General features: G+C 58.9%; 4 protein-coding genes across 5 annotated transcripts; 2 read left to right on the forward strand and 2 right to left on the reverse strand.

Moving 5' to 3' along the window:
• Positions 1 to 2,060: 2,060 nt before the first annotated feature.
• On the reverse strand, positions 2,061 to 19,502 carry PNPLA3 (patatin like phospholipase domain containing 3). Its single transcript, XM_059681415.1, has 9 exons — positions 19,220 to 19,502; positions 11,874 to 12,106; positions 10,746 to 10,811; positions 9,753 to 9,962; positions 7,767 to 7,827; positions 5,851 to 6,066; positions 4,912 to 5,044; positions 3,949 to 4,053; positions 2,061 to 3,546 (listed from the first exon to the last, which is right to left on the reverse strand). Exons 1-9 carry the CDS (start codon positions 19,458 to 19,460, stop codon positions 3,531 to 3,533), a joined length of 1,281 nt encoding a protein of 426 aa, XP_059537398.1. The 5' UTR covers positions 19,461 to 19,502; the 3' UTR covers positions 2,061 to 3,530.
• Positions 19,503 to 32,032: 12,530 nt separating this feature from the next.
• Positions 32,033 to 46,798, reverse strand: LOC132225986 (1-acylglycerol-3-phosphate O-acyltransferase PNPLA3-like). Its single transcript, XM_059680895.1, has 8 exons — positions 46,488 to 46,798; positions 44,224 to 44,456; positions 43,362 to 43,427; positions 42,029 to 42,238; positions 38,001 to 38,061; positions 36,880 to 37,095; positions 35,952 to 36,084; positions 32,033 to 32,598 (listed from the first exon to the last, which is right to left on the reverse strand). The coding sequence occupies exons 1-8, from the start codon at positions 46,735 to 46,737 to the stop codon at positions 32,484 to 32,486; spliced, it is 1,284 nt and encodes a 427-aa protein (XP_059536878.1). The 5' UTR covers positions 46,738 to 46,798; the 3' UTR covers positions 32,033 to 32,483.
• A 10,609-nt stretch (positions 46,799 to 57,407) lies between these two features.
• On the forward strand, positions 57,408 to 69,571 carry PNPLA5 (patatin like phospholipase domain containing 5). The gene is made up of 9 exons (XM_059680896.1): positions 57,408 to 57,728; positions 58,113 to 58,345; positions 60,461 to 60,526; positions 60,809 to 61,018; positions 62,210 to 62,270; positions 62,429 to 62,614; positions 64,556 to 64,688; positions 67,447 to 67,563; positions 67,888 to 69,571. Exons 1-9 carry the CDS (start codon positions 57,536 to 57,538, stop codon positions 67,973 to 67,975), a joined length of 1,287 nt encoding a protein of 428 aa, XP_059536879.1. The 5' UTR covers positions 57,408 to 57,535; the 3' UTR covers positions 67,976 to 69,571.
• A 4,009-nt stretch (positions 69,572 to 73,580) lies between these two features.
• Positions 73,581 to 95,149, forward strand: SULT4A1 (sulfotransferase family 4A member 1). 2 transcript variants are annotated; one of them, XM_059681417.1, is made up of 8 exons: positions 73,581 to 73,799; positions 85,770 to 85,900; positions 86,879 to 86,959; positions 87,482 to 87,608; positions 89,960 to 90,054; positions 90,853 to 90,991; positions 91,852 to 91,898; positions 94,283 to 95,149. In XM_059681417.1, exons 1-8 carry the CDS (start codon positions 73,631 to 73,633, stop codon positions 94,322 to 94,324), a joined length of 831 nt encoding a protein of 276 aa, XP_059537400.1. In that variant the 5' UTR covers positions 73,581 to 73,630; the 3' UTR covers positions 94,325 to 95,149. The 2 variants fall into 2 exon arrangements, with proteins under 2 accessions (XP_059537400.1, XP_059537399.1); XM_059681416.1 differs by lacking the exon at positions 91,852 to 91,898.
• Positions 95,150 to 105,028: the final 9,879 nt, after the last annotated feature.

Here is a 105,028-nt window from a genome sequence, read left to right on the forward strand (position 1 = left end):
ACCCTTTAAGCCCTGTGGACAGAAGGGGCCACATGCCCACCTGACAGCTCAGGGGAGGCCTGCATGGCGGCCTTGCAGACTCAGACCTAAGTCACCACAAAGGATGGTCTGAAATTAAACTTTTACTAAAAGCAGCGATGGCGGGTAGTCACCTCCTAGGCCGGTATCTTCCCTGACAGGGTCAACCTTTACTTTCACTGAACCTGTCTGTCTTTTTGCCTCTATGATAACATACCCTTGACATGTCTGGGTAACTTGTAACTTCCCTTTCTTTTTCTGGACCCCTTGGGGCACAGCCTGATGTGCCTGGGCTCCAGGACAGAGACCACCAATTCCTTCATTATCATGTTAATTGTTCCTGCACCCACCTAAGTCTGTGTCCATCATTTTACTTTTTATCCAATCCCAGGGGTTTCCCTGCTTTGCTTTCTCCCGCCTCTCTAGTCTATCACCAATGGATTTAATGTAACCCACCTACCTCCCTCCTTTGATTGCAAAGTATAAATACAGATGTAACCGCATTCTCCGGAGCATTATCTCAATTCATCGAGGTTCTGCTTCCTGGCATATGTCGACAGTTTGGCTCAAATAAACTCACAAAAATTCTTTACAGGTTTCAATGGTTCTTTACGTCAACAGCACCAAATCATCCCTCCCTCCCCACCATGGCTCCAAAGGGTGGGGCAGCTTCAGGCTGGATCATCAAGACTGAGAGCACGTAGAGTGAGAAGTGGTCCCTTTGGGGGCTTTTGTTGAATGTAGGTACCCCAGCCTGTCCTAACTGATCACAGTGACATCTGCCAGCACCCCAGAACTCCGTGTGTGAATTGCCGATCGATCAGACCCATGGGCAGCAGGGACGCAGTGTGGTGGCTGCACTGGTTCCCGGGAGAAAATCCATCTCGTCGCTACAAGGGAGGCTGAGCTCCCGGATCAGGACTTGGAAGTTGAGGCGCAGGGAGCTGAGCTCTGTCCTGTGGGGCACGTTAGGATGCGGCCAAGGGATGGCCAGGTGGAGCCTGCCAGGGGGGAGGTGGGCATGCGGGCTCCACTCTCACCTGCGCCAAGAACTCGGAAGACAAGGCCTGCTCACTCCAAGCCTCCCCCTCCCCCCCAGGATCAGCTTTGGGAAGAGTCCGGCCCCACGGCATCTGGGAAGGACAGCCGAGGGAGAGCACTCTAAGTGCCACATTTATTATGAGCTCTTTTCTGACCAAAGAAATACATGTTCACAGAAATTTGGAAAACACATAAAAGCACAACAAAGAGTTACAGATAATGGCAGAATGCTAGCCACTGACAGTATGGGGTATGTGCCCTTCCGGTCTTTTTTCACACACACACACCTCCACACTGTCCTTAACGAGACTGGCCCAGGCTCTGCGCCAGGTTTTGCCATCTGTGTGCCAAGTAAGGCCGCTGTTCCCAGGCATTAACTAGACCAGCGGTCCGCGGGCCACCGGTTGGGACCGCTGAACTGGACTACGCGTGGATAATGCCTGAGGGACAGCTCCAGCGCCTGCATGTGCCCCAGAGAGGGAGGGAGGGCTGTCTGACAGGGAGGAGGGACTGGAGATGCTTTCATCTGCAGGTGAGACACCCTCCAGAGCTGCAGGGCTGGGGGCTGCGGGAGGGTGGCAGCTAAGGCCCAGGCCAGGAATCCTTGGCCATTTCTCAGTGAGCACTGCACTTCCTTGTCTTCGAGCTCATTTTTAAAAATGTATAAAACATGCTCATTGTAAGGAGGTCGAGCGATTTTTAAAAAGTGGAAAGAAAATAAGTTTCGTGTAATTTTATCAGCCACTGAACATATTTATTTCCTGATGACAATCACAAAACTCACGCGTGTACCGTCTATGAGAAAACACATGGTCACTGTGAAATACTGTTAGTGTTACAGCCGGTGGGGAAATGAGGCGGGAGGTGTGGCGGGGGTTACAGGAGTCCAGGTGGTGGCAGGCGTGGCCTCCCCACCTCCCTCCAGCTCAGCAAGGGGCAGAGCTTTGTCCTGCAGCCCTGGTGGCCCGGAGACACAGGAGCCAGCAGGGAGGCCAGGGATGGGGGGGGGGGGGGGGCGGTCCCTGTGCTGGACAACGACCCTGTGTCATCACAAGTCGCCCCTGCTCCTAGTTCACAGCTCATCACAGCTCAAGAGAATGGGGCGCACACAGCAGTGGCCCCGGAGCGCCTCCATGTTGAAGGGTGTGCCTGTGAGAAGTGTCCTGTCTGGACTTGCTGGTTCTCCCCTCCGGGACACTTACCAAAGTCGGGGAGAGGTGCCACCCTCTGTCCCAGCGCCTGGGCTGGACCTTAGCACTGATTCTCTCTGTAATATCTGCATGTGTTAGAGCAACAGACACCCACGTTTCCTCTGGAGGGCAGTGCCATGCGCTTGCCAGCAAGTTACCCCCTGGGAGAAAGGAGCTCTCTGTCCCCCTTCTCACTAAGGCTGGGGGTGGGGAGGGGAGCGGAGAAGAAAGGAAAGCAAGCTAGAGGCTGCGGGGGCGGGGGCGGGGGGGGGGGGGGCGGCAGCGGACAGGAGGCCAAGCTGCGGAGTCTGGCTCCTGCCTGGGGCCCAGGGCCTGTCTTGTGCTCTGGACTTGTGAGAAGGCTGTGCTATAAACAGCTCCCTGATCCCCTTGATACATGGCTCAACAGACAGGAAGCTGCCCTTATGTTTCCAGGTCACTGCCATCGTCTAAGGGCCCTGACCTCGGTGCCCTTCTGGAGAAGGACACAGCCCCTGCCGCCCCGGTGCTGGGCCAGTGTCCCCACCCGGCCTGCCAGCCTGTGGCTGTCCCAGCCTCCGGGACACCTCCCCCTGGCCTGCACAGCAGGACGGAGCCCATCAGCTTCCTCCACACAAAGCAGCTCCCCGCAGGGCAGGGTAGGGTAGGGCAGGGTAGGGTAGGGCAGGGTAGGGCAGGGCAGGGTAGGGCAGGGCAGGGCAGGGTAGGGCAGGGTAGGGCAGGGTGCCCCTGAAGCCCTGCCGCCTCCTGCCTGGCTGCCCCTCCCTCAGGATGCCGCAGGCTCCTGGGCTTGCACCTCCTTTGGGCCCTGGAGCCTCTGAACACCTGTCAACCCCATGCTGTACTGAGACCAGGCTCCTGGTCTGTGCCTGGGCCAGGGTGGCTGCCCTCTCGCTGGCGAGCCTGCCGCCACTCGGGCCCAAGACCAGCCTCCTCCACAAGGTCACCGTGGTCATTCCCAGTGCAAACCAAATCTTGCCACCGCCCCCCCCCCTTTTAACTCCCCATGCCTGCCAATAACAGTAGCAACAGAGGCCCTGCCTCCTGAGTGCCCACCCCCGTCCAGTACTGGGCCAGGGGTGCCCAGTGTCTCACAGAAGCCCAGAGGAGGTGCGGAGACCGCCGTTGAGCAGAGAAAGCCAAGACCCAGGATTTTCAGGATAAGATCCAGCCCTCGGAACCAGAACAAGGCCTTCCTGGCTGCGCATCGGGGTACAGATTTCAGAGCAGCCATGTCACCAGGCCATGTTTCAGTCTGGACTTCGGGGTTCCACCACCAGCCTAGGACTCCGCAAGTCTGAGGTCAGAAGGAATCCGCGTTAACATGACACCCGCCAGGCCCCGGAAGCCCCACCCCACCCCGTGCTGCAGGCACCCAGAGCGACTTCCTAGAGGCAAAGCAATGCTCCTGACCCTTCTGACAGGGCGTCCCGCTGCCCCGCTCAGCTCTCCACCCAATCTGGGCCCCAGGCGGAGGCCTTCCCGCCGCCCCCTGGGCCCCGCAGCCCCTGTGCAGGTGGGCGCGGCGAGCTTTCAGCATGGCACCCGCTGACTTACTCGCTGCCTCACACAGGACAGCGCCCCTGCACTGAAAGATACGCTCCTCGTCACCTACTGGGTGCCCCACCATGGTTCTAGAAGGGCCCACAGGCCTGATCGGGTGAAAGGGGTGCCCATCAGACCCACACAAATCATTTACCTGAGCGTGGGGAGCAGGTGCGTCATCAGTCGAGAACAAACCTGGGAAGTTATGGCCTGCAGCCACTGGACGTCGTCAGGAATGTCGGGGAGCCACTGCACCAGTCTGCACAGACACACACACACACACCCATGTCAGCAGGAAGACAAGTCAAAATGAAGAGAGCCAAACAGAAGCTGCACGACAGGCAGCGAGCTTACAGCAATACTCCTTGTCCCGCTAAACTGCCGGCGCACTTCTACTTCCAACCCCATCAATTCTCACAAGGCGGATTTAGGCCCCTCAGTGTGCATGTTACTCCTCACGTGAGGATATTCTTTCCACTGATTTTCGGAGCGTGGCAGGGAGGGGGAGAGACTGAAAAACTGAGAACAATCAATGCACCGCGGATCCCGCAACCGAGGTATGTGCCCTTAATTGGAATCGAACCCTGGACCCTTCACTCTAACCACTGAGCAAAAGTGGCCAGGGACCAAAGTTAGGTGACTTTTGATTCAGGAAAGCTCAAGGGATTCACATGGCAATTAAAGGAGAAGCCTGGTTTTCCCAGATTCAAGATGCCTGAAGCTTGGAGTGGAGACACCACCCGCTCCACGAGCCCGACTGCCTTTGGCCACGTGCGAGCCCAGCAGAGCAAGCCTGACCACAGCCTCCACAGACTCCGCGGCCGTGGACACTAAAGGACCCCACGCCTGGGCTCTGATAAACGCCTGGGCGTCCACGCAGGGCAGGCGGCGTGGGAACAGGCGGCTCATCGTTGGGGCGGGAGGGACCAGGAAAGGACCACCCTGGGCGGGACCACGGAGCTGGAGTTTGAAGGCCGGGTTGGACTTTAGAAGATGGATGGAAGGACATGCTGGCTTAACTCACTAAAAACAAAGGAGACACCAAGTCCATCTGAAGAAAGCGAGTAATGCACATGCCCAGGATCCCAGCGCAGACAAAGCCACCCACACTGCTCACCTCTGGACCATGGCAAGCGCGGACTCCACGGGCAGCGTACAGGGCAGCATCACGTAAGACATGACCTTCACCGGTAGGAAGCTGCAGATCTTGCTCCAGCAGCCACCTCGGGGTCTAAGTGCCTCACTCAGGCCTGAAAGATACCATTGGGGGGAGGGCGTTCCCCCCAGTGTAACCTCACCCAGGTGCTGCCTGCAATTCCAGTGAAACACACAAATCCTGCTGCCAAAGAATCAGAAGCCGGGCCCATGCCCTGGAGCAGGGAGTGCGGCCAGAACAGCCCTGGGACAGCCACGGGCCCCGGATCAACTCTGTCCCACTGGCAGCTCTCCCTGGAGGAGACACCGACCCCCAACCCCACCCGCCTTACAGGCTTTCCCAACACGCCCTCTTCTGCCTGGAGCCCTGGCTTCTGTTTCCCCTTCGTCCTGGCCTTAGGACTTTCAAATCGTAGCAACCTGGGCACCAGTGTCTTGCTTTTCTTTGAATTTCTCCCAGTGCCCAGATGCATCTGGTTTGCACTCCTGGTCCACCTGGTGTCTGACGACATGATCAAATGCACTACCGTCGTTCAAGGACAAGTTCAAAGCTGAGGGTTCGGGGAAGGGGAGGCAGACAGGCTCCTCCAGAAAGAAGGCGTGGAGACGGTGCCCAGGCAGAGAATGGTGTTCTGGAAGAATGGTGATCTGGGTGCACCCGGACCCAGGAACTGGGCGCATGCCCGCTTAACTCCCAACGGGCTCACCGGGAGTGTGGCTTTCTCTGGCCGTGCACACGGGGAAGGGAGGCTGAGCAAGGCACCCGGGTGGGGAGATGGTGCCAGGAGGTGGGGCCTCTCCTCCCCGTGGCAGCATCACCCTCCTCCCCAACCTGGAGAGAAGCCCTCTGAGCCTCAGCGACAGAGAGTAGCACCCTGCCGTCCCGCCAGAGGCGTCTCACCCGCAATGAGCTTGGGCGACAGGGTCTCCAGGATGCTCTCGTCCCAGGGCCGGAGGCTGACACGCAGGTGGGCCAGCAGCTCGGCCACCTCGGGCCTCCCCTGCCAGGCAGCCGCCCTCGGGGAAGCCTCGGGGCTCGCGGTTTCCCAGGAGAACGGAAGGAACTCGGGCGCTGCCGAGGGCACACTCGGGCTCGGACGGGGCCTGTCACAGATGCCTACGCGGGGCAAGGAGACAGGGGGCATGACTCACACACTCACCCACCCATGACAGGAGGCCAGCGGCCACCTGACACTGCAGGCCTGGGATCAGCTCAGTAGCAGGTGGGACAGATGAGGGCAACAGGCTTCACAGGGAGGAGGCGGCACGGGGCTCTGAAGCCACAGCGAAGGGCGCCGAACTCCTGGCTCCGTCACGCACTCACTGTGGGCCGCACAGCCACTGTGGCCTGGGAGGGAAAGGTGCCTGCAGCTAATGCGCACTGACTGTGGCACTGCTGGTGGAGCCCATGTCCCCGGCCCTGATAGGAACGCCCCAGCCAGGCCTGGCAGCAGCCATGCAACTGCTACTATTATCAGCGTCTCCCCGTTTCGGCTGAGGAATGGGAAGCACAGAGAGGTTAAGAGACTCATCCACAGCCACACAGCCCGTCTGGGGCAGAGTGGGATTTGAACCCAGGCCTGACATCAGTCATGGCCCTCTTCCACCACACAACCCTGAAAGCAGTATTAGGCACAGGAGTGTGTGTGTGTGTGTGTGTGTGTGTGTGTGTGTGTGTGTCTGTGTGTGAGGGGGGGGGGGTGCTGCCCCAGGAGTTGGGGCGCAGTAGCCAACACCACAGGGGCTCCCAGCTCCCTCGGAATCGGTGCACAGGGTGGAGGCGGTCTGGGTGGGTGGGGGAGGGACTGTAGTTTTAGAGGTCCCAGTTGCCCTGGCTCACCTGTTGCCTCCATCCTCAGGTTACAAAGACCAGGGGCTGCCCCTGGACGCCCCTCGGTGCTCCTAGATTACCCTCCCCTTTATGCTTCTCTCTCGATCTTTCCCGGGGCCTCCCTTAGGCACGCTGCTCACCCTCTGGGTCAGCACCTGCCCTAGGTGCAGATCTGTTCCCAGAGGACATCACTTGCCCCCCGCCACCCACGACTCCCCTGCAGGACCCCAGGGACCAGCTGCCTGAGGACCTGCTCACATATTTGAACCCCAACACAGCACCGCGCCTGCAAACGCTGGGCCACGTGCCAGTCTTTACAATGACCAAGAATCACCTGGACGTACTTGTATCCCAACTCCCCTCAATACAGAGGAGGGAACAGGCCCAGGGAGGGGAGGTGGCCTCCCCAAAGCCTTCTGAGTGCTTCCCTGAGCCCAGACCATCGAGCCATTGAAAGCCCTTGTGAACTAACAGGGACACTGTGCTGGGAGAGCGCCCTGGAGCAGGGACATCCCGGGTTCCAATCCCAGCTCTGCCCCTCAGTGGGTGGAGTGTGGACCCTGGCTCGCCTCTCCAAGCCTCCATTTCCCCACCTGTAAAATGGGGCAGAGCGTTCCAATGTAGCGGAGCTCATTGGAGCGCTGAGCCCGACAGCTGGTGAAGGTGGGAGCACCACGTGATGTCACATCACCTGGCGCTCACCAAGGCTGCTAACAAACAGCTGAGGAAAAGGGCACATCTGGCCCGGCCAGTGTTTCTCAGTGGTTAGCATCAACCCATGAACCAGGAGGGCACGGTTCTATTCCCTGTCAGGACATGTGTCCAAATTTCGGGCTCAATGCCCAGCAGGGGGCATACAGGAGGCAGCTGATCAATGATTCTCTCATCATTGTTGTTTCTATCTCTCTCTCCCTCTCTCTCTCTGAAATCAATAAAACCATATTAAAAAAAGAAAAGTGCTCATCTTCCCCCCAGCCCACACATACCGTTTTCTTCCAAGAACCTGACCGCGTCTAAATACCCTCGTAGGAATAACTCTGCAAGCACCTGTAAGCAAAGCAAGCGAGTGAACTACCGGGCAGGGTCACTAAGCCTCACTCACTTAAACAGAAGGCCCCTTCAAACTCTGAGCTGCCTCCACGGGCCAGGCACGGCCTCTGTGTGTGCGAATGTTTGGGGCTGTTTTGACAGTGGTTGATTTCCACTTTCCTAACACTGTGATCTGGGAAGACGCTTGTAGAGACTTGTTTTGTGTCCTAACATGTGGTCTATCTTTGTGAATGACCCAAGTGCACTTGAGAAGAATGTGTATCCTGCAGCTTTGGGGTGGAATGTTCCATAAATCTCAATTAAATCCATCTGATCCAGTGTGTCCTTTGGAGTCACTGGTTTCTTCTTAATTTTCTGTGTGGATGGTCTATCCAGTGAAGTCAGCAGGGTGTTAAAGTCCCCTACTGTAACTGTATTACTGTCGATCTCTCCCTTAAAGTCCTTTAGAAGTTTTTTTTTTAAATATATTTAAGGGCTCCTATATTGGGTGCATATATGTTTACCAGGGTTATATCCTCTTGTTGGATTGATCCCTTAGTATTATGTCGTGACCTTTGTTGTCTCTTCTGATGGCTTACATTTTGAAGTCTATTTTGTCAGATATGAGTATTGCCACCCCAGCTTTTTTTTGTTTGTTTACATTTGCATGGAAAATTTTTCCCATCCCTTCACTCTCCTCTTATGTGAGTCTTTTGTTCTGGGGTGGGTCCCTTGTAGACAGCATGTAGTTGGGTCATTTTTATATCCATTCAGCTACCCTATATCTTTTGATTGGAGCATCTAATTCATTTACATTTAAGGTTATTATTGATAGGTACTTATTTATTGCCACTTTAATCCTGTATGCCTAGGTTTCACTATTTCTTCTCATTACAGCAGTCCCTTTAGCATTTTTTGCAATGCTGGCGTGGTAGTGACAAACTGTCTTAGGCTTTTATTTTGTCTGGGAAGCTGTTTATTTCACCATCTATTCTGAATGATAGCCTTGCTGGATACAGTCATCTTGGTTTCAGATTTATGCTTTTCTTAAATATGAATACTTCTGTCATTCCCTTCTGGCCTGTAGAGTTTTTGATGAGGAATCAGTTGACAGCCTTATGGGAGCTACTTTGTGGGTAACAAATTGCTTTTCTCTTGCTGCCTTTAAGATTCTTTCTCTTTAATTTTTGGCATTTTAATTATGATGTGTCCAAGCCAGGGCCTTTTTGGGTTCCTGCTTGGGACTCTCTATGCCTCCTGAACTTGTGTGACTTTTTCCTTCACCAGGTTATGGGAGTTTTCTGCCATTATTTCTTCAAACACGTTTTCTATCCCTTTCTCACTTTCTTCCCCTCTGGCACAACCATTATGCGAACATTGTTACGCTTCACACTGTCCCAGAGCTCCCTTAAACTGTCCTCTGATTTTTTAATTGTTTTTCTTTTTGGTTCTCTGATTGAGTGATTTTTTTCTACCATCGTCTAATTCACTGATATCATCCTAAGCTTCCCCTAATCTGCTGTGAATTCCTTCCAATGTGTTCTTTATTAGTGCTATGTCAATCTTTATTTCCGACTGTTCTTTTTTCATATTTACTATATCTTTTCTCATGCTGTTGAGCATCTTTACCATCATTATTCTGAACTCTATATCTAATGAATTTCTTATCTCCATTTCATTTATCTCTGCTATTGGAGAATTCTCTTGTTCTTTCATTGGGGGTTGTTTTTTCATCTCTCCATTTAGGGTGCCTGTTTGGGTTTGTGACCGTGTATTCGGTAGATCTGCTACGCTTTGGGCAGCACAGTTTAAATGTCCCCAGATGATTCTCAAAATCAGAGTGGGGCACCTATTCACTGAGGGGTCTGCTTTGGTTTGTCTGTGTAGTGAACCACACTAGTGGGTCCCCAGGAGCACAGAGCTGAACAAACAGCCCCACTCACCTTGACATCCGGGGGGAACACCATTTGCCTTATCAGCTGGACGTTCTCTAAGCAGAAGCGGAGACTGAGCCTGTACACGTCCATATACAGGAAGTTCGTGGACTTGACCTTAGGACAGATGTCATGCTCCCCAAGGAATGGGGACACAGTGATGGTCGTCTTGTCATCGAAGCAGGGTACAGTGTTAGTAAACCCTCCATCCACATACCGCTTGTGAGGGAGAGAGAAAACACATTCTGTCAGAGGCTCTGGGCAGGGGCTTCTCAGAACCACAGCTGACCCAGGAGAGGACCAGGTTTGGGGAGACTCTTTCAACACTTTCGGCTGGGCAGGCAGGTTTGGTACAAGCTGGACAGTCTGCACCTGTCAAACCAATGCCAGGAGCCCTGCCCCATGTGACATCCTCAACTGTCCGCAGACAGGACAGATGTCCCGGGTGGGGATCAATCAGCTCCAGTGGATAGCGGCTGCCCAGGAAGGAGCTGCCCCTGGTGCTGCACAGCCCAGCACGCGGCCCAGAGCCCGCAGAGCACACACTCCACTCGGACTCTGCCGGGCAGGGCTCGCCATCAGCCGCATGTGCCTACAGAGAGTATTTGCTGATGGAACGGAACCGTAGCTCTGACGGCAGCTTTGCCCCAAGCCACGGGCTGGAAGGACAGTCAGACCCAGAGAGGACTGACTCGCTCCACCCTGAGAGCGAAGCTCGACTTAAGGGAGTGGCTGAGTCTTAAGTGTCGTATTCTTTAACTAGGCCATGGGGCACCTGTCCTTGGTGCCCAGGTGAGGATGACATGAACCAGCTCACCTTCCAGAAAGCCAGATAGTGGGTTCTTGGTGAGGCTGGTTGGGCTGGGGGTGGGTGGGGTGGAGATGCGGCAGCTATGGAATCACTGTCTCAAGGCTGAGCCACAGAAGGCCCTGTGTTCGGATGCCTGCGCCCAGCATTGTGCAGGCAGGAGCTGTGCAAACACAGTATAAAAGCAGACTTACCACGCCTCTGAAGGTCGGAGGGATTAAGCCACAGAGGTAAGGTATGAAGGAGGAACAGACCAAGGCCTGTGAAGACAAAAGGGAGTGAAACCACAGGCAAAGCAGTAGGCCCTTCCTTCCCCTGGGCCTCCCTGAGCCTTCTCTCTGTGAGCGAGAAGAGCAGCTGGTCTGACTGTGCTCTTTGCACACAGTAGGCACTTTATTTAAGGGGTTGAATGAACAATGAACCCACCCACACAAGTGTAGTTCAGCCCCAAGTATATGTCCCTGCTGCCCACGAGAGTCCCAGTGGCCATCGCAGACCGGACCTGGAGCTGTGGACGCGATGACTGACCGGGAAGGACTGGATCAGACTCCAGCTGCTTGACCCGCTGGCCCTGGACCCCGGCCCGGGATTCCGAGGCAGCAGCTTGGAGGAGGGGCCTCAGGCTGCAAGTCTCACAGGCTCCCAGGTGATGCCCACACGGGTCCAGGGACCACAATGGAGTAGCACCGGCTGGAGAGCATTAAGCAGCACACAGCACTGACTCACAGAGAGAAAGGACTCCTGTGGGAGGGACAGGTGCTGGCTGAAGAGAAGAAACTTCCAGAAACAAGGTTCAATGACAGATGGTTGTGGCTGCTGAGATGCAGCTGGCTCTATGGGCCAGGCCGCTCTGCTCTGCAGACGTGTGTGAAGTGAAGTGTCTATTGATCCCCCATGAAGGCATCGGGCAAGTGCACTGTCTTGTGACCTTGCAAACAACCTCCTCTGGGCTGGGTCCCTAGGACAGAGGCTCCGCCTCTCGCTGCTTCCCTCAAGCTGTTCTCCTGCAGGAACACGCATCCCGTGCAGGAGGGACCCCGAGGGACAGGGCCCTGAGGAGGTGGACAAAGCCACGCCTGCAGGATGCGGAGCCATCCTTTCACACGGAACCTGTGCTGGGCGCCCAGGGTTTCCCAGGCTGTGGCCCAGACCACGGGGGGCACAGCATGTACGTCACAGGGTGCAGGTAACAGACAGCGTCCCGGCCGGCCAGGTGCTGGTCCGTGTAAGAAAGGGGGCAGGTGGCCTGTGCCAGCCTCTCCGTGTGACTCCCAGAATGAAACCGCCCCTCACTGCCAGCACCAGACAGGCCCACCGCTTACGTCCACAACGTCGTCTTTGGACTGAAACTCGGACACCAGGACGTTTTCCCAGTCGGACACTCGGGTCAGCGAGATGCACATTTTGCCTGAGATGAGCTGGTGGACGTTGTCCGGGAGGTGTCTGTGGAAAGATTCTCGGAGGAACCTGACTATGTTGAAGGACGGATGGAGGATGCTCACGGTCCGGCTTCTGGCAGACTCAATAAAGTCTCTGAGGACCTGCAGGGTGTGGTCTGTGGGGAGACAAGCCCACAGGGGGTGGATGTGCCGCCTGGGAGAGGGGCGACTGTGGCAGGACCAGAAACCGGGCGGAGGGAGCTGTGTTCTCACGTGCCTGCAGAGCCCTTACAATGGGGATCGTCCAAACTGAGCTGTAGTTAGAGGATCTCAAAACTTAATGCAAAATAGAATGTAAAATATCTCAACACACCCTTATACTGACAAAATGGGAGCAGGGCACTGCTTGGAGATGTTGGGATGAACAAGGCTAACTTCACTGTGTCTTACTTTTTGCTTCCTGTCTCTGGGAAACGTAAAATGACAGCGCGGCCTGCACTGTTCCTGTTGCACAGCGCTCTCCCGGCCTGGCCTTGGGAAGAGGCCTCCAGAAACCCAGGTGCGCTCTCCTCACCCCTCTCCTCACAGAGGCAGAGCCAGGGAGGCCTGACTCCAGGGGGAAGAGAGCACCAGGCCAGCACCAGGGCCCGAAGCCTGTCTGTACCTCACACCTGCCTCCACCTCCCACCTGCCTCCACCTCCCACCTGCCCCCACCTCCCACCGGCCCCCACCTCCCACATGCCACCCCCTCTCACCTGCCTCCACCTCCCACCTGCCTCCCCCTCTCACCTGCCTCCACCTCCCACCTGCGTCCCCTCCCACCTGCCTCCCCTCTCACCTGCCTCCACCTCCCACCTGCCTCCCCTCTCACCTGCCTCCACCTCCCACCTGCCTCCCCTCTCACCTGCCTCCACCTCCCATCTGCCTCCACCTCCCACCTGCCTCCCCTCCCACCTGCCTCCCCTCTCACCTGCCTCCACCTCCCACCTGCCTCCCCCTCTCACCTGCCTCCACCTCCCACCGGCCTCCCCTCTCACCTGCCTCCACCTCCCATCTGCCTCCACCTCCAACCTGCCTCCACCTCCCATCTGCCTCCACCTCCAACCTGCCTCCACCTCCCATCTGCCTCCACCTCCAACCTGCCTCCTCCTCCCACCTGCCTCCCCTCTCACCTGCCTCCACCTCCCACCTGCCTCCACCTCCCACCTGCCTCCCCTCTCACCTGCCTACACCGCCCACCTGCCTCCACCTCCCACCTGCCTCCACCTCCCACCTGCCTCCACCTCCCACCTGCCTCCCCTCTCACCTGCCTACACCGCCCACCTGCCTCCTCCTCCCACCTGCCTCCCCTCTCACCTGCCTCCCCCTCCCACCTGCCTCCCCTCTCACCTGCCTCCACCTCCCACCTGCCTCCACCTCTCACCTGCCTCCCCTCTCACCTACCTCCACCTCCCACCTGCCTCCACCTCTCCCCTGCCTCCCCTCTCACCTACCTCCACCTCCCACCTGCCTCCACCTCCCACCTGCCTCCCCTCTCACCTACCTTCACCTCCCACCTGCCTCCACCTCTCACCTGCCTCCCCTCTCACCTACCTCCACCTCTCACCTGCCTCCACCTTCCACCTGCCTCCCCTCTCACCTACCTAGACCTCCCACCTGCCTCCACTCTCACCTACCTCCACCTCCCACCTGCCTCCACCTCTCACCTGCCTCCCCTCTCACCTACCTCCACCTCCCACCTGCCTCCACCTCCCACCTGCCTCCCCTCTCAGATACCTCCACCTCCCACCGGCCTCCCCTCTCACCTGCCTCCACCTCCCACCTGCCTCCACCTCTCACCTGCCTCCCCCTCCCACCTGCCTCCACCTCCCACCTGCCTCCACCTCCCACCTGCTTCCCCTCTCACCTGCCTCCACCTCCCACCTGCCTCCACCTCCCACCTGCCTCCCCTCTCACCTGCCTCCACCTCCCACCTGCCTCCACCTCCCACCTGCCTCCACCTCTCACCTGACTCCTCCTCCCACCTGCCTCCACCTCCCACCTGCCTCCACCTCCCACCTGCCTCCACCTCCCACCTGCCTCCCCTCTCACCTACCTCCACCTCCCACCTGCCTCCACCTCCCACCTGCCTCCCCTCTCACCTGCCTCCACCACCCACCTGCCTCCACCTCCCACCTGCCTCCACCTCCCATCCGCCTCCTCCTCCCACCTGCCTCCACCTCCCACCTGCCTCCACCACTCACCTGCCTCCCCCTCAACCTGCCTCCACCTCCCACCTGCCTCCTCCTCCCACCTGCCTCCACCTCCCACCTGCCTCCCCTCTCACCTGCCTCCACCTCCCACCTGCCTCCACCTCTCACCTGCCTCCACCTCCCACCTGCCTCCACCTCCCACCTGCCTCCCCCTCCCACCTGCCTCCCCCTCCCACCTGCCTCCACCTCCCACCTGCCTCCACCTCCCACCTGCCTCCACCTCCCACCTGCCTCCACCTCTCACCTGCCTCCCCCTCCCACCTGCCTCCACCTCCCACCTGCCTCCACCTCCCACCTGCCTCCACCTCCCACCTGCCTCCTCCTCCCACCTGCCTCCCCTCTCACCTGCCTCCCCCTCCCACCTGCCTCCACCTCCCACCTGCCTCCACCTCCCACCTGCCTCCACCTCCCACCTGCCTCCACCTCTCACCTGCCTCCCCCTCCCACTTGCCTCCACCTCCCACCTGCCTCCACCTCCCACCTGCCTCCACTCTCACCTGCCTCCACCTCCCACCTGCCTCCACCTCCCACCTGCCTCCACCTCTCACCTGCCTCCCCCTCCCACCTGCCTCCACCTCCCACCTGCCTCCACCTCCCACCTGCCTCCACCTCCCACCTGCCTCAACCTCCCACCTGCCTCCACCTCCCACCTGCCTCCACCTCTCACCTGCCTCCTCCTCCCACCTGCCTCCACCTCTCACCTGCCTCCCCTCTCACCTGACTCCTCCTCCCACCTGCCTCCACCTCCCACCTGCCTCCACCTCCCACCTGCCTCCACCTCCCACCTGCCTCCTCCTCCCACCTGCCTCCCCTCTCACCTGCCTCCACCTCCCACCTGCCTCCTCCTCCCACCTGCCTCCACCTCCAACCTGCCTCCACCTCCCACCTGCGTCCCCTCTCACCTGCCTCCACCTCCCACCTGCCTCCACCTCCCACCTGCCTCCACCTCCCACCTGCCTCCCCTCTCATCTGCCTCCACCTCCCACCTGCCCCCACCTCCCACCTGCCTCCACCTCTCACCTGCCTCCACCTCCCCCCTGCCTCCACCTCCCACCTGCCTCCCCTCTCACCTGCCTCCACCTCCCACCTGCCTCCACCTCCCACCTGCCTCCCCTCTCACCTGCCTCCACCTCCCACCTGCCTCCACCTCCCACCTGCCTCCACCTCCCACCTGCCTCCCCTCTCACCTGCCTCCACCTCCCACCTGCCTCCACCTCCCACCTCTCACCTGCCTCCACCTCCCACCTGCCTCCACCTCTCACCTGCCTCCACCTCCTACCTGCCTCCCCTCTCACCTGCCTCCACCTCCCACCTGCCTCCCCTCTCACCTACCTCCACCTCCCACCTGCCTCCACCTCCCACCTGCCTCCCCTCTCACCTCCTCCACCTCCCACCTGCCTCCACCTCTCACCTGCCTCCCCTCTCACCTACCTCCACCTCCCACCTGCCTCCACCTCCCACCTGCCTCCCCTCTCACCTACCTCCACCTCCCACCTGCCTCCACCTCCCACCTGCCTCCACCTCCCACCTGCCTCCCCTCTCACCTACCTCCACCACCCACCTGCCTCCACCTCCCACCTGCCTCCCCTTTCACCTGCCTCCACCTCCCACCTGCCTCCTCCTCCCACCTGCCTCCACCTCTCACCTGCCTCCACCTCCCACCTGCCTCCACCTCTCACCTGCCTCCACCTCCCACCTGCCTCCACCTCCCACCTGCCTCCACCTCCCACCTGCCTCCCCTTTCACCTGCCTCCACCTCCCACCTGCCTCCACCTCCCACCTGCCTCCCCTTTCACCTGCCTCCACCTCCCACCTGCCTCCACCTCTCACCTGCCTCCACCTCCCACCTGCCTCCACCTCTCACCTGCCTCCACCTCCCACCTGCCTCCACCTCCCACCTGCCTCCCCTTTCACCTACCTCCACCTCCCACCTGCCTCCACCTCTCACCTGCCTCCCCTCTCACCTACCTCCACCTCCCACCTGCCTCCACCTCCCACCTGCCTCCCCTCTCACCTACCTCCACCTCCCACCTGCCACCACCTCCCACCTGCCTCCACCTCCCACCTGCCTCCCCTCTCACCTACCTCCACCACCCACCTGCCTCCACCTCCCACCTGCCTCCCCTTTCACCTGCCTCCACCTCCCACCTGCCTCCTCCTCCCACCTGCCTCCACCTCTCACCTGCCTCCACCTCCCACCTGCCTCCACCTCTCACCTGCCTCCACCTCCCACCTGCCTCCACCTCTCACCTGCCTCCCCTCTCACCTGCCTCCACCTCCCAACTGCCTCCACCTCCCACCTGCCTCCACCTCCCACCTGCCTCCCCTCTCACCTGCCTCCCCTCTCACCTGCCTCCACCTCCCAACTGCCTCCACCTCCCACCTGCCTCCACCTCTCACCTGCCTCCCCTCTCACCTGCCTCCACCTCCCAACTGCCTCCACCTCCCACCTGCCTCCACCTCCCACCTGCCTCCACCTCCCACCTGCCTCCCCTTTCACCTGCCTCCACCTCCCACCTGCCTCCACCTCCCACCTGCCTCCACCTCTCACCTGCCTCCACCTCCCACCTGCCTCCACCTCCCACCTGCCTCCACCTCCCACCTGCCTCCACCTCCCACCTGCCTCCACCTCTCACCTCCCTCCCCCTCAACCTGCCTCCCCCTCCCACCTGCCTCCACCTCTCACCTGCCTCCCCCTCAACCTGCCTCCACCTCCCACCTGCCTCCACCTCCCACCTGCCTCCTCCTCCCACCTGCCTCCACCTCCCACCTGCCTCCACCTCCCACCTGCCTCCACCTCTCACCTGCCTCCCCCTCAACCTGCCTCCACCTCCCACCTGCCTCCTCCTCCCACCTGCCTCCTCCTCCCATCCGCCTCCTCCTCCCACCTGCCTCCACCTCCCACCTGCCTCCACCTCTCACCTGCCTCCCCCTCAACCTGCCTCCACCTCCCACCTGCCTCCTCCTCCCACCTGCCTCCTCCTCCCATCCGCCTCCTCCTCCCACCTGCCTCCACCTCCCACCTGCCTCCCCTCTCACCTGCCTCCACCTCCCACCTGCCTCCACCTCTCACCTGCCTCCCCCTCCCACCTGCCTCTACCTCCCACCTGCCTCCACCTCCCACCTGCCTCCACCTCCCACCTGCCTCCTCATCCCACCTGCCTCCACCTCCCACCTGCCTCCACCTCCCACCTGCCTCCACCTCCCACCTGCCTCCTCATCCCACCTGCCTCCACCTCTCACCTGCCTCCACCTCCCACCTGCCTCCACCTCTCACCTGCCTCCACCTCCCACCTGCCTCCCCTCTCACCTGCCTCCACCTCCCACCTGCCTCCACCTCTCACCTGCCTCCCCCTCCCACCTGCCTCCACCTCCCACCTGCCTGCACCTCCCACCTGCCTCCTCTCTCACCTGCCTCCACCTCCCACCTGCCTCCCCCTCAACCTGCCTCCACCTCCCACCTGCCTCCACTCTCACCTGCCTCCACTCTCACCTACCTCCCCCTCTCAGCAGCCTTCACCCTGTCACGTGCCTCCACCTCTTACCTGCCTCACCCTGTCTGCGGGCACAGCTCAGGGCTGGGCCTGTCCCCTGCTATGGGAACCCCTCAGTGCTCTGCACCTCATTGGGGTCCTGGGGTCACAGCCCCAGTTAAATGTTCAACCACGTGGGTGGCTCCAGGTCACCTTGGGGACAAGGACTGGCTTTAGCACTGCTATAGCCCGGGGCGAGGGGGCGGGGGGGGGGTGGACTGGCCGTCCTGGAGGTCACATCCTGCCCTTTGCTCCCCTCCCCCTGCAGGGAGAAGGCAGCCAGGGTGGCCCCCTAACCCCACCTCCCACTCAGCCCAGGTCCCTCCAATGGCAGGAAGTCCCTCCAATGGCAGGGCTGCCCTCCTGGCAGGAGACTCCTGTCACCAGAGCAGGGGCAGCCCTGCTGGCTGGGTCCCCCCCAGCAGCCCTGGTCACAGCCAAGAGGAAGTCCCTGAGGAGCCCAGGGAAACGGGCTGATGAGGGGTATCCTCTTCCTTCTGGGGCTTTGGGTGCCAGCAGCTCCACACTGCCCCTTGCTCCCAGCTCTGCCCCCTGATGGGGAACCCCAAGCTGAGGAGGCTGCACCCCAGTCCTTTAGGCCAGCTGGGCACCAGCCCACACCCCTCCCTCCCACTGGCTTCCACATGCACAGACGTTAATCCCTACAAAACTTAAAGGGCTGTCATTTCCTGCGGCCCTGAGTGGGGTGTGGAGGGTGAGCATGGTGTGGGGGGTCCAGGGGCCACTCCAGCCCGGAGGAAGGGCCTGAAACACTGGGAAGGAGAGGAGATAGCTCTCCTACCCTCCTGCACACACACGACATCCCCCCTCCCCCTCCAACCTCCTCAACTCCAAACCAGCTGCTCTGCCCAGGACTCCAAAGAGCTGCCCTCAGCCTGAGCCCCATCCAAGCCCGCCTCCACCCCGCCGCTCCCCAGGGCGGGCGCACAAAGGGTGCAGGAGGAGGGAGGAGAGATGGTAGTTGGTCGTGTCTCCAGCCCCTCAGTTTACAAACAAAAGTAGGCGCCCACCTTGGGGCCCAGGCCACAGCCCACATCTGGCTGGTGAGACCCAGGGCACATGGACCCTCCCGCGGGCACGCAGCTCAGCAGGAGCCGGCAGAGGGCGGGGACCACGGGGACCAGCTCCCCCCACTGCCGTCCGGGTCGCCTTCCCTGGAAGACCCCGCTCGGTCCCGGGAACAGGCTTCCCTCAAGCCCCGGCTCCAGAAGGGGGTGAGGAGGGAGGCGCTCGGGATTCCCACGCCCAGAGGAGGCGCTTCCAAGGCGCCCCCTCCCAGACTGGGCCACAGAGCCCCCCGTGCGAGGCGAGAGGGCGCAGTGGAGGGGGCATCTGTCTGCGGAGGCGCGGGGGGAGGGGGGGCTGCAGTGTCGGTGTCCAAACTCGGATCCACCGGGCACCCCGCAATCCTTAGGAGTCGCCCGCAGCCCAGGCCTGGGGGCGCCCCCTCCTGGCAAGGAGCCCGTGCAGCCCCGGACGTACCAAGGGGAATGCGGGCGAGGAAGGTGACGCCGTGCAGCGCCCCAGCAGAGGCACCGAAGATCATGCGCGCGTCGCGGAGGACGTGCGGGGCGCGCTCGCTCAGGCAGCGGGTCGCCCCGAGGTGGTAGAAGCCCAGGAAGCCGCAGCCCACGAAGGACACGCTCCAGACATGCTCGGGGTCGCCCAGAGCGGCAGCGGGTCGGAGTCCGGGAGGCGGGGTCTGCGGTGCAGGGTCCGCCATCCTCCCCGCCTTAACCTCACCAACTCTCGCTCTGAGAGAGGCCTCCCAGCCACCAGGTGTTCCCTGCGTGACGGCAGCGCGCCTGGCCCCGCCCTCCAGGGCGGAGTGGAGGAGCCGGCGGGCAGCCCGGTGGTCCAATCCCGGGCAGGTGCCCACCTGTCAGTCGTTGCACCTGCTGGACGGGTAGTATTCTGGGGTGGGGCCTGGGAGGAGTGGACGGGCTGTGGGGCGGGGCCTGGGAGGGGCAAACAGGCTGTGGGGCGGGGCTTAGGAGGAGCTGATGGGCGGAGGGGCGGGGCCTAGCGGTGGCAAACTGGATTTGGGGCGGGGCTTAAGAGGGAAGGTGGGGCGGAGGGGCGGGGCCTGGCGGCAAACAGGCTGTGGGCGGGGTCTGGGAGGAGCTAATGGGCGGGGGGCGGGGTCTGGGAGAGGCAGACCTGCACCTGAGGGAGGGTGGGGGAGCTCTCCCTTCTCCAAATGACAGGATGTCCTAGAAAGAGACAGCGCCCCCTGCAGTTCCTCTTCATCCCTGAGTCAGGGAGGAAGCAGCAGTGGACACTGAGGTCTTTAGTTTCTTCCCGACACGTGGTTGTTCCCCTGTTCACAGGCCTTAGGCGGCACCGGCATCTACACGACCCGCGTGTGATGGCTTTGCTCTGTTTCCTGCAGTCTGTGTATGTGATGTCTCAGTGCCTGGCAAGTGGCGGCGATTCTCTTTTCAGGACAGTGACGCCAAGTTTCCATTTCAAAGTTTCGCTTCTAAGTTGATGTAGTGACGGGGTGACCAAACTGTTGTAGCCGAAGCTTGCAGGACCCCAACCCTGGATTTCCCCAAGGGGTGACGACTCAGTCCGTAATGAAGCGAAGGCGGTGACTTCCAGAACCGCCCACGAGACTCCGCACCTTCTCAGAGGGCAGCAGGCGGTGCGTGGGCTGGGCCTGGTTCCCGGGGTGGGACGTGCATGCAGACAGGCGCCCGCTCGGACTGTGCTGGCTCAGCGCCGACCCAGGGGCTCCGGGGCCCACTCACCGCCTCCCTGCAGTCCCGCAAAATGAGGGCAGGCACCCTTCCCCCAGTTACCACACCCCACGCCTGTGGGAGGCCTGGGCTTCTCCGTCACCTGCCTGGTCCTCCCTCAGTGCCCCAGGCTGGCTTTGACCTCCCACAGCCACGCACCTGGCCCAGCCTTCCCCACCCCAGGGACAGCCTCGGGCAGGCAAGGGAGCAGCCCTGGGTCAGCCTCAGGTCACCCTGCACCCCCACCCTCAGCCCAGCCTCCCAGCCCGGCTGTAATTCACACAAAGTTTACCCTGGTAGCCTATTTTTAAAGGCACAGTTCAGTGTCCTTAAGTGCGTTCCCAAGGTGTGCACACATCACCATTGCATATTTGCAAATTGGTTTCATCTTGCAGAACAGAAACTCTACCGCCATGAAACACTGAGTCCCCTCCCGCCTGCCCAGCCCCCGCGGCCAGCATTTACTGTCTGTCTGTGAATTCCTCGCCTGCAGGGGCCGCAGAGAAGGGGAGTCACCCGGGATGTGTCCTCCTGGGACTGGCTGATGTCGCTGAGCATAATGTCCTCAAGGTCACCGGGTGGTACCTGTGTGGGAATCTCCTTCCTGGTTCAGCTGCCTCACAGTCCACTGTATGTACTGACGGGGTTCAGGACACACTCCCCCAAAGACGCCCCGTGGCCTTTGGGTATTTGTATGCGAAGGAACCGCTGAGCTAAAGCCAGCCCTCCTTTGGGTATTTGAAGGTGAAGGACTTGAGAAAGGGCAGGGCAGGGCAGGCAGGACTCACTGCCAAGTCCCTGGGCAGGTCATGGGCCCTGATGTGAGAGGTGCTGCCCTCTGCAGGCCCGAGGCCATACTTGTCTCCAGACGCAGAGCCACAGAGAGGCTTCTGAGTGGACAGGTTTTGCCATGTTCCCCCAGGTCCCCACACTGACCTCATTGCCTCTGTCCGGTCACATCTTTCTAGAACTTTCCACCCTTCACCCAACCAGCATAAGAGCACCCACGGAGTCATTTCCTTATGCAGGCTCCTGTGTCTGGTCAGACTTATACCAAACTAGAGGCCCAATGCACGAAATTTGTGCAAGAGTAGTCCTTCCTTCCCCCTGCTGCCAGCACCAGGTTCCCTCCGGCACCCAGGACCTGGGCTTACCTTGCAGCCCCGGCTTCGTCCAGAAGGTCGTCTGGTCTAATTAGCATATTATGCTTTTATTATTATAGATAATTTCTATGCTTTTTTCAGAAATCTGTCTTTTGCTTCAGGGGTCAAGAACTTCAAGGGGTCAGTTAGTCAAGAATTTTAAAAAGTAGAGGGATGGAGGACGAGGGAGGGATGGAGGGGTCAATGGGGGGAAAAGGGAGACATGTAATACTTTCAACAATAAAGATTTAAAAACTAAAAAATAAATGCATAGAGGGGCCCTGGCCAGTGTGACTCTGGTTAGAGCAGGGGTCCTCAAACTACGGCCCGCGGGCCACATGCAAATACAAATATTGTATTTGTTCCCGTTTTGTTTTTTTACTTCAAAATAAGATATGTGCAGCGTGCATAGGAATTTGTTCATAGTTTTTTTAAAAACTATAGTCCGGCCCTCCAACGGACTGCTCAGCTGGGATACGGCCCTGCTGTGGGGCCCGGGCCCGCCAAGGCTGTGGGCTCCCTCTGCGCCCTGCTGCTCTGCTCCGCGCTGGTTGCCTTGCCCTGTGCCAGCTGCTTCCTCTGCTCCGCTCTGTGCCAGGGGGACAGCGTCAGTGCTTCAGCTCCAGCTGGGGAAATGCCAGCTGGGAGGAAAGGGCAAATGCGCCCCTAGAGCCAGAGGGCAGCTGGTTGGCAGGTGGCCCTGCCTTCAGTACCCGATGGGTCCGTCCTCATACAAATCCTCGCAGTTTGATTGATCCAAAGGACACTGTCCTGATTGGTCAGAATGGAGCCACTCTGATTGGTCAGTAAAGATGTTGATGGGGAGGCTTGGCCTGGTGGCTCAGTTGGCTGGAGCATTGCTCCTGGACCCCAAAGGGTTGTAGGTTCCGTCGCCAGTCGGGATGCAGGTACAGGGTTCTGTAAGACATGAACATCAGGGGGCTGGGGGCAGGGTCTATGAAAACTACCTTTGCAACTTTTCACCAAATCTGAAATTATTCCAAAATGAGCTGTTCGGCCCCGGCCTGTGTGGCTCAGTTAGTTGGCTGGAGAGTCATCCTGTGCACCAAAGGGTCTCGGGGTGGATTCCTGGTCAGGGCACATTCTGGGTTGCGGGTTCGATCTCTGGGTTGCGGGCTCGATCCCTGGTTGGGGCGCATATGGGAGGCAACCAATTGATGTTTCTCTCACATTGATGTTTCTCCCTCTCTCCCTCTCCTTTTCACTCTAGAACCAATAAAAAACAAACACACGAACATATCCCTGAGTGACGATGAAAAAAAAAAAGTTCATGAAAAAAAGAAAGGCAGAGTTCAGTGAGAAGGTGGACAGAGGGAGGAAACGCATTTTGAGGACAGGGAAGGGCAACCATGGGTGTCGTGCCAGAGGACTTTTGCAATCCTCTCTTTTGCAATGTTTCCTCTTTGGAGCTCACGTCTGGTTACAAAGGAAGAGAGGAGAGAGAGCCACCTGGAGCCCTCGGAGCCCAGCTGGAGGCCAAGGCGGTGCCCAGCTTCCCCGCCTTCTGAAGGACCAGCAGGCAGGTGCCCCGAGTCTCAGACTCCAAGTCCGGGAGGTCAGGGCTGATGCGGTGTCTTCAGGATGAGGAAAGCCACACCTGAGAGCCATACCTGCCGGCCCACAGGGCCTGCATTTAAGATCACGCCTCATCGGAGGCACTTGTGGGCTCTGGAGAACTTTGTGAATGAGCCTCCATGTCAATGGATTTAAAAAACTGCTTTGCCACTTTCTCTCCCGGGAGCACGAATGCATCCTCCTCCTCCCTTTCCTCCTCACCCCAGGACCCTTACCATTCCCCCCCCGCCCCCCCCCCCCAGGCTCTAAGGTCCCTTCCTTTACCTCTATAACTTGGTTCACAGCCCATATCTTCTAGGAGTTACTTTTTTAAACCACCTCTGTGGTTTACCAAATAAATGTTCTCTTATACAGTGGGGCCTTGACTTACGAGTGTCTCGACTAACGAGTTTTTTGAGATACGAGCCGTCTCTCGGCCGATTTTTTGCATTGAGTTTCAAGGTAAAATTCGGGTTACGAGCCAGCTTCAGATACCCCACTGCTAGTTGGCGCATCGAACGTCACAGTGAACACCACAACATCAGCCCAGCATCACGTGTCTCACTCGTTCACTTCTTGATTTGACATACGAGTGATTTGAGTTATGAGCTCCGTCATGGAATGAATTAAACTAGTAAGTCAAGGCCGGACTGTAGTTGGAAAAAAAAAAATTTTACCCCCTAAACACAGAAGTGAACGTTTGGATTGACCAGGATACTCTCCTCAATGCTCCCCACCCCCAAATCTTTAATGTTATGGCTTCTGGGCAGTGACTCGGGTTGTGAAAGAATCCACAACTAAAGAAGGAATGCAGAGAGGATATTTATTTTATTTTCTCTGAGGGGAAAGGGCAGGTGTATTGGTAATCAACACAAGGGCAAAGAACAAAGAGCTGCTCCCCCTTTTAAAGCCGTGGCTGCTGTTGCTAGATGACAAGGAAGGGAGAGGGATTTGGGCCTGGAGTTGAGCCGACATCAGGTGGGTTATCTTTGAAAACTTGGCTTTTTTTTTTGGTCCGAGCAAGGTGTCTTTATCAGCATCTTCACCCAGGCCTGTAAAACATGCTCAGAGTAAAAGTTATGAAGAGTTCAAAAGGGGCTGGTTTGAAGAGGAGGGGGGAAGGAAACTTTCTACTTATTATCCCTTAGTTGTAATCCAGCAGGGCGGAGGGGTATGCAAGAATGTAGCCTTGAGAGTAACTTCTCTTGTCTTACAATTTGTTTCTTTCTTTCTTTCTTTTTTTTTTTTTTTAAAATATATTTTATTGATTTTTTACAGAGAGGAAGGGAGAGAGATAGAGAGCCAGAAACATCGATGAGAGAGAAACATCGATCAGCCTCCCCCCGTACACCCCCCACCGGGGACGTGCCCGCAACCCAGGCACATGCCCCTGACCGGAATCGAACCCGGGACCCCTCAGTCCGCAGGCCAACGCTCTATCCACTGAGCCAAACCGGTTTCGGCATTGTCTTACAATTTGAACGGAGGGGCTGTTTGACTCAGCAGAGCTAAGAATCTTGGAGTTTAATTACCAGATACATCTTATAAATTTGTGGAAGGCCACAGCAAAGAAAAAGAAAGTTTTTTTTTCTTGTTCTCCCATTCACATTTAACACGTAAAGTTCAATGGGCCTAGGGGAAGGTGCCCAGGTTCCAGAGTGAGTGGGATGGGGCCTGTGACTCAGACCGAGTGCTGTGGAGCTTTCTTGGTGTCGGCCTCTTAGTGGGGAACAGGCTGGACCAACACTTACCGAACCCATGCATGTCTGCCAAGTTGACCTGGCTGGGTCCCAGACCGGGTCCTCTGCTCCCTGCCTGCCATCTGCCTGATGAACTCCTACTCACCCTTTAACGCTCACTCAGATGCCACCGTGGGAAGCCGGCCTGTCCATCACTCCTTACCCTATTGCAGCGGTTCTCAACCTGTGGGTCGCGACCCCTTTGGCGGTCGAATGACCCTTTCACAGGGGTCGCCTAAGACCATCCTGCATATCAGATATTTGCATTACGATTCATAACAGTAGCAACATTACAGTTATGAAGTAGCAATGAAAATAATATTATGGTTGGGTCACAACATGAGGAACTGTTTTAAAGGGCCAGAAGGCTGAGAACCACTGCCCTATTGGGTTGACTCCAGGCCCCAGCTCCAGTGCCCCATGCACTCAGGGCTCCCCCACGCCTGTGGCAGTGGCCACGCTGTCCTGGCCCCTCATGGCTGCTCTTCTCGCTGGGCCCCAGGAGTGCTCTCCTCCTCAGCCTCACAGACCCCAGAGCTGCCTTCGCCCATCCCATCGCTGGCCTCTCTCCGTCCACCCTGCTCTGGTGAAGCGGCCATGTGCCAGCCTGAGGGCCTCCTGGAGGTCCCAGCTGAGGCAGATGGCCACCCTGACCTGACTCACCTGGGTGTTTCCGGGGCCTTGGCCTCTGTCTGCGTCTGCCGTCGGACTGGTCACACTGGGTATTGCACCTGTCTCCAGGGCTGGGTCTGAAATCTCCCGGACTCTGGCTGGGGCAGGTGTCACACCTGTCTACTTGGTGCGACAGGAATGCCAGAGGTTCAGCGGTAGCCGGCACGCCCCCGGGGGTTTCATGACCAGATGCCTCTGCCAGGTGCTGCACAAGCGTCACCCTTTTCAATCCCCGTGACAACCCTGGGAGGGACAGCACACCCCATTCACCGATGGAGGAAACCAAGGTGTTGACTGCCCATCAGCGGAGCCGGGGTCAAGAGGTGAGCAGCGGACGAGGCCAGATGCGAACCCAGGCTTCCGAAATGACATTCACATCGCGGGCCGAGCACGGCTCCGAGGTGCTGAGGGTCTGGGGCCCTCAGTAGGTGCTCTCCCCAAGAGAAGGGAGGGGACAGTGAGGCTCCTAGGGAAGAAAAGGTGGGGTCCAGGAGGCAGAGGAGGTGCTTGGAGGTGACTCGTTAGAGAGGCTGGTGGCTGGAAGGAGAGGCTTATATTTTAACTTTTTAAAGTGAGGTCTTGTTTTTGTTTTTGTTTTGTTATTTTTTAAAATAGTTTTTTATTGATTTCTAGAGAGAGGAAGGAAGAAGGGGAGAGAGAAGAAACATGGGTGTGAGAGTGAAACATTGAGCATTTGCCTCGTGCACGCCCCCTAGTGGAGCATGTGTCCTGAACTGGCATGGAACGGGCAACCTTTAGGGCTCTGGGTGATCCCAACCCACTGAGCCACCCCTTCCAGGGCTAACGTGCACGTACACAGGGCCAAGTGCGCTGGTTTTGAATGAACACCCGGGCGAGTGTTTTAGAAGTGAACCTACTGATGTAATCATATCAAACTGGCGGTTTCCAGCCCCAGGAAGCCCCATTCATCTCCCAGTCACCTCCTCCTAGATCAGCGGTTCTCAACCTTCCTAATGCCGCGACCCTTTAATACAGTTCCTCATGTTGTGTGGTGACCCCCAATTTCATTGTTACAAATTGAACATAATTAAAGTGTAGTGATTAATCACAAAAACAATATGTAATTATATATGTGTTTTCCGATGGTCTTAGGGGACTCCTGTGAAAGGGTCGTTCGACCCCCAAAGGGGTCACGACCCACAGGTTGAGAACCGCTGTCCTAAATGGACAAAGAGACTGAATGGGGCGGCCGGAGGGACCCAGGGGTGGAGCGGAGTGTCCTCGGGCCTTGGACAAGCTTGGCCGTCACCTGTTGTGCAGTGGCCTTTTCTCCGCCCCCTCACAGAGTCTGAGGGCCCTCCGGTGCCCTGTGGGGGTGAACCCACGCTCCATAGGATGTTTCTCTGCAAGACTGGCCTCGGGGTAACCATCTCCGTAGATCTCAGACGGCCATCCCCAAACTTGCAAATCCCAATTCCTGATGCACAAAATACACAGGAACCCGACAGCCCCAGGCCTTCACCCTCCCCCAAGCCTGCCCCAGAGGACTCCCCCTTCCTACCCCTCTCTGCCTCGGTGCCTTTGCTCAGACTCTTCCCTCTGCTCCCCCTCTTCCCACCTGGCAAATTCTCACCTAACCTCCAAGGCCCAGCTACAAGGTGGGGCTGCCTCCGAAGGCCCTCGGTCTTGTCCCCACTGAACACCTGCGTCCCCCCTCTCCCCCCCAGGAACTCTCACTGCATCACAGCCTACTCCAGCCTGTGTGTCTCCCTCGCTGGACGGCGGGCTCCCTGGAGGCGGCCTCCTGCTCTCTGGTCTCAGAGACACCGGGGCCTGGGAGGCGGGAGGTGCCGGAGGCGCCAGTCTCTCCTCCTTGAGGTCTAGCCACACCCGGTCCAGCAGGCTCGCCACGGAGCTCTTCACGTGTGGCTGATGCACCCAAGCGACTGGATTTATTTTATTTTCCGCTTTTAAAACCTAAATTTACGAACCGAAACCACGTGCCATGCTTTCCCAGTAAACACGGTGTATTGTTTTGGTAGGATTACATTTCACTTCAGCCGTTGAGAATTATTATCTGGATTGAGATGCGTTCTCAGAGCAAAAGGTTTCGAAGACAGAGGGAAAAAAGAATACATTCTCTTATAATACTTTTCTATATTTATGACAAGTCATAATGGTAATATTTGGGATTTACTGAGTTAGATAAAATCCATTATTGAAGATAGTCTCGTTTTCTGGCTAGAAATTTAAAAGTAACGGAGAGGCTTGCTTTATATTCTATTGGACGGTGCGGTTCTCCGTTTGAAGGGGGAGGTGCCTGGTAGACGGGGAGCAGGCGGGGCGCTAGGCAGCCTTCGTGAAGGGGGCGGGCATTTCAGGGGCTGGAACCAGCCTGCCAGCTCTCAGCCCGACAAGGCGTCCGCAAGGCCCACACCCGAGGCCACATGACCAGGAGCAGGGTCCACAGGGCAGGAGGGGACGCTCAGCTGCTGCCACCCGGGAGGGCGTTTTCTGTGCTGGGTCTTGCATCTAGAGTGCCACCGACCCCCGGGACCAGGGTCAGAGGACCTGGGACCCGGGCTGACACACCGTGGCAGGAGGTCCTGTTTGGGGTCCCGGGTGCCCGTCTCTGCAAGGCTGCCCCAGGCAGAGGGCGCGAGTCAGCTCCGGGCTCTCAGAAGGCTGGGCTGGAACCAGCGGTCGAGGGGACAGGGAGGAACATTCTAGCAGTCAGCCCTGCCCATGGGAAGGAGGGCTCCTCACCAGCAAGGCTGGCCGAGGACGGGGGGATGGGAAGGGGCCTTGAGGATGAACCGGGTCCTTAGCGGCCCCAGGGCCCCGCAGGGCCTCAGGCGGAGCCCTCGGAGGCGGCCCAGCCGGGAAGGGGGCCTGGGCTTCCTCCAAGGCGGTCGGGTCCCTCCCAGGGTTCAGAGCATCACAGCCTCTGGCTGCGCCTGGCTGGGCCCCTGCACGCGGCCCCAGGGACCTGCCTGCAGGTGAGTCAGTGCGGGAGGGACAGAGACAGGGCCGCGGTCGCCTGGGCTTTCCCGGGGTCCATGCTACCCACCCACGGGCTCTGCCCTCCCTGCCCCCTGCTGCTCCCACCCCAGCTCACAAAGGTGGCCCTGCTCAGCCACACGGAGTCCGTACCAGCTGGTGAGTGCACAGTGCTCTGTCCTGGCCCGACCTCCTCCTGCACCCCACACCCTCCTCAGCCGGGCTCCTCACAGCACGGTGTACCCCTACCCAGGGAGAGGGGCCCGTGAGGGTAACCCCATCCCTCTCACACACGCACACCTGCACAGTGCTCCTCATTGGAGGCAGGGACTGGGCTCACAGAGCGGCCATGGATGCTGGCCGCGGAGCCCAGCCACCCAGACGCTGGGGCAGGTGAGGGCCAGGAGGCTGCCCTCCCCTGAAACCGGACACAAATGGGTCCAGGCCGCCTGTCACCCCTGGAGCCACTTAAGCAGAGACGGGGCTGAGCCGCACAGGAGTGTCTGTTCCAACCCGGCCGGCAGGACGGGGAGCACCGGGTCAAGCCATTTGGCAGCTCTGGGCTCTAGTCCCTTCAGCTGGGAGATGGGCATAAGGCCCGGCTTCACGGGACTGGGAGGGCGGCTGGGCAGCCCTGTGCTCGGTGCCCGGCCTGGAAAGGCCCCTGACACGCACTTGCCACCCTCGCCTCCTCCCTGGGACCATGAGGAGTTGGGAGCTGAGGGAGCCCTGGGGGCATCCCCGCCCCCCTCCTGGGCTCTCTGTCTGGGTCTGGCCTCTCTCTGCCCTGAGCACACCAGCAGCTCTGCTGGCCGCGCGTCCGTGTGTCCAGAGCAGCTCCGGTCCAGGTGTCTCGTGGCAAAGCCTCAGAGCCGGTGGCCTGAGGGCTTCGATCAGTGTCTGTGGGCGGCTTCTCCTCGGCTCCTCAGTGGGACCTGGTCTGCCCCCTGCCCCCTGCCCGCCTCCCCGGGAGCTGGGCCCACAGGCGGCCTCCCCGCCCCCGCCCCAGGCTGCCTGTTTCTGTCCACCTCCTGGGACAGCGTGTTCCTGGCACAAGCACCTCCTGTGCACCGGGCTCCATGCTGGGCCTGGGCCGTGGGGAGGGGCCGCCCGGCCACGCCAGCCTGCGCTGCAGGTGGGCAGGACGCTGCGCACCCACAGGACACGCGCTTCCTAGTGCTTGCTGTGCCCCACAAACTGCTCCCCCTTTTCCACAGAGTGACCGGAGCCCCAGCAGCTCATGGCCACTCCGCCTTTTCTCCATCGACGGATGGACAACCATCCACAGGACACCCAGGGCCCGTGAGTGTGTGTTAAGTCGGACCTCATTCTTACAAAGGTTGCAGGTCAATTTCGCGACTTGCATTGGGGGACTGAGGCCCAGGGGGCAGTGACTTCTCTCAAGCAGAGACCTCTGTGGGCCCCGGGGGAGCCGCGAGTCCAGCTCTCCAGTCTGGGTCTCGGGTTCTGGGGGAAATGCTCTGGGGAGATGCTGACCCACTAGGAGCCCGTGAGGCAGCCCGGATGGAGCTGGAGCTGGGGGCAGGGAGGGGCAGGTTCTGTCTGCTGCCGGGTCTGGGGCCGCCAGCCGCTCCCTCTCCTCCTGTTTCCCAGGCGCCTGGGCCTGTGGCTCACTGACCACATGTGTAAACCCCAGGCTCATGTCCCCTTCGCTCAGATTCTCCAACCAGCGACCTTTGCCACAGAAACCTTTGCTGGATAGTCACGCAGGTAGAGGGAAGGAGTGATGGCGCTAGAGACTGATTTTCTGGAGCAATAATTAGGTTGGGACACCTGTTTATGCCTCTTTACTCCTAAATATCTCGGTGTTTTTCCTAAGAACAAGGACTTTGCAAACTTGGAAAGTGTATCACCAGCACAATGCTATTGAATTCTCAGCTCACACGGAAATTTTGTCACTTGTTCCTTCAGGCCAGGTTCAAGTCAAGGGCCAGGGACTGCACTAAGTTCCATGTCCCTTTGGTCTCCTTTAAACTGCCCTTGTCTTTCTTTCTTTTTTTTTAATATATACTTTTATTGATTTCAGAGAGGAAGGGAGAGGGAGAGATAGAAATATCAATGATGAGAGAGAATCACTGATTGGCTACCTCCTGCGCGCCCCCTACTGGGGATCGAGCCTGCAACCTGGGCATGTGCCCTTGACCAGAATTGAACCTGGGACCCTTCAGTCTGCAGGCCAACACTCTATCCACTGAGCCAAACCTGCTAGGGCTAAACTGCCTTTGTCTTTCATGATCTTAACTTTTTTCAAGTGCCCTGGCCCAGGTGGCAAGTGGTTAGAGCGTTGGCCCTCACACTGAAGGGTTGTGGATTAGATTCCCCGTCAAGGGCAGGTAGGTGGATTGGGGGTTCGATCCCTGGCCCCAGTCAGGGCACTTGCAGGAGGCAACCAATCCATGATTCTCTCTCACACTGATGTTTCTCTCCTGTTCTTGCTCTCTCTCTTCCTCTCTCCCCCTCTCCCTTCACCTCTTTTTTAAAATTAATGGAAAAAATATCCTTGGGCGAGGATTAACCAAAAAAAAAAAAAAAGAAAAGAAAAGAAAAGAAAGAAAGAAAGTAAAGGGTACAGGCAGGATATTTAGTAGAATGTCCCTTAACCGTATTTAATCCCTTAAATTATGTTTCCTCATCATTTCACTCAAGTTATGCATCTTCGCCCAGAATTCTACAGAATTGATGTGCATAGGTTTCCTGTTGCCATTGGAACAAATGACCACACACTAAGTGGCTAAGAAAACCACAGGTTTCCTGGGTCGCAGTGTGGGCGGTCGCAGTCTGCAGTGGGTTCACTGGGTCACAGTCACAGTGTCCGCGGGGCCGCCTCCTTCTGGAGCCCTTAGGGAGAACCCCCTCCCTGCCTTTTAGAGGCACCCACAGATCTTGGCTCGTGGCCCCTTCCTCATCTTCAAAGTCAGCTCTGCGGGATCCTTAGACACCTTTGCCTCCCTCTCTACGTGTGAGGTAGAAGTACAATTACATGCCCCCGCCCAGGTAATCGAGAATAACCTCCCTATTTTTAAGATCCTTAATTTAATCACATCTTTGTCAAAAAGATCTTTGACACGTAAGATAACATGTTCCCAGATTCTGAGTGTTAGGATGGGACATCTTGGAGGGTCTTTCACATGCGTGTCCTCCTTAGGGGATCATATCTGGAGGCAGGTGATGTCAGTCTGTCCCATTATTGTGACTATATAAATGTGATACTTGGTTATGGTTGTATTTGCAAGGTTAACTTCCTGTAACCTGTTTTACTTTTGTAATTAATAGTCAATGTGAGGGCGATACTCTGAAACCAAGTCAATATCTTGTACCTGGCCTCTGTTGATGATTATTGGCTAACGCCTTTATTACCGAGAATCTTGCAAAGGGATTGTCCATTCTCTACGGAGATCACTTAGCACTTAACATAGAGGAGAGCTTTGCCTTGTCCTCCTTGTATTTATTCCTTCATCTCATTTATTGACTCACAGGCTCCTCTGGTGCATGGGGGACGCTCAATCCACTGAGCCTCGCCGGCCGGGCTAGACTCTGATTCCACGAACAACCTGTTATTCAAATGATGTGTTTTGGCGTCCACACTGTCCCAGAGTTAGCCAAGCTGGCTCCTGAATCCTTTGGACAAGTCTCCGCCTTTCCTTCAACACTTGCTTTCTGCCGTCCGATGTTCCAGGCTCACCCTGTGCTTGTCCTGCTCGGCCCCGCAATCAGTCATTCCCCCAGAGTTTTCCCCTGTTTGCGGGGAATGGTGTTTAGAAGCCAAGGTCTTGGTGCTGACTGTGCTCATTCCTTTTGGGCTTCTAGGCCCTTCAGAGGACAGAGCTTCGGGAGATCAATAAAACTCAATAAGAGTAACTGACACACAGCAACAGCTGTTTCTCTCTTTGTCCATCTACACCCGCGATGACGTGGGGAGCAGGTGCGTCATCCCTCGAGAGCAAACCTGGGAGGTGATGGACAACAGCCACCGGACGTCGGCAGGGATGTCGGGAAGCCACAGCACCAGCCTGCAGGATAAAAGCAGACAGACAGACACACACACACACACAGTGTCAGCAGGAAGATGAGCCAAACGAAGAGAACCAAACAAAAGCTGAACAAAAGGCAGCCAGCTTAACAACAGGCCCCTTGTGCCACTAAACTGCGAGCTCACGTCTAATCCCAATCGGATAAATCCTCAGAAGGTGGGTTCGGACAAGCCAACCTAAAAGCCCCAAACTTCGGCCGCTCTTCAGTCAGGAAAGCTCGAGGGGTTTCCATGGGAATCGCAGGAGAAGGCTGGATTTCCCGGATTCTGCTTGTCCGAGGCAAGATGCCTGACGCTTGGAGTGGAGACACCACCCCTCCACCAGCCCGACTGCATGTGGCCGCATGCAAGTCCAGCAGAGGAAGCCTGACCCCGGCCTCCACAGACACCCTGCCCCTGGACCCCAAAGGACCCCACGCCTGGCCTTTTTTTTTTTTATTTAAGCTGAGTGAAGGCACAGAACTCTTTTTAATTTTTAAAATAGATTTCAGAGAGGAAGGGAGACGGAGAGAAATAGAAACATCAATGATGAGAGAGAATCATTGGTTGGCTGCCTCCTGTGTGCTCCCTACTAGGGATTGAGCCCACAACCCAGGCATGTGCCCTTGACCGGAATCAAACCCAGGACCCTTCAGTCCGCAGGCCGATGCTCTATCCACTGAGCAAAATGGGCTAGGGCCCATGCCTGGGCTTTGATAAGTGCCTGAACTTCCGCACAAGGAGAGATGGTGTCGGAACAGGATGCTAATTTGTTGGGGCGGGAAGAGACCTGGGAAGGTCCATGGGTGGACGAACGGAGCTGGATTTTGAAGGATGGGTTGGACTTTAAAAGATGGACTGAAGCACTCAAGTTCAGGAAACACAGACAGTCCCAATCAAGATGAACCCAAAAAGACTCACACCTGGGCACATCAAAATTAAAATGGCAAACGTTAAAGACGAAGAATCTTACAGGCACCAAGAGAGAGACAGAAAGTTACCTACAAGGGAGCTCCCATTAGACCGTCAGCTGATTTCTCAATAGAAACACTTCAGGCCAGAAGGGACTGGCATGACGTATACAAAGTAATGAAAAGCAAGGGACCGAATCCAAGACTACTCTAACCAGCAAGGCTATCATTCCAAATTGAAAGTGAAATAAATAGCTTCACCGACAAAAAATGGCTAAGATAGTTTATCGCTGCCAAACCAAAACCGCAAGAAATGCTACAGGGACTGTTGTAAGAAGAAATGGGGGGGGGGGGTGAGCGGGGGGGAAATACCGGAATAAAGAATAAGAATGGGAACAGATGAGCACCCATCCGTAATAATCTCAAATGTAAACGTTCAGATGCTCCAATCAAACCCATAGGGTGGGTGAATGGGTGGAAAATGTAACCCATATGTAGGCTGTCTACAAAGTCCCACCTCAGAACAACAGACTCTAAAGGATGAAAGTGAAGGGATGGAAGAATTTTCCATGCCAATGGAAATGAAAGAAAAAAACCTGGGGTAGCAATACTCATATCTGACGAAAAAGACTTCAAAATGCATCACCTAGGGCAAGAGAAACGAAGGAAAAACTAAACAAGAGGGAATATACCAAAATAAAAAGCTTCTGCACAGCCAAAGACACCAGCATCAAAATGAAAAGGGAGCCCACTGCATGGGAGAACATATTTGCCACTGATACATCTGCTAAGGGGTTTCCCCAAAATGTATAAAATACTCATCTAACTCAACAAGTGGTAGACAAACAGTCCAATTAAAAAATGGGTAGAAGACCTGAATAGACACTTCTCCAAAGAGGGCATACAAATGGCCAAGAGACACGTGAAAAAATGCCCAGCGTCACTAATAATCAGAAAAATGCAAATCCAAATGATAATGAGGTACCACCTCACACCTGCCAGGATGGCTACCATCAAGAAATCAACAAACGACAAGTGCTGGCGAGGATTTGGAGAAGAGGGAACCCTCATGCACTGCTGGTGGGAATGCAGATTGGTGCAGCCACTATGGAAAACAGAGTGGAGTTTCCTCAAAAAATTAAAAATGGAACTCCCATTTGACCCAGTGATCCCACTTCTAGGAATATACCCTAAGAAACAAGAAACACCAATCAGAAAGAATGTATGCTCCCTTACATTCATAGCAGTGTTATTCACAATAGCTAAGACTTGGAAACAGCCCAAGTGCCCATCAGCAGATTAGTCATAAAAAAGCTGTGGAATATTTATACCATGGAATACTACACAGCAGTAAAAAGTAAGGATCTCATACCCTTTGAGACAGCATAGAGGTGTTACGCTAAGTGAAATAAGCCGGTCAGAGAAAGACAAGTTCCCATGATCTCACTCCTATGTGGAAGCTAATGAATAAAATAAACTGAACTGATGAACAAAAAAGATCTAGACAGCGAAGCAGGCCACAAACTGACGTATTTAGAGGGAAGGGGGAGAGGTTAATCCATTTATGTGCATGTATGCACAGCCCACGGACAGACAAAAGTGCGGGGAGGACCTGGGGAGGAGGTGGGAGCAGGGTAGAGGGGGCCACTGGGGGAAAAAGGGGACATCTGTAATACTTTCAACAATAGAGATAAATTTAAATAATAAAATCTATAATAATAAAAGGGTAATATGCTAATTAGACCGGACAGAGGAAGCCGGTGCTGGCAGCTGGGGCAAGGACGGCCTACTCTTGCACGAATATTCATGCATCGGGCCTCTAGTCAAATATACCAGTAAGATGGACACCCTAGGTTAACCCACTAAAAAGGAAGTAAACACCCAAGCCAGCTGGAAGAAAGCTGAGTAAAATGAATGCCCAGGACTCCGGGTGCACACCTGTTTGCCTCAAGTCCCTCCTTCCCCGGGATACAGTCCTCAAATAAAAGGGCGGAGCTGCAAGAAGTGACAAGCCTCCAACAGCAATGGCAAAGGAGGTGACAGCCCTGACCAGGTAGATCAGTTGGCTGAGAGCATCATCTGGGTAGGACAAGGTTGTGGGTTCAATCACTGGCCAGGGCACACACAGGAATCAACCAATGAATGCATAAATGGGGTGGAACAACAAAATGATCTCTCTCTCTCTCTCTCTCTCTCTCTCTCTCTCTCTTCCCTTCTCTCTGTCTTCCCCTTCCACTCTCTAAAATCAAACAATAAAAAATGAATAAAAAGAAAGACGTGGGTTGGGCCAGGCCTCAGCATGAGGCACGTCTCAGGGACAGACCCTATAGACTGTGACCCCGACTGCCCTGCACAGGAGCCAGGCCCAGGCGTGGGGCCTTACGTGAACTCTCCCTTAACCCTCACTCAACCGCCGAGACATGAAGCCGCCCACACTCCTCACCTCTGGGCCACCGCGAGCGCGGACTCCACGGGCAGCGTACAGGGCAGCATCACGTAAGACATGACCTTCACCGGTAGGAAGCTGCAGATCTTGCTCCAGCAGCCACCTCGGGGTCTCAGTGCCTCACTCAGGCCTGAAAGATACCATGGGGGGAGGGGCGTTCCCCCCAGTGTCACCTCACCCAGGTGCTGCCTGCAATTCCAGTGAAACACACAAATCCTGCTGCCAAAGAATCAGAAGCCGGGCCCACGCCCGGGAGCAGGGAGTGCAGCCAGAACAGCCCTGGGACAGCCACGGGCCCGGATCAACTGTCCCACTGGCAGCTCTCCCTGGAGGAGACACCGACCCCCAACCCCACCCGCCTTACGGGCTTTCCCAACACGCCCTCTTCTGCCTGGAGCCCTGGCTTCTGTTTCCCGTTCCTCGTGGCCTCAGGACCCTCAAATCGTAGCAACCTGGGCACCAGCGTCTTGCTTATCTTTGAATTTCTCCCAGTGCCCGATTTGCACTCCTGGCCCATCTGGTGTCTGACGACATGATCAAATGCACTACTGTTGTTCAAGGACAAGTTCAAAGCTGAGGGTTCGGGGAAGGGGAGGCAGACAGGCTCTTCCAGAAAGAAGGCGTGGAGACGGGGCCCAGGCAGAGAATGGTGTTCTGGAAGAATGGTGGTCTGGGTGCGCCCGGACCCAGGAACTGGGCTCATGCCCGCTTAACTCCCAACGTGCTCACCGGGAGTGTGGCTTTCTCTGGCCGTGCACACGGGGAAGGGAGGCTGAGCAAGGCGCCCGGGTGGGGAGATGGTGCCAGGAGGTGGGGCCTCCTCTCCTCCCCGGGGCAGCATCACCTCCTCCCCAACCCGGAGAGGAGCCCTCTGAGCCTCAGCGACAGAGAGCAGCACCCTGCCGTCCCGCCAGAGGCGTCTCACCCGCAATGAGCTTGGGCGACAGGGTCTCCAGGATGCTCTCGTCCCAGGGCCGGAGGCTGACACGCAGGTGGGCCAGCAGCTCGGCCACCTCGGGCCTCCCCTGCCAGGCAGCCGCCCCCGGGGAAGCCTCGGGGCTCGCGGTTTCCCAGGAGAACGGAAGGAACTCGGGCGCTGCCGAGGGCACACTCGGGCTCGGACGGGGCCTGTCACAGATGCCTACGCGGGGCACGGAGACAGGGGCATGACTCACACACTCACCCACCCATGACAGGAGGCCAGCGGCCACCGGACATCCAGAGGGGCCTTCCCACGCTCCCCTCTGGCCTCCCTCCCTCCTGCTTCAGCAGCCCTCCGTGGCTCCCTGCTGCTGCAGTGCCGGCTTCCCCACACGCACGGGGCCCAGCGTGCGCCTCTCCTCTGTCCATCTCTCAGCCACTGCAGTTACACAGGCCTTTTCCCCTCCGATCCATCTCCAAAGTGGAGTCACCTCCTCCTGGAAGCCCTCCTTTCCCCCAGGCCTTGCAGCTCCCTCCTGTGTGACCCTGTAGCAGCCCACATCCTGTCCCGCCCTCTGCATGTCATCCCTCCACACGTCATCCATCCCCAGAGTGAGCTCCGGGTGGCAGGGCCCCCCGCACTCAGCCACGTGCGTGGCACCTGGAAGGGACACAATGGACACTTCCTGAGTGGGTAACACGTGCAGGTCCTGGTGACCAGACGGGCTCCTTGGTCTCGGCCTCAGACTAATGGACGCGGTCAGTACAGGAGCCAACGTGCAGCATCGAAGAAAAGCAGCTCCGAACACATCTTACGGTGGGTTCCACGCGAATGTGTCAGGAGCCCGACTCCTCACCGAGTGAGGGCACAGGCTCTGGGGCTTTCCAAGGCTGCTGACCAACAGCGGAGGCAAAGGGCTCATCTGGCCCGGCCAGTGTGGCTCAGTGGATGAGCCTCAACCCTTGAACCCGGAGGGCACGGTTCTGTTCCCGGCCAGCGCACTGCCCGAACTGCGGATTCTCCCTCCCTCTCCCTTCCCCTCTCTGAAACCAATAAAACCATATATTTTTTTTTCTTTTCTTTTTTTAGAGAAAGGGCTCGTCTGCTCCCCAGCTCATACGTACCTTTTTCTTCCAGGAACCTGCCCGCATCCAAGTACCCTCGCAGGCACATCTCTCCCAGCACCTGTAAGCCAGGCAAGTAAGTGAACTCCCAGCCGACTCGCTAAGCCTCGTTCATTGAAACTGAAGACTCCTTCAAACTCTGAGCTGCCTCCATGGGCCGGGCGTGGCCGGACAAGGGACTGGGCAGGAACGACACCCTCCATGGGGCCTTTGCTGCCACCCAGCATGACAGGCCTGTCCTGGTGCTTGGGGGACAGTTACAGCTGCCTCCCCTGCTCTGTGCACAAACCACCCACACCAACCAGCCGGTGCCCGGCCTTGCCTCCAGGGGGAGCCCTTGCGGGCTGCTCACTGTCCTGCCCACTTCCCTGCAGCCTCCTGGGCCCCCAAGACCCTGTTGGGGTGGGAAGGCATACCACAGTGCTGCGTGGTTTGTGACCGTGGCCACGAATAAGATCATGTGGGTAACGCGACACATGCTACCGCCCAGGCTGCACCCACAGTCTCCCCAGGATCTGGGACTGGTCCAGGGCTCCTCTCAGGCACCGGCATTCATGGATGCTCTAGTCCCTCACGTAAATGGTGCAGGGTTTGCACACAGGCTACAGCAGGCACCCGACTCCACGTCACTCTGTGGATTCAGGGTAGGGCGCAGCGAGGGGCAAATTCAAGTTTTGCATTTTGGGACTTTCTGGAATACACACACACACACACACACACACACACACACACACACGCTTAAGCAACCAAACGACCGGTCACTATGATGCACACTGACCACCAAGGGGCAGACGCTTAATGCAGGAGCTGCCCCCTGGTGGTCAGTGCGCTCCCACAGCAGGAGCGCCCTCAGCTGACCAACCCGTCCCGGCAGCCCACCACACTCCCTCAGTAGTCCTGCAGGTCCAATCTCCGGAGAACGGGCCAGGCACTGACAGACCACTCCGCTGGCAAGATCCCCAACAGCACCACCGGCCTCCTGGAAGTTGGCCTCAGGCGCCATGGCCGCTTCCCCTCCCTAGACGCTCAGCAAATATGAAACCATATAAAAGCGGCCACCAGGTGGCTCCCAACAAATGGTATAAACGTCAGCGGGATGGATCCTGATCCCGGCCGGCAAGCACCACCTCCTGCCTATAGGGCTGATCACTTCCCAGGCCGCCCCCTCTTGGGTGCAGGGCTCACAGTTAGTGAGCACTGCTGGGCGGTGCGAGCCTCTCCTGATCGTGACTGACAGGGTGTGAGCCTGTGGCAGGTGCAGTAGGGCTGGGATGAGCAGGCGTGGCATGCAGGAGCGGCAGGTGGTGTTGAACTGCTGGTTTTGGCCTGATCCCCGCAGACCACCCCGAGGGACCCCACTTGTGCACGAATTTGTGCACTGGGCCTCTAGTCCTATATAATAAAGCCCTAATATGCAAATTGACCAAACGGCGGAACAACCGGTCGTGATGACGTGCACTGAACACCAGGGGGCAGACGCTCAATGCACAAGCTGCCCCCTGGTGGTCAGTGTGCTCCCCCTGTGGGCTCATGGCCAGAAGCTGGGCTCATGGCTGGCCAGCACAGCAGTAGTGGCGGTAGCCTCTCCTGCCTCCGCTGCTGTGCTAAGGACCCCTCGGGGAATTTCCGACTGCTGGCTTAGGTCCGCTGACATCTCCTGAGGGGTCCCAGACTGTGAGAGGGTGAAGGCTGGCTGAGGGCACCCTCCCCGCCCCCACAGTGCACGAATGTATGCACCAGGCCTCTAATATATATATACTAGTGTGTGTGTGTGTGTGTGTGTGTGTGTATCCTATCTAATAAAAGAGAAACATGGTAATTAGCCATACCTCCGCTACCCTTCCCATTGGCTAATCAGGGCAACATGAAAATTAACTGCCAGCCAAGATGGCGGCCGGCAGCCAGGCAGCTTGAAGCGAACATGAGGCTTGCTTGCTTCAGTGACGGAGGACTCCAACGTTCCCCGCCTGCTGCTGCCAGCCTCTGAGCTTGCAGTTTGAAACATTGTTACAAATTTAGAAGCTAAACAAAACCCCAGAAACCTGCTTTCAGCCAGCCGGGATCTCAGAGCTGGAGTTGAAACAGTGTTTCAATTATAGAACCCAAACAAACCAGATACCTGCTTTCAGCAGCAGATGCCTAAGAGCTGGAGCCAAGCCTCAGAGCTAAAGCTGGCCCAGAATAAAAAAAAATAAAATAAAAAAAAAAAGGAGCGGTTGGGAGCTTTAGTCACCCGCCAGCCTGAAAACAGCCCTAAGCCCCTCACCCAGACTGGCCAGGCACCCCAGCGGGGACCCCCACCCTGAAGGGTGTGTGACCAGCTGCAAACAGCCATCATCTCCTCACCCAAGCTGGCCAGGCACCCCAGTGGGCACCCACACCCTTATCCAGGACACCCTTCAGGGCAAACCAGCCGGCACCCACCCGTGCACCAGGCCTCTACCCTATATAGTAAAAGAGTAATATGCCTCCCAGGACCGGGATCAGCGGAGCCATGAGGCCTCCTGGCACCGGGATCAGCGTGACAGGGGGCAGCACCCAAACCCCCTGATTGCCCTGCGGCTCTGTGTGTGACAGGGGGCGGGGCCACAACCTCCCTATCCGCCCTGCTCTGTTCATGACAGGGGAAGGCGCCCCAACCCCCAGATCAGCCCTGCTCTGTGCCTGATAGGGGGGAGCTCCCCAAAGCCCTGATGGCCCTGTGGCTCTGTGTGTGACAGGCTGCAGTGCCCCAACCCCCTGATCGGCCCTGCTCTGTGTGTGACAGGGTGCGACGCCCACCCCCCCCCCCCCCCCACGGACCCTGCTCTGTGTGTGATGGGGTAGAGCCATAACCTCCCCATCGGCCCTGCCCTGAGTGTGACAGTGGCGGCGCCCCAACCCCGATTGGCCCTGCTCTGTGGGTGATAGAGGGCGGCGCCCCAACCCCCTAATCCGCCCTGCTCTGTGTGTGACAGGGGGCGGTGCCCCAACTCCCCTATCGGCCCTACTCTGTGAGTGACAGGGGGGAGCTCCTCAACCCCCTAATCGGCCCTGCTCTGTGCGTGACAGGGTACGGAGCCCCAAACCCCCTGATGGGCCCTGCTCTGTGCGTGACAGGGGGCAGTGCCCCAACCCCCTGATGGGCCCTGCTCTGTGCGTGACAGGGGGTGGCTCCGCAACCTCCCCATCGACCCTGCCTTGAGTGTGACAGGGGGCGGTGCCCCAAACCCCAAATCAGCCCTACCCTGAGCGTGACTGAGGGTGGCATCGCAACCTCCGGATCTGCCCTGCTCTGTGCATGACAGGGGGCGGTGCCCCAACTCCCCAATTGGCCCTGCTCTGAGCCCGACCAGGGGCTGCACCTAGGGATTGGGCCTGCCCTCTGCCACCCGGGAGCACGACTAAGCCAGCAGGTCGTTATCTCCTGAGGGGTCCCAGACTGCGAGAGGGCACAGGCCGGGCTGAGGGACCCCCCCTCCCCCCCGAGTGCACAAATTTTGTGCACCAGGCCTCTAGTATATATTTAAATCCTCACCCAAGGATATTTTTCCATTGAATTTCACAGAGAGTGGAAGAGAGAGGGCAGAGAGAAACACATCGATTAGTTTCTGCCTGCACAAGCACGGCCAGATCCAGGCTGGGGAGGAGCCTGCAACCGAGGTATGTGCCCTTGACCTGAATTGAACCCAGGACCCTTTGGTCCACAGGTCAATGCTCTATCCACTGAGCCAAACCAACTAGGGCTAGAATATTTTTGATGTGTGGTTGGTTGAATCCACAGGTGGGAAACCTGTGGAGCAGGAAGGTCAACTGCACTAGAACCACAGCCCTAAGGGGCAGCAGAGTTTAAACGTCCCCAGGTGATTCGGGGACACCTCCTCCTGGAAGCCCTCCTGGGGCACCACTGACCTTCAGGGACAAGTGACTCTTCTCCGATCCCTATTCATTGAGGGGTCAGCTTTGGTTGGTTTGCGGAGAGACACTGCTGGGTCCCCAAGCAAACAAGAGCACGGAGCTGCACCCGCAGAACAAACAGCCCCACTCACCTTCACATCCGGGGGGAACAGGACTTGGTTGATCAGGTGGACGTTCTCCAAGCAGAAGCGGAGACTGAGACTGCACACGTCCATATGCAGGAAGTTCGTGGACTTGACCTTAGGACAGATGTCATGCTCCCCAAGGAAGGGCGACACGGTGATGGTCATCTTGTCATCAAAGCAGGATCTAATGTCAGTAAACCCTCCATCCACGTACCGCTTGTGAGGGAGAGAGAAACACGTCCGGTCAGAGGCTCTGGCAGGGTCCCTGGTGCTCAGATTATGGGCAGAGGCTATGGGGGAGGACGGGCTTGGGGAGCCTCTGTCAACACCTGCGGCTGGGCAGGCGGGGTCGGTACAATGTGGAGAGTCTGCACCTGTCACACCAGTGTCCCCTATTGTGACATCCTCAACTGTCCGCAGACAGGACAGATGTCCGGGTGGGGGGGGGGGCAGGCAATCATCTCAGTGGGTGACGGCTGCCCAGGAAGGAGCTGCCCTGGTGCTGCACAGCCCAGCACGCGGCCCAGAGCCCGCAGAGCACACGCTCCACTCGGACTCTGCGGGCAGGGCTCGCCATCAGCCGCATGTGTCTACAGAGAGTGTTTGCCGATGGAACTGAACCGTAGCTCTGTCGGCAGCTCTGCCCCAAGCCACGGGCTGGAAGGACAGTCAGTCCCAGAGGGGACCGAATCGCTCCACCCTGAGAGCGAAGGGAGTGGCTGAGTCTTAGTGCTCGGTGCTCAGGGGAAGATGAAGTGACCCTGCCCTGGCCGGTGTGTGTCGGTGGTTAGAGTGTCAGCCCGAGCACCACAGGTCTCGGGCTCCATTCCTGGTTATCGGCACCTACCGGGGCTGCAGGATAGATCCCCGGCCTCGCTCTGAGTGCTGGATGCACCCAATTGATGTGTCTCTCTCACAATGATGTTTCTGTACCTATCTATCTATCTATCTATCTATCTATCTATCTATCTATCTATCTATCTATCCATCCATCCATCCATCTATCTATCTATCTATCTATCTATCTATCTATCTATCTATCCATCCATCCATCTATCTAGCTATCTCTCCCCTTCCTCAATCCTTCCACTCTATCTAACAATCAATGGAAAAAAAACCTTCTGCTGAGGCTTAACAACAAAAATTAAGTGAAGCAGCCTGTCTAGCAGAAAGCCAGATAGTGGATTCTTGGTGAAGGAGGTTGGGCTGGGGGTGGGTGGGAATGGAGGGGCAGCGATGGAATCTCTGGTTCAAGGCTGAGAGACACAGGGCTCTGCTTTTGGGGACCTAGGGTGCCTGCGCCCAGCACGCTGCGAACACAGTTTAAGAGCAGACTTACCACGCCTCTGAAGGTCGGAGGGATTAAGCCAAAGAAGAAAGGGATGAAGGAGGAACAGACCAAGGCCTGTGAAGACAAAAGGGAGTGAAACCACAGGCAAAGCAGTAGGCCCTTCCTTCCCCTGGGCCTCCCTGAGCCTTCTCTCTGTGAGCGAGAGGAGCAGCTGGTCTGACTGTGCTCTTTGCACACAGTAGGCACTTTAATTAATGGGTTGAATGAACTTTGAACCAACCACACAATAGCATTTCAGCCCCAAATATAAGCGCCTTATCACCACAGTCTGCGGACATCAACTTCCTGTCCCTGCTGCCCACGAGAGTCCCAGTGGCCATCGCAGACCGGACCTGGAGCTGTGGACGCGATGACTGACTGGGAAGGACTGGATCAGACTCAAGCTGCTTGACCCGCTGGCCCTGGACCCCGGCCCGGGATTCTGAGGCAGCAGCTTGGAGGAGGGGCCTCAGACTGCAAGTCTCACAGGCTCCCAGGTGATGCCCACATGGGTCCAGGGACCACAGTGGAGTAGCACCGGCTGGAGAGCATTAAGCAGCACACAACACTGACTCACAGAGAGAAAGGACGCCTGTGGGAGGGACAGGGCCCTGAGGAGGTGGACAAAGTCACGCCTGCAAGGATGAGGAGCCATCCTTTAACACGGTACCTGTGCTGGTTTCCCAGGCTGTGGCCCAGGCCACGGGGGCACAGCGTGTACGTCACAGGGTGCAGGTAACAGACAGCGTCCCGGCCGGCCAGGTGCTTGTCCGTGTAAGAAAGGGGGCAGGTGGCCTGTGCCAGCCTCTCCGTGTGACTCCCAGAATGAAACCGCCCCTCACTGCCAGCACCAGACAGGCCCACCGCTTACGTCCACAACGTCGTCTTTGGACTGAAACTCGGACACCAGGACGTTTTCCCAGTCGGACACTCGGGTCAGCGAGATGCACATTCTGCCTGAGATGAGCTGGTGGACGTTGTCCGGGAGGTGTCTGTGGAGGGCTTCCCGGAGGGACCTGACTATGTTGAAGGACGGATGGAGGATGCTCATGGTCCGGCTTCTGGCGGACTCCACAAGGTCTGTGAGGAACTTCAGAGTGATGTCTGTGGGGAGACAAGCCCACAGGGGGTGGATGTGCCGCCTGGGAGAGGGGCGACTGTGGCAGGACCAGAAACCGGGCGGAGGGAGCTGTGTTCTCACGTGGCTGCAGAGCCCTTACAATGGGGATCGTCCAAACTGAGCTGTAGAGGATCTCAAAACTTAATGCAAATAGAATGTAAAATATCTCAACACACCCTTATACTGACTAAATGGGAGCAGGGTACTGCTTGGAGATGTTGGGATGAACAAGGCTAACTTCACTGTGTCTTACTTTTTGCTTTCTGTCTCTGGGAAACGTAAAATGACAGTGCGGTCTGCACTGTTCCTGTTGCACAGCGCCCTCCCGGCCTGGCCTCGGGACCGAGCCTCCAGAGACCCAGGTGCACTCTCCTCACCCCTCTCCTCACAGAGCCAGAGCCAGGGAGGCCTGACTCAGGGGGCAGAGAGCACCAGGCTAGCACCAGGGCGGAAAGCCTGTCTGCACCTCGCACCTGCCTCCACCTCCCACCTGCCTCCACCTCCCACCTGCCTCCACCTCCCACCTGCCTCCCCTCTCACCTGCCTCCACCTCCCACCTGCCTCATCCTGTGCTGCGGGCACAGCCCCAGGCTCGGCCTGTCCCCTGCTATAGGAACCCCTGGACTGCTCTGCACCTCATTGGGGTCCTGGTGTCACAGCCCCAGTTAAACGTTCAACCGCGTGGGTGGCTCCAGGTCACCTTGGGGACAAGGACTGGCTCCAGCACTGCTATAGCCCGGGGGGTGGGGGGCGGGACGGACTGGCCGTCCTGGAGGTCACATCCTGCCCTTTGCTCCCCTCCCCCTGCAGGGAGAAGGCAGCCAGGGTGGCCCCCTAACCCCACCTCCCACTCAGCCCAGGTCCCTCCAATGGCAGGAGGTCCCTCCAATGGCAGGGCTGTCCTGGCAGGAGACTCCTGTCACCAGAGCAGGGGCAGCCCCGCTGGCTGGGTCCCCCCCAGCAGCCCTGGTCACAGCCAAGAGGAAGTCCCTGAGGAGCCCAGGGAAACGGGCTGATGAGGGGCATCCTCTTCCTTCTGGGCCTTTGGGTGCCAGCAGCTCCACACTGCCCCTTGCTCCCAGTTCTGCCCCCTGATGGGGAATCCAAGCCGAGGAGGCTGCACCCCAGTCCTTTAGGCCAGCTGGGCACCAGCCCACACCCCTCCCTCCCACTGGCTTCCACAAGCACAGACGTTAATCCCGACAAAACTTAAAGGGCTGTCATTTCCTGCGGCCCTGAGTGGGTGTGGAGGGTGAGCATGGTGTGGGGGGTCCAGGGGCCACTCCAGCCCGGAGGAAGGGCCTGAAACACTGGGAAGGAGAGGAGATAGCTCTCCTACCCTCCTGCACACACCCTACCCATCATGGCCCCCCAACCTCCTCCAAGCCTGATCAGCTCTTCTCCAGGAGCCCTGGCCCTCTTTCTGCCTGAGATGTCTGCACCCAAGAGGGCTGGGCTGCACCAGTGGTGCCAGGAGCAGGGAGGAGCTGTGGGGCTGTCTCCAGTCTCTTAAGTCCCCGAAGGGAAGAAGGTGCCCACCCGGGACACAGGCCACAGCCCTCATCCGGGTCGGTGGGACCCAGGGAGAATCAACTCTTCCTGTTGGCAGCTCAGCTGGCCCAGAGCCTCCCCAGGGGACCTCAAGGATCAGCTCCACCTCGAGCCTCCTCCGACAAGCCCTTCCGCCTGCAGCTCTAGGTGGTGGGGAATGGGGGCTTCCTTCAAGCCCCGGCTCCAGAAGGGGGTGGGGTGAGGAGATGCTCGGGATTCCCACGCCCAGAGGAGCCGCTCCCAAGGCGCCCCCTCTCAGACTGGGCGACAGAGCCCACGCGCACAAGGCGAGAGGACGCAGTGGAGGGAGGGGGCATCTGTCTGCAGGGTCCCCCGGATGCACCTGCAGTTTCCGTGTCCAAACTCGGACCCACTGGGCACCCCGCAACCTTAGGAGTCGCCCGCAGCCCAGGCCTGGGGGCGCCCCCTCCTGGCAAGGAGCCTGGGGGCGGCCCTGGACGTACCAAGAGGGACACCTGCGAGGAAGGTGACGCCGTGCAGCGCCCCAGCAGAGGCACCGAAGATCATGCGCGCATCGCGGAGGAGGTGCGGGGCGCGCTCGCTCAGGCAGCGGGTCGCCCCGAGGTGGTAGAAGACCAGGAAGCCGCAGCCCACGAAGGACACGCTCCAGCCACGCTCGGGGTCGCACAGAGCGGCGGCGGGTCGGGGTCCGGGAGGCGGGATGTGAGGTCCACGGTCTGCACTTCCTGGCATCTTAACCCAGTGCCCACTGGTGCGCTCTGCGCGGCCTGGCAGCTGCTCCCCAGGTGTTCCCTGCGTGACGTCAGCGCCTCTGGGCCCGCCCCTTCGGCCAGCAAATGATGTGCGGGCGGGTGGGCCAATCAGGGGCTCGTCGCCCACTCCTTGCTCCTTCACCTCGAGGGCTGGAGGCGCTGTGGGGCGGGGCCCAGGAGGAGCAGACGGGCTGTGGGGCGGGGCCTATCCGGGTAGACGGGCTGTGGGGCGGGGCCCGGGAGGGGCAGACCTGCTGCGGGGCGGGGCCTAGGAGAGGCAGACGGGCTGTGGGGCGGGGCCTAGGAGGGGCAGACGTGCTGCGGGGCGGGGCCTAGGAGAGGCAGACGGGCTGTGGGGCGGGGCCTAGGAGAGGCAGACGGGCTGTGGGGCGGGGCCTATCCGGGCAGACGTGCTGCGGGGCGGGGCCTAGGAGGGGCAGACGGGCTCTGGGGTGGGGCCTGGGAGAAGCGGACGGGTTGTGGGGCGGGGCCTGGGAGGGGAACGGGCTGTGGGGCGGGGCCTGGGCGGGCAGACGGGCTGTGGGGCGGGGCCTAGGAGGGCAGAGGGGCTGTGGGGCGGGGCCTGGGAGGGGCCCACCTGTGCCTGAGGGAGGGTGGGGGAGCTCTCCCTTCTCCAAATGACAGGATGTCCTGGAAAGAGACGCGCCCCCTACAGTTCCTCTTCATCCCTTAGTCAGGGAGGAAGCAGCAGTGGCCACTGAGGTCTTTAGTTTCTTCCCGACACGTGGTCGTTCCCCTTTTCCCAGGCCTTAGGCGGCACCGGCATCTACACGACACGCATGTGATGGCTTTGCTCTGTTTCCTGCAGTCTGTGCGTGCGATGTCTCAGTGCCTGGCAAGTGGTGGCGATTCTCATTTCAGGACAGTGACGCCAAGTTTCCATTTCAAAGTTTCGCTTCTAAGTGAAGAGCGTGAGTGACAGGTGTTGGGAGCAGTGGAGGAACGTCGGGCCGAGACTCGTCCTGCTGCCCCTGGGAAGTGGCTCAGCTGCCCGTAGAGACGTGTGTCCCGGCTGCACGGAGCGCCTCCAGGTGCAGGGAGGTGGGGCGGAGGCCCAGCGTGCCTCCGGGGGGGCCCCACTCCCCCAGGTTTCGGGAGAAGCCCCGCCCTCTCCACCAAGCCAGCGCGCGCAGAACACCGGCTTAGAATCAGGCCTCCCCCCTCTGTGCCGGTGTGTCCGCATCTGCAAAATGAGCCCTGGAGTTGCTGCCGGGACTCAGCATGTCCCCTGGGCAGCGCCTGGGCACGGGCTGGGCGTCATCGCCCCAGGCTGTGGGGTCGGCGTTCCCCTCACCCACCGCGGATACCGGTCACGTGGTGTCTTTTCCAACACCAGGTCCGCAGCTGCGGCCTCAGCTGCCTCTTGTTTAACGCTCCTTCCTGTGTCAGCGGGTCCCTTAGCTCACATGTCTGTGCTTTAATTTCTGACTCTGCTGTTTGGAGTGGCCCCCAAGTAAGTGTGCTGGGCTGTGGGCAGTTCCCAAGGGCACGGGCTGCAACGTGCCTCGGGGACATACACGTGTTGGTTGAGCTTCATTCAGACACAGCTGACAGTGCTGGGGCTGTGCGTTCCATGCGAATGAATCATCAGTAGCTACCAAAGAAGCTGTCTTTAAACTGAAAACACATGCAAGTTGATGTGGTGGCGGGTTGACCGAACTGTGGCATCCCGATGCTTGCAGGACCGAACCCTGGATTTCCCCAAGGGGTGACGACTCAGTCCGTAATGAAACGAAAGCGGTGACTTCCAGAACCACCCACAAGACTCCGCACCTTCTCATAGGGCAGCAGGCGGTGCGTGGACTGGGCCTGGTTCCCGGGGTGGGACGTGCATGCAGACAGGCGCCCGCTCGGACTGTGCTGGCTCAGCGCGGACCCAGGGGCTCCGGGGCCCACTCACCGCCTCCCTGCAGTCCCGCAAAATGAGGGCAGGCACCCTTCCCCCAGTTACCACACCCCACGCCTGTGGGAGGCCTGGGCTTCTCCGTCACCTGCCTGGTCCTCCCTCAGTGCCCCCAGGCTGGCTTCTGACCTCCCACAGCCACGCACCTGGCCCAGCCTTCCCCACCCCAGGGACAGCCTCACCTCCCCCCTGCAGCCCCCACCCTCAGCCCAGCCTCCCAGCCCCGGCTGTAATTCACAAAAGTTTACCATGTCAGCCTTTTAAAAAATTTAATCCTTACCTGAGGATATCTTTTTCCATGGATTTTTTTTTAGAGAAAGTGGATGGGGGCGGGGAAGAGACAGAGAGAGAAACATCAATGTGAGAGAAACACATCCATTGGTTGCCTCCCACATGGGCCCCAACTGGAGCCAGGGATGGAGCCTGCAACCCAGTTATGTGCCCTTGACCAGAATCGGACCAGCAGCCCTTCCGTCTGCCGCTCTAACCACTGTGCTAAATCGGCTAGGGCTGTCCTACCTATTTTTAAAGGCACAGTTCAGTGGCCTTAAGTGTGTTCAGAAGGCTGTGCACACATCACCATTGCGAATTTGCAAATTTGTTTCATCTTGCAGAACAGAAACTCTACCGCCATGAAACACTAAGTCCCCTCCCGCCTGCCCAGCCCCCGCGGCCAGCATTTACTGTCTGTCTGTGAATTCCTCACCTGCAGGGGCCGCAGAGAAGTGGGGTCACCGGGATGTGTCCTCCTGGGACTGGCTGGGTCCAGAACCAGGTCAGCGCCCAGCTGTGTGAAGGGAGAACACAGGTGCGCCTGATGGGGAAGGGGTGGGCGAAGGTGGGGTGGGGGTGCGCATGTGGGTGGGGGCGTGGCTCTGAGTCATCACACTCAGAAGGCCTCCCCATCTCAGAGCTTTCACATGCAGCCCTACCTGGATGGCTCCCAGGTCCTCGGGGCACCTGTTACACCAGGCTGCTCAGTGGGCGTTAACAGGGTCACCCCCAGGCTGCCTTGGTGACATGGGGAAGAGTTGGTCCCCTCTGTCCTTGCGAGACTGAGCCAGTGTTTGGGGCTCAGCATGATTCTGTTGGCCCAGCACCCAGTCCTGGCTTGGCCCTAACCAGCGAGGCGACTCAGGCAAGACACTTGGCAGCTCTGGGCTCCAGTCCCTTCAGCTGGGAGATGGGCATAAGGCCTGGCTTCGTGGGACTGGGAGGGCGGCTGGGAAGCCCTGTGCTCGGTGCCCGGCCTGGACAGGCCCCTGACACGCACTTGCCACCCTCGCCTCCTCCCTGGGACCATGAGGAGTTGGGAGCTGAGGGAGCCCTGGGGGCATCCCCGCCCCCCTCCTGGGCTCTCTGTCTGGGTCTGGCCTCTCTCTGCCCTGAGCACACCAGCAGCTCTGCTGGCCGCGCGTCCGTGTGTCCAGAGCAGCTCCGGTCCAGGTGTCTCGTGGCAAAGCCTCAGAGCCGGTGGCCTGAGGGCTTCGATCAGTGTCTGTGGGCGGCTTCTCCTCGGCTCCTCAGAGTGGGACCTGGTCTGCCCCCTGCCCCCTGCCCGCCTCCCCGGGAGCTGGGCCCACAGGCGGCCTCCCCGCCCCCGCCCCAGGCTGCCTGTTTCTGTCCACCTCCTGGGACAGCGTGTTCCTGGCACAAGCACCTCCTGTGCACCGGGCTCCATGCTGGGCCTGGGCCGTGGGGAGGGGCCGCCCGGCCACGCCAGCCCGCGCTGCAGGTGGGCAGGACGCTGCGCACCCACAGGACACGCGCTTCCTAGTGCTTGCTGTGCCCCACAAACTGCTCCCCCTTTTCCACAGAGTGACCGGAGCCCGAGCATCTCATGGCCACTCCGCCTTTTCTCCATCGACGGATGGACAACCATCCACAGGACACCCAGGGCCCGTGAGTGTGTGTTAAGTCGGACCTCATTCTTACAAAGGTTGCAGGTCAATTTCGCGACTTGCATTGGGGGACTGAGGCCCAGGGGGCAGTGACTTCTCTCAAGCAGAGGCCTCTGCTGGCCCCAGGGAGCCGCGAGTCCGGCTCTCCAATCTGGGTCTGGGTTCTGGGGGAACCGCGCTGGGGAGATGCTGACCCACTAGGAGCCCGTGAGGCAGCCCGGATGGAGCCAGAGCTGGGGGCAGGGAGGGGCAGGTGCTGTCTGCTGCCGGGTCTGGGGTGTACATAGAGCTCGGGAAGTATGTCTCAGCGCTGCGGCTGATGCAATGGTGTGAGCACACTCCACCATGACATGCTTCCTCGGCACACCAGGAAGTAGCAACGCCCGCCTGAACGAACTCCTAGAGCCACGTGCACAGTACCCCAGCCTTTCAGCAATTGGTTGCCTGTAGCAACGTGTCTCCCTCTGATTGGTCCCCTCATGCTATATATACCCCTGTAGTTCCACAATAAAACGGATCTGCGTCACTGAACCTGGTCTCCGGAGTCGTGCATGCAGACGCCCTAGCGTGTTGGGGCTCCGTTGTCCTCACCCCCGAGGGACCCCCTGCTTCACTGGGGGCCGCCTGCCGCTCCTTCTCCTCCTGTTTCCCAGGCGCCTGGGCCTGTGGCTCACTGACCACATGTGTAAACCCCAGGCCTAAAGGGGTTGTCACGGCTCAGAAACCACTTGCTACTGTGTCTTCTTTTTGGGAGGTTCCCTGTCCCCACCTCCCTGGTCACCCCCACTCTCCAGGGCAGCTCTGGGCTTCTCGTCCTTCATGCTCAACCAGGGGCCCCTGGAGAGGTGGGCTCAGGTTCACCTTCACTCGCTTGCTTGTGTTTGCTCTGGGCTCATGTCCCTCCTGTCCCTCGTGTCTGCTCTGCTCCCATGACCACCTCCCCTGCGGACTGCCTGACAGAAGGGATCTGGCAACTGTCAAAGTCTCCGACCCGTTCTCCACAGAGGCCTGGCTGCCCCCTCGGTTAATCCGTGATCCCTGGCAAATCTAAAGCCACCATGGAAACACCAACAGGGGCAGAACTCCCCACTTATGGCCACAGACCGACCGCCTCTCGCACCCTGAGCCAACCAGGAAGGCATAACTGCCCGCTGTCTTTCTTCTTGTTATATTGATCTGAGCTCACATTTTTAGAGAGGTTGCAAGAATTATGCAAAAATGGAACACTCACGTCCCCTTCACCCAGAATCTCCCATCAGTGACATTTGCCGCATACACTTCCTTCTAGATAGAGAGATAGATGGGTAGCTAGCTGGGTAGCTAGGTGGGTAGCTAGGTGAGTAGCTAGGTGGGTAGCTAGGTGAGTAGCTAGGTGAGTAGCTAGGTGGGTAGCTAGGTGGGTAGCTAGGTGAGTAGCTAGGTGAGTAGCTAGGTGGGTAGTTAGGTGAGTAGCTAGGTGGGTAGCTAGGTGGGTAGCTAGGTGAGTAGCTAGGTGAGTAGCTAGGTGGGTAGCTAGGTGGGTAGCTAGGTGAGTAGCTAGGTGGGTAGCTAGGTGGGTAGTTTGGTGGGTAGCTAGGTGGGTATCTAGGTGGGTAGCTAGGTGGGTAGCTAGGTGGGTAGCTAGATGAGTAGCTAGGTGGGTAGCTAGGTGGATAGCTAGGTGGGTAGCTAGATGGGTAGCTAGGTGGGTAGCTAGGTGGGTAGCTAGGTGATAGACAGACGGAGACAGAGGCAGAGAAGGAGACTTCATCTGGGGACTCCTGGAGACTAGGTTACAACACCATGCCCTGTGCTCCTACTGAGATAGTGTCTCTTATAAGAACCAGGACTTTTATGATGTAATCACAGTGCAATTTTCAAAATCAGTCACTGGGTCATCAGCTCAGGGCTATGGTTCAATTTGCAGCTCACATTTCCATTTTGCCCATCGTCCCTTCAAGCCAGGTTCAAGGCCAGGGCCACACACATTCTTAGTTGTCATATCTCTTTAGTCTCCTTCAAACTGCCTTTGTCTTTCATGATCTTTTTTTCAAGAGTACAGGCAAATTATTAATTAGAATGCCCTAGTCTAATTTAATCCCTTGAATCATGTTTCCTCATCATTTCACTCAAGTTATGCATCTTCGTCAAGAATTCTACCAAAGTGATGTGCATTGGTTTCCTGTTGCCGTTGGAACAAACGATCACAGGTTTCCAGGGTCGCAGTGTGGGTGGTCGCAGTCTGCAGTGGGTCTCACTGGGTTACAGTCACAGTGTCCGCGGGGCCACCTTCCTTCTGGAGCCCTTAGGGAGAACCCATCTCCCTGCCTTTTAGAGGCGCCCACAGTCCTTGGCTCGTGGCCCCTTCCTCATCTTCAAAGTCAGCTCTGCGGGATCTTTAAATCTCTCTCTGATTCTTTTGCCTCCCTCTCTTCTTATAACGTAGAAGTACAATTACATGGGGCACACCCAGATAAGCCAGAATAACCTCCCTGTTTTAAGATCTTTAACACAAACAACAGTGCAGTGATCGCCAGGGCAGGGGTGACCTGGAGGAGAGTATTGGGGAGATAAGTGGTGATGGATGGAGGCCTGACTTGGGGTGGTGAACACACAGTACCGTGTACAGATGATGTGCTGTAGAATTGTGCACCTGAACCTGTATAATTTTGTTAACCAGTGTCATCCCAATACATTCATTTTTAAAAAAGATCCTTGATTTAATCACATCTGCAAAGATCTTTGACACGTGAGATAACGTATTCCCAGATTCTGAGTGTTAGGATGGAGACATCTTTGGAAGGTCATTTGGTCTTTCACATGCATGTCCTCCTTAGGGGATCATATCTGGAGGCATGTGATTATTGGGGACAATATGACTTGGGTACTTGGTTATGGTTGTATTTGCAAGGTTAACCCACTGTAACCTATTTTTCACTTTTGTAATTAATAGTCAATGTGAGGGTGATACTCTGAAACTATAAACTGTTCCTGGTTCCCACCAGATTTGGCCTCTATTGATGATTATTGGGTAAATCAGTTTTTTGTTGTTGTTGTTGTTTTTTTATTGCTTAAAGTATTACAAAGGGTATTACATATGTATCCATTTTATCCCCCCGCCCTAGACAGTCCCCTAACCTCCCCTATCCCCCAGGGTAAATCAGTTTTTACTGAGAATCTTGCAAAGGGATTGTCCATTCTCTACAGCGATCACTTAGCATTTAACATAAGGGAGAGCTTTGGCCTCTCCTCCATTTATTTATTCCTTTATCTCATTTATGGCCTCATCAACTCTTATCTTATTCCATGAACATTCTGTTCTTAAGATGATTTGTGTGGGTGTTCACCCTGTCCCAGAGTTAGCCAAGCTGGCTCCTGAATGCTTTGGACAAGTCTCCATCATTCCTTCAACACTTGCTTTCTGCCGTCAGATGTCCCAGGCTCACCTTGTGCTTATCCTGCTCGGCCCCGCAATCAGTCATTCCCCCAGAGTTTTCCCCTGTTTGTGTGGAATGGTGTTTAGAAACCAAGGTCTTGGTGCTGAGTGTGCTCATTTCTTTTGGGCTTCTAGGCCCTGTCAGAGGACAGAGTTTCTAAATAAAACCATGTAAGAATAATCAACACACAGCTACATCTGTTTCTCTCGTTGTCTATCTACACCCATGAGTTCAGGCTGATCTCTTCCAATTCAGGGTTCATTCTAGCCTCCTGTCTTTCCACATTCATAACGCGTTTCTCTGATGGTGAGACCCTAACTTCAGTTATCATCAGTATATTTCCTATGGCTCATTCCTACAAATCACAAAAAAGATGGTCAGGCTGCTATCCTATGCCACCACAAAAAGTAGAGGTTAATATTTGCCGTCCTTTTGTTTATAGACTGAGGATATACAGGGAGGGCTGAGGAGGTTTATAGTTGTGAGTACGCCGAACAGTTTATTCTTGCCTTATTATTTATGAACTAGAGGCCCGATGCACGACATTCATTCACCGGTGGGTGTGGGGTGGGGGGTACCCTCAACCTGGCCTGTGCCCTTTTGCAGTCCGGGAGCCCTCAGGGGATGTCCGACTGGCGGCTTAGGGGAGCGGGCCTAAGCCGCCAGTTGGACATCCTTAGTGCTGCCGCAGAGGCAGGCCGCTGTGCTCGCCAATCATCAGCCCGGCTTATGGCTGAGCAGTGCTCCCCCTGTGGGAGTACACTGACCACCAGGGGGCAGCTCCTGCCTTGAGCATCTGCCCCCTGGTGGTCAGTGCGCATCATAGCGACCCGTCATTCCATCGTTTGGTAGATTTGCTTATTACCCTTTTATTATATAGGATGATTGTATTATCTTCCATCTGAACAACTGTAAACCTACCTTGGCCCCACCCAGTATAGCCTAAGTCCTGTGTTCAAAAGCCCCTATTTGGTGTGGTTCCATGATTCATTGGGAATACAGTTCATTTGTTTCTGCTTGTATTTCATTTTCAGTTTTTTCCCTCTAGTATATAAATTTTTTAAAAATATATTTTATTGAATTTTTACAGAGAGAAAGGGGAAGGGATAGAGAGTTAGAAACATCGATGAGATAGAAACATCGATCAGCTGCCTCCTGCACACCCCCTACTGGGGATATGCCCGCAACCAAGGTACATGCCCTTGACCGGAATAGAACCTGGGACCCTTGAGTCTGCAGGCTGACGCTCTATCCACTGAGCCAAACCAGTTAGGGCTGATAAAATCTTTTTAGTGTATAATAGACTAGAGTGGTTCCAAAATCAAATTTATATAAAAAGATAAACTCAAAGCGGTATTGCTCTCCACTCTTCGCTCTTCCCCACCCACCCCTTGTAAATACCAATATCCTATCCGTGCTTCTCTCTCTCTTTCTCAAAAAGAAAAGGGAATAAAAGGAGACACATCAATATTTTCTTTTTTCCTCTTATTTCTTCTGCAAAAGGCAGCGTCCGACATACGCTGTTCTGCACTTTGCATTTGTCACTGAACTGTAAATCTGGCAAACACACCGGAACAGTTCATGGAGTTCCACCTCATTCTAGGACCTTTCATTTCTAGCCTCACCTGAAGATACCCTTTCCACTGCTTTTCAGAGAGAGGGAGGGAGGGAGGAAGGGAGAAAGAGAAACATCGATGTGAGAGAGACACATCGACTGGCTGCCTCCAGCACGCACCCTGATCGCACCCCGAACCGGGGCAGGGAGCCAACTGCAACCCAGGTATGTGCCCCTGACCTGGAATTGAACCTGAGACCCTTCGGTGCGTTGGCCGGCGTTCTGACCACTGAGCATGCGTCCAGATTGAGGACTTTTTTATTTTAAAGCACACACTCTCCCGGGGAGTCTGTGACCCAGAATGCCAACTCACCTGCCCAGTGCCACCTGCAGCTCCCTGTCTTCCCACAGCTCATCTTCCTCTCCCCTGGAAGTCCCAGGGGCACCCAGTCCCCATGTGCCCCTCCTCCCACCAGCCTGGGCCACCACTCTGACCCACTCACTGTGTCCTGGGGCCCAGTCACTGCATCTGCCGGATCCCTGCCTCCAGCCTCCCACACTCAGGCCCTGGGAGAAGCCCTGTCGTCCTGACTCCTGCAGAGAGGCCTCCCTCCCTAAGTCAGGAGCCCACGGCCTGCGGCCCTGTCCCTGTGGGCGCCTCTGGCCTGAACTTGGGCTCCCCCATCTCCGCGTCCTGCCCCCACCCCGCTCAGCCTCTTACTGGCAGAGCTCTCTCGGGGCCCGGGTTTTGTCTCAGTTTCTTCATCTGCAAAGTGGCTTGGCAGTGCGGTTCATGTCACAGGACTGTTGCAAAGCTACAACACAATGCCCTGGGCGACATGCTTACCCAGTGCCAGAGAGGCCAGTGCCCCCCTCCCCCACAGAGCCGCTCCAGAGCTCCAGGCGCTGTGCGCCCTGCAGGGAGCTGTGTGGGTCCTGGAGGGTCTGCCCTCCTGCCTCCGCTGGGTCTGGGGCTGGTACAGGGCAGCCTGAGCAGGGGTTCGAGTCCGGCTGGCAGGGGTTGGGGTCCAGCTCTGCTCCCCGCTTCCCAGCCCTGTCCCCTCCCCTTCCCTTGAGCTCCTGGGGTGCATGTCCTGCGTTTTGCTTTGCTATTTCGTTCATTCTCCTTTCCTCCCCAGCTCCGTGCCCCTCGCCTTCCACTCCCCATAGACGGACTCTCATACATGGAGCGGTGGCCTCCCAAGCCCTGTTCCAGGCAGTTCATATTTATTTAGAGAAACACATGAGAGGCCCCAAGCACTAACCCTCATCGGTCTTCGGCCCATCAGCACCAAGGCCCGGCCCTCAGCCATCCCGCGGACTGCCCGTGGCCATGGGGGCGAGAGGGAGGGAGTCCGTCAGACCCCCCTACCCCGCAGCCTGGGCCCCTCCCCTGGGCCCGCCCCGTCACCCTTGGGAACGCACAGGGAATTTCTCTCGAGTACTTCATGCCGCGAGCTGCCCCCAGTGACAGGATGCGGGCAAGTTGGTGCCAACCAGCCGGACGGGGGCACGGAGGTCCCTAGTCACACGGCGTTGCGAAGGCGACTCCGAGGAGAGCGCGTGGCACGGGGTGGAGCCTCCTGCGCCGCCCTCGGCCGCCCCGGGCCGGGCAGTGTTTGCGGGCAGGGGCAGAGGTCGGGCGGCGAGTTGGTCCCGTTTTCCCGGGCCCCGTCCCGGGGTACCTGGGGCCGTGTACCCCGTGACCCCGATGCAGGGCAGGCTGTGGGGGCGGCGCTTCTGGGACACACCTGGTGCGCACCTGGAGGAGAGGGGGTGGTCGCAGCCCGGGGCTTCATTGGCTGGGGCCAGCCGGGCACCAGGGGCGGGGCCGGCTCTCCCGCCGAGTCCACATCTGGGCTGCCCTGCCCCGCGCCACGCCAGACCTGCGCCCCACGTCCTGCGCCCCATCCCGCAGCGCCCGCCACCAGCGCCCCCGTCCCCGCCCTATTCGGACCTGCCCTGGTCCCGGCCCCACCGCCATGAGCTGCTTCGAGGAGGAGGGCGACTGGAGCCTGTCCTTCAGCGGCGCGGCCTTCCTCGGCCTCTACCACGTGGGCGTGGCCCACTGCCTGCGGGAGCGCGCCCCGCGCCTCCTCCAGGGCGCCCGCCGCATCTACGGCTCCTCGGTCGGCGCGCTCAACGCCATCTGCATCCTCATGGGACGGCCCGTCGGTGCGTCGGGGCCCAGGCGGGCGCGGGGACCCGGGATCTCCCAGCCTCCTCGGACGCTGATTTGGATGGACCAGAGGGGGCGGGGGCGGAGGGAGGGGTGTCCCAGGGCCCGTGCGTCCTGCCCAGCGGTCCGTGCCGTGTAATGCATCTGAGAACCTGAGCACTGGGGCTAGGGTTCCCCCCTTTTCACAGAAGAGGGGTGCCACGCTCGGAGCCAGGAAGATGCTCTAAGGGTCACCTGGGGGCAAAAGGTGGGAGAGAGCATTTGAACGCAGGGCGGGGCACAGGAATCCCTGGCCCCCAGGTGGGAAGGCCAGCCTCCCAGCCCGCAGGGCAGGCGTGGCTCAGGAGCTGTCCCCCCCACCCCACCCCCACCCCCCTCAGAGTTCTGCTGCGACCGGCTGCTGGAGCTGGCCAAGCAGGTGGAGCAGCTGAGCCTGGGCGTGTTCCACCCCGCCTTCGCGCCCATCGAGCACATCCAGCAGCAGCTGCGGGCCTTCCTGCCCAGTGACATCCACATCCGGGCCTCCCAGCAGCTGGGCATCTCCCTGACCCGCTGGCCCGACGGCCACAACGTCATCGTCACGGACTTCGCCAGCCGCGAGGAGGTCATCCAGGTGAGTGGGCTGGGGGCAGGTGGGGGGACGCCAGCTCCTACCAGAGCGACTTTCGGGCACTCCCCCGGGGCAGACGCATCTGCAGGGTTGGGGAGGTGTTGCAGGTGGGGGCAGTGAACTCGCAGCCCTCAGCTTGTTTACAAAACAGAGGGGCGGTGGCCAGGTAAGGATGAACAGGTGAGGTGGGGGGCCCTCAGCTGCACACAGCTTGGCTGGGGAGGGGGCAAAAGTCTGTTGTTTTTTAAAATTGATTTCAAAGAGGAAGCGAGAGGGAGAGATAGAAATATCAGTGATGAGAGAGAATCATTGATCGGCTGCCTCCTGCACGCCGATCCAGTAGGGGATCGAGCCTGCAACCAGGGCATGTGCCCTTGACCGGAATCGAACCTGGGACCCTTCAGTCCGCAGGCTGTCGCTCTATCCACTGAGTCAAACGAGCTAAGGCCCATTTTTTAAAAAATCAAAGCCCCCCAAAGGGGATGCTCTCCAGAGAGGTGCCTGCCCAGCCCTACCCCACCCGGTCCTCCACGCATTTCCCGACACAGTGGGCAAACATTTCCTGAGGGTCTGTTCTGTGCCATCACCATGACTGTAACAGGGAAGGACAGACCAACATGTCGCCTGATCCTGGGGCTTCTAGTCTAACGTGTGTGGGGTGCAGGGAAGGACCACATCTGCCCGAACGAAGAAACAATCCAGGACTGAAAGAAACAGGAGTGTGTGATGGCCGTGCGGGGCAGGAGGCGGACGCTCAGTTAGGGGCACAGGTCCTACCCGGGGAGGCCAGCCAGGAGACCTGTGCTTCCCCCATCGCGGCTCTGCCCCCCCTCCCCAGCGGGGTCTGCACCTTCCACGCAGCCTGGGGCCCCTGCTTCGCCCAGGTGCCCCCAGTCCCAGCACGGGCCTGTGTCTGAGTCCGTGCTGACCTGAATTCTTCGTGCAGGGAGGGGCCAGTCCCTGGCTGCAGGCTGTGTCCACAGCTTCCCCAGGGGGCCACAGGGGACCCCAAAGTGCATCCCACCGTCTTTGCCTGTGTGGCACATAGTAGGTGCTCAGTAAACATTGGCTGCTGTCACTCTGATTGTTACTCTGTGTCTCTGTTGCTCAGAGCCGGGATAGGTTCTGTGTCTCTGGAAGAGCTCGGGAGGGATTCTCCCAGGGTTCTGGGGGGGCAAGGCTCCCCGCTGCAGGAGTTTGCTTTTCTCCTTCGGGCCAGTGGGCGGCGCTGGAGACATTTTGGGTGTCACACGATGAGAGTGTGTGCGCGCCTATGTGCGCGTGTGTGCGTGTATACACTGCTCGCATCCGGGGGAGAGGTCCTGCCGCACATCCTTCAATGCGCAGGACAGCGCCCCCACACGGCACAGCGGCGATTGTCCAGCCCTGATGCCACTAATGCCACTAGCGTCAGAGTCCACGGTAGGGTCTCTTTTACGCAGGACTTGTCAGAGCCTTTCTGGGAAGACAGGCCATGCTTTCCAGGTGGGTGGAGAAGCCAAGGTTTCTCGAGGAGGTGCATCTGGTTGGAACAGTGTCCAAGGAACGCACGGTGGGCGACATCCCTGGACTCCCGGCCGAGCGTTACTGGCGGAGCGGAGAAGGAGGAGGGGGACCCGGTGCCTGTCTGTCCCCGGGAAGAGCTCCGGCAGCAACCCCGGTCTGCAAGGATCCGCTCAGCAGGAAAAGGGCGGAACTTGAGACGGGCCTGCATTCAAATCCCTTCACCCTGAGAATGTGGCTGGAACAATGGCCCCTGCGCCTCAGACCTCTCCTGGGACCCAGGACCGATAGCACCCACGTGGCGGGCTCTCCTGGGGTTAGACCAGGGGTGGGCAAACTTTTTGACTCGATGGCCACAATGGGTTCTTAAAGTGGACCGGAGGGCCGGAACAAAAGCATGGATGGAGTGTTTGTGTGAACTAATATAAATTCAAAGTAAACATCATTACATAAAAGGGTACGGTCTTTTTTTTTTTTTTTAGTTTTATTCATTTCAAACGGGCAGGATCCGGCCCGCGGGCCGTAGTTTGCCCACGGCTGGGTTAGAACGTGCTCGGAGCAGTTCTGAGCAGAAGGAGCGTGAACAACTGTTTCCGTGGACTCTTGTCTTCCCAGGCCTTGATCTGCACCCTGTACATCCCTTTCTACTGTGGGGTGATCCCCCCCGAATTCAGAGGGGAGGTAAGTGGCCAAGGCCCTGCCCTGTGCTTTCAGCCCCAGGCACCCGCTGGGGAGAGGTGTGGGTGGAGGGCACCAGCACACCTTGAGCACCTACTGTGTGCCAGCCTCGCCCCTGCTCCTGGGCTGCTCAGAGCGGGTACTCTAGAGTACCCTGAGCCCGACAGGCCTAGTGACTGGGGCAGCCACAGGGTCACCGGCTGCGGCCCGCCGCTGGCCGGGTGCTCCTCGCGGTGTGGCCGGAGGGCGGGCGTCCTGAGGGCAGCACTCCTGCCCCAATTGCAGCGCTACTTCGACGGGGCTCTGAGCAACAACCTGCCCTTCTCGGACTGTCCCAGCACCATCACCGTGTCGCCCTTCACCGGGACGGTGGACATCTGCCCCCCGAGCACCTCGGCCAACGTGCTCGAGCTGAACGCCTTCAACGCCAGCTTCCAGTTCTCCACCAGGAACTTCTACCTGGGGTTCACCTGCATCGTCGCGCCCAGCCCCGAGGTAGGCCTGGCCCTGGCGTCCAGCCTCGAAGGGGTGAGAGCCTCGGCCATGATCCAGGGCCCCGTGTCAGACTCTGTGCCCCTGAACCCTCCCCGCAGCCTCAGGGCCGTTGAGACACATGTCCCGAGTCTTACAGTCCAGGTCTCGAACCCACAGCCTGAAGCGCCCCCTGAGCAGGTGTGGCGTTAGACTGGCGCCCACAGGGGCAGCACCAACCCTGCTGGGCCCGCCGTGCTCCCCTGGGGCAGGCTCTGTGAGAAGGCACCGTTATCATCTCCGTTTCTCAGGAAAGGACACGGCAGCTCAGAGAGGTTGAGTGACTTGTTCGAAGTCACACAGCCCAGAAGCTGCAAAGCCAGGTTTCCCAGCCTCAGCCAGCCGCCGGGCTTCCTCCTGCTGCCCTAGACTCTGGCCGGATGACCCGCTGTGTGGAGGCGAGGCGTAAGCTCAGGAAAAGGCGACAACAGCCCCACTTTTCCCGCTTTTTGCCCCTCAGTACTTCTGGAAAATAGGTAGTTTGACAACCAACAGGTTTTCATCAGAAGGTGCTCCTCCCCACCACCAGCTGGGCTCCCCGCTGCTCTCCACGCTCGCCCGGTTGTGTAGGGTTTAATAATATAAGGAACAGTCGTGGGACACGGGCTCGTTTTCTCTGACCTCCAGAGGGTGGGTGGACAGACATCTCAGCCCGTTTCACAGAAAGGCCGCGAGGCGCTCAGGAAGGTCGCGTGGCCGTCCGGAGGTCACACGCGAGGGGAGGCGGAGCCACATCCCGGCCCGCAGGGTCCTCTTCCCCACTGTGGGGTTCTGACCGAGCAGCTGGGCCGGGCCCCAGGGTTCCTCGGCCATCTCGGGCCGGTCCTGGCAACGGAGACCGAAGAGATCCATCCTCCACTGACCTATGGGCACCAGGCACCGTCCCAGGCACCGTCCCAGGCACCGTCCCGGGCATCCTCGGCCCCAGGAGGGCACTGAGGCCAGAGAGGGGAGGGGCTGGGGCGGGAGCCCCAGCCGGGAGCCGCAGTGGAGGGAGGTCCCAGGTCCCTCCCGGCCCAGCGCTGGGCCCAGGGCCCTTGCGCGGTCTCCTGGGGAGCAGCTGGAATCACTCCCAGTTGAAGACAAGTCTCGGTCTGTGACCGTCAGCCTAGGGGGGCCGGGCCCCCCCATCCCCCCTGACCTGTGTGTTGGCAGATGTTGGTTCACTACTGCAGACAAGGCTACCTGGACGCCCTGAGGTTCCTGGAGAGACGCGGTGGGTGACAGCGCCTCAGAGCGGAGTTTGGCCTTGAGCGTTGCCCACAGGGTGGCAGCGTGGAGAGCGGGAGGGCGGGGGGGGGGGGGGACGACGGGTCGCTGTCACCAGGAGGCTCTGGCTGTGCTGACCGCCACATCCCGCCTCTCGCCACCCAGGACTCACCCAGGAGCCGGTGCTGTGGACGCTGGTGTCAAAGGAGCCCCCGGCCCCAGCCCAAGGGACCCGGGACACTGGCCAAGATGGAGGCCAGAAGAACGGCCTGTCGCTCAACTGGGCGGTGCCCAGCGTGCTGGTCAAGGATGTGCCCAACTTCAAGCAGCTGTCGCCGGAGCTGGAGGCCGGTACTGCCCTCCTCCTGCACTTGCTCGCCGGGCAGGCGCTGGCACTCCGGGGCACGCACCAGGGGCTTGGGTGGGCGCCTGCCCTGGAGGCGCTCTAGCCTGGAGGAGGGCGGGACTCTTTTTGAGTTCCTGCTAAGTGCCAGGGGTGCCAAGGGGCTCTCACATGCGGTGCCACTCACTTCTCACTATGCTGAGGGCCCGGGGGGTTTCCTCACCCCATTTCCGCGATGAGGCTACAAGCTCAGGGTGGGGAGGGACTCACGAAGGCCTCAGAGCCTGCAGCTGGGGGATTCGGACCCAAGTCTATGCCTGAGAAAGCCCAGCCTTTGCCCGCTGCCCGGTGGGGGGGGGGGGGGCGAGGAGGTACTTAGGGGCACGGGGGCGGGGGGCACATACGGAGGATCTAGACTCATTTCATCATCTCAACAATCCTCTGAGGACGGCACTGAGTCGTCCCCACTGTACGAATGTGGAAACCAGAACACCGAGCAGTTAGGTGACTTACCCAAGGTTACATGGCCAGCACATGGCAGAACTAGGCATTCTGCGTGGTGACCTAGATGTCACAGCTGCAATCACAGGTGTCCCACAGTCACCTGGAATGGTGCTGGTGGGGGTGGGTTAGCATCTAAGTGAAACATGGAAGGAGCTAGCCAGGCGAAGAGAGGGGAAGACAACAGCATGTGCAAATGTCCTGGGGTTGTGTGGAGGGGAGAAGAGCTGGAAGCCCCCGTGTCTGTAACACAGTGGTTGAGGGGCAAGGAAGCAGAGATGAGTTTAGAGAGGCTGAGAAGGTTGGGTATGTGGCCTAGAGGAGAGAGATGGGGCCACTGAGGGGTTTACTGAGGGGCAGCCCCTCGTGATTACTGCCCAGCGAACCGTAGGCCCAGGCCCAGTCCATGACTGACCAATGGATCACTCTGCGTTGCTCCTTTATTGTTAGCTTGGGGGGACGGGCTGAGGGGCAGGAGGCTGGGAGGAAAGATGGTGGTGGTGAGGCCAGAGCAGAGTCAGTGAGGTGGGCGAGGGAATGGAGGGATGAGGGACCACACAGGGCAAGCAGAAATGGGCTCCAATGTGTGCTGAGCCCTGGGTACGAGATTGCCGTTCTGCAAACCTGGCCCCGTCCCTGCGGCCACACGGGGGCACCAGAGAGCCGCCTCTTCGATGGGGCACTGCAGCCTGCACCTGGGATTGGCGAGGGGCGCCCCCTTCCGGGAAGGGAATTGTCATCCGGCCTGGCCCTCACTGGCATCCCTTAGTCCTCACCTACCTGCCAGGAGGTGGGTCCTGCCATTACGGGGAGGCAGCCTAGGCTGGGGAAGGGAAGGGGTGGTCCAGTCCAGGCCACGGCAGGTCATCTGGGGGCTGTCTCGGACTTGCTGTATGTGCACCCCGCCCCTCCCCCGGCCCCCAGTGTCTGTGCCTAAAAGCACCGGCCAGAGTCAGGTTGGGGGCAGGTGGCTGTGCCATGGTCTGGCGCAGGGATCTGGCCTCTGGTTCTGCCCCAGCCAGGGCGCAGGCCCCTCCCACCCGGTCAATGAAGGGGATAGAGGGCTGGGGAAGGGGTGGTCCCGGCCGCAGCTGCAGCCCTGCTGTGGTTAGTAACCGCTGGGCTACTGTTATGGAGGGAGGTGCGGTGGGGGCACCTGTTCCTTCTTGGGCGGCCGCCGCAGACTTTCCAGAGAGAGGGGCGGGAGAGGGGTCCATCCTGGCCCTGCCACCTCCTAGCGACGGCCTTTGGCAAGTCCCTTCTCCACTCTGAACCTCTGCCTCCTCTTCTGAGAAAGGGGCACACCCTGCCCATCTCTCGGACGATGATGAACAGCTGAGGGCCTGGCCCCTGCCGGCTCCCAGCGGGGGCCTGCTCTGTGTTTCTTGCACCCTCTGCGGGCTGCAGGGTGGAGAGGAGCTGGTGGGCATGCTCCCCTTCTCTTGCAGCCCTGGAGAAGACAAGTAGGAGGGACCCCAGGCCCTGGGCCCGCTTCCGCCGCTCGACGCCCGGGAAGGCGCTGACCTACCTGCTGCTGCCCTGCACGCTGCCCTTCGAGTACGTCTACTTCCGGGGCAGAAGGTGAGGCCGGCAGGGGCTGTGGTGCAGACCAGTGCCGGGGCAGGAAGGGCGGCTGGCACACCAGTGGGCAGAGCCTGGCTGGTCTCTCCTCGCTGCCGGTGTTGGCTGAATGACCCAGAGGGCCCTCGGGGGCTGGTTCGGAGGCTGTAGCTGCCGTGGACCAGCCGGGGCCTCCTGGTCAGCGCCCCGGTCCCTCCTGTCTGTAGGACCTTGGGCCCATCTGTCAGCGCCTCAGAGACCGTGTGCTATTTTTGAAAATAACTCTAGGGGCTGGGCTGGCTCAGGCTTGCTGTGTGGCCTGGGCCAGGTCTCTTACCCTCTCTGGGCCTCAGATTCCTTTTCTATACAACAAGGCTCTTCCATGGCAGGCTGGCTGTGGCTAAGCCCTCTCTCCTCATTCTAACTCTGCGGACTAGCGTGTTGTTCATTTATTCCAGTAAGAGTCCTCGAGGGCTTACCAGGGGCCCGCCCTGGCTGGAGGCTGGGAGGCAGCACTGACCCAGCCCCGGTCCCTGGCCTTGTGGAGCCTGGCGGGGCACAGGTCATCACACGTTCGCTTGTGTAACCCCCGCTCTGCCTGGAGATGCCTAGGGAGTCTCCACTGGCTGTGAACCCGGATGGCTTACACTAGGCCAGTGGTTCTCAACCTTCTGGCCCTTTAAATACAGTCCCTCATGTTGTGACCCAACCATAACATTATTTTCGCTGCTACTTCATCACTGTCATGTTGCTACTGTGATGAATCGTCATGTAAATATCTGATATGCAGGATGGTCTTAGGCGACCCCTGTGAAAGGGTCGTTCGACCGCCAAAGGGGTCGCGACCCACAGGTTGAGAACCGCTGCACTAGGGACTGCCTAGTCATGGAAGGCTGCCTAGAGGAGATAACTTAAAATTTTTTTTTTTTATTATTGATGTCGAGAGGAAGGGAGAGAGAGAGAGATAGAAACATCGGTGAGGAGAGGGAAACATTGATCGGCTGCCTTCTGCACATCCCACACTGGGGATCGAGCCCGAAACCCGGGCATGTGCCCTGACCAGGAATCGAACTGTGACCTCCTGGTTCATAGGTCGATGCTCAACCACTGAGCCACACCGGCTGGGCTAGAGGAGATAACTTTTGAGCTCTAAGATGAAAGATGAAAAAGAATCCACTAAGCAAAGAGGGAAGGGAAAAGCATTTCAGATGGATGGGACAGCATATGCAAAGGTCCTGGGGCAGAAGGGAGTAAGGCTCGTTTGAGGAGCAGAACGGGAAGCCGGTGTGACTGGACCTACAGGTGGAGAGCTGTCCCAGATGGGGCTGGGGAGGCGGAGGGGCTAGGCACACAGGGCTCTGTAGCTGTGCGAGGACGGTGCTCTTTACCCGACGGTGGTCGAAGGCAGCGAGGGGACACCGGTGTCCTGGGAGATCTGCATTTTAAAAACTCTCTATTCCCCGGAAGAAGGCCTATGACAGGGGCCAAGGTCTCTGCCCTGCTCCACATGGCGGTGATGCCCGGGCCAGTCCCGCCGTTTAGACGGCTGGTGACGCAGAGCTGGGAGAGAGCCTTCCGCTGACCGCTCCGCCTCGTGCTGCTGCGAGACTCAAACCACAGGTTGAAATAAAAAAGGATAAAGGCAAATTCTCGCCTTTTCAGTTAAAAACAAAATCCGCTTATGCGCACTGCTGGGGAGGCCTGCCCAGACCACGGGGAATGTCCTGCTGGTATTCTGTCCTGCACGTGGGTGTAATCATCGAGGCAGAAGGGCCAGAACGAGGGAGGTGACAGTCTGGCTGATGTGTTGCTTGTTGCACGGCACTGGTACTGTCTGCCCAGTCTGAGGCCTGGTTTAGAGGCTCCTCTAAGGGCCTGCGGTGGGGAGGGGAGTCCAGTGAAGGTGCTGGCCACGCGCTTTCTCCGCCACAGCTGCATGGCCGGCCCTCTGCCTGGCAGGGTCCCGTGGAAGCAAGAGAGGCTCTGGTGGGCTGTGTTTCAGGTCGGGCCCTGGCTGCTGGGTGGAGAGTGCATGCAGGGGTGCAGAGTGGAGAGCTGGCCTGGGGAGAGTGCATGCAGGGGTGCAGAGTGGGGAGCTGGCCTGGGGAGGGTGCGTGCAGGGATGCGGAGTGGGGAGCTGGCCTGGGGAGGGTGCGTGCAGGGGTGTGGCGTGGGGAGCTGGCCTGGGGAGGGTGCGTGCAGGGGTGCAGAGTGGGGAGCTGGCCTGGGGAGGGTGCGTGCAGGGATGCGGAGTGGGGAGCTGGCCTGGGGAGAGGTGAGAGAGGGACAGAGATGGGGGAGGCTAGGAACTACAGGCGAGGTGATGAGGTGACGGTCCTTATTTGGCAGGTGAGAAAGCTGAGGCCCAGAGAGGTGCCCAGCCGCCCCCACCCCCCACCCCCCGCCCCAGGTCACACAGCTGAGAAGCCATGGGGCTGGGCTACACCCCAAGCCAGCCTGACCCCCGAACCCGGCCCTTTCCGCCCCTGCCCTTTCTACTCGTGCCTGTGGAGTCCACTCTCAGGGCCTGGCCACCCACCGAGTTCAGAGTCTGTTCTGTTTCTGTCCCCAGCCCCTCCCTCCCTGCAGGTGCCCCGTGAGGCTGAGCCGCCCCCGGTGGAACCCGTGCCTCTGGCTGCTTCTCACCCCCAGCCCTTTCCTGTAGCCCTGGTGCCTCGGGGACCAGGGATCCCCACTCCGCTCCGGCCCCGGGGGGGGGGGGGTAGGGTGGGCTCAGCTGGGCCGACGCTCGGTGAAGCTGTTGCTCCCCCTCCTCCAGGCTGGTCCTGTGGCTGCCGGACCTGCCGGCTGACCTGCGGTGGATGCAGGGCGAGCTGCGGCGCGGGGCCCTGTGGGTGTGCTCCCGGCTGAGGGACCAGCTCCTCCCGAGGCTCAGGTGAGGCGCAGCCGGGTGGGCAGAGCCCAGCGCCGTCCTCGGGGGAGGCACCAGCTGCTCTGCTGACCCTGGGCAGGCAGCTCACACCGCCCTGGGCCCGGCCAGCCTGCAGGACCCTGGGGGCACTCGCCATGGCCCCTGGAGCCTTCCCATCACTCCCAGCTCGGCCAGAACAGGGGCTTGGTCCTTCCTTCCTCATCGCGGGACTTGGGGGAGGAGTGACCCGGGCTCACTGGGGCCAGGCTGCCCCTCACGGCTTCTCCCTGCCCTCCCCCCACCCCCGGCTCTGACCACTGCTTTCACTGGCTTCTGCTTCCTCTGCAGCCCACCTGTCTCCAGCCCGCTCCCACCGGAGGCAGCTCCTCCCGCACACCCGGCCCAGAAGCGCATGCCCCCTTCCCATCGGGCCTGAGGGGCACCAGGCTGGGCCGGCCCAGCGACTGGCCTCTCCCGGTCTGTCATGGTTCTTGTCCTGGGTCCTGGGTGCCCACGTCCAGGCCTGGTTCTGACTCAACCTCCAGAGCTCAGAGCCTGGCCCCTGGCCCTGGAGGACCGAGGGGCGGCCTCCCTTCTTCCTCTCAGGCTCTTGTCCCGGATGGTGTGGGTGGGTGGCCCTCAGGAGCCAGAAGGGACCCGCCAGCCCCCCTGCAGCCCCTGCTCCTTGGAGCCGGCTCCCTGGGGCCCAGCACTTCTTCCTGGGGAGAGGCCCAGCCTGTTGGTGCTCCCAGGTCACCCTGCGCCCAGGTCACCCGCCCCGTCTCATCAGAGGGAGAAAGGAAGCAGAAGCTATGCACATCACATCATGGTTCTGGCACTGCCCTCTGGGGCCTGGCGGTGGCCCTGCTGAGGAGAAGGGCTGTTGGGGCGCCTGGCAGGGCTGCTGGCAGAGTGAGCTGAGCGCTTTAGAAGGCGGGGAAGGTGCTCAGCCCTGAGATCGGGAGCAGATGGGGGGATGGGGTGCTGTGCCTGCCCTCACATCCTTTCTCTGAGTTCTCTGTCCGGCACCAGCCCTCGGGCATGACCCCCATGGTCGGCTCACTCCTCAACCTCGATCTCTCCCTTCCTACTGGGTCCACCCAGCGAGAGCCCAGAGACGGGAGGGGAGAGGAGAGAGGTTAAAGGGATTAAAATCTTTTCGGAATCCCAGCTGTGCGTGCCTCTTTGGGGTGCCCACCGGCGGCCCCTACGACACCAGGCAAGTTCCTTCCTCATCCAGTTCCTCATTTCCTGTCTTTAAAACCAGGGGTTGGACTAGCTGGTTTCCACGGGGCCTCCAGCTCTACTCTGAGCCCAGAACATAAACAGTACCACGCGGTCAGATGCAGGAGAGGTGACTCCAGGAGGGACTAGCCACAGCGGAATGGGTTTCTGACTGGGTCTTCGTGGGAGCCTAGAATGTGGGTTGGCAGAAAGTCATGCCAGGAGAGGGGCCTGTGGGGGCAAAAGCAGGCTGGGGGCGACCCACGGTGAGTTCCACTGACGAGGAATCCGAGGCTCAGAGGGGCGAAGCGCCTTGTCCCAGGATCCACAGCCAGTCGGTGACGGAGCTGCCACTCAAGCTCAGCTCTGGCTGCACTTTAGATACGGGGGACACATGGGGATTCCACTCAGGACTCCTCTGCCGCAGAGAGTCCGACGTCACTGACCTTGACCTGGACCTGTCGGAGCAGGGGTGTGGTTGGAGCCTGTCGTTCCTGGGCCCTGGTGTCCTCAGGGACCACCCTGTGGGTGTGACCACCTGCCTGGGTCAGCGCCCTGCGCCTCAGACTTGCTTGACGTTATCTCTGGCAAGCAGGCTGGTGTGTGCCAATCTGTGGCCGTGATCACATGATGCGAGTGGGGCAGCCTGTGTCCCAGCACTAAGTCCTGGTGACCTTAGGCGTCCCCAGGCAGATACCTCAACCCCGCTGAGCTTTGCATCTCACCCGCACATCGGGTTGTGTACACTGACCGCAGGTGTGGTGATGTTAAGGGATAGCCATGACTTTTGAGTTGTGTTAACGTATTGGGAATATGTTTTCACGTGGTTCTTATCCTTTAAAGATCATCCTGAAATGGTAATGAATGAAATGGCACAATGCATGAGATTTGCTTCACATAGTCCTGCGGGGGGAGGTGGGTGAGAGTTTGATGAAACATGAATTGCTAACACTTGGCACTAGGTGACTAGTCCATAGAAGTTCATTACACTATTCTCTCTAATTTTATGTGTTTGACATATCTGTAATAAATGAGTACTTACCTTAAAACTTTGAGAGTACATACAAATAGGAAACTGCATCAAGAAAGCACATAAAACAAAGCAAAAGCAGGGCGACCAGCAGCCATGGCTTCCCGGAGTCACCTATGGGGAAGGGCGGGAGGATCTGGGGAGCTGCCCAGTTCAGCACCGCGGACAGCGACCCGCGAGCTGCCCGGTTCAGCACCGCGGACAGCGACCCGCGAGCTGCCCGGTTCAGCACCGCGGACAGCGACCCGCGGCCGCCTTTCCCCCGCGAGGCCTTCCAGCCGCTCAGCTGCCCCAGGGATGTCAGAGGGCAGAGCCCTTCCGGGCCCACCTTATTTAGGAAAAGGCTTTTCAGGACAAAGCTCTCCAGCCTCTTCCACACCCGGAGATGGAGCATCTACACCACCGGGCAGACCAGGCCTTGCTGGGCAGCTTGGCTTCCTAAGAAGCTTCTGTTCCCTGCCCGTAAGGATATCAGTCAAAAAACAAGCCATCATACATGTGTGTGCCTATTTCTGGGGTCTCTATTCTGTTCCATTTAAATATATGTCTATGCTTATGCGCATCCCACAGTGTCTTGATTTATAGCTTTCCTATATAGCTTTTAGAAGCAGCTTGTTAATGTTAAAAATACATTTTTATTGATTTCAGAGATGAAGAGGGGGAGAGAGAGAGAGAGAGAGAGAGGAGAGAAACATCAAGGATGAGAGAGAATCATTGGTCGGATGCCTCCTGCACACCCCACACTGGGGTTCCAGCCTGCAACGGGGCATGTGCCCTGACCAGGAATTGAGCAGTGACCTTCTGGTTCATAGGTGGACGCCGGCCAGGCACAGCTTGTTAATCTCTACAACAGAGCCCATTGGGATGTTGCTTGGGATCGCATAGACCCGTGGTCAGCAAACGGCGGCTCGCGAGCCACATGCGGCTCTTTGGCCCCTTGAGTGTGGCTCTTCCACAATATACCATGTGTGGGCGCGCATGTACAGTGCGATTGAAACTTCGTGGCCCATGTGCAGAAGTTGGTATTTTGTGGAAGAGCCGGTATTTTGTGGAAGAGCCACATTCAAGGGGCCAAAGAGCTGCATGTGGCTCGTGAGCCACGGTTTGCCGAGCCACAGTTTGCCCACTGGCATAGACTCTACAGAGGAATTTGAGGAGAATGAAACTCCTAGCACTGGATCCTGATGCAAGATTAAAATGTAGGCCTTCTTTTTCAAAAAGCAGGGAAAATGCTACTCAAGGTACTAAAATAACCCCACAAGTTCTCAACCTGTCAGTGTGGTTATTGTTTGCTACAGGTAGTTTACGTCACTCTCTCAACACTGCATTCCTCATAGGGCACCTGCAGACCCTCACAAGAGCCTGGGGGACAAGCCCCATGACCCCGAGAGCTGCCCATCGGCTGCCCGTTTCCTCCTGTCGGCTGTGGGACCCACACTTCACGCCCTGGCTGGGAGCGGGGAACTCAAGTCAGGGATCTCCCCTTCCCACAGGCCTGCTGCCCCAAGCGTATTGCCACCTCCACACCAGACAAATGGGCACCTGAATGGGGGTGGGAGACAGGCTCACTTTGGCTGATTCACCCACCAAATGCCCCGGCTGCGGCCAATCTAGGACCACGATGACCACGACGGCCATAATCATGCCCCACTCTGAGATGCCATGGGGGGGTGAGCGTCCTTTTCAGGCCCCATGGTCCGTGGGGAGGGGCGAGGAGAGAGGCTGAGCAGGGCTGGGGCACAGGAGGAGAGGGGAGCGGGCAATCAGGAACGTGTCCGGAGGAGGCGGCAGTGGGTGGAACTGCCCGTGCTCCGAGGCTCCAGGTTCTCAGCACGTGCTCCATTACCCCGTCAGACTGCGCGATCGAGCACAGGCTCAAATAAAAGGATCACGGATTTCGAGACGGTGACCACAGAGCATTAAACCCCAAGTGCAGGGCCCTCTGGGCACAGGGCCGTCTGGGGCTGCTCTAGTGGCATGACCATGAGGCAGGCCCTGCAGCCCTATCTGTCCATCTATGTACCCATTTCTATCTCTTTCCATAGCTGCAGTATACGCATCTATCTGCACATCTATCTCTATGTGCACTATGTCTAAATCATCACGTAACCATCACTGGGAGCAAGATCCACAAGACTCCCAACAGGCTGGAGGGCACTCCTGTGCCTTCTCCCATTCAACCCTCTCCCCCGGGCCCACGCTAAGCACTTTTCTGGCCTCTGTCACCATAGATGAGTTTTGTTTGTCCCTGAACTGTACGTGAATGGGATCATTTGACATATCGCTCTTTCTATTTGGCTTCTTTTATTCATCATTTTAAAAAAATATATTTTTATAGATTTCAGAGAGGAAGGGAGAGGGAGAGAGAGATAGGAATATCAGTGATGAGAGAGAATCATTGATCAGCTGCCTCCTGCACGCCCCACCCTGGGGGATTGAGCCGGCACCCGGACATGTGCCCCGACCGGGAATAGAACCGTGACCTCCAGGTTCACAGGTGGACGCTCAGCCACTGAGCCACGCTGACCGGACTTCTTCATCATATTTTGATTGCGAAGCTCACCTGTGCTGTTGCATACACCAGTAATTCTTCATATTTTTTAAAACACTGTGTAGTAAGTATCCCATTGTACGAATATGTCACAGTTTAGTCATTCTATTCCTGATGGACATCTGAGTTGTTTCCAGTTTTCGTCTAACATGTGCAAGTTGTTCCTAATTCGGCCTTTCAAGCTAGCTCCTGTGTCCTTCCCACAGATCCCTATCACTTTTAAAAACACTTTTTTTGGGGCCCAACAAGATGTTTTAGGCTCATCTTGTACTTTCTTTGCCCAGCCTGGAATGGACTTTTTCTTCAGGAAACCGTGTTTCCTTCTTGTGGGGAAATATTTAGAAACCAAGAGGATCTGGGCACTGGGTGTGCCTGGTATTACTGGAACCCCGTGCCTCAGGGCCTTGTCAGCAAAGATAAGAAATAGTTTTAAAAATAGTAAACTCATATCAGTACCTCAGGTTCCAGTTCAAAACCACACGGCTCTTCCCTGCCTTCTTCCGCAGTGAGAATCCCCCCCCCCCCATCAGCATTCATTCACGTGAGATATATATATAGTCAATGATTGGATGAGGGTTTGTACTAAAACCTCTTTAGAATTCTGTTGCTCTCAAGTTGCTGTCTGCTTAAGAAGTGCCTTATTCAGTGCGGATTTGGGGGCGCTATCTGGAGAGCGTCCTTGTAGGTCGGCCATGGGTCCTGGAAAGCTGCAGTTACCCCCCCCCCTTCTGCCCTAGGAGATTATGGGGCCTGTCTTCCATAGCGCATGCCACTACCTGAGATTTTCCTGGTTATGCACAAATGTAAGCCCCAGAGGGCCCGGAACCGGAGCGCGCCTGGCACCCGTCAGAAGCTTCCTGAACGTGCCTGGAGGAGTGAAGGAATCCCTGAGGTCACCTCTGGCTGCAGCGCTTCCAGCCTGTGTTGAGCGCTTGCGGAAGAAGGGCCCTGCGGTGGGTGGATGAGGGCGTGATGGAGGGATGCGGGCTGCAGGCTGGGAGGCGGCGGGCCGGGGGCGGCCGCGGTCCGCCCGGGGGTGGGGACCAGCCGCCAGGTGTGGGCGGGGCGGGCCCGGAGGCCTCAAGACGTCACGTCTGCGGAGGGCAGGGCGCGGCGGGCGGGGCCATGACGTCATACCGGCGGAGCGCCGTCTCCGCGCCGGTGGGCGAGGCGGCGCCGTGACGTCACGCCTGCGGAGGGAGCGCCGCGCGGTGGGGCGGCGGGCGTGGGCGCGCGGGGCGGGCGAGGGCGCGGAGCGGCGGCGGCAGCGGGGCGGCGGCGGCGGCATGGCGGAGAGCGAGGCCGAGACCCCCAGCACCCCGGGCGAGTTCGAGAGCAAGTACTTCGAGTTCCACGGCGTGCGGCTGCCGCCCTTCTGCCGCGGGAAGATGGAGGAGATCGCCAACTTCCCGGTGCGGCCGAGCGACGTGTGGATCGTCACCTACCCCAAGTCCGGTGAGCCCCGCGCCGCCCCGCCCCGGCTCTGCGGCGCCCGGGGACGCGCGGCCCGCGTCAGTCTGGCTGGGAGGGCCTGGCGCCACCGCCCGCCAGTGCCCGGGCCCCTGTAGGGAGGGATGGGGGTGGGCGGCCCGCATCTGGGGGAACTGAGGCCGGAGACCCGAGGTGAAGCCCGGTGTCCGCGGCTGGAGGCTGGACAGCGTCCCGTGGGGGTGGGGGAGGATGGAGCCAGGTCGGCTGGAGCTGCCCGGAGGCCAGGCCCGGGGCCGCCTCCTCCCGCTTCCCCTCCCCTCCCCCTGCGGGCTGTGTGACCTTGGACAGTCACTTAACCTCTCTGTTCCTGGACCCAGTGCAGCCTCGGATGCGCGCAGAGTCCTGGGGATCGTCTGGGAAGGGGATCGGGCGGGCGTGGGGACTGTGGACGGTGCTCCTTCCCTGCGTGGGCTCCCGGTGGGGGAGGGCCCGTCTTGGCCGAGCGTGTGACCGGTGTTCCCTAGCTTCAGGGCCTCCTCCGTCACCCGGGTAACAGGCAGGACCCCGGGGCCCCATCTCCCAGCACTGACTGATGTCATCTTCCCGACAGTCCACCACAGTCTAGGCGCCGAGGGGGAGCAGTGCTTGCCCAAGGTCGGGGCGGGAATTTAAAGCAGGTCTGCGTGCAGGGCCTGCTGCAAGGGGCTGTCTGCTGTGTGGTTCGTAGGGAGGGAGGCAGGCGGATGTCTGGCTCTTTAAACATCCCTTCAGGTCTCCCTCCGCCTGTGTGGGAGGGAGGAGGCGCTGCACCCACACTGGGTGCTGGGTCTGCAGCCCGTGGGAAGGAGGGCTGGAGGTCATGTGGGACCCACAGGGAGGGAGGGAGGGAGGGAGGGAGGCGGGGAGAGCTGTGGCGTGGCTGTCATAGCCCTGCAGGGTCCCCACTGCCCAAGGGCTGGGCCAGTTCCTCTGAGGAAGGTTGGGGAGGGGCTGCCAGTGGAGGGTTGGGAGCCGTGTTGGTGGGGGCGGTTGGGGAGAGGGGAGGAAGGAGGTGTGCACCCCCATTGGTGTGGCCCACAGCCCGCCCCCAGCCCCCACGGGGAGGGGTTGGAACTGTCCAGGTTTTAGAGCCATGGGGGTGGACGCGCGGGGAGAACCCCGCATTCAGTGGGCCCGTAAAGACTAAACATCGCCCCGTCTCAGTTTAGGGCCGGGTTTGCCTGCAGAGGAATTGGGAAGAACTTGGTGTGGGCAGTTCTCTAGGGTTCGGAGTTGCCCAGGTCCATTTGCGGGAGGAGATGGAGCGGGGACGTGGCTGGAAGGGGTGGAGGTGTGCAGCCCGGGGCTAGTGGGGGAGGCCTTGAGGGGCCCTGCCTGGGGGGAGGGGTCTGGGGGAGCCTGGATGGGCAGTGAGGTGTTAGTTGAAGGAAGTTTTCCAGATACAAAACTCACCTCGTTTGTAACTTGAATCTTTCAAAACAGACAAGAGCACACACACGCCCTTCCTTGGTGACGGGAGAGCCAGCCGTGGCCTCGGACCCTTGTGTGAGGCCCTGCCCACAGCACCCAGAGAGCTTCCCTTTAAACGGCAGCTCTGCCCTCAGCCTCTGGCCTTTCCAGGCTCTGCTGTTCTCCGTCTGCCCCCGTCGGTGTCTCGCCTTCCATGCCTGAGGTCGGGCACCCTGGGGACTGCCCGTGAGAGCTGGCGGATGCGGCGCCAATCAGCAGATGCGGCATCAATCTGCTGCCAGGCTCGGAGCTCTGTGGCTCATGCAGCCCCGCGTGCCTGTGTCCCAGCACCTTCCCCCGAAGCTCCGGGAGGCGGGACGGAGCTGGCTCCTGCTTCCCACATGGGCAAATATTTGGAGGCCCAGGAGGTGGAGCGACTTGCCCACCCTCATGTGGCTGGACCAAGGCTGAGTGGAGGGGACCGAGACCCCGGGAGTGAAGGATCAGTCATGGGTACTGTGGAGGCCAGAGAGCGGAGAGAGAGAGAGAGAAGCATCGAGCGGCTGCCTCCTGCACACCCCCTTAGGGATGGAGCCAGCAACCCGGGAATGGAGCTGGCGACCTCTTGGTACATGGGACGATGCTCAACCAACTGAGCTCCACCAGCCAGGGCTTCTGGTTCTTTTTGCTTTCTTTAACCTCATCGCAGTCCATCCTTCTCACCCACCCCATGGATGGGGCAGGTAAGTGGGAGCTTTTCTTGGGAATGATGGCGGCACTGGCTCTGACGCCGTGCTGCTGAAGCCCCACCCCCTTCCCCGCCAACCCCTGCTCATTACATGAAACGATCAAGGGGACTGAAGAGTTGGTACCCCCAAAATCTGCCCTGAAGATTTCCTCTCGGAGGAGAAGGGGCCTGCAGGGGTCTCCAGGGGCAGCTGGCCTGGGGTCAGGACCCGGGTTCTCGCCCGGCGTTGCCCTTGGGTGAGTTTGAGCTGTGTTTCCCCTACTGAGAAACCCACAGCCTGAGCCGCACAGTGGCTGAGGCCGCCCAGCTCCCTGATCCTTTAAAAAGATATATTCTTACCGATTTCAGAGAGGAAGGGAGAGGGAGAGAGAGAGAAACATCAATGATGAGAGAGAATCAGCAATTGGTTGCACACCCCCCACCTCCCCTGGGGATGGAGCCTGCAACCCGGGCATGCACCCTGCCTGGGAATCCACAGCGACCTCCTGGTTCATAGGTCGATGCTCAAGCACTGAGCCTCGCCGGCCGGGCTGTCACTCTGAACACAGACCTGCCGCAGCTGGGGGTGGGACCTGCTGCGCCTTTGGATGGTCATCGGCCGCTTAGGAGCTGGGGTGCCAGGTGCTCTGCCATGTTTGTTCATGAGGAACTAACTCTCCTGCCCCTATAGAGGCTCAGAGCCCCCCCACATCTCTCAGGTGCAGTGTCACCTTTGGAAAGGCGCAAGGGCGGCCAGACTCAGGCCCCGGGCCGGAGGGAGGAGCAAGCTTCTCTCCGTGCCTTTATTACTGGGAGTCTAAGGCGGGGGGGGGGGGGGCGGGGGGCCGATCTCGAGGCTTTGCCACTGCTCTGCGGCCTCTGCAGGACCCAGTTCACATTGCCTTTCCCTTGCTTCCCTCTCTCCTCCCCACCACGGTTGGGTCTGTCTGTAGGAGGCACCAGTGCGTAGAGATTAAGAGCCTGGCTTGGGAGCTGGAAGTCCTGGGTTTGAATGTAGCTCTGCTGCTTGCCACCTGGGTGGCCTTGGCAGGTGACAGGCCCTGTGAGCTGTGGTTTCTGCAGGGGCAGGAGGACCACCCCCTGCCTCGATGGGCCTGAGGCTCAGTGCAGCGAGGCCCCTCCTCCCGTCAGCTGCACGGCAAGCGCATGGCATCTGATGAAAGTTGCTGTAATTCTTTGGTCCTCTGTGGAATGGGTCTTCTTTCCCCTCCGGCTGCATTCAAGATTTTCTCTTTCTCTTTGGTTTTCAGCACTTAACCTAAGGCCAGGTGTATTTTTTTTCAGGGTGGGGATACTTGTTTTGATTTGGGGGGGGGGGGTGCTGAACTTCTTAGATTTATGGTTTGATACCTTTCCCTATTTGGAAAAGCGCTCAGCCATTCTCTCTCCAAATATTCCTTCCGTCCTGTTCTTTCTCTTGTTTTGAGATTCCAGTGATCATCACAGTTTCTGCTGCCCAGTCTTCGGTGAACTGATTCTTTCTTCCACTGTGTCAGGCCCATGCGGTCCGGCCTGGGAGCCGTCAGGAGCGTTCTGCATTTCTGTTCGTGTTTTTATTTTTCCTCTAGCAGTTCGAGGTCTAGTTTCCACCTCTCTGCTGAAATACCCCATGTGTTCATGCGTGTTGTTCACCTTTTCCGTGAAATCCTTTAACATGTGACGCAGACTGATTTAAATGGAGCCTGGTTCTGTTGACTGTTTTGTCTGCTGAGAGCGGCTATTTTAGAACGAGTAGTGCTTTTTGCCTGTTTGCGGGACGTGGTGTGCTGACGGTGGAGCCGGAGGTCAGTGGCATCTGTGCTTGGATGCGGGCTGTCTGCTCTGGCCAGGCCTTTACGTGGGAGCTGGGCTGCGTGTGGGTTCTGTTGTTGCTCCGATCACTTGCTTGACCACCAGCTTTCACTCCTGCGGCTTCCCCGGGTGCCGAGCTCAGGGCCGAGTTTCTGGGGGTCTTTCCTCGGGGCTCCTGCCCCACCGCCCGCTTTTGGTCTGAGCCTTAGGAGGGCTCCTCGCCACACCCGCGCTCCATCCCGATCTGGTGGGGTTTAGGGTTAGCGCTGCAGCACTCCTGGCCTTGGTTTTGCTGCCCACTTTTATGAGCCGTGTGTGTGTGTGTGTGTGTGTGTGTGTGTATGTGGTGTGTGGTGTGTGTGTGTGCGTGCGCATGTGGTGCGTGTGTGTCGTGTGTGTGGGTGTGTGTGCATGTGGTGTGTGTGTGTGCGTGCGCATGTGGTGCGTGTGTGTCGTGTGTGTGGGTGTGTGTGCATGTGGTGTGTGTGGTGTGTGTGTGCACATGTGGTGCATGTGTGTCGTGTGTGTGGGTGTGTGTGCATGTGGTGTGTGTGTGTCGTGTGGGTGTATGGTGGTATGTGTGTGTGTGTGGTGGGTATGCACATGTGTGGTGTGTGTATGTGTATATGTGTGGTGTGTGCATGTGTATATGTATGCATGCGATATGTATATATGTGTGGCACATGGCACGTGTGGATGTGTATAAGTATATGATGTGTATGTGTGTGTGCATGTGGTGTGTGTCATGTGTGGGTGTTTGGTGGTATGTGTGGTGTGTGTATGTGTATAAGTATGTGGTGTGTGTGTGTGTGTGTGTGTGTGTGTGTGTGTGTGTGAAAACACCCTAATTCTGGAGTCAAAGTGGTGGGTGCCGGGTCCCCGGCCAGCAGACTGTGGCCTTGGGCAGCGCCCGCTGAGCCCCGCTGAGCCCGCTCTCCGTGCGTGAGCCGCAGTGGAAGGAGCCGCCTGGGGCAGGTGAGGACCCGTGAGGAAGTGGCTCCCAGTCCCTGGGACACGGCGCGCTGCACTTGGCTGTCACTGGGTGACAGCTGGGCACCCATGTGCGCGCCGCCTAGGGCTTCCTGCCTTGGCTCGCCACCCGTTCTCAGCCATGTGCCTGAGCGACGCCTGTCCTCTGAGGTCCGTGTCCCCGTGCGCGCCGTGGCGATTATTCTGAGAGACAATCAAGAGACGATCCTGAGAGATGTGTGATGAGGCGCCTCCTGGGACGGGATGCTGCCGAACGAGAGGTGGGCCCCCCTCGCTGCTCCCTGGCCCGGAGCCTCCTCGGTGTCTGGGAGAGCAAGTCCCAGCCCGGTGCAGGGCTGCAGGAGAGAGGCTGCAGGAGAGAGGCCGCAGGAGAGGGGCCGCAGGAGACGGGCTGCAGGGGAGAGGGGCCGCAGGAGAGAGGGGCCGCAGGAGAGAGGGGCCGCAGGAGAGAGGGGCCGCAGGAGAGGGGCCGCAGGAGAGGGGCCGCAGGGGAGAGGGGCCGCAGGGGAGAGGGGCTGCAGGGGAGAGGGGCTGCAGGAGAGGGGCCGCAGGAGAGGGGCCGCAGGAGAGAGGGGCTGCAGGGGAGAGGGGCCGCAGGAGAGAGGGGCTGTAGGAGAGGGGCCGCAGGAGGGGGGCCGCAGGAGGGGGGCCGCAGGAGAGGGGCCGCAGGAGAGAGGGGCTGTAGGAGAGGGGCCGCAGGAGAAGGGCCGCAGGAGAGGGGCCGCAGGAGAGAGGGGCTATAGGAGAGGGGCCGCAGGAGAGAGGGGCTGTAGGAGAGGGGCCGCAGGAGGGGGGCCGCAGGAGAGGGGCCGCAGGAGAGAGGGGCCGCAGGAGAGGGGCCGCAGGAGAGGGGCCGCAGGAGAGAGGGGCTGTAGGAGAGGGGCCGCAGGAGGGGGGCCGCAGGAGAGGGGCTGTAGGAGAGAGGGGCCGCAGGAGAGGGCCGCAGGGGAGAGGGGTACAGGAGAGGGGCCGCAGGAGAGGGGGGCCGCAGGAGAGGGGCCGCAGGAGAGAAGGGCCACGGGAGAGGGGGGCCGCGGGAGAGGGGCCGTAGGAGAGGGGCCGCAGGAGAGAAGGGCCGCAGGAGAGGGGCCGCAGGAGAGGGGGGCCGCAGGAGAGGGGCTGCAGGAGAGAAGGGCCGCAGGAGAGGGACTGCAGGAGTGTGGGGTGCAGGAGCCCGGGCCTGGGCCAGCTCCGCGGTGCAGCTTCCAGCGCTCAGCTGCTGCTGCCCCCGAGGGAGCCGGCCAGGCCTGGCAGTGACGGGGGTCCTGTGACTGGGATGCCGTGGCTCACGAGGGGGTGGGGCAGGTTGAACGCAGGCGCATCTCTGCTGCCTGTAGAAACCTCTCCACACGCCAGTCACCGAGTGGAGCTAGAACCCCGTGGAGAAGGAGCGTGGTGATGGGTCGGCCGTGCCAGCAGGTTCTGGAAGGTCGGCTGTGTGGCTGAGCTTCCCTGGCTGAGCGGCAGAGCAGCTGAGTGCCAGCGGAGGGGGCGGCGGGGCGCGGGGACCAGTTCCAGGGCGGGGCTCCGGGGCTGGATGTGCCTGGCAGCGGAGGGTGCTGTGATGGGGATTAAGGATGGGAGGGAGGCTGTTGCAAAGGCGGGTTTCTCTGGGGAAGGAGATGCAGAGGCTGTGGGTTGGGGATGGCGAGCACAGCGACAGGTGACAGGCGGGGGTACAGTGCCGTATGGGACATGGGGATCCAGGAAAGCTACGCCCTGAGAGGGAGGCCCCCAGCCCCTCCCCTGCTTGGCTGCAGGGATGCTTGTGGTCCTGCAGGGCAAAGAGCGGGGCATGGTCTCTGGAATAAAGAAGTCAGAATATGTGCACATGGCACCTCCCATCTCAGCCGCGAGAGCACCTCGTGGGCTGGGCTGCCATCCCAGACACAGAGCCCCGTGTCAGCAAGCCTCGCCTCCGCAGACGGCTGATCCGCATGGCTTTACCTGTGGGTGGACCCAAGGTCACCAGGTCTTAAAGCCACCGACATCAAGGACAGATACTGCAAAAACAAAACACAGATCAGAAAAGAGAGCTTGGAAGAATGAAAGACACTGTACAGAGCAGAAGAAAAACTAAAAAAAAAAAAAAAAAAAATCAAAACTCAAAAAACACCACCCGGAACCGTCGCTCTGTGAGGAGTCCGCGGAGAGGGAGGGCAGCTGCGCTCACGGAAGAGCAGCGGATGAGACGGGCGCGGCGGCTGGGCCCGGCCGTGCGGCTTTGCCGGTTGGAGCGATGCCCACGCACCAAGGCAGCAGGTTCAGTTCCCAGGCGGGCACATTCCTGGGTCACGGGTTTGGACCCTGTGGGAGCGTGTCTGGGAGGTGGCTGACCAGTGTGTCTCTCACATCGATGTTTCTCTCCTCTCTCTCTCTTTCATCAACTAGAAATAGTTAACAGCATGGCAGCTGGGATTCTAAAATCTGACTTGTGAGGTTTGGCTGGCCAAGTGGAGGAAATACCCCAGTAAGTGGAACAAAATTTTTTACAAAATGAGAGCAAATAGGAGCCCAAACTAAGAAAATGAAAAGATCTCAGAATTCCAGGAGGAAGAGAGTGTGGAAGAGGAATGATTGACACCAGGATTTTCAGGACTCACGGACACGAGTTAAAGAACCCCTGTGTCTGGCACGGCCACGGGTAAAAGACCACACTGAAGCATCTGAATTACTGTGAAATTAAAAACGGAGATAGAGAAGATCTCGAAGCTTCCCGAGAAAAACGGGCCACGCTCAAAGGCTGCGACCTCAGCGTCTCAGCCCAGCTCTGGCTGCTGGTGACGGGACCGCGCTTCCAGAGTTCTGAGGGAAAAGGCTCCCCGCCAGGAATTCTGTGCCCAGCCAAGCTGCCAGGCACCTGGCAGAGAGGGTCTCAGCCTCACTAGTTCAGGAAGCAGCTGGAGGGCGGGTCCTGCCACCAAGGAGGGGCACCTGGACAGCAGACGGACCTGACACCTCCTCCCGCGGGAGCAGGAGGGGCACGACCTGGGGCCTGGAGAGCTGAGCGAACCCGTGTGCTTGGCCGCGTGGGGTGGGGGGCGGGGGGGGTTGTCACGGAGCGGGAAAGGCTCACTCGTAGCCGCACAGAAAGCTGAGCTGGCACCAGAGCAGCCGTGGACTCTAGGAAAAGAACCCCGTGCAGGAAGGAGGTGTGGCCTTGACTGTGCGCTGAGCGAGACACTCAGAGGCTTTCCTCAGGCCAAGTCCTGCTCTGAGGCGCGGGGGCGGGGGGCGGGGTGAGGGGGCTTGGCGAGGTCCGCACCTCCCGAGTTGGAGCCAGCGCCGAGAAACAACCACCTACCTGAGCACGTGCGGAACTCGGAGCTCGAGGTGGGAGGACAGTCAGCAGGAACTTGCTCTGGGCGTGGGAGTGGGGAGGGGAGGGCCTGGATGTTCGGTTACAGGCCCTCAGTCCTCTGGCTTCTTAAACCAGGTGCCCGCGAGAGTTTGGTAAATAAAACGAGAAGAAGAGAACTCTAATCCCAGGGTGAGGATCCCGGGGGCTGGGAGCCACGTTCTGTGGGTTCTGACCCGAGAGTGCTGGTCACTCTCTCCCGGGGGGGGGGGGGGGCGGACATGGCGATGGGCTCCCTCCAGCCTGTGACCGGCCAGGCCCCATTCCCGAGGACTCCCCCCGGGACGCCGTGGGCCTCAGCCCGAGACCCAGGGTCAGCGTTCATGCCCGCCGCACGGGGTGACTTCCCGGGGTCCGCGGAAGCTCTTCTGCAGGAGGTCGCCTTCAGTAAAAGCCTGGGGCGTGTTCCTCCCCGTGAGGGGCCCTGCGGCCTCCCCAGTTTCAGGGTGAGAGCTGGACCCCCCCCCCCCCGCCTCCCCTCCCCTCCGCCTTCCTGCTGCCCTGCTCCCTCCTCTGCTCACCTCCCCCAGGGAGTGGTTGGGGTGGTGGCCGCGCTCTGCCCCGCATGCTGGGAGGCGGTGCGGGAGTGGGGCCTTGCCTCCTTGGGGTCCCACTGCTGATGTAGCTCTCCCCTCCCATGACCTTGACTAGGAATCTAAACTGAGCTCCGTTTCCACATCCGCACAGGAGATGCTCATAAACCCTCCCTGCGCCCGGCCGTGCGGGTGGCCCCAGGTGTCGCCTGTTACCGCGTGTCCCGTGTGGGGAGGGGGCTGCCCGGCTGGCTGGAGGCTGTGGTGTGTCCTTGTGGGCGTGGTCCCGTCAGCGGTGCTCCTGTGTCTGGAGCTCACAGTGGCTGAGCCCCTCTGGCCCGCGCAGGTCACCTGTGGCCTTGACCCTGCCAGCCTGTGAAGGAGGGCAGGGCATCGCCTCCGTGGTCCAGGAGGGAGGCAGGGCTCCAGGGCCAGCCCCTGTCCAGTGAGCAGAGGGTGGAGGTGGCCAGACACCAGATCCTGAGAGGCCCTCGGGCAGGAGGGCGAGGCTCAGCGAGGAACCCAGGCATGACTCGGGGCCGTGTTCAGGTCCCGCCTTCCCTCCCTGTGCCTGTGGGACGGGGGTGGTAGCCCTGCCTCGCAGGAGACACGGGAAGTCGGGGGCTGGGCTCTGCTAAGACGTGCTCCCTGCCCTCACGAGCTGCCCTTGAGGCCGGTGCGCTGGGGGCTGGAACAGAAGTTCTGGTCCGGCGGGGCCAGGACAGGCACCCGATGGCCCAAGGTCAGGGCCAAGTGGGCCGGGTGGGCGGCAGCCTGTGGACAGCTTCGGCATAGCAGCCCCAGCCCCAGCATCGAACGTGGGAGCGCGTGGGGAGGGGGACGAGGCCGAACAGGACGCGAGAGCCACTGGGGTGTTTGGTGGCTGCAGCAGCCAGGGGAGTGAATGGGGGCTGAGTGGGCTCCAGGTAACCCCCATGCCTGGTGCTGGGACCTGGGGGGGGGGGCAGTGGCATGGAGAGGAGCGGCGAGCCCGGAGGACTGCCGCCCTGGTACCCTGCAGGGCCGGGCGGTGCCGTCCGTGACGGTGCTGAGCGGAGTGGCAGGAACCCCGCAGTAACCGTCAGTGCCGTTGTCCTCATCACCTCTGGTTGGGCTTTTTCTGCGATCATTAAGTCACATCTTGCCTGCCAGCTGGGGCTGCTCCCTGCACTTGTCCCGGGTGCCCCTTCCCCGCCCTCCTTGGTGCCGGGCACCGGGCAGTGCCCTCCTGTTGAGGCCCTGAAGGCTGGAGGAGGGGAGCGCGCGTTGCTCAGCCAGGAAGTGGACCCGGAGGGGCCACTGGGGACAGGCCGCCCTCTGGCTCTCGCGAGGCTGGCCTTCCGGCACGGAGAGCTAATGGGGCTTTGGAGTTGACGAGTCAATATTGACGGAAATCGATGTTAATGTGCAGAGAACATCGGTTTGGGTCCCTGCCTGTGGGGGCTGCAGGAGGGGGGGGGGAAGCACTAAAAATAGGCCCTGAGGACGGCCCAGCAGAGCCATTTCGGGAACTCTGCCCACAGTCGTTCCTGAGGGCACAGACGCCCTGAGCTGCCGACGGGTGGGCCTCGGAGGAGGAGGTGGGCCAAACACTGGCTCTGTGACCTGGGCCCACTTAGGCCTCAGGAGTCTCGTCTGTGAGGGAGTGATGGCCCCACCTCTCAGGTTGGTGGGAAGCTCCCAGGGTTAGTAGCTTTTCTGTTTGAATTGATGAGCTGCTGCACCACTTTTCCCCTTAGGGCCTTTGCTCCGAAGCTGCCTCCTCCAGGAAGTCTTCCTTGATCAACACACCTCTTTCTGATTGCTCAGCACCCAGGGTTTGCTTGTGCATTCAGAATAAAGGATGTGCAAGTCATGCCTGGGCCATTGGCGCAGCAGGGACGGGGGACGAGGGCGAGAGTGTCAGTTATGTGGCTGGTCAGGGAGCCTTCACCTCTGAAGGACCTGAAGGGAGGAGGAAAGGGCTTCAGGCAGGGAACCGGCCTGTGCAAAGGGCACGCTCCGGACCAGCAGGGAGGCCGTAGGAGCTCCGTGGATGAGGCGCGGGGGGCTGGGGGGGCGAGGCTGCCAGGCGCGGGGGCCGGGGGTTGAGGCTGCCAGGCGCGGGGCCCGTAGGAGATCAGTGGATGAGGCGCGGGGGGGGGGGGGTACTGGGGGGGTGAGGCCGCCAGGCGCGGAGGCCGGGGGGCGAGGCTGCCAGGCGTGGGGGCCGGGGGTCGAGGCTGCCAGGCGCAGGGGCCGTAGGAGCTCAGTGGATGAGGTGTGTGTGGGGGGGCTGGGGGGGTGAGGCTGCCAGGCGCGGGGGCCGGGGGGCGGGCTGCCAGGCGCGGGGGCGGGGGGAGGCCTCGCTTTCCTCGGGAGAAGCCCGTCCTGGGAGGGTCTGCAGTGGGTGGAATGCCATCTGGGTCCGTGTCAGCACCGTAGCTTGTCTCACCCATTGCGGAGCCTGATGTGGGTGGAGTCACCAAGAACCAGGCACCAGGTGGCCCGAGGGTCGTCTCTTCTGGCCCAGCGCTGTGTGTGGCGTGCAGCCCCGCAGCCTCGCTGAGCGCAGCGGAAGTTTAGGGCCGCGGCTCTCATTGCCATTGACGAGGATCAGTCACACGTCCTCTCCTTCTGGGGTTGCCCACGGCACCGTGGTTTCCCAGGCCCGCTGTTCTGGGTGCGGCCAGGATCGCCCTGGTGCGCGTCTCCGTGTAACCTGGGAGACTCTGGGATCACAGGGCGCGCCCATGTTGCTGTGGGTGCTGGGCACACAGCGCCGCAGTGTCAGACGCTGGCTGGCGAGTCCTCCCGCTGGGGCCTCATGGCTGCTGTGTGAGTGGCAAGTTGAGCTGGAAGCCTTGGGACTGAGCACCATCCATGGTTTCAGCCCTTGGGCCCGGCGGCAGGCGCTGTGCATCCTGTTCATCCCTCTGACAACCTCAGAGGCGCTCCCCCGTCACCGCAGGGTGGGACTCGGGCGAGGTGCTGGCCCAGGCCAGTGTGCTCCGCTAGACTCAGGTGCTCCTGGGTGCCTCCCCACCCCCCGCCCCTCCTCCCCATGACCCTTCAGCCCCTCCTTGGGCGAGTGCTGAGCTGAGAGGGCCCCGCCCTGGCCTCTGAGCGCCTCCCGCCTCCCTCAGGCACAAGCTTGCTGCAGGAGGTGGTCTACCTGGTGAGCCAGGGCGCGGACCCCGATGAGATTGGCCTGATGAACATCGATGAGCAGCTCCCGGTCCTGGAGTACCCGCAGCCCGGCCTGGACATCATCAAGGTGACAGCTCCTCCCGAGGGGGGGGGCCCTGTGGGCGGGGGAAGAGCAGAGAGCGGCCGGCACCCCAGGTAGCCAGGAGACAGGCCTGAACCCGTGACGGTGACCTGGAATCGATGGGTGGGTGACGTGGGTGACTTCAAGGTAGAAAGGAGGCAGGTGCTGGGAGTGGGGGCAGGAGGCAGTGGGGGTGGGGGCCTTGCGTCACCTGCCCTGTGGTTTACCCTGTCTGTTCAGGGAGCTGGGTAGGATGCATTTGCATCAAATTTTTGGTGTCAGGAATGAAATAAACACCCCAATTTCCTGTCCATCCCATCCCTCCGGTGCATCTGGAATGTTCTCTCCACCCTCGCCTCTGCCACCGTCGTTCAGGTGGCATTTCCAGCGTGGACCGCCTGTCCCTTGTCCCACTAGTTGAGTATTCTGTGTTGACTCGTCCGCTGAGCCCGTGCGTAGTGCTGCGCCGGGCACCCGTGGCCGGCACTGCCCTTGGCATCGGGGTACAGCGCTCAGAGCTGACATGCAGTGAGGGAGACGGACCGGAAGACAACAAGGAGGAGTGGCGGTTAAGGGGTGACCAGTGTGCCCAATGGGGAGCCAGCGGCACTGGATGGCCGAGTCGGGGCAGAGGGCCTGGCACGCTCCCGGAGCCGCAGGAAGGCATCCTGCTGAGATGGTTGAGGGCCCAGCCGCCCCTCTGTCTCGTGCCTCCTCTGCTGCCCTTCAAGGCCCGCCCTGGTCCTCCGGGCAGACCCTGGTGACGGACAGGCCAACTCGGGCTGTGGGTGCCCGAGGACGGGCCGCATCTTGCTCACATCTGGCCCGAGGTTCAGCCCGGAGGGTGGTCCTGCCTCGGGCGGGAAGTTTGTCAGGCGGAGTGCTGGTCCCGACCGTCCGAGACCCTTGCCGCCCGCCCCCATGGGAAAGGCCCTGAGGCCCGTGGGACTGACCGCCTCTCCCCTGACCCCCGCCCCCCCGCAGGAACTGACGTCACCCCGTCTCATCAAAAGCCACCTCCCCTACCGCTTCCTGCCCTCCGACCTCCACAACGGCGACTCCAAGGTAATGCCCTGCCCTTCCCGCTGGCCTGGCCCTCATGGCCCCCGAGGCCCCGGGGAGTGAGACCCTGGTGCCAGCGTCCACCCTGGCAGAGCCAGTGTCTCTAGCGTTTCATTCACATTTTAACCTGGGTTTTCCCTCACCGTTGAACTTGGGCTGGACCAGCCTAGTCCAGCCTCTGCCTGTGGAAGGCCGAGCGTTTCAGGCTGATTTTTTTCGTTTCTCAACTGCGTGACGTTTCTGAGCCCTCAGTTCTCACCACCAGTGTCAGGACTGTCGTTCTCCTGTCTCCTCCCGCTGACTCTGAAGTAGAGCTGGAGACAGAGATATGACAAATGGCTCCGCTGTGGACCTGCCCCCGCAGGACGCCCTGTGTGGGCGAGGTCGCGCCCCTGCTGAAAGGCAGCGGGTGGGGCGGCCTCGATGCTGGAGGGGTCGGGTGCAGGAGCGGGTGTGGCCCGTGGACCTGCTGGCGGGAGGAGGGTGTCTGACCCCCCCCCCCGCCTGCCCCCGCCCCGCCCCCAGGTCATCTACATGGCGCGGAACCCCAAGGACCTGGTGGTGTCCTACTACCAGTTCCACCGCTCCCTGCGCACCATGAGCTACCGCGGCACCTTCCAGGAGTTCTGCCGGCGGTTCATGAACGACAAGCGTAAGTGCGTCAGCCCCGACATCACCGCAGGGCGCTCGCTGTTCACGCAGCACCGGTGTGTGCGGTGCTCCGCCCGCAGCCCCCGGTCTGGCCATCCCTGTGCCCGTCGGGCCTGCTTTCCTGCGGATGGGCGAGCAAGCCTGGCTCCATGGCTCATGCGCAGCAGAGCGGGCGTCCCCCTCAGAAGCCCCTCTCTCGCCTCGGTGTTGGGTTCTGAGAGGCTCCCCAGTTCAAAGCCTCTCCCTGCCGGCCTGGATTCGGAAGTGAACACGGAGGCCCAGACGTCTCCGTGACTGGTGAGGGAGGCCCTGTGCAGGCCCCAGGGAAGGCAGCAGGATGAGGGTCAGGCAGGGAGCCCCGCCCAGGCCAGTGTGGCCAGCGAGGGGCGGGAAGGCCGTGCTCCGCGGGAGTGGGGGGAGCCGCCCTGGGCAGCAGGTCAGCAGGTCCTCACACAGTTCTGCCCCTCACCGCGGTGGCACCGGTTGCTGTCCACTTCCTGTGAGATTCCCCAGCTCCAGCAGTGCCAGCCGGGCTGCTGCAGGGGGAGCAGGTGCCGAGATTAGGGTCCAGGGGGTGGTGGATACTCAGCAAGTTCCAGTCGCCGGTGGGGTAGGGCAGCGCATTTGAAGTGATTCCAAGGCAGGCCCGCCCGCGTCTGAAGGTCACCGCACCGTCTGAAGGTCACCGCACCGTCAGGCACTGACGTCCAAGGCCATGGGCACTCCCCGTGGCCCCGCAGGTCTCCCCTTTACTCCCTCTTCCCAGACAGTGCCCGCATCTGGTCTAGAAGGGCCCCTGCCTGGCTCTTCTCTGTCCAAGGTCCTGAAAATTTGAATAAGAAACGACGAGAGCCAGGCCAGAGGACCCGCTGACAGCACTGGCTTTGCGGGTGTAACCATGCACTCTGGGGGTGTGCCCAGGTGACGGCAGCCTGTATGGAGCCGCTCTGAGGGCAGGCTCCCTGCTGGGGGCGGCCGGTGAGCTGTTAATCCCAGTAATTCGCCTGGATAAGCACGTGGCCTCTCAGGGCAGAGGGACCTGGAGAGAAGTGGGAGCTGCCGCGGGAGCCCCTTCCCAGGAGGGCCCCCCATGAGGCGCACGCCCCTCTGCAGCTGCAGCGGGGCTCAGGTGCAGCGGCCCCGCCCCCCCCCCCCCCCCCTCCACTCGGGCCCCGCCCCCGCCCGTCCAGCTCGTCCCCAGGGGAGGTCAGTTGTGTGCTGTGAGTTTCCTCCTGGGCCAGAGGGATGTGCTCAGGCCCTGCTCACCCAGGGCCCAGCCTCTGCTCTCGTTGGGCCGGGGGCCATTGGCCTGCGGTGAGGTGGCTGCTCCCCCGGCCTCTCCCTCGTCCCCAAGCAGCAGGTTTGGGCGTGTCTGTGTCTGAGGCCCGTCCTGTGTTTCCTCCTGGTGGCTCCAGGGCCCAGCAGCTAACAGCCGTGGGCAAACTACGGCCCGAGGGCCGGATCCAGCCCGTTTGAAATGAATAAAACTATTGAAAAAAAAGACCGTACCCTTTTATGTAATGATGTTTACTTTGAATTTATATTAGTTCACACAAACACTCCATCCATGCTTTTGTTCCGGCCCTCCGGTCCAGTTTAAGAGCCCATTGTGGCCCTCGAGTCAAAAAGTTTGCCCACCTCTGAGCTAGAACCTGCGGTGAGGGGACCAGCAGAGCGGCCAGCATTTACCCTCAAACAAGACCTTTGGCCGAATCTGTTCTTTTCCTTCCATTCCCTCTGCCCTCCCTTGTGGAGCCCCTTCCTGTTCCTCAGGCCCTGAGGGCTGGGAGGGCCTTTGTGCTGTGACCTGCTCCTTAAGGCCCATCCCTGGGGGCAGGGACCCCGACCCATGGACACCCGGTCCCGCTGCTGTGCTGCCACCTGCTGGCGAGATGTCGGACGGCACAGGCAGCCCCCAGGGGCGGCAGTGGTCACTCCCGTCAGCCCTGTGCTCGGATCTGTCTTCTGCACCCGTCACCCACCAGCAAACCGGCTGGCCCGTGTCCCTTTTCCTGGCATCTTCTTCTTCCCGGTGGCCATTGTTAAACACAAACCCATGTGCCAGGGACCGTCCATGCCAGGCGAGCAGAGGCCTTCACCCCCATGTCGGGTCTTCAGGGCATTGGGCGGGGGGGACTGTTTCCTGGAGAGACTTGTGCAGAGAGCAGGTGACGTGAGACTTCAGAAGACCTTGTCTGTGGGGCTCTCTTCCCGCCTTGTGGCCCCCCCCTCCAATCCTTGGGACTCCCTCCCTCCAGCCAAGAGCTTGCTTTTCCATCCGGAATCACAGCCACCCGTGGGCATGCCCCCCTCTCCCCCCGTGAGGAGTGACCCCCTGTCCTTTCTCCGCAGTGGGCTACGGCTCCTGGTTCGAGCACGTGCAGGAGTTCTGGGAGCACCGCACGGACTCCAACGTGCTCTTCCTCAAGTATGAAGACATGCACCGGGTGAGTGCAGCGCCGGGAGCCAGAGGGAGAGCCTGGGTGGTGGGGGCTCTGCCCCCCGTGGTGGGACTGACTGGAGCGTCCGAGAGCCCCCCGGCCTGAGGTGTGCCCAGACTCGCCCCCCTTTGCCCACTGGAAGCCCCGTTTACAAGAAGTCCTCCCTGAACAGTGTGGATGGGCTCTGTGGCCAAGTGAAACGACTTATGATGACGCCCATTATCACTACCGGAGGCTGATGGATATTAGTGAGAGTTAAGTTCCTACGTCTCATCAGTGCGACAGTGGAACAAAACTGAACACGGGGGTATTGTTATGCAAGGACCGGCTGTACCCCTGGGAGCGAGTGGCGGCCGCGGGGAGCCGCGGGAGGGCTGCGTGGGGAGCAGGTGTGCACGCGGCTCCGGGACCCATCGCTGGGTCAGTCCGCTCCACAGGCAGGAGCAGCGCGCTGGGCCAGCTGCGTGGATCTGGCCTCAGACCCAGCCAGCTCCTTCCTGCTGAGGGCAGGCAGCCGCGGCCTGAGGGGGGGATGGGGAAGAAGAGAGTGAGCCGGTGGGCTCTTACTTCTTGCTGCTGTTTTACGGCGGCCACAGCGACATCGCACTCCTGTCTGCTTCCCATTCCCGAGGACCTGGGTGTGAATCCCGGAGCTGCCGCTTGGGAGTGGCCCTTGGGCCTTTCCAGCCCGGGGTTTTATTTCCGCTGGAGGCCCATCTCAGACGGGGCTCAGGACCGAGTACCGCCCCTTGAGCGGCCCAGCCGGCGGTCAGTAACAGCACCACCTCTGCTCTTACCTTCCAGGACCTGGTGACGATGGTGGAGCAGCTGGCCAGGTTCCTGGGGGTGTCCTGTGACAAGGCCCAGCTGGAGTCGCTGATCGAGCACTGCCACCAGCTGGTGGACCAGTGCTGCAACGCCGAGGCCCTGCCAGTGGGCCGGGGTACGCGCCCCTGCCGCCCCTGCCTCTGCCCAGGGCCCGTGGCCCCCCGCCCCAGCCCCACTTCAGCGTCCCGCTGCCCGTGTCTTGCTTCTCCAGAGCCCTTTGCTGTGCGTGGGGCGAAGCCGCCTGGAAGCTGGGCCGTGCAGCTGTTTGCGTTGTGACGGAGCAAACGGTGTCTGGGTTCCCAGGAGGGCCCCCCGGGCGCGTGCCAGGCTCTCTGGGCACGATGTTCTCAAGCAGGTGTCTCCCCAGATGGCCCCACAGCAGAGCCCGGATGGCCCGGGCGGTGAAATCGCAGAGCCCACGTGTGCAGATGGATTCCCCAACCTGTGGGCCGGGGAGGGCGTGAGTTCCCACGTGAGGAGGTGCCGGTTCCTGCACGCACCATGAGTGCCCGCGGCAGTCAGGCGAGCCCGGCCGGGCAGGGGGTGAGAGCAGAAAGCGCAGGCCCCGGGCTGGCTGCTCCGGGAGCTGCTGTGGGGCAGGCAGCAGTTTGAGATGGAGGAGATGCTCCAGGCAGGAGTCCACTCCAGGCCCCGCGGCCCTCCGTGTCCTCAGAGGCGGTTTGACTGGGGAGCTGGGGCAGGAGAGCCCCGTGGTCCCCAAGGGGTTGCTGTGGCCGTGGGAGAGCAGGGAAAGGGGCACAGCCTGGTGGTGATGACCTGACGCTGGTTCCTGGGTTGTGAGTCTGGAGCTTTCTCAGGAGACGACAGTGCTTGAGGGAAGGGCAAGAGGTGCCATCAGATCCACAGGAGACCCTGGGTGGTGGCGGAAAGGTGGGCTCCGTCACAGCTGCCACGCCCTGGGGAGGGGCCTCAGGCTGGGCTCTGAGCTTAGACAGCCTTGTCCTTTGTCTGCAGATGCAGAGGGCTGGCCGTGGCTGCCGGGGCCCCGGGCTGCTCTGAAGGTCAGGGGCACAGGGCCTTCCTGTAGAGGCAGAGCGGCCTGCTTTTCCAGGAAGAAACAAACCACAGCGCCTCGCGTTTGTTTCCTGGCTGCATCCTCACCATGTTTATGGTTTACATTTTTTTTGCTCCTTTTTAGTTTTGCATTTGCTCTGTTGCCTGTGGGTGTGACCGTCCCCGCGTCCCCCGTGGTTCGTGTGTGTGTGTGTGTGTGTGTGTGTGTGTGTGTGTCCCAGGGCTCCTTCCATGGATTTGCTTTGTCTTGTCGCCTTGGTTTTGCTTTATTTCAGTTCTTTGATTTTGTTTTCTTTTAGCACATTGCCTCTGTGCTCGGAAGACCTCCTTGCGCTGGTGAGAATGCAGGGCCTTGAGTAGCCAGCTGCATTGCTTAGATTTGATTCATGTCCCAGCATAAATTCACTGTCTTGATTCCAAATCCTAAACCAGGTGGGTGACTCCTCTGATGCGCGCTCAGCTGCCTCAGCTGAGAAAAACAATCATGGAGAAGTTATTTATGGCGGCTCGGTCTACAGGCTCCTGATTTCCTCCCTTGGGTACCATTAGCGGGGAGCAGAACAGTTCCTCTTGTTTTTCTCCTCCCCACACTGACGTAATCTTCATGGCCAAAGAGGAGCCCTGTCCGTTGGGGGGTGAGCTCCGCACTTGCAGGGGTGGGTTGGTCCCGAGGTCCTGCCGGGGGCGAAGGGGGGGTGTTTGCTCCGACCTCGAGCTCTGATCTCGGAGATGCTGAAAGGGTTCTGAGCAAACATCTTAGTTTGCTAAGCACGGTGACAGCTGGCGGGTCACAGCTCCCCAGCTGGGAGGTCTGCACCCCACTCCTGGCATCTTCACGGTCACCGTTAACATTTTATTTTTATTTGTTAATCCTCATCCAAGGACATTTTTTCCATTGATTTTTTAAGGAAGAGTGGAAGGGAGGGAGGGACGGGGAGAGATGGAGAAAGATCAACTGGTTGCCTCCCGCTGGCTGGCGCCCAGACTGAGGCTGGGTGTCGAACCTACAACCCAGATATGTGTCCCTGATCAGGAATCCAACCGAGACCCTTCAGTGCCTGTGTCGACACTAACCATTTAACATTTAACTACACCAGCCAGGGCACCATTAACCCTTTGAGTGCCAACCAATATCCTAGGAACTATGCTAAAATTGCCAAGGCATTTTTGCTGATTTTACAGCAGTTTAGGAAAAAAATTATGAATCGCAAGTAAATGAAGTTACATATTCAAAAACTTAAGGAAACCTTTACTACATTGACATATTTAGCAGTATCATCATCACTAATAAAAGCAGACTTAGAACTGGACGCCATTTCGAAGCTTTGATAGCGCTCCCGGCACTTTTGGCGAAAGACAGGAGGAGCACTCCCCAGCACTCAAGGGGTCAATATTTGTCCAACCAACTGCAGCTGTTGTAGTTAACGGGAAAGTGGGTGGGTTCTGCAGTTTGAGTTTTTTTAAAAAAATATATTTTATTGATTTTTTTTATAGAGAGGAAGGGAGAGAGAGAGTCAGAAACATCGATGAGAGAGAAACATCGATCAGCTGCCTCCTGCACATCTCCCACTGGGGATGTGCCCACAACCAAGGCACATGCCCTTGACCGGAATCGAACCCGGGACCCTTCAGTCCGCAGTCCGATGCTCTATCCACTGAGCCAAACCGGCTACAGCTGCAGTTTGAGTTTTTTTGGGCTCTGTCTCCCAAGCCTGCTCATCAGTCTGGGGCTCCGTGCTTCAGCCTGGTGGCCAGGGTCACAGTTTTTGACCGCCTGCTGCGCTGCAGCCCCGGCGGCCAGGGGTGGCCCTGCCTCGCTTGGTGTGGAGTCGGGAGTCTGGCTGCCGCACACGCTTTGCATCCAGGCGGGAGAGCTGGCGGGTGACTGCCATTCCTCCCGGGCTGCGCGCAGGCTTCTCAAAATCTCCCTCCTTGACCTGGAGGCCGCCTGCTCGCCTCAGGGGTCTGCCTTTGGATGGTGTTCCCTTCTCGCCGTCCGCAGAAGCAGGGCCCCTTGGTGGGGCTGTTGAGCTGTGAGTGGGGACATCTGGAAACCCCACTTCCCCACGGTCCACAGACCTGGCCACACTCCCTGTGCTGAGACTCGCACTCAGAGCCTGGGTGCGGGGTCATATCCCCCCCCCCCGCCCCCCACTCCCGTGGCCGGGGCAGTCTGCAGCCTCAGCTCCGTGCATTCCTGGCGCTGGGCCACCCCGCGGGAAAGGACCCCAGGATGTCAGACCCGGGGTCCAGCCTGTCCGGCTCAGAGGGCCTGCCTGGCCCCCAGGCCAGGTCCGAGGGTGCAGGCTTCCAGTGCTCGGGTAGCTGCCCGACGCGCACACGTGCAGCACGCTCTCTCGTTTGCTTCCAGGGCGCGTGGGGCTGTGGAAGGACATCTTCACCGTGTCCATGAACGAGAAGTTCGACCTGGTGTACAAGCAGAAGATGGGGAAGTGCGACCTCACGTTTGACTTTTATTTATAAGCGCAGCCCCGGCAACAGCCCTGCATGCTCGCGGTCCCCAGACGCCACTAGCTACGGTCCCGTACACGCATTCGCTACTCGCTGGACAAGCCCCGGCCGCGGTGTGGCCACGCGGGGAGGGGGGCGCGCAGGGGGTGGGAGGGAGGGGCCTGCCGCCCGGAGCAGCTGTCCCGCCTTCGGATCTGAAGTCTGTCTGTGTCTGATACAAACATTGTCAGGGTCGCCATTCCGCTCCAACGGTGGCACCGTGAACACAGAGCCTGTAACATATGCAGCCAGACGCCTGCCTCTTACAGCCCGCATTCCTGCCTGCGTTTTATAGAGCGTCCCACTGGAGACCTGAACACGTGTCAGTACACACCAAACCAAAGTTCACTCCCGAGGGCGCTCGGGGGGAGCCACACCGAACGGTAGACAGATCTCAGGTTGCAGTTTATTTTTGTAGTTTTCTCCTGTGAGGCAGCCATTCATTCTCACCTGGTCTGGGAGGAAGGTGAGGGCTCGATGAGGCCGGGGCCAGGGAAACTGTCCCCATGGCGCGCAGTTCTCTGTCACCTGGAAATGAGGCAGGAACTGCCCACCGGGTGTTCTCGGAGGGGATGCCCGAGGCCAGAGACTCGCGGGGCGGAGCCAGCGGGACACTGGGGGGAAGCCGGCCCCAGGCCAGCGATGGGACAGTCCACCCGGAGACACTGGGAGTCCGAGTCCTTGTCACCGTCTTTCTCTTGTTCCCGAAGCAGAAGCCTCTGCTGGGGAAGCAGGTGCTCGCAGTGAGGTCCTGGGGCTCCCGGTCCTGAGCCTTCAGCTGGTTCCGCCCCCGGAGGCGCTCAGCCCTGGGGTGCCATGTGGCAGGGCTAGCGCCCTGTCCTCAGCCTGTCCCTGTCCCCGCTCCTCCGTGTCCCTGGGGGAAGAGAGGTGGAGTCTGTATCCCCATCTCTCCCCATCACCTGGCCCACCTCTGGCTGGAGGAGCGGAGAGGCTGGGTGGCCTGTGGCTGGGAAGGGCCCTGAGAGGTGGCAGGGCCGCTGCTGGAGGAGCTGTCCTGTGCTGCGTCCCTGAAAGGTGTGTTTACTGTGAAGGCGAGCGGCTGGGACCGGCAGGTGGCGCGTGGCGGTGCGCGTGGGCTCGGCGGCCCCTTTTCCGCACATCCGTGAGGGAGGCTGCTGTCTGTGAAGTTTCTTTTCTATTTTTCTATTTCAGTGCTGTATGGACATGAGACTTCTGTGCTTGCTTGCATCTTTAATAAAGACACGTCCCAGGCCTGGTGTCGAGCGTGTGCTGCGGGGAGGGGCCCCCACGTGAACCCCTCGGCACTTCGGGGCGGCAGGAGCATGAGCCCCGCGGACACCCTGTCCCTGGGGCTGACCGCACAGGGTCACGGGCCGGGTCGGGGTTGGCTGTTCCTCTCGGGCTCGGCGTCCAAGCGTGGCATTCACCTCGTTCTTTGCCCGCCACCTTTGATACCTTCTGTAAGCGGAGATGAGAGGCAGGGTGGGGGGAGGGGAAAGCCTGGGAGCGATCCGGGGGACGCCGGCGTCACCCTCTGCCTCGGGAGGTCCCGTTGTCAAGGTGGCGTTCCTGGGGGGGCAAGACGCCACTGCACTGCGGGGGCCGCAGCCCGCCTCCCCACCCCGTGGAAGGGAGTCCGAGCCGTGGTTTATCGGGTAAAGCTGGGCTTTCGGAAACCCTTTACTGGTTCCTGTAAGTCACATGAGACTCAGACTGACTGGGCCTTTAGAATTATCTGAGGCCCCGAGTTAGCTTGTGGGCTGTCCAGTCTGCTGTGTCCCAAACCACAGACAAACACCTAAAGCCAGGAAGTCCAGGGACACGGGTCAGTGGGAGGCAGGGGAGGCGGCGCTGGTTGGTGAAACACCTCCGCTGGCCCTGGTGGGCTGATCCCTCACCTGTGGGCGCCCAGCACCTCCTGCCTTGATGGCTTTGTCTCAGCGTCGTGTGCCCCGCAGGAGCACAGGGGGCAGCCCGCTCGCACTGCCCGCACGTGCTCCGCACCAGACTCTCAGGTCAGAAGGAGCTCGTCCACGCAGCAAACACCTGAGCACCTGCAGGGGGTGCAGCGGACCAGTCATCACCAAACCCACGGGAGGGGTGTGCAGCCACATGCTGGCGGGAGCGGGAAGGAAGCGAGGGCCCCAGCTTGGAGCTGGGGGAGAGGCCAGGGTGGGCGGGCAGGGCATGGAGGCTGGTGGGCCGGCACCAGCCCTGGGAGGGTGGGGGGGCTTACAGGTCAGGAGAGTTTGGGTTTCTGGCAACAAAAAGGAAGCCTCGGAGGGTTTCATCAAGGGAGGCACCCTGCGTGCACGCTGCACAGCTCCCCCGGCTGCTCGCGAGTCGGTTCCAGGTGGAGGGGAAGGGCCTCCCCCGGGGTGTGAGCCAGCGTCCAGGACATGGGGGTGGGGTGGGGGGGCTGTGTTGTACCATCTCTAGGCTCCTTCTGACCCGAGTCTGGTGCTGAGCAAGTGCAGGCAGTGCGTGCGGGCTGCCACCTGTCATCCTGCCTGGCACACGACGCTGAGACAAAGCCATCAAGGCAGGAGGTGCTGGGCGCCCACAGGTAAAGCCAGTTTGGAGACTGGCATGAGGGGGTGGGTGCAGATGGGGTGTGAGTCGGGCCAGGAGGGCGAGAGGCCCTGGCAGACTGAATTCCACAGGTCAGCCTCCCCGGGATTCTCAAGGGTGGGCCACGGCAGGGGCCAGTGCGGGGCCTGACTTCACAGACCAGCGAGATCCCCATAGGACTCTGGGGCCAGCACGGGGTTGACCCCCGCCCCCCCCCCCCCCCCCCCCCCCCCGCCAGGCGGGATGCCTCGGCTCCCGGCCCTGACCCGTGCCTCTGGGAGCCTGTCGTTTGTTCTCTTCCAAGCGCCAGTGCCTTCCTCGGGAGGGGCCCTCGCACATGAGCAGGTGAGTCACTCCAGAGCTCTGACCCGGCTCCTGATTTTCACAGCGGAGATGACCTCCATCCTGCTCACTTCATCGCATGGGCACAACCAGAGCCAAGGGGCTTGGAAAACAAATGCAATCCACAGGCTAGGCTAGCCTCTACCCAGCAGTGCTGGCGAGCGCCCCCTGGTGGCCGCGCCAGAGCTGACCGCGGCATCACAGTTCACAGCCGGGAAGTCCTGGCCGGTGAGGTAGCCCTCAGGACTGTGGGTACAGAGGCCTGCAGTTTCTGTCCTGGGATTGGGGGGGTGGGGGGGTGGGGGGGGGGGTAGGCAGGGCTTCTGAGCGGGGTGACCGCTGTTTGTCATGGTGAGGGCAGACCTCAGTGTCCATCACTCCATACGGGCCCGTTCTGTAGGAATGGCCCGGTCCTGCCTACATGACATTATCTTTCATTCATAGAAGCAGCCTTTTCAGACTGGCTGGCACGCTGGGCGGCTGGCCTCGCCTTACCCAGCGAGGAATGCCCTCTGACATCCTGGCAGCTGGACATCCAGCCCCTGACAAGCTTGCCCCTCCGGGACAGCCATCGTTGCTGGCGGTCCTCTGGCCACTCCTGCAGGGCACCCTGCCCCCAGCCCACGGCCTGGGCCCACCAGCCCTGCCTTCACCTGGTGAGCCTCCCCCTCTGCTCCCCAAGTTCCTCTCTGGTCCCACCCACCTCACTGCTCTGCCTCCCGCCCGGGACAGTGACATCCTGGGAGCAGGGCTATGCTGTGCCCATCTTTTCCCAGGCGGCAGGTGGGCATGTGATCAATGCCTGATTGTTGAGTGGCATATTTTTTTGTTGTTAATCCTCATGCGAGGATATTTTTTCCATTGATTTTTAGAGAGAATGGAAGGGAGGAAGGGTGGGGGGAGAGAGAGAGATTGGTTGTCTCCCCCACCCACCCCGACTGGGGCAGGGGTCAAACTTGCAACCCTGATACGTGCCCTTTACCAGGAATCAAACCCACTCAATGTCAGGAATAGGGCACGGCTGGGATGCAGACGGGGCAGGGCCAGGGGCGTGCCAAGTGGGAAGAAGTAGGACATACCAGAGTGGGCCAGAGGCCTGCTTCTCATTCCAACCTGCTAATTGGTGGGACCATGGGGGACACCCCTTTTCAGCTCCTAATGATTAGGTGTCCTCTAACCCCACCCAGCTCAACATCCTGTGACTCGTAAGTGGTCAAACTGCCTATTGGCTGAACCCAAGAGGATCTGATGAATTGGCGGGGGGGGGGGGGGGGAATGCAATATTAGCCAGTGACGTACTTTAGCACCAAGAGCAAAGATTTAGTCACAGAAGCACCTGCCACACGGCGTGGGCCCGCACAGCCGTCTCCAAGGCGTGCTGAGCCTTTGCCAAATCCGCAGGTCAGATGACAATTTCATCCTCACGCTTGGATCCCCGTAAGCTCGTTGGCGCCAGATGCCTGAGCTGCTTTTCCTAAACCTGTCTCATCACCACGGACGGACAGACGGAAGTCTGTGCTCTATTAAAAGCATTAAAACTGGGGAATGCGACATGTGTCTGAAATATGAAAATCAAACACAAAATGCATGCCCTGCCACACTGCTCATCGCGGCCTGACCGAACGCCTAACCCAGCCGTGGGCAAACTACGGCCCGCGGGCCGGATCCGGCCCGTTTGAAATGAATAAAACTATTGAAAAAAAAAGACTGTACCCTTTTATGTAATGATGTTTACTTTGAATTTATTAGTTTACACAAACACTCCATCCATGCTTTTGTTCCGGCCCTCCCGTCCAGTTTAAGAACCCATTGTGGCCCTCGAGTCAAAAAGTTTGCCCACCCCTGGGCCCTAACCTCTCTTCCTCAACTCGGGGGAACATTTTGCCCTTCCCTGCTATTTAAAAACATTTTTTTGGTCAATTACATTTAACATTCAACATTATCTTACATTAGTTTCAGGAATACAATCCAGTGGTTACACATTTATGTAATTTACAGAGTGGTCCCCCCAGTGAGTCTAGGACCCACCTGGCACCGTACATACTTATGACAATATTGACTATAAACCCTATGGTGGACTTGACAGCCCTGTGACTATTCTGTGACCACCAATTTGTACTTCTCAATTCCTTCACCTTTTCTACTCACGCCCCCAACCCCTTCCCTCTGGCAACCATCAGTCTGTTCTCTGTGCCTATGAGTCTATTTCTATTTTGTTGTTTATTTTGTTCTTTAGATTCCACATATAAGTGAAATTGCCTTTCTCTGACTTATTTCACTCATCATATTATCCTCTAGGTTCATCCATGTTGTTGGCAAATGGTAAGAGTTCCTTCTCTTTTTTACGGTTGAGTAGTATTCCATTGTGTAAATGTGCCACAACTTTTTTTATCCAGTCATCTACTGGACACTCAGGCTGCCTCCAAATCTTGGCTATTGTAAATAATGCTGCAATGAACGTAGAGGTGCATATGTCTTTTCAAATTAGTGTCCCGGATTTCTTCAGTTAAATACCCAGAAGTGGAATTGCTGGGTCATAAGGCAGTTCTATTTTTTAATTTTTTGAGATAACTCCATACTGTATTCCTCAGTGGCCGTGCTAATTTCTATTCCCATTAACAACGCAAGAGGGTTCCTTTTCTCACATCCTTTCCAGCACGTGTTGCTTGTTGATGGTAGCCATTCTGACAGGTGTGAGGTGATAGCTCATTGTGGCTTTAATTTGCATCTCTCTGATTAGTGATGTTGAGCATTTTTTCATGTCTGTTGGCCATTTGTATGTCCTCTTTGGAGACACATCTACTCAGGTTCTCTGCCCATTTTTAATTACCTTTTCTTGGTGTTAAGTGGTATGAGTTCTTTGTAAGTTTTGGATTCGAGCCCTTTTCAGATGTATCGTTGGTAAATATCCCAGTCAGCTAGTTGTCTTTTTGTTTTGCTGATCGTTTCCTTTGCTGTGCAAAAACTTTATAGTTTGATGTAGTCCCCCTTTTCTTTTGTTTCCCTTGCCTGAGGAGATATCTCAGAAAAAAACATTGCCACAGAGACGTCAGTTTACTGCCCATGTTTTCTTAGAGGAGTTTTATGGTTTTGAGTGTTACATTTAAGTCTTTCGTCCTTTTAGAGCTTATTCTTGTACGTGGTGTAAGAAGGTGGACTTGTTTCCGTTTTTTTGCATGTAGCTGTCCATCTTTCCCAACGTCGTTTATTGAATGGACGGTCATTTATTCAATAGATTGACCACAGAGGTGAGGGCTTATTTCCGGGCTCTCTATCCTGTCCCATTGATCTGTGTGTCTGTTTTATGCCAGTGCCATGCTGTTTTGATTACTATAGCCTCGTAGTATAGTTTGCTATCAGGTAGCGTGATACCTCCCACTTTGTTCTTCTTTCTCAAAATTGCTGTGGATCCCTGTTATTTCTAAGTGGTGCCAATTCATGTCCACCACCTGCCTCCAGCTGGCCTTAAAGCTCAGCCTCCAGGAGGCCACTGTGAATGAATCTCAGCTCACTATGCTGCCAGCCTGCAGGTACCTAGCACTCCATTTTTACCAAAGACATTGGGGGGGGGGGTTGCCATTTGTGGCCGACAGACCAACTTTCAGCGGCGGTGGCTACCTCTGCCCTGGGTCCCTACCACACTGGGCTCTCCCTAGGAGAAGGCGGGAACCTTCCTCGGCCAGAGGATGAGTGACTGGTGCGTCCCCACTAATAGCATGAGACAGAAGCAGCAAGTACCTTTCTCCTTAGAATGGCGTGTGCCAGGAGTGAGAGCCCCGAATTCTGCAAGGGGAGTAATTTCCTGTGGCGGAACAGTTAAGAAAACATTTTGTAGCTGTTTTTCAAGTTTCTTTTCCAAAGTAAACATTTCCAGCCCCAAGGAGACTATAGGTAGGGGCTGTGCCTCATCCATCACTCTGTCCCCACACCCTGCTCAGCACAGCGCTGCGTCCCTATCAAGTAATCAATACATGCTTGTTACCTAACTAAAGGCAAATTAAATGCTAAACAGCACTAATTGCAAGCTGCCGCAGATCCTGGCGCTCGGCACAGAGAATTCCTGGTGATTGTCGGGGATTTGCTCGTTGCCCAGGTGTATGAAGCCGAAGCTGTTGTTTTCTAGCTGCTCCTGTGTTCCGGGGAGGGGCCCATTCTCCTCAGATCGCTGCAGCATAATAATGTTCGGCGGGCAGGACTCATTAACATCCTAAATTCCAGCATTCCACACGGCGCAGTCTTGTTCAGGAGCTAGATAAGTGGATCTTGATGCCTGTTTCCATGGAAGGAGACAACCGGTAACTATTAAGGGAAATTAAGAGCTTAATAGCATCTTAGCACAGAAATGGGAGTGGAAGCCTGGGGCTGCTCGCTGAGCCAGGATGTAGTCTCTCTCAAGGCAGATCCTAAAATAGCAGAACGGCCCGTTTACAAATGATGATCACTGATGTGCAGCGACTGTTAAAAGGTGCGATTTCGTGTCTGGCTGACTGAGCAGAAACAAGCAGCTGGGTCACTGGCCAAGGGCACTGCCAGGAAGAGAAAGCACCTCGGTAAGTAAAACGCCACCCCAGCAGCTCTTCCAGAGCGCGGCTTACGCCTCAATAACAAATGGGGCGCCCCCTAAGTACGGCTCAGAGTCTGGTCTCCATTTCTGAGGCCACACGTTTGCTGTGGAGCCCAGTCTCCTAGGTGTGCAGATGGGGGAGGCCTTGTAGCTCTGAACCTGCGGGAGGGACACGGCTCCCCAAGTCCCCGAGATTCCCCCTGACCACCGAGGGGATGAGCTGCCTGCTGGATGTCGTAAGGGGAGCACTATTCCCCCAGCTCCCCCTGGTTGGCGTCCACAGAGGTTTCAGCAGCAGGTCCCTCACTGGGTGTGAGCAGCACAGACTGCCAGCGTTTCTTGGGTGGTTGGGTTTTCCTGGTTGCAGTGGTGCTGAGTGGTGCCAGTGGTGCCGGGGGGTGCTGAGTGGTACCGGGTGGTGCCGGGGGGTGCTGAGTGGTACCGGGTGGTGCCGGGGGGTGCTGAGTGGTGCTGAGTGGTACCTTGGACACAGTAGCGGGTTCGGCTCTGTTGAAAGCAGACTCAGGACAGAGCACCAAGGGCGTGACCAGTGCTCTTTGGAAGGTACGGCCAAGGGAGACAGTAACCCCTTCCTCCAGCCTCCTCTCCGGAGGCCCTGTCACACGACAGCAAGCACGTCAAACTTGCTTGCACCACAGAGCTCTGGTCTGTCTGAACAGAGAGAAAACCTAACCTAATAGACTATGGGCTGATCAGAACAATACACAGTGAGGCGACTTCAGGTTCTTATATAAAAAAAAATCTAAGTTAACTGTTCACATGGAAGTGGGGAATTTCCAGGGTCAGGAAGAACATTCTAGACCAGGGGTGGGCAAACTTTTCGACTCGAGGGCCACAATGGGTGCTTAAACTGGACCGGAGGGCCGGAACAAAAGCATGGATGGAGTGTTTGTGGGAACTAATATAAATTCAAAGTAAACATCATTACATAAAAGGGTACGGTCTTTTTTTTTTTTTTTAGTTTTATTCATTTCAAACGGGCCGGATCCGGCCCGCGGGCCGTAGTTTGCCCACGGCTGCTCTAGAGTGAAGATGCTCCTAGGGAAAAAAGAATTACACTTCAAACCCTCATGACAGGCTGATCTAATCGGTCATCTAGGCACATGGAAAAATCCTCGTGAGCAAGGAAGGAAGCGCAGATTTCTAGCTTCCCAATTCTGGACTCTGGACCCGAGCATACATCGCTTAAGTTTCACTGAGTTCAGGTTGGTTCAAAGATGTTTATTAAGTCCCATATTTGCTCACACAGCCAACTATAAGCCAGGGTTTTTCACGTACAATGTTCCCTCAGAGAGAAGCGTTGCTAAAACAAGAATCCTTGCAAAGATTCTCACGGAGCAGCTTGTTATCTCACTTGGAACAACAATTACCCCAAATACTGATGATTCTGAACAAGAGGACGCCCGATGGGACTGGAGACAGAGAAATTGAAACACAGAGTTAGAAATCCCTAGTGCCATGCCATTACATTTTTTGGTGTTGGATGTGTCAGGTGTTATTTGAAATAGGTCTCCCAAAAATCCAACCCAATGAGATAATCCTGGAGATTACAAATAGCCTCAGAATGTGTTTTTTAAAACAACTGCCCTAGTGTGATGTGAACAAGTCCTTGTGGCTCAGAGTCACAGAAAGAGAAGAGTAAATGGGCACCGCAATATCTGAGGTGATCCTGGCTGAGAATTTTTCAAAACTGATGAAAGACACTAAGCCATAGATTCAAGATAGCCTACAAACCCAAGCAGGGTAAAGACAAAACTAAGGCCAGCCGGTGTGGTTCGGTGGTTGAGTGTCGACCCATCAACCAGGAAGCTGTGGTTCTATTCCCTGTTAGGGCACATGCCTGGGTTGTGGGCTCAGTCCCCAGTAGGGGGTGTGCAGGAGGCAGCTGATCAATGATTCTCTCTCACATTGAAGTTTCGATCTCTCTCTCCCTTCCTTTTGAAATCAACAAAAATATGTTAAAAAAAAAAAAAAAGCAAAACCACAGCTAGGCACATCTTAAAATTTTCCAGAGAAAAGAAAGACACATTACTTACGAAAGAATAACAGTTACACGAACAGCAGATTTTGCAACAGAAATGATGGAAGCCAGGACATAGCATTGTTAAGAGGCTGAGCAAAGCCCTAGCCAGTTTGGCTCAGTGGATAGAGCATTGGCCTGTGGACTCAAGGGTCCCAAGTTTGATTCCGGTTAAAGGCATGTACCTTGGTTGCGGGCACAAACTCAGCGAGGAGTGTGCAGAAGGCAGCTGATCGATATTTCTCTCTCATCGATGTTTCTGACTCTCTATCCCTCTCCCTTCCTCTCTGTAAAAAAATCAATAAAATACATTAAAAAAAAAAAGAGGCTGAGCAAAAATATCTGCAGACCTGGAGTTCTATACTCAGGAAAATATCCTAAACGTAATGAAGGTTTTCAGATAAATAAAGACGGAATTGCCCTAGCTGGCTTGGCTCAGTGGGTAGAGCGTCAGCCTGCGGATTGAAGGGTCCTGGGTTCGATTCTGGCCAAGGGCACATGCCTGGGTTGCGGGCTTGATCCCCAGTGGGGGGTGTGCAGGAGGCAGCCGATCAATGATTCTCTCTCATCATTGATGTTTCTCTCTCCCTTTCCCTTCCTCTCTGAAATCAACACAGAAATATATATTTTTTTAAAAAAATAAAAACGGAATCAATTTATTGTGAGCAGACCCACACTAAATACAACTTATAGTGTCATCTCTCTCAGAAACTGAAGGGAAAAAACAGCAACAACAAAAATTAGTAGAGAAATGGAAAATCCCGACAACACAATGAACAAATTTGACCTAATTAAAAGCCTCTTTAATGCCAGCTTAGCAGCAGACCGCTGAATTCTCCTACCTGCTCCTGCATCCAGTCCGTTGCAACATCACACATCACGTAGCTTCCGAAAAACCCTACTGCACGCTCCTCAAAAACAGAAGTGAACCGTCTTGGCATTGCTACGAAAACAGTCCTGACGATTCTGGGCTCTCGGCAAGGATCCGGACACCGGGGCTCCCCAGATCACACCGAACCGGCGACCGACGCGAGAAGTCCAGGCAGAGGCAAATGGGGGTGGGATTCAGGGCGCCAGCGGGGGAGCCCGCCTCTGTGAAAAGGGCC

The sequence above is a fragment of the Myotis daubentonii genome, chromosome 2 (assembly GCF_963259705.1).
Source record: "Myotis daubentonii chromosome 2, mMyoDau2.1, whole genome shotgun sequence".
In the NCBI taxonomy this organism is placed as follows: Eukaryota; Metazoa; Chordata; class Mammalia; order Chiroptera; family Vespertilionidae; genus Myotis; species Myotis daubentonii.

Bases quoted from the DNA above. Each gene is read 5' to 3' on its own strand.
- PNPLA3 (XM_059681415.1), bottom strand. From the start codon at position 19,460: ATGGCGGACCCTGCACCGCAGACCCCGCCTCCCGGACTCCGACCCGCT. The intron at 12,107-19,219 runs GTACGTCCGGGG...GTCTCCCCACAG, and splicing joins CCTCGCCCGCATTCCCCTTG to ACCACACCCTGCAGGTCCTC. The intron at 10,812-11,873 runs GTAAGCGGTGGG...TTGTCTTCACAG, and splicing joins CCAAAGACGACGTTGTGGAC to GCCTTGGTCTGTTCCTCCTT.
- LOC132225986 (XM_059680895.1), bottom strand. From the start codon at position 46,737: ATGCCAGGAAGTGCAGACCGTGGACCTCACATCCCGCCTCCCGGACCC. The intron at 43,428-44,223 runs GTAAGCGGTGGG...TTGTCTTCACAG, and splicing joins CCAAAGACGACGTTGTGGAC to GCCTTGGTCTGTTCCTCCTT. The intron at 36,085-36,879 runs GTGAGACGCCTC...GGTATCTTTCAG, and splicing joins GTCGCCCAAGCTCATTGCGG to GCCTGAGTGAGGCACTGAGA.
- PNPLA5 (XM_059680896.1), top strand. From the start codon at position 57,536: ATGAGCTGCTTCGAGGAGGAGGGCGACTGGAGCCTGTCCTTCAGCGGC. The intron at 62,615-64,555 runs GTACTGCCCTCC...CTTCTCTTGCAG, and splicing joins GTCGCCGGAGCTGGAGGCCG to CCCTGGAGAAGACAAGTAGG. The intron at 67,564-67,887 runs GTGAGGCGCAGC...CTTCCTCTGCAG, and splicing joins CAGCTCCTCCCGAGGCTCAG to CCCACCTGTCTCCAGCCCGC.
- SULT4A1 (XM_059681416.1), top strand. From the start codon at position 73,631: ATGGCGGAGAGCGAGGCCGAGACCCCCAGCACCCCGGGCGAGTTCGAG. The intron at 73,800-85,769 runs GTGAGCCCCGCG...CGCCTCCCTCAG, and splicing joins CGTCACCTACCCCAAGTCCG to GCACAAGCTTGCTGCAGGAG. The intron at 90,992-94,282 runs GTACGCGCCCCT...GTTTGCTTCCAG, and splicing joins GGCCCTGCCAGTGGGCCGGG to GGCGCGTGGGGCTGTGGAAG.